This window comes from Patella vulgata, chromosome 5, assembly GCF_932274485.2.
Source record: "Patella vulgata chromosome 5, xgPatVulg1.2, whole genome shotgun sequence".
Classification (NCBI taxonomy): Eukaryota; Metazoa; Mollusca; class Gastropoda; family Patellidae; genus Patella; species Patella vulgata.
In genome coordinates, this window is record NC_065883.2 from 32,822,680 (window position 1) to 32,966,858 (window position 144,179).

Consider the following 144,179-nt stretch of genomic DNA (forward strand, 5'->3'; position numbering starts at 1 on the left):
TCCCATGTAAATGATAGTCATTGAGTAATTCTTACCGCATCCTCGGTATCCCCAGTGTTCTCATTCCGTTCTACTCCACTTTACCCTGGGTTAATAAATAGGGTTTCCACGATTTCCAATTATCTGCCCTGGCCTTGATTGTAGATAAAGTCTACGAACTACTCAAAAACAGTTTACAAGCCAGTCGTTTCGCCTTCGATATTATAAGGGTAGATAACCATATTCATGTCCATTTACTGAATTATTTATGTAAATAATGTATATATTTCTAATTCATTTCTAATTAATTGCATTTTCAAATATGTATAACATCTATATGTTTGACTTTTGTTATTATTATTACTATTCGTTATTTGTCTGAAATGTTTCATTCTGTTATGTTTATTATTATTGAACTTATACTTGGCAATTTGATTCACAGTGACTTGTCTACGATATCACGTGGACGTAAAACTCCGGAAACGAACGATTCTCAATAAAACTCTTGACCCTACATAGATATAAACGCCCGGTCTTCATAAATGTAATAATATATAATTTGTTGTTAATAAATACGCAATAAGAATAATTTGGACTTCTCTCATTTAGACTTATTCCTAACCTTCTTTGATGAGAGCTACTTCCCTTTGCCAACTTCCTTTTCAATTAACGATGTATGGATTGGTCGATAAAAATAGCACAATCATCAAGGGCGGATGATTTGAAAACGTGTCTCCCCCATAGATTAACCCAGGGGTTATTGGAGTAGAACGGAATGAAACCATTGGGGATACCGATGATGTTCTTACCGCAACTTAAATGTATTCCAAACGTTGATATACTATTATTTCCCAATTTTTTTCGAGATGTTTTCAATAACTGGAAATTGATTGTTATTGTATCAACTATAAAACGTGTAAAGAAAATAAAGAGTTCGTGACACTTCTAGAGGTGACATCTCCATCATCAAATTTCGCACTAAAATTAACTTTCTGTGACAATACTTTAATATAGCTGTTCTTGAGGCAAAATAGCAATTTTGACCTTTGTCGCCTTTCCACTTCAAAGAAAGACATCCAACATAAATGTTACTTTGTATACCACGATATTGCTATAGAAGGTATATTAAAAAGGTGATTGTATGGGGAACCGCTCGGTACTCTTTAATAAGCTACGGGTGTATATACTAGATCAAGAAACACATAGAAATCTTGCACCCAAATCTGGGATATAAGTGGCATACATATATTTAATAATTCAAAAATTTTAATATAAGGTTACCTGTTATAAAAAATATTCGAAGATAAACCAAGGATAAAATGTGTTTCCAGTTATCCATGTGCAGAAGGATTAAGGGCATTGCTGATTGGGCCCTGGCAAAATAACAACTTGCAACTGTAGGTGAATTACTTTAGAATCTATAATCAGAAAATAAACTCAATTCTGGCTCTGTCCTAGCGCATTATCGCCAACCCTGTTACGGACAGAGCACATCTCTAATTCGTTTGCTAAGGTCTTATATGGTTAACCGGAACTTCTATTATCAGGCATACGAATGAATAACTATATTTTATATATACAAATATAATATGTATTGTTATTTCTATTTCATCCATATTATGATAAGCTCCGCTTTTCCTAATTTATGTGGCCATAAATATGGATTACCGTATGTTAGTGTCAAAATTATTGATTTATTTTGTTCACGGAGTAAATTCCCTTCATCCATTATTTTATGCGACTTTTTAATGAAAGCGACTTCTTGGTATATAGGTATATGTCGACTTGAGATTTGGTTACAACTGATCAAGTATAGAATAGTTGTTTCTGTTGATAAAACAACTTGCTGTTTAATCTTAAATAACATCTATCCATTCTCTTTAATTACACTCAAATTCTTAACAACACATTTAAACCTAAAACTATTCCATTTGTGTTGTTTCAGCCCGATCTTTCACACCTCCAACATAAATGTTTAAAGTGCTTTAACCTAGGATAAATAATCTTTCTAAATAGATATGTTTATATCTTCCTACCATTTCACAATTTCTTGTTTTGATCTCAAATTTACCTAAGAAGGTAAAAAAATAGGCCCGTCCCCTTTCCTAACTGTAGTCAAAGACATTCTTGTTTCACTTTGACAAATTGTTTGGCGAAGAACAAGATCAACATGAAACGTTCGATACAAATACCACTCTAAAATTATGTCGGAATGGGGATCTGTTGTCACCGATGCATTTCCACTATTCAAAAATGTGTTTACCATATGAAATTCCAACGGCGACTCATTGGGGAGTTCAAAAAGTTATCACGGAGACATAATCGAAAAGTATTTCGCGGCACAATTTTGTTTCGTTTTAACCGAAGAGATTTGTGTGACACGATGTTGAAACAGCATTTAAGATGTTTTCTCACAGAGTTTTAAAACAAAGGACTATTGTTTGACTGACTGGACTCTGTCCAATTTGAAAACCTCCGCAGCATTTTGTCATGAACTTCCCGAAAGATATGCAGGTTGTGTTTACTTGAAGCCAGTCAGAATTCAAGATTTTGATAAAGATCGATGTAATTTTGTTTGCACTGAAACGGCTGAAACTTGAGCGATCGACAGTCGGATTCGGGAACTTTCGTTTTCACTTGGAATTCCGAGTCGCTTTTTTTCTCTTTGTCCCACAAACATGACACTGCCAAGAAAATCGTGACACATCCCACCGAGACAATACTTCGCCACTAGACAAACAGAATAAAGACGAGATTTATATGTCTAATAATATAAACAATCAGCTAAAGTAACTTTAATTCGAATTTACGTTCAATAAGGTGCACACAAAAAGCTTTGTCATCCACGGACTAGATTTCGCTGAGAAGATTGTGGACTTGGTGCAGTGAGATTTTACAAATTCAAATCGAGCTGTTGTTAAAACGTGATCGCATATTTAAAAAAAAACCCACCAGTTTTTATCTAGAAAATTTTAATAGGCCAGAAGGGGAACTTCAGAAAAAAAATAACCCAAATGTTCGATAAAATCGAGGGATTTTGTTTTGAAACTGTTCCTGCTTACAATATAGAATGATAAAGTTTGCTAAACGATTAACTATTAAAAGATAATGCAGTTGGTCAGATTCATCATCTTTGGACAATTCGGAACTAGCAGCGCCCCAAAGACACCTTCATTCTAAATATTCAGATTAACATGTATACAGTGAGTTTGGAATACGCCAACAATTCATTTTCATGTTGTTAATTCCAGAGAGACACCTCTTCTTAAAAAATAATTTATCAGATAATCCATTCCCTTGAGCATGATTTGAGTGAGTTTTTGTTAATAGTTAGCTCATTTTACACGTTATTAATTATTAGCTGCGAATCATTGGTTTCGGTACAAACCACTTATCACGCAGTTCAATATATTTCAAAGATACCGCTTTTTTCCCTCACAGTCTGTTTGTACTGAGTTACATTAACGATTTTTGATAATGACACCAGAAATGTGCCCATTACAATACTTTTAGCCCACTAAAGAACGACGTATATTTTTTCAAACATTATATATCAGAATATAGATGAACTGTTTCATGTAGGCTTCATTGTTAAAAATGTAATATGATACGTCTACCACTCAAGTGTCACCACAAAAATATGATGCTCGATATGATTTTCTCAGTGATAAAATTACTCCTTTTTAATGGGGTCGTTATTCATAGAAATGTTCCACTTGCAAAGTTGTGGAGTCGATATAAAAGCTTTTTTGAAAGCGGGCAATTAGCTGATTTCAACTTTGACACCGCGTGCACTTCATAAAAATATGATAGACAGAAGTTTTTGATTTTAGCTTCGTTATTAGTTATTATTGTAAAATTCTAAACGTTCAAAGTAACAACGATCCTGAAACGAAAAAAACGTGAACTTGTTGTTGAAGATGACAAATAATAGACTTGATTCTCCGGTGACAAAAGACTAATTTTTTCGGTGGTAATTTAGACAGAATGTAAATATTTGTTCACAACATGTCCTCCTGACAGTATTGCTTAAGATTTTTATTTTCATTTATTATGTCACAAAACAAAAACATGCGACAATTTAGCTGCAGCAAGTAACGTCGCACAATACTTTTACTTTTTATATTCAGTGATTCAGAGAGAGCCGCTTTATGGTCATTCGTGATAGAGTTATTGGTCTAGGATTTCTTTCAATGAATCTTGAATAACTGTATGTATTGGTATAATATTAATTAATTCTTGTCGCTAAGATAAGATAAAGAATTGAACTTGCTACTTTCCAAGGGGAGGTAATCACATTGAACGATCATTGTGTCGCTTTACAAGATGTATATTATATTTTAATTAACAAACACCAACCCGATTGCTGTTGAATAAGTAATTGTCAAATATCTTCAAGATATTGTTTTGCTTCTTTAATAAAATTATGGTTTTAAAATTTTCTATTGATGATGCCTATTTATAGGTTTATTATGTTTATTAAGCATTTAATATGTGATGATATCTATTTGATAAGCTCACTAGGGATATAAATATATTTGTTATAAGTAAATACATCCTCGTCAGATGTGACAGTTATATAGTGAAATCAACATTGTCTGTCACTCGAGCGCACATATATATTCTTCTTATTCTAACATTGACATAACGCAGTGGACAATTTACTTGAAGTAAATAAAGATATATTTCATTTTTGTCTGATAAATAAATATTTAACTTGCCACGTTTTTTATCATTGTAAATATTGGGTTAATATCAATTCTATAAATCACATATAAAGAATAAACTTTGAGGTGTAAAAAGAGTAAATAAAAACACAGTTATTTCTACCACTGTTGTCAGTAAACTGGCTTAGGTAAACAATTAATAAGATAAAGATTATCCTGCTTATTAGGATTATTAATCATTTGTATCAGTGCTACAAAGTTGTAATTCGTGAAATTCAATAAATTTGACGATAATTAGTAGAGTATGAGAAATATAAATAAAATTAATTAAATAAATTTAAAATACTATCACTAACACTATACACCACCCCGTCGTTTAAAAATAAAAGTAAATTCGGGTGTACTATCATTATAGGTGGGTTTACCCTGGGGGTTTGATCTGAATTGAATTCAGAATAAAGTCTTGTTCCAAATTTAAGAGTCCCACTCAATTCGCTAAAAACCGAATTGGATCTGTAATAACCTGTCCGATTATTTTTCCGAATTCAATCTGGAAAAACTCTTCCGAATCGAGGTATTCGCAGTTAAGATTGAATATGGGGAGCTTGATTCGGATCAACGAGTTTACCGGCACCAAATAACTTTGCGCGCATATTCATTTCTGTTTCCGTTTTGAAACGTGTATATATATATGAAACTACTGATGTTAATATGGCAAACAACCGAATTACAGTTTGGGGTAAGGCGGAGAGCCACACGCTCTGCAACCAGGCAATTTACAGAAGGCAGTCTGATCTTCTGGTAGCCCAGGGATATGAGAGAACGGCCCATCAGTGCCAATCGCTTTTACCAAAGTTCGCCATGATAAATTTCTCGTGCCAATAATTCCGAAGATGATAATTAAAGCAAAACCCAAGGGGATAACGGTTGGGGCCATTATTCTGCAAATAAATAAATAAATAAAAAAATAAATAAATTTATAAATAAATATTACAAACACATAGCTGTAACCCTTCCTCACTAAAATATATACTGTGGTTACATAACCAGTTAAATATCCAAATACAAAGATATGGTGTGTTCAGATCACGGCTGGTCATTTAAGGCCTAGGCCTTAGGGACAGCGAAGAGCAGACTATATAGCTCCAGACGTCTTGAGTCTAGTAAAGTCTAGAATAGCTGGATGAAAACAACAATAAAATTTATTGCTTTGCATTACTCATGTTTAGTGCTGAAAGGATTTTAATTATGAAATGTATCCTCGCTAGTACAGAGTCGAGAGTGAAGTACATGTACATCTTTGTTGATGCATAGCAAACACGACAAGAAGAGTAATCATCCTCATTCGCCTTTGAATCTATGTCGACGAAATCGTGTCCGACGCTGAATGGCAAGATGCCGAAGATGCAAAAAACCGGCGTCGCTGATGTAGCTTTGCTCGCCTCACGAATTTAAACATTAACAACAGAACATAAATAATGGTAAATAAGCAGCAGGATCACAATGATCCCGAATAGGAATGGCGGGCTCTTCCATCTTGGCTATGAATGACCTTCGCCTCTTCGAGTACCTGTAATGTGAACGTTACGCTTTAAACCGAGACAAACCAATCCGAATTCGCATACTGTGTGAACGCACCTTTAGATTTATATATAAGAACATACATCTTAGTTAATTAGAAATAATTGATACGAAAATGAATATATATACGATTAGATAGAGTTAATATAAGATTAGATAGATATCTCCGACAATATCAATTTTTTATGCATAGTTATAAATAATAAAATAAAATATATAATTTATGTGAAATTTGTACTACTTTATATATTGTTAATTCACCCACACCTTTCTTCTCTCTATCATTTTTTTTATTATTGCTATTAAATTGCATGGATACCTTGGATAACAATTATGAAATCTAACATAAAATTATTTACAAAATTCTCTGTGTTACGCTTTAATTGTTATGATCCACATTAATGTGGTGCAGTTATTTACGAGTTGTATACATGTATAATATTACTAAACATTATAAACTCGGTTGATTTGGACAAATTTTATAGGCTCTATTTTTTAAATTTTTCAAGGAAAAAATGAAATTTGTTATTAGTGGATTTTATCTACACAGATTAAACGTTTAATTATTTAAACTATAAATGAAAGTGAACTGGATAAGCTTGTTGTTTTTCAAAAACAGTAAAGGCTCTTTTGCGTCTTTAAGAATAAATTGACACATGTTCGATGTACAGTGAAATTTGTTTTATCATTGCTTCTTGAATGATTCATGTTACAGGATTCTAGTTAATTAAATGTGATGGGGGCCTGTTATTTTTAACTACGGCACGCCGTATAGGCCACTTGAGTTTTGCAATTGACACAGTAAAACGAGTAGCCTCTATATTTTAATAACAAATATTTCCTTACACCTTAATGTTCTTTTTACTTTTTCACATTTTCTCAGCCCGTATTGTAGGTCAGCGCATTATTTACAAGTGGTATATATTTGCTCGGGCAAGTTTCGTAGCAGTAATTCGGATCTAATTTGTGTACGAACAAATTACCAAGCGCCAATAATACGTCAGGGTCATATACGAGGTGTAGTATTGTGGTCAGACAAACATGTTGAAATTTGATTTGAGTGAAAATATACTGCCAAATAATCAGAGTGTAAGCAAATTAATGTTGATTTCTCGATAAAGTTTTCGTTTGTATTCCTTAGGAAGTTCGCGCGAGGTGAACGCGGCGCGAGCGTCACGTGTGGGGTTGAAACGTACAGCGAACGTGATGGTCGGCGGATAAATGTTGTTTACATTGCGACAAATACGGTCGGTTAATTATCTCATACTCGGTCATTTAGACTTTTGTACTTTCAATCCATTATGATTCTATCAGGCGATATCGAGCCCGAATTAATTCCACGTCACGTAGCCGGAATTTCTACCTGTAGTGACAATTGTATATCAACAACGTTAAGTTACATTTACCTTTAATTAAACACACTAATGCATTTGTAATGTACTTGAAATTCTCAGCCCATCTGAAAATCTAACTAATTTTTAATAGCAGTCCAAACACATTCTATGCTGTATTGTTTGTCAATTGTGTGTGCTATGCTTTTCCTTCACTAAAATGGATTAAAATATAAAGTGGTTCAATCACACAATTATTCTGTTGCTTATATATTTTCTTACAAAACATGAATTTAAAAAAAAAATCAAAAAAAATCGTTAGATACGTATACAAATGTATATGAATCTCGATTGGAAATAGTTAATTTTTGAATAAGCGTAATATTAATGTTAGTTTAGAATCCACAGAATAAAAACCGAGTTTCTCCCATTCATTGTGAAGGTTATGTTCCTGAAATATTAAATGTGATTAGATAAACGGTATTTATCGAAAGAATAAAAAACGAAATGTCCTTACTTATTGTGAAGGTCGGAAATTAAAGTTTATGGTTTATGTATATTATTAGAAACACATCTAAATAAGACATAGTTGACAGAATGTGTATTTAATCCTGTTTTGTGACAAGGCGTCGCCTATAACATTCGCTTAATAGTCCGAAACAGACTAATTAATACGAATGAAAGGTCGTGCCCATTTCAGAGAATAGGGTTGAATCTACATAGTGTTTAGTGGCCACCATCGACAAGACAATATCAATGTCATCCATCATGTAAATATAATATAAGTACTTAAATTAATAGGCGTATTGCTGGGTATTTGGATTCAACCACGGACTTCTTTCACCATTTCAGCCTTACTTTAACTAAAGTAATACTTGATTGAAATACTGAAAGTCCAATTATACACTTAGAGTGTATAAAACGTCCCTAAAATGTACCTTTACCACGGTAATCCCCTGTTGATTTGTATGGACCTAGATCTGGAAGCGAAATGACTAATACTGGTTCATTACTCACATCCATCAAAACTATTCTACACTATTCAAAAATAAATATACTGTAGATTAATTAACAATAACCAGGTTAATCATCGCCAGACTACAGATTCCCTATGTTCGGTACAACTTCTATTATATTTTTTTCTTCTCTTTCTTTCATTGGCTAGTCATGTTTTTGTCACAAGGCGTCGCCTACATTCGCTTAATAGTCCGAAACAGACTAATTAATACGAATGAAAGGTCGTGTCCGTTTCCGAGAGTTTCACTCTTCATTTGGAACATTTCACATTTCTACATTTTCCATTGTGTTATTTTGGTTGTGTGTATACAGTCGGCAAGTTTTGTTTACCAACTTTGTCAATTGTCTAATCAAGACCTCTCGAAGCAATTAAAGCTCAGACTATGTCCATTGTTATAAAATCTTTAAATGATGTCTATAGTTTAATAACAGCCATTTTCCCTTTTCTTTGTTATAGAGGAATTCGTTTTTTTTTCTACTTTCGTATTTCGGATCCATTCGGGACTTCTTTAAATTCATTTATAATTTTGATTTTCTCTAATTCCCGCATCTGTATTGACGAAAGCGATGTAGGGGACTTGTTCTGTTATTCACTCCCATTACCTCCTTGTGAGTTTTTAATACCTTCTTTGCTACTTTTCAATATTTGTCCATCAATTAGTCGTTCAATCCTTCATCTGTCGTGGTTATTTCTCACAAATGGCCACTTCCATCTAACTCTCAACGTCTCATTTCCACAGTCCAATTCTACAATACCACTTTTAGCTCTATATACATTAGCCCAGGATTGAAACCAAATACATAAATATATTAATGCCATCTTACTCCGAATACAGGAAATGTGTCAGATCATATCGCGAACTTGGTAAGTTCATTTGAAAGTAAATTATAATTTTCGATGTTTCTTGTAGTTAGGTCCCTTCAGATCACTTCATTTATGCAAACACGACAATTCAGTTAACGTAGTCAGTATTGTGCCAAGGTGGCGCTCGATTAAAGAGATTCATCCATCATTTTGAGATCGCCAATTGAATACTTTCGGGGAGTGTCACCCCTTTATTAGGTATGGGCAACCGTAATGGCTACGCAACATTCGTTAATCATTTTTAGTGTCATGGACCTGCTATGATGACGAAAATATATGAATCATGTTAATTATAAAGATAAATATTAGATCATATCTAAATCAAAGCAGCAAGTGCATTATCATTATAGTTGATTGCTTGAAAAAATAGTCATTAAATTTGTGAATTACAAACCATAACCTACCATTAAAGTTCTTTAAATATAAATCATTTGTTATGTACACGTAGATTTATAATAATAAATAAGTAAGCCCTGTGTAAGTAAATAGAGGATATGTATTTATATGAACTAATTATAATCCTGGCTTGTCATTAGACACTCTTTAAATGCAGCTGTTCTCAAAATTTCTACACCTAAAACGATCATTTACAAATTTTCAATTTACATGCATAACTTGCTATTGATTTGTAGAAAACACACCTAAAATTCGTGCTTTCTAATCAGTTTCCTTCTGATTTTAATGAGGAAAATCAATATAGGTATCAAGCTACCATTAAATCTGTTCCTTTACTTTTAATTGGGAAAAGTAAAACACATGCTAATGGGCTGAAAACACGCGGTTCAATGCATATTGTCCTTAAAATAATATACTGTAATATGCAAGATTTAATAATTGCTTGAATTCTGTGGTTTTAACGGCAAACTCGCATTTAGTATTGTTGCCTATTCCAGAGGAAAAGAGTTTAACCGATACATAGTGCTCTTGTTATTCGGAAAAAGTTGCTAAAGCTTAGGAACTGATGGTCAAATTATGTCAACTCCATAGTGGTCTTTAAAGGGAACAATGTCTGTACATCTCCTTATGGAACAAATGGACACTGCATTTATCTTTGGTATTGGTAATGCTACATGGATATAGTCATTTCCACAAAGTCTGACGCAGATAAAAAATATGTGGATACGTTTAAAACTGCTTTATTGAGTTCGGTGAATGGACAAGATTTAAACAGTTAATTTATTTTCGTTTAAGCGGAAGTCGGTTTGTTAATACCGTAGTTAGTTTTGTTTTTGGCTTAAAGGAGCTAAATCGCTATACTTTGGCACCTAGAAATGGACACAAATGGGTCGCAACGCATTATAATAATGCGTAATACGAATGTATATAAACTGATTTACATTCCATCGTTTCTGTTTTTACTGTAATCAGTTATGTTCGACCAAGTCTGAATTGAATTGCAGTTTTTGGCGTCTGGTTATTCCAGTCTACACCGGTTGTGTTCTCCTGCGTGGGATATGTTTAGCCTCGTTCATTGAGTCGCTTTATACAACTGGCACTTGAAAACATTCTGGCACACGATTTGTGTGCCAATTTTAAACTTTACATTTTGTCTTAAATATTGGATATCAGAAACCCATCTGTTCACGATAAGAAACCAACACCAATGTTGAATTAAAATTACCAATAAGTTTGCAATGTCGAAGAAGACTTTGGATGATATTGAGTTAAAGACGTAGCTCCTTTAAAATCAAAATCAAACCAGCGCCATCTGCGGATCTACATTCTAATAAAATAGACAAATACAAACATCACAAAACAAATCGCATTTAAATAAATTGAAACTGTTTTTCTCCCTTTAGCTTTGAACATCGGACTTTTCTGGTGTCTGGACATGGCTGGAAAGTATGGTCGTCCAGGCGTTCATATTGCAAGAAATATTGGCATCCATTATACACAATGGCGGTGGACGTAACGGCCGCCGTGTCATTCACATCCCCACGGCTAGCAATGTTAAGAAGCCTTACCAGCTCATGTCGTTCGCTTTCTGAATAACCAAAATAGTCGATACATCATGCAAGCAGGCGTCGATCAGTTAAAGATACATTATGTAAGATTAGATAAAGATAAAGAGCTGACCAGTCTTGCTATAATAGCTCAAAAATAGATAATGTAAAATGAAAATATTGAAAATTCTGAGCCAAATTATCACTGTTTGTTGTTTTGACAAGATATGTGCTTTGTGGTAACCAGGACACTGGTATATTCGAGCCTAGCTTTCCCATTTTTAAATTAAATTTTTAAATGGAAATGAAATGAAATGAAATGGGGTTTAACGTCCTACTGTTCTGCTCCGAACTGGGCTAATGAAGACGGGCATACGCCATACAGTTAGTTATGAGGGAAATTTTGTCCGAACAGCGGCACAACGGCCTACTCTTATATCGAATTCCAACTGCCAAGGGATCTTTTACGTGCATTCTAATGTATACACGGGACCTCGGTTTTTCGTCCCATCCGAACGACTAGACAGCTGTCCTTGCCAGGCCCCCCTCCGTCCTGCATCACTGACAAGGGGGGGAACCACGCCGGAAAATCTGGATGAACTTTCTCGGCCAATGCAGGGATAGAACACCCGACTTCCAGGCTAGCGAGCCAGCGTCTTACCCACTTAGCCATCGTGATCCCCATTTTTAAATGGCGAACCGTTCTAATCTAGTTAGAATATAGAGTATCCGATGCCATTGAGAGTCGATTATGGCCTTGTTTTGTTAATAAATGTCTAAGTAATAGTTTATATAATTTTTCAAGCCTAAAAAAAAAGACCTGCAATAGGCAAATTTAGATATTGCATAATGTATGTTTAAACTTTCACAACTGTATTGTGCATTTCAGTGCAAGAAATTACGACCGCGTCAATCGAACAATATCATTAGTCATGTGCTAGTCGAATTAGGAAGATATCTAATCAGAAAAGCCACAGCGAGTGTAGCACTGATTAATAGACTGATGATCGTCATAACCAGTGCTTTGGGAATAAGGTTGACAGGGAGAACTCAAACTGCCTGACCAATAACTTCAATAACTATTGTTCTTTACATGTAGATTTAGAAACCCAAAAAAGGTCCACAACATTTATGATGCGTGTTCAACCATGTACATCATAATATTTTAAACCTTCGATTATGGACATAAACATCTTAATGCCCCCATCTTGTAATGACCTTTACTGAACAACTCAATTGGACTTGAGTTTACATTAAACAAAACTCATGTTGTGATTAGCCAGACTTGAAATAATTTAAAAAAAAAAAATTAGGCACATCGTTAAGAAAATGATAAATCCTGAAATGGCAGTATACAGTAAACAGTATAAAATTTAATATCTTAATTTAGTGTATATCTACAATTTTAATCTTTTAAAAACAAAAAAAAAAGACCCCAGATCCCCAAATTCAACCCTTTTATTTCGTATTCCGGAGTAACAAACACAGATTTAGTCTCAACCTTTCCCTTAGAATCAGCGAGCACATCACAATCATAAAGAGTTTTTAATTTTCTTGAGTTGAATGCTCCAAATTAAAAAAAAAGAAAAAAAGTCATTTTCGAGAATATAATTTGGTAGTTCACACAGAATCAGAAAATAGAAATGTTTGCTAAATAATTAGTGAAATGGCACAGGAGGAGAAACACTCAAATATTAATCTCGTTACTAATTTATTTCAATTCATAGCTATGTAAATTAGAAAAAAAAATCTTTTGAAAGAAGAATCGATTAAATATAGATGTAATTTTCATTGACAAAAAGAATAAACATATCAGAAGTCAAACAATTTTATATTCACAGAAAATGCACTGTAAAAAAAATATTTGAAATAAGGCGAGTTGTTTATAAGGAAAACAAATCACTTAGTCTGCTTGCTGATGAAGCTATTGAATTTTTCCCCCTCTTTTTACGTTTATTATAAATTAATGACTGTATTTAAAGGCTAAAGTGAACAAAATGCGACTTTTTATGTGCTTAATTTGGCTAACGGCAGTCTGTTTTGTATATCCTTTAAACGATTCTGGTCTTCTTATATTTCACAAATAATATTTACTCTTTTAATTAACTTGCAAATAATCAAACATCTTTTTTCCAGCTTCATAAATTTTCCACATCATAAAACTTATTGTTGTAAAAGACAGTTTTTACCTGCGGGCATCAAACAATCGACAGTTTTGTTAGTTTGCTAATCTTTGCAAGTTCTCGTTGATAATTTACTCGCCCGTATCCAGCATATATTCCATCCTATATACTATCACATTATATACCCTAGATATGGTTACACTGGATACAATATTTTTTAAATCGTATTACGGGTCATTGCCTTATAATTATAGTATTCCAATAGATATTGATATGTGACTCAACGATGGAACAAGTTCATCACCTTTTTCTTGTTGAAAAATCATACTATTAATACAGTGTTTATATAAATGATACTACTGATACATAATGTTGTATAAATCATACTATTAATATCGTGTTTATATTAATGATACTACTGATACATAATGTTGTATAAATACTATTAATATAGTGTTTGTATAAATGATACTTTATACTGTTTTAAAATACAATGTTTATATAAATGATACTTTATTCCATTAATACAATGTTTATATAAACTATACTATTAATACAATGTTTATGTAAATGATACCTTGTACTAGTAATACAGTGTTTATAGAAATGATAAATTATACTATTAATACAGTGTTTATAGAAATGACACTACTGATACATAGGATATGTAAACTATACTTAATACAGTGTTTATATAAATGATACTACTGATACATAGGTTATATAAATCTACATAAATGATACCGTATACTATTAATACAGTGTTTATATAAATGATACTATACATGCACATAGATTATATAAGTCATACTATTAGTATGCATTGTTTGCTATTTAAATTGTACTATTGATTATATTGTAATAACGATTGTTTTTATATAAATTATACTATTAATTATATTGTAAAAAGATTGGTATTTAAATTATACTATACTATTAATTATATTGTAAAAAAAAGATTGGTATTTAAATTATACTATTAATTATAATAAAGATTGTTATTGCATAAATTATGCTATTAATTATACTGTAATAAAGATTATTATTATATAAATTATACTATTAATTATACTATAATAAATAGTGTTATCATATTAATAATACTATTAATTATACCAATGATAAGATAGTAATAATTCATACTAAGATATATGATGATCCCCGTAGTGGGTGAAAGCGCTAGCTAAGATGAAATTAGTTTTTCCTTTCTAAAAACCTCATATTTCTATATACTTTTACCTGAGAGTAGAATCTTTTATTTATTTTATATATATATATATATATATATATATATATATATATATATATATATATATATATATATAGTTTTACATTGTTTATAAATTATACTATCAATATACTATTATACAAAATAAACTAATGATCGATACATTGTTTAATTACACCAATAAAACAATTATACAATGCAATAATTGTATGAATTATTCTAATGTTACAATTTTAATAAATGATACTATTGTTTATAAATCAAACTGTTGATACATTTTATAGATTAAACCATAGATGCAGTATTTACAAATTATACTTTGAAAACATATGCAAACTATTCTACCGATACAATATTTATATGAATTACACTACTGATACAATACCACGCAAATTATGCTTATTTTCCAATTTCCATAAATAATATTAGTTTGTACAGAGTTGTATATACATATGTATATAGTTTAATATAGATAAAGTAAAAACTGCCTTTATGTTTCCGGTAGATAAATACATACTGCCCCCCCCCCACACACACAATCCCCCAAAAGAGAAAAACTCAAGCCTTGTTACTTCTTTATTCTGATGTAATCATAAAATCATATTTATATATATATATAAGATTTTTTTTATATATATATAAAATGATCTAACTCTCAGTTAAACATATAAGTAAAATTCAAGTATTAGAGAAAAAACACTAAAAATTAAATTTTTGGCTAGTACTTTCATCGTTATCATTTTTTTTTGCCATGATTTCTGTTTTCATCTATCTAAACACGAATTAGTAGTCTGTAAGGAATTTTGATCTGCTCACCACAATCAACATTGGTTTTGTTCATCAACTTGACTGATAAATGTGGGTTATTTGACAGTAACGTGAAAGCACGAAAAGATAAAAAAGTAAAAAAGTTTGAGTTGGTGTTTAATGATAATTCTTAATTCTTGTTTCAACATATAAACAAGAGACAATCAGACAGCCAAGGATGTCAAATGGTTTACTTTCCTATATTCCGGAAGTAGAAGAACGGTATGAATGGGCGACAACTCGCACAAGGCACGTTTTGCGGGGCTTGTGTCTACAAAAAACAACCAAGAGACTTATTCGACATTCTGTTGAATTGTTTGGAAACGGGACGGGTTTAAACAAATACTAATGATTATTCTGTCACAGTCATATTGTCGATAGTTTTGACGATATGCAGGAATTGTATTAGAAAGAGATCTGCTTGTTTTGTACGTCAAGCGCGTGTTGCAGATAAAAGTAGGTTTTAGCTACGTTGATATAATAATTAGGTATACGTTACATGTTAATAATGGCGATACGTTGATTTTATTTATGTCATTACAGTTCAATACCGCCATATTTTTTTTTTGTATGTTGAGTATAAAGTTTGGAAATAAAAGGCCGAATTGCAATAGTAAAATTCAAAATGGCAAAATATTACAAATAGAATATTAAAATGTCTATAGTTCCTAATTTGAAATAATTCCCAAATTTTAAATCGCGCACCATTTGATCTGGGGTGAATCTTTTGTGCACATTTAGCGGATGTAGCCCGAGAAAATGTCGATGTATAACTATAGCCGACCGTCTAATCTCTTTTGGCGCCAAGTGGCATAACGGTGTTTCCCGCCAATTCAAAAGCACCTCTTACTAGACATATAAAAGATAGAAGTAGCACGACGGAGAGTGAAAAAGAATAAGCAGCGCCGAATGTAAATTTCTTTAAAAAGGCGTGAAAAATAAACAAACGGGGAATACAAAACCATCAACAATAACCATAGTGTGTGTACGTATTACATGTTAAACATTCTCCAAAACGACGTCCACGCAAATTTGATGGCAACGTTTCAGTTTATTTGTTTATGCTTTGTCTGTAAGCATGGGGTTATTTAGCCCTCCAACGAGTGAACAGCACTGTTTATGCGCGATTTCCTTGGTAAACAACTTTGTTTGCCAGCGGTATTTCAAATTTTCGCCCTCAAGGTCTGCATGAGAACCCAAGAATCTTCCATGTATCTCAGCAAGATTACTGACGACTCAAGGCAAAGAGTTTACAAAGTTCAATATACATATACTATTTTTTCTGATCTGTTCTTTATTCCTAAGGCAATATTAGATGCTGATTATTTTCACCTCAAAATCATCAATATTGGGTTTAAGTTAGTTTCACTTGTCGTGAATCGGCCTTTAAACAGAAAGTATTTAGACTCGGATTACTTGAGTAAATTTTGAAACTTGTGACAGCGACAATACTAATACACTCTTTACCTATACAATGATGACATGCGCCCCATCTCACACCTTATCGTTTACTTAACTGTTTTCCTACCAAACATAGTAGAAACACTTTCCCCTTTTACTCAGCCGTAGGGGTTGGACATTGACTTAACATTGTGTTCAACATCAACATTTAACGTTTGTTTCAGCGCAGCGTAAATTTGAATAAAAACAAAAGATTATACGCTCGAGAAATAAAATTAAATACAAGAAAACCGTTTCCTATCTATTGTTCTATACAGTTTCGTTAATTTTTATATACATTTCTCACCCTCATCTTAATGCTCGGAATATTAATTAAATCATAAGATAAAATGAATTACGGCCACATTTCCACAAAACTAAATTAATCATCTTTCATTGGCTTAAGCATCTTGCACTAAAATGCTCTTATTAATTCTCTTTTTTATCGCTTAATGTTTGTAAGGAGTTTCAACAAAAGAGACGGGTTTTTTTTAACGTTACAATTTATTTTTTAACGAACTGATTCTAAATTTGTACAAGCTTTAAAAGAGCTTGGTAACCTCTGGTGTACCAACGGAATAAAATGAACTTTTATAAAGGTCTATCTCGTGTGTGTTTAACAGTGATATCAAATTAATTAACTTGTTTCGTACATCTGGATTGAAAATACCATAATGCAGACCTTTCGCAATGACACCTCAATAGCAATCCAATTGTACTGGATGCCCTGTCACATCTGAATAGAAAAGGGTGGACTTCATTACAGTTGGCTCACCTACGCGGTATTTGGAACTTGTTTGTCGCTGGGCCCCACCTTCTTTGAATCTCGTCAATTTTCTGTTTTCTGTCATCCTCGTAGGTATCTCGGTGAAATATATTTGTAAAATGAAATGTTCCTTTCATGACAATTTAAATCTGCAACGTTTACTCTGGCTTCTATCGATTTCATACCGTCAACACCTGTCTGTGTTCTTAGACAAATAACTAAATGACATTTCTGCTATCTTTTAGTACCTTATAAAGGTCTTTGTTAGTAATTTCAGAGTAACACGGTGAAAAGCATAATTTATAAACAGGAAGAAAGCTTCACAATTTTAAATAATAATATATATATGTATATATTTATTACCGTTACGCACAATTGGGAAAATACTAGAAGTAAAGCCCTTCCAGAGAAATAAATCTCGACACAAGGTACATTTTTGACACCCTCTTTCCTCTTTCTTTGAGTCAATAAGGAAACGGGATGGCCAGATATAGCCATAGGCTAATTGAGGGACTTTTAGACGGTACCTATTATAGGATGCGGTAAAATAAGCGACGTTAGTGGATGGCAATATGATGTCATTAGATAAATGTAATGCTTTCAGGCCGATTCAACATTTATTTACTTTACGTGCCTTATTGTTCGACACTAATCCGTTCTGGAAAAAAATAACCCCAGATAAAATGGCGTATTCGTGTTCATAGCCGGGAAAAAAGTAATAAAATATAAAGTAATATAAACCCACAAAAGATATATTGTATATAGGTCTAGATTCCCTTTATAAAGGAACTTTTCACAAGTTTAAGAATATTTAATAAAAATATAAGATCAATCATAATGTATTATGTCAAGATATTGCGTATGTCCAGCAGCTATCATTAAAAGTAAAAAGTAACATTTTTCATTACCCCAGAGTGTATGAGAAATAATTTGTAGCGCCCAATTAAATCACGGTCATCATCTGGAAATAAGGGGAATAACTCTCCTTGTTCAACATGGAGGCAGACCACCATTAATTTTCCCATTGACTTCAATGTTAATTCTGGCCTCTTTGCCCACCTCAAACTTTTCCCCTAATTTTCGTTGGGCTGAATGCTTTTCACTACAGACAGAGGAACAAATGGTCATATCTTTGCACTAAAATTTGTATGATGATGACCACCAAAATTTTGAGATACACAAACTTGAAGAAGCTTACTAAAAACATGTAACTAGTTGCCGTACATATCGCCGTAGCCAACCTGATAACCCCGTTATCCTTCCGCCTCAAAATCATGAATATTTACCAAAACCTGGCAGAAAATGTTAATTCAAACCCTCTTCGTCCATTCTAGACCAAAAAATCAACAAAATTGGGTATGTAAAAAGGGGAGAAAAGAGAGAGGGAGAATTGCTATAAATAGACGAACTACAATTCGTGTGTACCGAGATGGTGAAATTTAATGGTGGTCTGCCTCCACATTGCATGTCAGTACTATTCGTGGAATTATATTACAAGTAAGACAAGGATATAGGATTATACATACAATAATGCTTTCTATGCTACACATCACTGTTTATTTCGTGTTCTAATATTTAGAAATTAGAAATGTAGATTTAAAAAGCACGTGCTTTTAAGGATGTTGAAACTGAAACTTTGAAAAGTACAATAGATTTTGTTTGTTCTTTTGGTAAATTATACTGCCCTTTAGTTTCTCTGACTTGAAGTTTAAGAGGAAAGTAGTTTATATTAGGATATATTAATTATATTACTAGCTTATACGTTGAATATTTCTCTCTTAATTATAAACATTCGTGTCACGGACAGTAAAGAGGGTTCTTATTCTTTAGAAATCCTATAATATGAAAGCACGTCCTTAAGATACGACAGAAGAGGTTGTTCGAGAAATTGTCTAGCGGGGTAGAAATTAGCATACAACAAAGTACGATATTGATAAGAGGTTCGTGGGAGACAGTCCTATCGACCATCTCAAGTAGAGGTCTCCCTTTGTTATGGTATATACGTCATTATATAGGTAAGATAATCCCCACCCATCAATAATCTAAACATGTAAAAGTGATTAAACTTTGATAAACCCAAAACATAATACAAGTAGATGTATATCATTTTGCGTTGCTTACGACAAGGATTAAAATGTTTCATATTGTATATATTTTTATTATGTCGCGTATTAAATTCTTAATGCACAGTCTCAAGTAAGGGGCGTTATTTTCAAAATAAATATTGAAATTTGCATTTTAATGATACTTTAGCATTTAAAGTGCTGGCGAGCAGCGTCTCTTGTGTCATTTCGTGTTAGTCACATGGAAAACTGTGGACGTTAATATTGTGGTAAAAAGTGGCTTTTGAGGAGGTCGATCAAAAGCTTTCCCAAAGTTACGTGACCTACTCCTAGCAGGGTACACGCCATACACCTGCTTGAAATATTCATTATAGTTCTTGAAAAAATTACAATTTCACTACCGACACAAGATCACAAGAGAACCGAAAACGAAGTATATGAATGTGACATCTCAAGATGCTATATATATAAAAAAGGCAGGGGAATAGCAATTATTTTGTTATAATGAAAACACGTTTGTCTATCATTTTATAGCTTCTAGCTTCTAGGAGTGGTTTTTATCTCGGTTAGTGAAATTGGGATGTTAGTAAAAATCTGAAGCCTCTTTAAAAACAAATTGTGACATACTGGTTTGTGTATGTGTGTTAAAAATAAAAATGTCGGGAGAAGGCGTTAATTCGTGTTAGAGCTGTGCATCCGTGTCTGGAACCGGGTTTAGATTTGTATACCTGATCATGAATTATTCATTATTTATAGAGCACAAAAATGACCAAAACCAAAACTCTTTCGATACGCCAACCAAAGAACTCGCGCCGGACATGTCTTTAGGACTACTCCAATAGAGAATAGAGCGTTTATCCTTAATGCGTACCCAGTTAAATCATTCCCTTTGTCTGGCGGGAAGGTAATCAAGTTATAAGGAGGAATGATAGTGATATGGAAGTTTTAGATTCCATTGATTTAATAAGTGATTCTGTTATACCACTTCACAACAACTGTTCCATAATTTTCATTTTTATCATATGATTAAGACAAAGAAACGGTAACAGATTGACATGGTCTAACAACTAGATGAAAGTAATTTTTGAAATGAGGGATTGGTCACGCTCAGTCTTGCTGGCTCAATAATCACTTTTCCTTGATCAGATATCATATTGACTAAAGAGGCTATCATTTACCCTTAATACCATGTAATATTCACATACCTTATTTACTTAACAATCACAGGTTTTCATATTAATTTATACAACTAGGACAGCTGTTGTTATTGACAACAAGAAAAACTTAAACTTAACTACGCTTGCATACACTTACATCTTGGAAACAGCTATATATTTGTCACCATGTAAATTTGACTGTGTTTACTTCTCATGACAATGTATTGAAATAAAATGGCAAGAAAATACACGTAGCCACACCAAGTTATTGTTGTTTATCTATACAAATTATATCTTTTGTTTATTTCTGATTAGGACCGACTGTATCCCAACCTTACGATTATTCCAAGCTGTGCAAAGGACGAAAGAGAAACATGTCGAACACTCTTCTATCTCTATCTACTAGTTGTCATCAGCTTAACTGTTACTTATTCTTTCTGGAACACCTGATGCCGCGTTAAAGATAGTACAAAATTTGTTTGTAATTTTGTATTCTACCCAGTAGCTCTCAGAACTCCATACGGGTATGTCCAGCTACAAAATGAAAAATTGACAGAACGTGGAACATTGGTACCAGCAACCCTCTCGATAATCCGCCTGGTAAGTCTTGGTGCAATTTATCTTAAAGTCGCTACTAGCTATAGTATTGTAAGGCCTGTTTGTTTATGAAAACCATTAACATTCAACCCCTCCTCTAATATCTGGAAGAGTTTTAATCCGTATGATTACGCAATGAGTAATATTAAATGCGGGATTTACCGAAACCAGATATGGAAAGGAGGGCTGGTGCTTAAGTTGCAACATCTGTTAACCTCTCACAAACTGCAACACGGACTTCTCAGGAGCATGATCTATGAAGTAAAAGGTGTTCTGTTTCTGTATATCAAAAATACAGAACGCTATCTCTTGGTGCATTCTTCTGAACGTCGAAAGGTCCAACACCATCCAAGAGTTTCTTATCTGTTGATATATAAGCTTACAAATTTCTGCAGATTGTTTTATTATATATATATATATATATATTTAAGGTACGATGTAGGCATAGGATCCCAGTTCCAATATCGGTTCAACATATTTCTCTATTCTAGCAACACAATGATGACAATTACTAAAACCATAGACTGTATTATCTGCTTTACGTTTAATACGCAAGACTCGTCCGTATGCAACACCCATGTTTTGGCTCTACTTTAGTAATTATAGACTGGATAACCCTTGAGGGCTTAATTTAGGGAACCACATGAAATTAAATTATTTCAATGAAATCACGTTACATCTACATGCATGTATCGACATTTTTCATTGATAATATTAATCAAAATTCATCTTCTTTTAGGGTGTTGTGGTTATTAAAACCTGATAAAATCATTGTTAATACTTCAGAACAAGTCATCATTAATCAATTTGTTTTATGTCATATTGGATGTTGTTATTAGTATTACACGTATCAGTCTTGATCACTTTCATAATCTTATTATTTTAATTAAGTTTCCTTCAAGGTAATTAGAAGGGTGTCTCTGGCTGGTCAGCACTAACCAAGTATTGTTGTTTCCATGTATGTATATTATATTGTTTTATTTCATATTTTATAAACGATTTTATAAGTGTGTTTTAGGGTAACTTTTTTATTTTGTGTTTTTACTTTACCAATTTTCAACCCTTTAAATGTAAGTAATTTAACTAAGTCCACAAGAGTGCAATCTAAATTAATGTGTTAGTGTTTCTGAAGAACAGGTCAAGAAGATTATACTAAAGAGTAAATCAGCTACATGTAATTCTGATCTTCTTCCAACCTGGCTTCTGAAAGAGGAGAAAGTATTGGAGGTTCTGCTTTCAAGCGTTACTGACATTGTTAATCATTCTATAACCACTAGTACTGTTCCCGCATTTTTAAAGTCAGCTCTGATTTCCCCTTTGTTGAAGACACCAAACTTTGATCCTCAGCTGTGTAAGTATTACCGACCTGTTTCCAACTTACCATTCATCGGCAAGGTTATTAAAAGAGTTGCTCCTCAAATTTCAAATTATCTGTCTGAAAATGATTTACACGAATCGCTTCAATTTGCTTACATGAGGTCACAGCACAGAGACGGCTCTACTTAAAATTAAAAACGATATTGACCTGGCGCTGGATTAAAATCTAGCTGTGCACCTTGTACCTTTGGATATCAGTGCTGCTTTTGATACTATAGATCATAATATTCTATTTCAAAGCCTGGAATGTTCAGTTGGGATCTGTGGTGCCGCACTGTCATGGATAAAGTCATATCTTCAAGATATAACACATCAGGTGCAAATAAATAGGTCTGTGTCTCAACCATGTGCTGTTACAATAGGTGTTCCTCAAGGATCTGTATTGGGACCTCTACTTTTTCTCTTATACATTCTTCCAATTGGTCGAATCATAAGAAGGCATGGGGTACAAAACCATGCCTTTGCTGATAACACCCAAATTTATGACTACTTTCAGCACCACAACTATCTTGCTTCCAAGGATTCTATCAGTAGACTAGAGTCTTGTCTTAATGACATTCGAGGATGGATGGCCAGAAATCGGCTAAAATTTAACAATGAAAAATCGGAATTTCTTGCCATATCATCAAAATCACAATCCACTAAATTGTTTAAAGCGGATTCCATTCAGATCGGTGATTGCTCTATATCTCCTATGAAGCAGGCTAAAAATCTTGGCTATGAGGCTGATGAATTTATGTCCACAGTTCCCCAAATCAATAGTATCATACGGAAAATACATCTTCAAATGAGAGCTATTTCGAGAATACGCTCTTAATACCGATGAACTATGCAAATTCACTTCTATTAGGAACACCAGAAACATCTTTAAACATACTATAAATAGCGCAAAACAATGCTGCGCATCTCATAACTAGAACACAAAAATTTGATCATATATCAGCTAAGTTACAGAAACTCTATTGGCTTCCAGTTCGAGCGAGGGTTCAATTTAAAGCTCCTGTGCATGTGTTTAAATCAGTTTATTCTGACACTGCACCCAGTTATTTATAAGAACTCTTTGTTTTCTATACACCCCGGCGATCCAACCTTCGTTCTTCAAGTGATCGTAGCATATTGGGGATTCCTAAATATAATAAAAGTTCTAGTGAAAATGCTTTCTCCGTTAGAGCAGCTAAAATGTGGAATGATCTTCCAAAAACTCTTCAAGAGCTCTCTTCCATCCAGGGCTTTAAGACTATCTTAAAAACATATTTAATTTTAAAAATGTTTTAGAACTGTTTTGTTGTGAATGTGCTTGAAAACACTCATGTGTAATGAAGCTCTATATCAATCAAACAATAATAATAATAATAATAATATTTAACGTATTGGACGTAAAATCTGTAATAAACAACAACAACATTCATATTTTATCATTGCTTGATAATGACTAGAGAAGCCCAGTCGAAACGTCGCTCAGTAATAAGAGTGATTGTATTCCATAGAAGTGTGAGCTGTATATACACATGAAACTAGTTTTTTTATTTTGATGCTAAATATACCAATTTGACCAAATTTTACTATATGTTACAAATACTAAAAGATCTGGTATAATTGATAACGCTGCAAAATATACCAACTTGACCAATTTTTACTAAATGTTACAAATACTAAAAGACCTGGTAGAACTGATAACGCTGCAAGGGCACCTAGAGTTGTTTTTTTTTTTAAATCTTGACCCCAGTGGTTCTCGAAAGTTTTTTTCTTAACATTTGTAAAACGTAAGAAACAGAAAGTAGTAACAGTGAAATCTATTAGTCTAAATCTGTGAAATAATAAGAGTTCAGTTAAAAGAACCACGTAGGATATTAAATGGTAATGTCCGGTCAAATAGAATGCAATATTTTCAAGCATTATTTTATTGAAGCTTTTATGACATCTTTTTAATGTCATTTGGCTTCTAAAAACAGTGTCAGGACAAAAAACAAAAACTTCATAGGATCGAGAAAAATGTATGTTTATTTAACGACACGAAATTACTTTAATGGAGATGAAAAATATGGCGGATATTTTACGAATAAATCCCTTAGAATTTGAAATGATAAACCAATAAACACGCTGTTGTAGCTTACAGGCAGAACTACATGATGACATGCTTATCATTCGCTTCATTAATTCTACTATTGTCACCAACTATTTTCATTAATCGTCTCATTTGACAAGAAGAAAGAGCATCTGCCGTCGACCATAGCAAGAACCACTAAAACAATGGCGGACCAGGTAAAACAGGCAGTTCTATTACCAGCTTAACACAATCCACTTGTTTCTTTGTCTTGGCGTGGCTTGATATTATTAAATCGCTCGCCGCATTCATCGTTTTAATATCACCACGAAGAGAACGGCTTTTTACTTCAAGGAGTGCTCTTGTAAATGCATAAACTGTTATATGAAGTCTCGTACAAAGTCGAGGCGTGGAACTGTTGAAGAGATGTGCCCGAGAACAATTCATGTCTAAGCAGGATATTGAGAATCTCTAGTGGCAGACTGGGCATAAATTTCCCACAAAGCTTTACAACAATGGACACTAAGCGTGGCAATATACCCCAAGTATCGTAAGATGAGATTTTGACGTGACCTTACCCAGAGGGGGTTGCAGAGCGGGAAATGGCTTGCAGTCAGCTCGAGTATAGTTTTATCACTTGGCATCAAAACATCCAATTATCCGTCAAAATTAAATTCTGGCAGAAAGAACTTTACAGCAAGTTGTATCTTGACTTGATAACCTTTTTGTTAGTGGGCCTAAGGACTAACAAATGAATACACTGATGGAAGACGGTACAACAATATGCCTCTTCTCTCTGTCTTGATTAGCCATATTAGTATTGGTATCCTTCAACTTCTTTCACAAATATTTGGGGATTTAATATTTAACCCCCATGTTAATGAGAGGATGACGTCACCAATCGAAAGGACTACTTTGTATGGTTATTGTTTTAGATTAGATTGTATTATTATTTTTCTTTCAAATGACATCGGCCGGACTAAGTCATCTAAAGCAGGAGTAAGGAAACTTGTTAACAAAAGATGCGTTTTACTGGCATTATGTCACACGGATAATGCTACTAATGAATATGAGGGTCATCTGAATGCTTCGGTGTCTTTTTTTGGCTTTTTTGCCTTTGATTACGAGATAGGGTAGTGAGTGGAACTTAAAACAAATAAAATATAAGTGTTTGTTTTAGATAGTGCTTTGAGGCAAAATCCGGAAAAGAAAGGACATTCTCTCACCCAGGCAAATAAACGAACGTAGGTGAGACCAATCGTCAACATTGATGACAATTTGGTGATATAATGGCTTGATTAGAAGCCCCTAGTTCAATCATTTTATAATATACGGGTACTTTCTTTACACTCACAAAAACAATGCTTAAACTCACGACTCGAAGATGGCATTTCATGAAACAGCTCTTATGTGTCTTCTGGGAAGGACGACTTCACTGGTTATCACGTTATGCCTTCTGAGACCCTGTTTCAGATTCGGTGAGACGTTCGTACTGGATTTTTTTAAAATAAATATTTTTTAAAATCATAATAATATGTGAATCACGTTTCGTTTAATTTTTCATGTAAAAACAAATTAGAAAATAAACGAAACGAAGAATATTTATGTTGAGGCAAATATAATATACATGCAGTTCTGTTTTCCTTAGTACACTCTTGGTTGTTATAAAATTGGATTTGTATGTTTATATTATGATGCTGTAGGTGAAGTACTTTGTTGTTGTTAACTATAAACCTCAGTTATAAAATCATTTATTATTTTGATTCTGGTTAATGTTATTCAATACATCCAGAACACCCATGTAAACAATCATAATTTTATTATAATATTCCTCCAAAATCTTTTAATCTTAGACGGTTATTATAAATAGTTTTATGAGCAATGAAGAGTTATAGTGTTCAGCTACCAGTATCATTAATGATATTTTATGATACCTTATTTTTAATTTCTAGAGTTAACATGAAAAATTATACGCAGAATGAAACAGACGGTCCGTGATAATTAATGATGGGACATTAAGTTATTTAATTATCAATTAGCTATCTTTCTTTGTAATAATTATATTAATCACCTGTTCACCTAACCGCTTTATCTCGCCATATTGGAAATTGCATGATTTATAGGTTTCAGCCGCAGTTTCGAAACTGCTGCCCTAGGCACGTGATGTACACAGATCTATAAAAGCGTTTTGATTGGTTAGTTGGTGGGTTACTTTTGCTCGAGATCAAAGGAGTGTAGTTCTTTGGGAAAGCACATATCACATATCTTGTGGAGTTGCCGCTATGTTCATGTCGAGGAAAACTGCCATATGCCTTTGAAGTCAGCGACGAACTTGTAAATCAATGGATTAGATTGGGTTCTTGGGTCGTGGTGCCGGTTTAAATCATTCAGCGATCGTATATAGATGGTAGAAACTGTCCTAGTTCGTCTCTCGTCCTATTAATTTGTTACTGGTTGCGAGAGTATTTTTCGAGTGTTTTACTTTTGTAGCGCTATAAACCTGTCTTCGCCTAAAGTTCAAAGAGATTGTGCTAAGTCATAAAAAGACCATCATGTCTACTTGAGAATTTGTTGTAGATTGTCTAGAGCTAGTATAAAAATCGATATATGAAATACTCGTTTTTTATGTATAAGTGTAATTCGATATTCGACATTTGTCCCACAATTTTGTTTTTGAGTTTCATAAAATAAGTATCTCATAAAGCAATGATGTTTTTTGAGTAGTTCTGTATGGAACTTGCATTATTTCTCATTATTCAAAATACATTTATAAAATACCCACCCACCCTCCCGTCTTTTATAGATCAATTCAAATCCTGTGATAGCTAATTATAAATTACAGATAAGCTTATTTAGTATTACTAAATTAAATAAATTGCCCAATTTAAATAACAAAATGAACTTTATCCTAGTTTGCCGGAAACTACCACAATTTAAAGGATTCACAATATATCTTTGACATGAAAAAAGATCAACTACAACTTTGGTTCAAACATGTTAAAGTTGAGTGCAATCTTATACCGCCATAATCTATGGCACTTTTCTTTGCCAAAAGTTCAAACAGGTGTCAAGTAGAAAATTAACCGTCAAGATCGTAAAAAAGTAGAAACAATTCTTTATTTTGCCCAGTTTGACCCTCGCTAGAAATCTGAAGATTTAACAACGGACTGTTCGGGGCAATCCTACATAAGACGAAAATCTCTTTAACGTGAGGAAAGTTTAGTTCTCTAGACGTTCGTTTCCGGTGCTAATACTATAAGTTGGAATGATTATGTCTCCTTGTCGATAGATATGTAAGTTGTTCAAATGAAATTTGACACCAATAGTTTAAATTTTGGTAGGTATTTTTAGGTAGAGGTTTGTAAAATTCCTTTCAGATTTTTCACCTATTGAGTCGCCATATAAACAAGTAAACAGCACATTATTAGTGATAGAAATTCTTTTAATAATTACTTTTTTCTTTTAATATAATTTCCAAAATATTAACTAAAAAAAAGAAATCAAAATTTATAGGGTTTAAAATTGTGTTAGTATTTGTTTTATTTGGTTAGTATTGGCTGGTATTGGGTGGTATTGGGTAGTACTGGGTATATCGTCCTGTCCCATATTTTTTGTTAAATTAACCGTAGAAAGAATAAATATGATAAACCAGACGAGACATAAAATGGCTGCATTTGGTTATATTTGGTATATTGGGTGGCATTGGGTTGAATTGGGATGTATTGAGTAAATGGTCCTGCACAAAAATTGTGTTAACTTAACTTTAGAATAAATAAAAAAGATAAAGCAGATGAGACATAAACTAATCCTTCAACATATCTATTACACTATTATACTGGAACCTTACTTTTCGATTTTTACTCTTTTAAAAAGCAGTTTGAATGGCGTTTTACATTCATTCGGTACGTCGAGTGTACCTATTCACCCTAGCTCTGTATTGTCTTAAGTAGAGTTTTGTTTCTTGACAGTTTAATATATTTGCATCTTGGATCGAACAATTATTTGTCCCCAGGCTTTAGAGCGACGGAAAGGAGGTGGAAGATGTCGATAAGACACATACTCTTCTTGAATGAACTGTGTATAGAAACTAATAGAAAACAATAGAATATATTATAAAAACCGATAGCACATTGAAGGGCTTTTTATTGACATTACTCCAAGGTGGTCCGACAAAAAGTATCAAATTCCTCAGATCTAATTGTGATATACTTAATAATACCTGACTTTTCAAATAGTTATTTGTTTGCAAGACCTAACATAAAAACGGTATTTTGTGGTATGAAATCTGATCAGATTTATTTCTCAACAAGACGTTTATGAATTTTTGTAAAAATATTTTTTAAAGCCACAACCAATCATATCGTTCAAAAGTAAACATATGCAAAGATTGTTGTTAATATGTAATTAAGCACATCCATGTATTAAAAGGTGTTCTGTCTTGTACCAAAACAATATCCAGCAGAATTATTATTACAATATTTCTGTAAGATACTTAAGATCAATGTAAACCAATGTAAACTTTAAATGGCCACAGCGTATTCTTTGATTGGCATTTAGTAATTGGAACATAATCAAATAACACACTTTTATGGAATAACAATTACTCGTATGATACGATATCTTGATTTATATAATTTGGACACGAATTTTTAAAATTAAATGTTTCATTGTGTATGGTTTAAAAGTCTATGTAGGCAAGAACAACAAGATGTTGATAGAAAATGCTACCCTTTTTTTAAAATTAAGTAAGTAAACTACTGTACGCAGATTAATATAAATATATAAGAAATATTATATACTAACATTTTTGAAAGCCTATAAATGTTACATGATTCGGTGTACATTTTGCTATAAATTTTTGCTATAAATTTTTTTTGGGTTCCCACGTTACAATAAAGCAATATAAATGAATGTAATATTGATTGACATTAATGTAATTTTTGGTATAAATGTCTTATCTGGTATAGGTACTTAACCGGAGAATGCCTAGCTTATTATTATATCTACATAATCATGATATATAAAAACCGCTAATTTGTCTATATATAAAACACCGTATAAAATATTTACATTGATATCGAGTTATATTGACATGTTAGAACACATGTATCGACAATATTAAAGAGAAACTGAGCTTAGATTATTTGTATGTTTAAATGCACTTGTTGGTGTATTATTGCTAATTAATATTTATTTGGAGACACTTTGGCCAATCATGAATACTGAACATTTAAGGGTCACATACTGAAAATACCAATAAAATCGACAATATACCAAAAAATAAATCATCTGGTAATATTGATATATTTTTTTTTACAGTAATTTGAATAAGAAATCAAATTTTTTGTTGATTTGAAACATTATGTAATCCGTCTCCACCATTTCCGGCTCCCTAATTGTGCAGTCTGGTATCTTGTTGAAAGGAACTTGTTTAAATGTCATGTACACCCTAAAAAATGCTCACATGCGTACCTTGTGTTATAAATTTACACATTGATTAAAGTTTTATTGATGGGAATAGATTTTTTTAAATTCTAATCAATTATTCCTCTTTTTCCACTATTTTCTCTGCAAAGGCGAAGTAGCGTGAAAATTAGAAAATTAAAAGATGCGTGATATGAGATTAATCAATATATTTTACGAGAGAAATGATTACCCCAGCAGGTAGTGTGAACCTATTAGTAATCACCACTTTAAAAACAAATACAAGTCAAAGGTGAAGTATTCGCGTTCTTTAACTAAATTATTATTTAGATCTACCCAAAATACTATAACACATACTTACGACCTGCAATCTGGTATCACTGAATAAATTTAACGACTCGCCATTCTGAGACTTCCAAATTGAACTTCTTCAATAAATATTTGTATTCATAAGTCAATATTTTTGTTTTAAGGTCTAATTGGCTGGGAGCCGTGGTGGCTCAGTGAGTAGGACGCTGGTTCGCTAACCTGGAGATCCCGTGTTCAATCCTAGTGTTGGCCGTGAAAGTTCATTGAGATTTTCGGACTTGGTTCCCTCTTGTCAGAGGTAGAGACCGGAGGCCCTGGCAAAGGACCCCGTATGGTCGTTCTGAAGGGACAAGAAAACGAGGTCCCATGTACACATTGACGTGCAGGTAAAAGAACCCATGACAGTTGTAATTTGAAACAACAGTAGGCCGTAGTGCCATTGTCCGGGCGAAATTTCCCTCATAGCACACAGTATGGCGTATGCTCGTCTTCAATAGCCGAGTTGGTGCAGGACAGTAGAACGTTAAACCCAATTTCATTTCATTTCTGATTACTGGCCTTTGTCGCTTACACAATAAATAATCGTATTAATATTCTGGCATTTATAACATGGTTTACTAAATATATTAAAGTGGACCAAATGAAACGCCACCTCTGATTGTTGTTAAAGTCGCCACACTCACCGGGTTAAAGAAAAACAATACTCAGCACAAAACGAAAGTGCTGACGAGGGTTGGTGACAATACGTTTGTTTATTTCAAATTAATGATAATACAATAGTTATTCATTGTCATAATAAAATCAGTCATTCAGAGTTAGGTCCGAAGCGACAAACTGGGCTGCAAGGGTAAAAAACAAGGTGGGGAGATAATCCAAACATCCTCATTTATATAAACAATTAAGAACAATATAGTGTATTGCAGAAGATTAAACTCGTTTGTATAGGACTGTGTTCTTCCTGTATGAATGTTACAATACATTATATTATTCAGATATTGCCACGAATTATTAGGGCAAACAATATACGGTACTAAATAGATATTAATAACCAATGAAACTTTATTCACAAAACAAAACAAAACAAAAACTCGCAATAATTTTAAAAGATCCACATTCCAACAAAGAAAGGGGCATCATTTTGAATTATTTATCTTTGAAAAGGTCATCAATAAACCAGTTTATCACCTCTTTGTTGAACAACGAACCCAGTTCAATATTGGTGCGGCGTTCGAATTTATAATTTCAACAAAAATCTCAGATTATAGGCTGGAAACTTAATAAGAGCTTAGTCATATGAAAATTAAAGTATAATTCAAATTATTATCAAGCAGTTAAGGGTTTTACCAATTATCTTCATCAAACAATTGAGAATATGAATTATTATTTCTTTTACTATAATGTGAATCTCTAAAGAGGATCTGATTAAAATTTTGTACAAGTTTTTTGTGTGAAGGGTTTGTATCCGTTTTTGATGAACGTGAGACCAGAACCGATAAATAGTAGCATGGACGCCTAGAACTTTATCAAAGGTGGATGGCAGAGAGAATGAAACAAGGATAACAATTAAAATGGCGCGTGTCCAAGAGATAAGGTTTAAAAATGGAAGTAGAGGTTAATAACGACATCATGTGACCATTTATACAAATCAACGCCTGTTCTAAGTCAAAGGTCCATGTCAAAATATTGCTGAAAATTTCCGTTGGAGATGTTCGCACGCGCGGAACGATTTGTAATCTTGCACGCGCGCACATTCGGACACATGGCAATCGAGAGAAAAACAATTGGGGTATTATAAGAGCATATTGGTCCTTAGAAAGCTTGTAATATTCTTAATACTGTGTCTGTGTTATACGTCTAACGTTCTTCGTTTCAACTCATCACTGCGGTTGATTAATTGGGTATGAAATCGACCATCTCACGTGCGCGCGTTCTCGCTTACAAGATGGCGACCTCTACATCCGTTATTGAATATGAATCCAAACCAATTAGGTGGAACTGGCTCTCTATATAAAGAGGCGAATTTAGTCGATATCTTTAGCCCCCAAGCACACAAGATAAGAAAGATGGTGGAATAAAAGTATTTCTAATCAACTTCTAGATACAAGGTCCATTATTTCTTTAGTAATTCTCTTAAGCCGATTTTAGATTCTATAGTTAGAATAATCTCTGACTTGTTATTGTTATTAAGATATTAAAGATGTCTGCCAGATACAGACAAAAAGAGATAAGCTGGAACTATTTCATAAACTGAACCCACGTAAAGATCAAAAGCGTTTATTAGATGCCCCAAATGCTGCAATCAGATAATGTCTTAAATGTTTAAAATTTAAATAGTGGGGGGTGAAGCTTCTTTTAAAATGTAAGATCTGCGACGGGTAAACCTTGTACCAGTTTACGCTAGTTTAAATTTTAATCAGATGTGTCCTAATATCGGGTGGTAACCTATTAGGCATACCTTATACTTTAACCATTTTGTGTTTTGGAATATAATCAAAAGGGGGTAGTTTCTTGTTGACTATATCACACATCTTCTGTGACATAATTTTATTGGGACATATGTGAAAAAACAAAAATCTTATGGTATTTGCATTGTTCTTCTTTAACAGAATCGTTGGGACCAATATTCCTTCTTATATTTAGTAGTCTGTGTGAGCAGAAATTTTGAAAAAAAAACTTATTTAATTTCTGTGACAACATTGTGTGTGCAAGATATTTTGTACAGATGTAAACTTGAAATTGTTTCAAGATAATAATATGTACAGCCTATCTGTCATATCTAATAAAATTGTGTTTACAATTAACATGGTTTTAATATACACATGTAGGATAGCATTTGTGGCGATATCTGAGGTGTATTTTTTTTCTATATGGACTGAAGTTTGTGTGCACGTTAATTTCCTTTGTGAGTTCGGTGTAATACGAATGTATGCGACCATACTAAAACATTTCCTTTCTGTCCCATACAAGTCAAATTGAGCAACGTGGACTACAGACAACTTGTTCACAAAAAAATATTATACCTCGAAGTAATATCAACTCCATACAATTCCACAATGCAATATAGACATCTTATAAACATGTAAGCATACAAAAAGTATTGAAGACTGTTGGTTACAAAACGAAATTTGATCGAAGAAAATGTTATTTCTCTGATGTCTATAATAGAAATGTTGTTCAGCAAGGTGATTTGTCAAAGTCGTTCGCTCAGATAATATTTATACAAATATGAAACCTCAAAAAACATTCGTTATATTTTCTAATAAATGAATTAAAAAAATCAATTGAAGGTACGAATATGCGATTTCAGAAAAACGCGTTAGCACTATCTTTGTAGATTTGAAAAATAAAAATAATAATAATAAAAATAAACAACGATAAAACATATTTAAGGATGATACACCTTACTTTTATTAAAGCCATGATACATTAATTAATTAAAATAATAACTAAAAGTATATCAGGACAAACGAGTGGAAATTCATGTGTTTAAAAAATTGTATTTTAAAATATGATTAAATATTTACTAAAAGATATATACTAATAATGTTAAATTCCGTTATTAAATCAAAATATTAAAAAATATAATCAGAGATCATAAAATTTGTTTTAAACGAACATCGTGATTATCTTTTATGTGAAAAAAGGAGGAAAATTCATAACATACACATGATTTTGTAAATAAACTAAGGAAATTATATAATAAAAAACTGTACCGTCATAATATTTACTAAGGGTAAACGCATTTGGGCGGTTATATGAGGCGGTAAACATCAAAGATTTTTCTCCGTTTTTGGTAAGAATCTAGGCGAGTCCAGGTGTATTAAGGAGAGGGTTCATTTATCTTCCCACATAAGCTGAAAGTAGCAAATAAAATATATAAAATAAGTATAATACTTTATTCTAAAGAGTTTTTTCTATTATTTTTCCAACAAAAATATCAAGGTAAATAAACATTCATTCAAGTTCAGACTGTAAAAATATAAAGAAAGAAAAAAAAAGATTAAAGCAAGAATTACATATATACATTGAATGATCATTTTATAAAGATGCCGTTAAAGCATTAAATAATTTTAAGATCTGGGAAAAAAAGTATATCATAAAAAGAAATATCACACGTATTAAATTCTATAAAACCAACATTAACATGAACTACATTTGTGTGAATGGATTTATCCTAATTCAGTAAAGGAACTGAAAAGAAAAGTGGGTTAACGTCCTATTTTCTACACCAACTGGGCTAAAGAAGATGGACATATGCCGTGTCGTATGCTATGACGGAAATTATGCCCGGACAGCGGCCTACTCTTATTTCGATTTCAAACTGCCAAGGCTACTTTTACGTGCAAGCCATTGTGTACATTGGACCGTGATTTTGCGTTCCACCCGAACGACTATAAGGCACTGTTCATTGCCATGAATTTTGTCCTGAAATACTGTCAAGGGAAAACCACGCTCGAAAACTCAGAGGACCTTTCTCGGCCAACATCGGAATTTGACACTGGGCCTCCTGGATAGTGAGTCTGTGCCTTACTCAATGAGTCACCGTGGTGGGCTAATTTAGTAAAAGTGAATGGGAGTGGCACTCAACTCTCTTTTACCCTCTTTTTTTTAAAAAATAAATATATATTTTACTGTATTTGGGATTAAAGATACATTATGGGAGATTCGATAACGAGTTGGCAGTTCTCACTATAAAAAGTTAAACACTAGAAAATCTAAAGGCAATTTGCTGAAAATTTCATTCAAATTGATCCACTATGAACCGAGAACTAGGCGATTGAAATTTCCGCCTAGCCCCGATCATCATTACTAAAGTCAGTACGATAAACAGCATAGTCTCGATTATCCATTTAATCGTTAAATCGTGAAGGAAAGTTATGCAGTAAATCGGCTCATAATCGACCAAAGATCGCAGGCTAGCGATGCCATCTAGAGTTGATTATGGTCTGGATAGGTTAATATGTAATTAATAATTTAGATAACATTTCAGGTCTAAAGAAAGACCTGCAATAGACAGATTTAGCTCTTGCATAATGTATGTTTAAGTTAGCCCAGCTCTAAAAAAAATTAATACATGTTTGTGTGAGTAGCGCATGACACAATCCAAGGTCATCACCCCCTCGGTGTTTTTAAAATTTCAGAAAATAAGCATACAGCAAAATATGCATTATTATTTTTTTAGGGAAAGTCTATCCAGTTATTATTCCAAGGATTAAAATGGATAAAACCGCTGCTGATAAGTCGCCTTTCGAAATAATTCAAATATCACCAAGAGCGACAACTCTGCAACAAACCTCCATTATTTGCGAAATTTTAAAGGGACAAGTGTTGTTTGCTGTCACAAAGTCTTTAAATAAAATGCTGGTATAACTGAATGATTAATCTTTGAGTACATGTCCTCAAAAAGAGGGTACGATTTTTTGTGTGTCTGAATCTGGTTCTTATTTCTCGTCTGACTATGGACAGGAAAACATAGCTTAGTTTAACTTTAGAGCAAAAGAAGAGCGAAATCTCTGACGAATTGATGGGTTCAAGGGTTAAAGGCTAGACTAATATAGGAGTTTATAAAAGTGTAGGCAAGCTGTTTAAAATTGACAGTTAAATCATTGTTCAATATTTAGACAAGGCTATTTAGTATTAACGTGATACCATGAAAAAACACCTTCCGCCATGTGTGTGCTGTTTAAATTGTTTATATATACTTTACTCCAGCGGTCTGTAAATGTAACTCATTTCATTCTGCATATTAATAGTTGTAAAATATATGATTATGTTTTTGTTAAAAAAAAAAAATGGCAAACCATTAATTACCATTATAAATGAGTTGACAAAATTTCGGTCTTAAAGACTATATATGTGTGATTTTAGCGCAATAGAATCCCTTCCAAACTACACTATTGTGAAAGTTGTATCTCTAATAGGAATATCAGTCCAAACATGGTTCAATTCCGTTCAATATTAACAAAGATATAACAAATTGAAATTCCCATCGATCTATGTTGCCCCAAGATCGTCGCCATCTTTATTTGTCGTCAATCGAATTGATGGGTATTTTAAATCCGAATTGAATCCAAGTCGAAAGATTATCTCGCGTTGGTATTTTGATTTTGTTTTTTTTATTAAATGTTAAATAATCCTTCTGAGAACACATTATTGTGGATTAAGCCGTGAGAAATTCGACATTTTCCAAAAAAGGCAAATCATGCATAACGAAACGTGCATACTGCAATCTAAAACAACCCAAAACGAGTGATTTATTTCAAATTTGAATCTCTGTTTACATTATAAAGTTAATTAGAAGTACTATAACCAAAAGTAACCAAGAAGGCCAACACATTATTGAAACCAGTGAACAATTAAAGCTTGAAGCTTTGAAAGAATCCGTTCGTAAAACGATGTTGAACTTAAAAATTAGCAACTATATAAATATATCTAATAGAAAAAAAACTAATACCATCTAATAAATAACTAAATATATGCATGTTAGCTTATTCCATTATATAATATTACGGTTTAAAATAACGACTGGGCACATTCTCCCAGAAAAATGAAAGTCAAAACAAGTTTTGAAAGGAGTTATTGTTGTGCAGAATCTCTAAATAACGTGATGTTCATCTTTAGAATTAGCAAATATATTATCATTTTAATTAAACTGGTACCGGGTAACTAATTAGAAATATCTGCATTTTATTCCATTATATTAAAAAAATGTTTCGTTAGTAATGAATGGTCACATAATCAAAACAGGTTTTAAAAAAGAGGTTATTGAGGTGCAGAATAAATTTAGGTAATAATAATGGGTAATTTACGGTGGTACGTAACGGTGGGTATAGAGAACGGAAACCAGCGATTAGAACTTGACGAAGATTGGTTATAGTGTTATACCTGGACAGTGGTGGGGGCGGTACCTTCCACTATTCAGACTTCTACTTTTTAACTTCTCAACCAACATCAAAAACAACAAAACAAATACAGCTACATTTAGCGCACGTTTCATCATAGCCATACTATGTGCTAAAACACCAACGATGGTCACAAATACGCCGCATTCTGTTTCTAACCCGCTCTAAAATACACTAGACGTGACGCAGGCAGAAGTGAAATCAAGACGAGGCTCACGAACCACGGAAATTGACGAGAATTGTGAATCGCCATGGATTCTCACCTTCGTGGCAAAGAGTTCCAAAATTAACATATACCAGAATGAACCTAAGATTATCCAATGTGTACCTATTGCCCTTTTTAGAGATAGCTTTAAAGATAGACCAATGTCTTAATGTACATTTTCGACTTATCCGACCGTTACGTCATGTATAACTATTTCAAAACGCAGACGTTGGTAATATACGTTTATATGTGATATGTGTTGTACAATCACAGTTGGGTTTATCATTTTATTGGATATTTTATCCATACAGTTTTATTTATTTATTTATCCAACATGTCGATATAAGAAGCCATTTAAATTTATCATCAATTAAAACAATTGCCTAGTGTTTCCACTGTTTTCAACCTTACAATTTGGCAATTATATTATTTGTTGTAAGATTCTGGGGAACTATAAAATATTTTTAAAAAACCCACAAACACTTCTTATTTAGTATGCCTGTACACTCAGAAAATGCATGCACTCTATTTTTGGCTTAATTATACTCAAATCTTCAGAATTGGGGAAACAAATAACATCATTTTCTAAACAAAACAACATTAAACGTTATCGGATCTCTATGGCATTAAACACCACCTTATTAAAGGCATTATCATGTTCTACAAAGAATATTATTATAATGAATTTGGAAAAATATCACATTTAAAATAACCTATTTACTTTAAAATATTTTGAGTGGGTGTTTGCTCAGGTATGGATGGAGTTGATTTGTCTCAAATTTTGCATCATATCTATTTGAATTCTGTGTAGTCAAATCGATTGTTTGTAATTTACCGAACGGCGAAAGTCTTCAAAGCGCTAACACCTCTTTAATGAAATTCACTTTTTAAAAGTTTTATCAATAAAATTTGTGAGATTATATAAAAGAAAATTGAAGGAATACAATTGATATCTGTAGAAAAATAAACCACAATGATGAAAATTTACTCATGTTATCAGCTGGGACAAGTTAAGTCAATATTTAAAATAAAAGAAAAGGTGTTGATAAAATGTTTAAGTTAATATGACGAGAACATATAGAGATTTTATTCTGGCTAACACGTTCAATGTCTATTGGTAAATATTGACGAAACATTGTACTATCAGTCTGCTGGCCATTTTTCATTCATCAGAACATTTTTTACTATAAATCTTCTACATGACTGATATCGTGTGATTAGCGCGTAAACTCGAAGCTGGCCATTTTCAATATTGATACAGATAACAAGTATATAGACCTTTATCAAGTTTTAATCAACAGCGCTGATTGACAATTATTAGGGCCATCCTAATTATTTATGTCTGAAGTATTAATATCAATGCTCGCAGTATTTGTTTATTTTCATTTTTTTCTTTCCAAGATATGACTGATTACGCTTATATTTCAACATATTATCAATAATAAACTAATATGGTAGTATTCAATTGTGTCCAAAATTGTTTAATTTACTGGTAAGTGTGTATTTCTATGGGTTTCTAATTAAATACAACAAAAGGAAGTAATGGCCTTAAAAATACACAAGTATCCTACCTACGTCATATTGATGATTTAATGATCAATAAAATTATGTTAATTTACCAACATACGGTTGACGATATAGATTTTCTTGTGTTTGTATTTAGATTTAGGTAAAGTTATATTATTAAAAATTAGTAGACCTTTTTGGTACAGTAAGCCAAAAACGAAAACAGAATTAAGAAACAAAACGACGGAATAGAAAATTTAATCGTCAAGGTTTTGTCCCATCGCAAGTGCCGTAAACCAAAGGGGGTTAAGCTCCTTTAAGACCGGGGCTCCAAAATGTTGAGTAGCGATCCCATAAGGGGTCGCTTGATACTTTCGACTGTGTCGTCCAGTTACCATGGGGTCACATGGGGTCGGGACAGATTCTGAGTTTCAATGTCTGTTTGTGAGTAAGTTTCTTCTTCTGAAATTCTCGCAAAACGCGACTATAAAGGCAGTCAATTTTTTAAAAATTTCCGGGAGAGCCCCCCCCCCCCTCCGCATAACCCCCGCCTTCGGGGCCAGACCACTTTGGGGTCGCTCAAAATTGGTTGTGGGAGTCCCGGCTTTAAGGCCAAATTAGTTAAATAAACATCTTGGAATATATGAGGATTATTTATATTTTACTGACACAGTATTAAATAACAGAGTCCTAATTTACAAGTGTTCTGGTGTTTTTTTTGTTTTTGCAAAAGCCCTTTTTAAAGAATTTGTTGCCAATGTAAATAGGATTAAACATGTATAATACATGCCATTGTTTACTTAAATTTTACATGTAGACTATTTTTATACTTATATACTATATTTTTTACAGTAAGACAATTACATTACAAATATTGTTCTTGTAACTGCATACATTTAAGGTTAAGAACATAAATATACATGTACAATCTATACTTATATTTATTGACACTGCTCTTAATCACGTTATATTTCGTGGATTTTAAAGCTAAATTCTTATTTGAAAATCCTTGGGGTTCCCTGCATAGAAAAACTGATACTTTTGCGGTTATCACGGTCTTGGGTAATATCCTTCAGAATGAAAAAAGGTTGACTCACAAAGGCGTAATTATATGATTCGGCACTATTTTTTAACAATCTACCAGAAATTTTTGGTATATCATTTAAGGAGTGGCATACGCGTATTAGTTTATGTAAATAAGACTCCTGGACAAAAGATTACTAAATTAAATAATGTACATATTAACCCTTTAAAAAAATATCCAAAATATCATGGCTCTTAGAATCAATAGTGCCCACATTGGCATTATAATGAAAGAAAACCTTTTGATAGTTCAAAAAATAAACTCTTTATGTCTATTTATGAAGTAACAACAATAGAGGAAAGAAAAGAAAAAAGTAAAAAGTAAAAAAAAAAAAAAAAAAAAAAAAAAAATGATACAAACAAGATAAAGGGATTATTCAAAATCAATTTTTTTTTAACAAAGTAAATAGTTTTGTATAATTAAAGCGAATATATTCCACTTTCATAATAAATGTCTATTTGAACAAATTTTATATATAGGATTGCGAACAAAAGCGGATCTAATTTGAAAGAACATGGCCTAAACTCATAATCACAATGTACAAAATTGAATAGTTGTATGTCGTTTTAAAAAACGAAAGATATACATATATAGTGAAGAAAATTCGTGAAATCTTGTGGCATACGATCTCTACTGTATGTACGGACAATTGACTGGTTTCGTATATTTACCGAAAAAGACGTTACCAAGGTAACGACACAATCATCAAGCTTTAACAGCACCCTAAAGGTCGAGGGGTGGGGAAACGAGCGAACACGTGGCCAGGACATATGCATGTACATTTTATCGTTTCTTCCTTTGATATGGCCGACGTGCTCTCGATGTCGATTTCACAGTAATTAGCAGTCCAGGTGAAATTCAGCCCACGTGCTTTGTATACGAAATCCTCTCGTCTAAAAACAATAGATCGATAGAACGAGTTCTATTTCAGTTACCTTCTACGTGACAATAACTCATATACTCTTTCAGGAAAACATATTAAAATATTGAAAAATTATATTTGTCTTTTAATAGATTTAATAATTAAATATCAACCTCTCAATCCTACCGCTATTTTAAATAAAGGACCACGTTGAAAACATTAGATGGTTTCCTTTTCTTAAAAGATGGCATGACATGGTTTGTTTTATAAAATTTGTAGTTATCGTAAATTGTGCAAATATCTATATTATACGTGTTATTTATTTTGATCGTACTTTATATACCAAAACGTATAATAGGACATTATTATTTTTTTAACATTGGACGAAAATATACTGCTTAATAGAAATAAATAGTGCAATGCACAAGTTTAAACTGAATGTCGAATGAGTAACAACTATTAGGTCACTTTTTTCTATTGAAAAGTTATATTTCAGCATTCTGGTGTAAGTTCCCTTTTTTTTTTTAAATTATGGCCCCGAGTATATAGATAGTATTGATCTCGCGAGTTAAGAATCAACAGAGTTGTCTCCCTTCTAAAGGTAAACACTATGCTATTTTTTTTCAACTGAACATCCAGGTCTTATACTTTATATTTCTTTCAACCTGAATTTAAAAAAAATGCTTATAATCCCCTTACTCCTCCCACACACATAAAAATTATGAAGAATGTCCTCCTTGTGACATCAACTTATAAATACAAAACGTAATTCTTTCGTGGAGGGGGTGGGGGGATAATAATTCTTTGCAAAAATAATGTTCTAACTGTATTTGTTTTATCAGTTCACATTGAAACTATACTTTTGTGCAGATATGTATTTTGTCACAACTAACAACATCTTTTCTAACCGCATGTACAGTTAAGGGTAATCCTACTAGTGGCAAAAATAAACAAATGGGCAATATATGACTACCCATTCATGGATTACATTTTTATTGACCTTTTCAAACAAACTTTTTTGTAGTAATTTTGAAACTCGACATTTCTTCTTGTTCTAATTTTCCCTGTAAAGTTTTAATAATATTCGTCGGATTCTATCGAGATCAGTTCTACATTTTGTAAAGATAAAATGAATGCATATTTTTTCGCATTTGATGCCAATAATGACAGTTTATTATTTATGCATTTGTAAGGAATTTTTAATACTACGAAATTTCTGCCAACTAAAGTTTATTTCATTTGGTGGAAGTTACAAAACTATAACTCAAAGATCTGTCTCAGTCGGATTACTTTCTGCTATTGCATAAAAACTATTATAGAAGGGAATTGCAATGTCTCTCGATAAATTGTTTGCGTGTCTTTCAATAATTTTTTAGATTCTTTTGTCAAAATTTAATCGCTTGGATTCATTTTATTAATAATAGCGATAGCAGAGAAAATACAATCCTAATGCCCCGATAACGGGAAGAGTTCGTCCTGATATTTTGAAACACGATAGCTCATTGGTCAATTTAGGATTTCCGATCAATTATGTCAACGTCTCTTGTGATTGGTCAATATAGTAATTGATTGATAGCGGTATATGGCGCCGTATTTTACAGATTAAACTTGTTTTAGATGACTTAGACTGAGTCGGCTCATTTGATATTACTATCTTAATATAGAATAACACAGACGTGATATTGAATGAGTTCTATTTATTTTTGTAAATGAATTAAGCGCATCTCAATTTCAAGAAATATTTCATTTTCTGATATCGCTACATGACTCATAATGCATTATGCTAGTACGGTATATATTGTGAATAACGTCATATTTAAGATGGAAACTAATATTTCAGCAATGATGTAATAAGAAATTTCAATATTGCCCCCCCCCCTCTCATCTTTTACTTTTATCATGGCCTTGACGAAAAACATCGAAACAAAAAAGTATCAAGATTCTTTGTATTGTCGTAGTGTTGACTTTTCGGTGTACAAATAACCCACGCCATGTTGACGAATGCATGGAAATATGCCATACGCATTCTCTTTGATATAACCGTTGCGTTTCACGCATGAGTAATCATTTTTTCAGAGTTATGAAACTCTGAAAAAAGGTAATGTCTAAATCAAGCGAGTCAGTGATGTAAAACCATCAATTACAATGTTTTTGTCGATACAGGTATTCACTTTGTTTATGTTAGTGACTTTGATGATTATTTACATTGCATTGCAAACTTTGTGTCGATGATAATTTACATCACCCAAGAAATGGTGACGAGAATATTACATCAATCAAATTTATGATATTATGGTGATCAAATACGCATTAATGTTGAAAGTTAAATAATTAACGGACATAATTGCAAAATAATACTTCGAGTTATTTTGGTAAAAGACGAAAATTGATAATAATCTTAGCAAAAATAGAGAATTTGGTGTATTTAGGACAGGAAAGTATCTAGATGAAACATTTGAGACATATTATGTTTTTGGCAGGTGTAAAATATGTAGTTTTATGATTATAAAATATACTATTGGTTGACCACAAAAAACAAGACTGCTTTAAAACATTTAAGAGAATGATTTATGAATTTGCAATGACTATCAAATAATAATAAAAACAAAAATGGCGTCCAAGTAAATGTGTGTTGATATTATACTGTATATTGAATATAGCTAACACAAAGCACATCACCACGAACAGGTGTGGTGTTTACTTCTGATAACAAAATACTCGGAGACAAATTTATTTCCCAGCAACCACGCAAATCGCCTTCACCAACACAAATATGACAAAAGACTGCTTTAGCTAGCGACTAATTTCCTTCAAAGCATTGCCTATTATAAATTACACTACGCTGTAGCAAATCCGTTACAGTGGATTTCTAATGCCGTCATTTTTATGTTACTTTTCTTTGTAGTTTCCAACTGACAGTGATATTTTAGTCCTATAATAATAATATATAAATTATTATTCAATTTATTACACTATCCCGTTATATCACTATGTCCAATTCGCTTAGAAAAAAATAAATTAACACTGAATAAGTCATTCCGAGCATTGGTGGATTTACGGATATTGCAAACCGTTCTATTACATAATAATTAAAAAAAAACCAACGTATTATGTCATAATAATAAGCCTAGAGTATTAAATTGGAGAATATCACTAACAATTTATTATACAGCTGATATAATTAATATACACCTTTTGCTGGCACCATTTTTATTTTGTCTAATCTGTAAAAGTTGTTTGATAATATAATTCCATTTTAATTTTTAATACAGATGAATAAAATAATGAAACCAATTGAATAGAAGGTGTAAGTTCATAATATAGTCTATAGCCACATGAAAATCTAACATACCAGTGGAAATGGAAAATATTAAATCCAAAAAGATAATTTAAAATATATAATTTTCAATCTACAATTTTAAAAATAAGAAGTAACTCACTTGAGATGAACAAGAAGAAACAAAAGTAAGAATTATTCACGTGACTAAATACAACGCTCATCAAATCCATTCATTTCGTTTTGTTATAAAAATGTCAAAATTGAAGCGACTAATAAAGAGACGAATCTGTTCGACCTATTATTAACAGGGTTACTGTTCTGTTTGTAGAATTGGTATTAATATAATCTCATTTTTAGTTTACATAAGATAGCTGAGAACACAATGTGGTCATACTACCCCCTCGACACAACCACCCAGTGCATGACAAGTCAATATTGATAGAGTTGCTGTATCTATAAATACTAAGCAAATTTATCTGTTGCATGTTAGTACACACTTTCTATTCTCTTAAAGGACAACTTAACACATAATTTACCATATAGTAAATATTGTCCGCGGTATTGTTAGTTCATCCCGGGAGACATTTTATTTGTGTTGATAAATCGTTGAAGCGTAGAAAATTAAAACAAAAATCTATAAAATGAGATAGAATCTAATGAATAACTTTTCATTGTATTCTGTTATTTATATTTTTTCATGTCTAATTTGGAAGTACTTCAATGTTATATTATTTGTGATAATTTAGTTAAAGGACTTTTGTTATTGTATATTGATGAATAACCCGTCTGCCTGTTCATTAACCATAAACAAAATATAGAACACTTCGCGGAGCAACTGTAAATGTTCAATTAGGAATCAAATTCGGTAGTGACTTAATGTTTTGTTGGCACCTGTTGTATGACAGTCTATCTATTAACTGAAACGATAAAAAATACCTTTTAGAGGAGAGCCATTATAATTTTATTATAAACACGCACTCCAGCTGACTTATCAAACCTCTAATTATTTTCAGGCAATTAATTACGTCAATTAGTTTTTACCTATTTTCAGAATGTAGTCTTTGATGAAAATTACTATATGCTGATCTAATAAATTACAGTAGAACAGATTATACTTTTATATTGTAAACAAATCAAACGATAAATATTTTTTCTGCCAGTTTCCATTCAACAGCTCAAATGAAAGCAAATATGTACCTGACAATAAGATCGATTTTCTTTTTTAAAAAGGCATAAAAAAGCAACCGACATTATGCATGTAAACCGGAAGTAAACATCGTGTCAAATGAATGGAATCTGCAAAACTTTCCCGACTTTAATCACTGATTTACATCTGGTAATGCTATTCTTTAATAATCTAAAGTATTTGAAAGCTAAATGTCTGCAATGTTAAGACAAGGGAATAAAGTCAATTTTCTGTTTTTCTATCTTTGGTTCTAATATAGTTGATATTGTGTGGTGGTCTCTTGGCTGCAGAAATCAAAGGCGACTAAAGAGATATAAAGACATGATATATCAACCTACAGATGGCGCTGTCGATTGTTAATCTCTATCTTGTCGGTATTAAGATGAGAAAATCTGCCAACTTGAAATCCTTGTTATGATTATCTGACCCCGAGTTAGGGAGACTAGCAAACATTTCTAAAAGGGCTGGCCATTGTGAACTTTAACATAGCCCTTCTTTCTGCCCGTAAATGTGGTAGTGTTGACATTGTCGGAGCAAAGTAAACACCGGAGAACAAACGATGAAAGAGGAGGATATAAGCGACATATTAATAGATGCTTCTCAAACGAAATTGGGGTTTCGCTTCTAATCCCCAGTGTTGTAGTTCTAAACGCCCAACTATAGACGAGCAGTACTTTAATATCTCTCGAAGTAGAAAAGTTATTAATTTCGCCATTCGATTTCCACCATCTCCCCATTAAGCTCTCCTCGTAAATTTATTTGTTTTCTCGAAAGCGAAATTATTTGAAAAAGTGAGATAATATTGACATTTTCATAGGTCATTTATAATGTTTGACTATAAATTTGGTTAATTATTGTACTTATGCACAAAATTTAATTAAAAACTATAGAATTTATAGAATTCATTGAAATGTAAATGTCGTAGCCCTGTGAAGGCCTAAGAATAGAAAGATAATCTTTCTATGAAAATTTGGATATGAATTAAAACAATATAAATGTATCTTTTGTATTATAAGCAAAATGGCTGATCGCTGGCAGCTATAAAGTGAGGTGTAAAATTTTCTTTATTAAACAAACATGGAGGACGCGACAATTCTGTTCGCACGTTATTTACACCAGCAATAAAACAGAATTAAGAATTAGTTATTCCCACCGAGGTCTTTTCTGGACGGATGGAGTGTTGCCTGGCATCCCACACTTACTGCCAATTGCTACCGATTGCTTAATTATCTGCTGGGGCAAAAGCTGACAAACCACAAACCGATTGGTATTCTATTAAAATCAATCTGGCTGTTATTTAACAACAGAACATAGGAAGATTTAAGTTTCTAATATTCAATGACAAAAGTGTAATAAGTTGCGCAATATAATTTGTGTGGAGACCATCACCATGACCATGAGGAATTCTCAGAGTTGTCAAACTACATATGTATCCGGAAATAGAATAATGTTCGTACCAAAATTTGTAATCTTCGTTTTATAAGGTGGGTTAGGAGTCTACTTACCATGTGATTAATTGCTTGCGTCAAATGGGGACCTTCTGCACATCTCAACAGTATTAACTGGACATCCAAGTGATCACTTACGCAGTATCGTACCTGAAATGTAAACAAAAACTTCATATACCAATACAATAAATTAGCCCCGGGATCGGGTTTGCGGAACATTTCGAAAACGACAGGGATCACATTCGTGATATCAAACTTGAAATTAAAATCGAAAGGATAGAACAATCTAAGGGATTGGAGTTTCGAAACAGTTTGAAAACGCTATGTGGTCGAGATCGTTGAATGCCGTAACTATTTACCGACAGTAATACATTGTATAACGACAATAAAGATCATCTTTTGTTTATCAAAGTCTTTATTGTAATTTATAAAATAGCAACATGGTATCTGAACGAGTAGTAAACCCGTCATTAAAAAACTCAATCAAATTAAATGAAGTCAGTTTTACAATCTGTTTGTAATTTACTCGCCTCATCACATCAACATATTAACCGATCTAAATAATGATTTCATCAATTTACCCTTGCGTCCAATACAACATAAAATCTATTCAAATGTCTAAATAGATTGAACAAACGCAGAATAATGGCCGTCATTCATATCTTTCTGGCCGACAAACACAACAATTTCCCGCAAATAATTGGTAGGTTGATGACATCTCGACGACCAATATGATAGAACAAATAGGAGGTTCTGGGAACATAAATACAAAGTTTCGTTAAAATCCAATTACCCATCATTCAGGGCTCGGTGTCATAAACCACTAAATTACAAACGATGGCATAAAATAAGCGCCGTGACCCTTAAATTGACGTTAAATTAGGCGCTTTGTGTTCTGAAAGTCATTTTCAAAATCAGTCGTTGACAATTTTTTGTCACCAAAGGCGCAGAGAGTATGACGAGAAAAGAGTGAGTTAAAAAGTGACGTGTCGAAGAATAGCGGGTGATATGTTTTAATCTCACTCTCTTAATAAAAGCATTTGGTAATAACTCTTTTCCTTTCGAGAAATGAGGCGTAAATTATTAGCTTAATATTACCAGTTAATTTGGTGCTTACAACAAAACATTTGCGGACAATTGTTTCAAATCTTCACCAGACGATATCCTGTCTGTCGCGCGCGCTCGTGCAGTAAAAGCAGACGATTTGGCAGAAGGTAGTTTAAATCCTTCATTTCCATTAAAATGACGGACAGAGAGTTGAAAGCAAAGAGACTATAGGTCTTTTTTCTGTGAAGAAGACAAGCATATTTAAATTTCATTATGGCAGAGCTGGTAAACTTTGGATACGAATTTAAAAGAAAGTTTTGTCAAACCGGTGAATACGATTATGCAGAAAATGATCCCCAAAGACGAAAAAGAAAATCGACCGCGTTTGTGTGAAGTTTATTTGAAAGAGTGAGGTATTGAAAAATTATTTGCAGCTAACGAATTTATAATGAGAGAGTTGACTGTTATCAAATTGTTGACACATTCAATAGCAACAATATGGCACTCTGAAAACTATTTACGTTCGGCCATTCATTCGCATATTCTTATTGAACTAACTCACTATTTGCAAGGAACGATATCTTTTTGAGACATTTGGCCTAGGGTCAAATCGTCTTGAAGACTATGTCAATCTAGAAACAAAGAAAATGTCTGGAAAAGTCTTGGGGATTGAGTAGAAAAATTGGGCATATGGGGTCCTGTCCTAGGCACAGGCGGCACAATTTGGGCGGATGAATAATAGAGTAAAAGGGCGTGCGTGACTACGCATATATCACTGAGTTTAGAAGAAGTCGACTGGATAATGAGGTCTGAATTGGCTGCCGCGTCTAGAATTTAAACATTAGAATAGATTTTGATTGTCGTTTGAGTAAAGATTGGGTTGAAAAAGGTATAGGAGAATAACACGGGCTTTAGTTTACTTATTGGTTGTAATATTACTAGTTTATTGTTGTACCTGTAAATTACTGCCTTGTAGCACACCAATCAATTTTGCATGACAAATCCAAAGCAAATATAGCGAATTTGAAAGGGGAACGAGGTAACACAAAACGAATTATTTGCTTTGGGTATTAGAGCTCATTTGATCCTATTTAAAAGCGATGTAAAACTACAATGTGTTTTATTTGGGTTAGACATAACCTATTTCAATTAATAACCTTTTTGTGTTCTAGTTATACAGTAATTATCGCTTACAATAATTAAATATTGGATTATGGGTGATATTCTATTATAATCAATAATTATATAAATCATAAGTATTGCACTGTTATTTACGGAAAGGGAGCCACGGTGGGTAAGATGCTGGCTCACTAACCTGGGGGTCGCGTGTTCGATCCCTGTTTTGGCCGAGAAAGTTCATCGGGATTTTCCGACGTGGTGCAGGACGGAGGGCCTGACAAGGACAGCTTTCTAGTCGTTCGGATGGTACGTGGCGTGCACGTAAAAGACCCCGTGTCAGTTGGAATTCGATATAAGAGGAGACCGTAGTGCCGCTACCCGGGCAAAATTTCCCTCATAGCATACTGTATGGCGTATGCCCGTCTTCATTAGCCAAGTATAATATCAGAATAGTAGGACGTTAAACCCCATTTCATTTTATTTCATTTATTTACGGAAATAATAAAGTGCAATAAGCGGTATCAGGTTCAAAGGAATTTAAAACGATTGCTAATACAGATACTATTAAGATTAGTAAATATAATTTCTGTTACGATAAATTTAATAAAATTAGCACGAAAAGAAATAAATTAAGTGAGGAATGCCACGGAAAATTAAGCTTTTTACCATTCACTTTTCAAATTCAAATATATGGATCGGATGGAACGGAACATACATCGTCTCGTCTCGGTATGAAATATAAACACTTATGGATTATTATAAATAACAATATATACCAACAAAGCATCATGACCAATCTTTAGCACCAATTTTATGATGCCAAGTATAGATTTCATAATGGTGAGGTAACAACTGGACGAAGTGACAAGCGATGGTATATAATTTATAAGAGGTTGCTAACAGATCTTATCAGTATCATAAATAGTCTAAATACAGTTTTATATCATTGATAAACCCAGACATGTTCATATTTTATTGAGCCTAACGCACGTCAATAGTTCGGCAAGTTGCGTCATAAGATGACGTTTACTGCGTTCATTACCAATAATTAACATTAGAAGCACCTTCTAACATAACTACATATCATAACTATACTATAATTTAAAAGCCACTAAAGGGTAACATATGTAACAGATTCATGACTGGACATTTTTATAACCTTCTCTTCGTCCATCGAGGAGTGTGGGCTTTAATGATGCTCCTTGCTAACTCTCAGACGCATTTCATCCCCGTAACATTTCCCGACCAATGTGCTTGAAAACTGTAGAAAGCTTTCATACGACAATTAAAATCCGACATTTGACAGTCAATGATGTCATAGCCATGAAGCCATGTTTACTTTTGGCCAGGTAGAGGCTGAAAATAAGACTAATTTGAAACGCCAAGTCTGCCAATGCCCTTCTTATCGCGTGTCAAAGTCTTGAAAATGCGACTAACCCAGCTCATAAACCAGACCTTTTTTTATTATAGTGAAGATTATCTGTATAAAGGAGAGGTGAGAGATGAAAAAGTCTTTTATGGAGATTAGCTGTATTATTAATATAATAATTTGTATAGTGTGCGACCAGGACCGTGAAGCAGTTTCTATCCATTAATGAAGGCCGATTGTGGGCGGGGTTATTAGCATTACATCAACATTTAGCAAATAATTAAATACATGTATAGCTTTATTACAATTTATCACCTGTTGAGGCCATATTATGCTATAATATCAAAAAGTGACGTACATATTGTTTTAATAGCTCTCGACCTTCCACCACAGATTATAATGGTGGTTTTCAAAAGATATTTTGTTCAAATTGATTATTTTAATAGCTTTGACCACCCACCACAGTAATGGGGGCATTATTTTAGGGAGTTTCAACAGATTTTGTTAAAATCGGTTGTTTTGAGCTTTCTCGGTAGTCTACAACTGAGACACGACAAAGTAAAATATATTATTATTAAAAGATTATTGAGATCGATTTGCGAAGAGTTTTGATATCAAACGTTAAGAGAATGTCTTAGCATAAATCTTGACCTAATAGACAAACTATGGTATCATCCAGAGGCTCATGATTCTACACGCGTTATCAAATTTAAGTCCTCGATTACATCAGAAAAATTAGGTATTATAATATAACTAATGCTAATATACCCTACAATTTACCCATGACACGTTCGCTTATCTGTTACCATGGCTACACCATCGGTCATTGATAATGTTGCCTCGTTGTGATATCGAAGTATGTGTAACTTAATTTATCACCTGGCAAATGTATACTTCTAGAAACGTAAAAACTTTGCTAGATATTAATACTTTACTACCCACGATAATAATAACCATTTAATCTTGTTTTGTTGTTCATTTAAAAATCTGCCAATGTTACATTATTTCGTGAGAAATCAAATCATTTATCAGCCCTGTTTAATTTATCTGATGACTAAAGCGCTTTTAATTTGCACCGAACTACATCAGTCAAATTATAGAACATAATAATTAGGAAGCGTGAAATTGTAACTGCTTATTGACAAGGATGGTCTTAAATATAGCATTTTTAAATTGGTGTTTGATAAAATAAAATAGCACTTTATTCTCAACTCTTCCCTATTCTGTACAATATCTTTTATTTCAAGGGTGGTTTCTAATATTATTCGTTCATAGGTGTCATGATCATTAGCCCATACATCAAACTCTAACACACCTTTCTTTAGAAAACTAATGGCCTACTTAATATCTCCCCACCTGTTTAATTAGTCTTTTGCGAATTTTGCCTCATTCTATGACTGGGTAAAACTAGGTGACAACCCAAGGTTTAATATTGTATATACTGTACATCTTTAGAAAACCTTTCTACAATTTAAATGTTTTGGGTTAAATCTAATTTTATATTAGGGATATCTAGGTTTGAACAACATGGTTTAAAGTAAGGATATAGTTTTGACCGGTATAATATCACTGAATTCAGATACAAAGTAGGCCCTACCTACCTCCACCCCCAGGAAAATTGGTAACGTGTTCTAAAAGAGTAAGTATAGGCCTATTCTCCAATGATACTCTGCTTTTAATATGTATATAATATCTCGTGTAACTATGAAAGACAAAGGCATTGTGTTATCTTCAATATAGTGGTGCTATGACATTTAGGTCTAAATAATGTAGGCCAAAAAATCAAAACAATATGGAGCCACTTCCGGTAAATTATTGAAATATTATGCATGTATAATTGAATTCTATTGGTAAATAATTTATGGGCTAAATTTATAATGATCATATATCAAACTTTTTTATTTTTAAAACACGACAGTTACATTCAGACATAAAAACAACCTAATTTCAAGAACAGAAACCTTTGAACTGAGAAGTTTTATAGTTCTTTATGGTCCGAAAATTTATACAAATGAAACTAGAAGCTGTAAACAAATACCGGAATAGCTCCTAAATCTCTCCCTTTTGAAATAAAATGTTTGCATGACCCAATTACTCTAAACAAACCGTTTCAATTCAAAACTTTGTGACGTAATCAAGGTCAGAGGTGAAGTAGGGTATATAACTCACACTTCATCGTCCGACCAAAGTGCAATATGTTAAACCTTATTAAAGTACGATCACCTCTTCTCTTAGATTTAAGTTGGTAACCCACGAAATCTCTGATTTTATTATCGAATGATCCGTCATAAATATGTCATATTTTGGTAATAATAAATATTTCATACTAGTGTGGAGCAATCGTAATCCTAAGATCTTAATGGCGTGACTCTCTTATTTCTAATATGTTTCTTTAATTTTACTTAGAAAATTGTGGATAATGATACGGCTATTTCTTTTTAAATACCCGTACTGGGATACAGCTAGTGAAGCCTTGGGCTTGAGCGCCTGATAACTAACGATTAATCATAGGATTTGGATAAAGAGCTGGTCCTGCTTGTTATAATATTCCAAAATAGTTAATGAGAAATGAATATATAGAATATTTCAAATTACTTTATTCTGAGCTAAGTTATGAGTGTTTGAAGATTTGACAAGATAGTCGCGTTTGTCAAGTACCATTGCTAAGATAATAAACAAAGTTTCAATTATACATTTTATCGTTAAATTATGAAATGGCGAGAGGGTTCTAATCCATTCATTATCTAAGCTAACCGATGGCCCAGAGAGTTGGCATGTTAATAAATGTTTTAAAAAAAATTATGTAACATTTAAAGAAAGAAAAAAGACATGCAGTAGGCAAATTTAGCTCTAACATATACACATAGCCTACAATAGAAACTATTAGCTATGCATACTTCCCGAATGTATGAGAAATGGTACCAGGTATTCTAAAAGGGTAATCACATACCTCTTTGTGTATGACACCCATCATTATTTATATATATTTATATATATATATATATATTGTAATCGTATTGATTATATCTTCGATTTTTGATTCGGTTAATGATAATGGATACACGTGTAGTTTCTTTAATAATTTAAAATCTTTTATCTAAATGCACTAGACTGAACCATAATAACGTGATAACATTTTCTATGCTGGTTGTCACAGAGTAGCTTTGTCACACTACACCGAGCCTTCTCTTTGAATTGATCAATCATATTGGCAAATAGTTTTTAGAACAATAATATTTAGAATAGTTTAAAGGTTAATGCATGAAGCATCAAATGAAATTCGCCCACAAAAAATTGTTGGAATATAACTTAAATCCGGTATCTTAATTTGCTTACGAAACCTACCAATAATATCTGATAAATCGATAGTCGGAAATAGACTATAACAACCGGATATATGTAATCATAATATCAAAATGTGGTCACCGTTCTAGGAATCACTACTTTGTTATCAAGTAGGGGGCCACGATAGCTCAGTGAGTAAGACGATGGCTCGCTAACCTGGAGGTCCCGTGTTCGATTCCTATGTTGGACGAGAAAGTTCATAGGGATTTTCTAGCGTGTTCCCCCGTGTAAGTGGGCCTGGCAAGAGCCCACGTGTAGTCGTTCGGATGGGACAAAAAACCGAGGTCCCGTGTACACATTGGCGTGCGTGTAAAAGATCCTTTGACAGTTGGAATTCGATATGAGTAGGCCGTAGCGCCGCTGTCCGGGCAAGACTTTCCTCATGCCACATTGTTTGGCGTATGCTCGTCTTCAACAGTCCGGTCGGAGTAGACGTACGTTAAACCTCATTTCATGTATTCATTATTATCAAGCACGCGTATATCTTATTAAAAATAGTATGTAAATGAATTCTGGTTGAGAAAATAGTATGTAAATGAATTCTGGTTGAGAAAAACTTCTGAAGACATAATATTCAAAACGCAGTACATTCAGAGTTTTACCGATATGCTACCCGAAGACAAGTCTTTAAAATAAAAACTCATTCACTAGAAAATGTATTGTTCGCATTTGAAGAGTTCACATAATTTTCTGGTATTATGTACCGCTTATTATCGTCTGTGGCGTTACTCTAGATTATCTTGCCTTTCGAGAATTTTGAAATTTGAAGTTGTATCCACTTATGTTGACGTCAGGAGATAATCTATGTTACATTTATTTTTTGTCTTCTGGTCTTCTTTATTAGAAAATAAGTAATATAAGTTTTATCTTTAACAATGAAGCGCTATGCTATTTTGAATATAAAGCGTAACGATTGATTAATTTTGAACTGTTTGCAGAATCTGACCCAAGGAAACCTTGCTAGGTACACATATATTGAGGTAATCAGACGAAGTTATCTGAAACAATGTGGGATGTGCTTTTAGTATAGTAACATATTATTTAAAATATTAATATTGTGACATATTTTATGACTATTGTTCTACATTATTTTGAATAGCAAGTCATACGACCCACATAATATTCTAAAATAATAGAATTGCATAATCGTGTTATCAACATGACGAAAGAATGAGGTCACTAGGAACAGGTATCTGAAATGACATTGAACATAGTATATCCACTGCATGTCCTAAATTCTATGTTGTATTCAATATTTTAATTGGCATCGATTAATATAATATGGCCCCATATCGACAGCGTATTAATTTGTATATATTCAGGATATTATAAAGCGATGGCTACGGTCGTCAGTTTTTTCCACGGACTAGATCCATTAAGGTATGTTTGTTCAACAAAATATAATTGATTTGATATCTTTGTTACCAGTTCACGTTTATTGAACGTTTTGTTAATTAAGCCTTAGGCAAAACAATCCTCGTTATTTTATTCTTTTTTGGTCTGGAAACATATAAGTTATTATATTGAGATATTTTAAATATTTTTGATCTTTGTAGGGATATCTCAATAATAGAAAGGTTTTCGTGTTCAAATTTTTCTCAGTGTGAGGTAGCCAAGTTCTGTAAAATAAAAGTGAAAGAAAATGAAAATACACTTTCGAAAAGAAGATAATTTTACTTATTTCTCATTATTCTTTTTTTCAGACAGATAGATGATCATTATGAAGAATTCCCATTGCATCGGTGCAATAACATCCCAGAAATATTTGTTTGAAGATATTTAGACCATTTCGAATACCTACATAGATCTAAAGCAGATTCTATTGTCTGGCATTTGATTGACATTTAGTAATTGAACATATTAACACAGGGTGCAATTTTAAGGATACACAATGACTAATATTTATCCATAAAATTGTACCCCGTGTTAATATATTCTATTGTACACATCTGTAAGAGTTTTCTAAACGTCAGTAGATATAAAAGTAAACCTTCTGAACTAGAAAGTCTGAGACAATTTGTATAAAATCTGATCCCTGAGACACCATCAGTGTGGTAGAGGGGCGATTCTACAATCTACTTTAATTTGAATAATAAATTTAATTCGTCGTTTTTAGATATTTAAAATGTCTTCCATTCTCAAATTTCTGGGTACTATAGGCCCTATACAAGAGTCACGATGGCATACAATCAACGAGGTTGGTCTCGGGCATCACCAAACCCCAGCACACCACTGTTTACTATCCTGTATTAAAGAATGTGTAGACTATATATACTGACTACATCAGTAGACTAGAAAACTATAGACTATTACATCCTTAACACTAGACCCAACATGTCTTCTATACATCACAATTTATTCTATTTTATCAATTCATTCCATCCTGTCCAGACTCCAACCGAGTAAGTGCCATTCTGGGTTCCATTTTCTGGTTTTGAAAAGAAATTTTTCATTTTTTTCTTTTCCGGGCTTTCTTTTATCATTTTTGTTTTCAAAAAGCTCTAAATGATTGGAAAGATAGTGGAATATTGAAAGGCTTAGTAGACATTTATTGATGTCCTGGTAGAGAAGTCGATGGCGTCACAACGCCACCAAATTGCAATACCAAAGATACGAAGATCTATAATTAAAACCGTGTCTGCTCAAATATTGACACACGCTTTGGTATCAATCAAATTCCTGATAGTCGAACGCATATCGCTGGAAAGCCTCAACAAGGCTTTTATCACGTTTGGGCATTAATTGTTAGATTTATATCAAAAGAATAGTATGGATTGTCTACGGCCCATGAAAAAGGGATTATTTGCCCAGTCTATTTCTATAAAGCTAAATGATATTTCCATGCATGGATATAGTTATCTAGTCTCGAAGAGAGGAGGGGACTGGCGGACATTTAAAAAAGAAATTCCTCGTGTATATTGTTGTCTTCTTCAATCCTCTCATTGATTCCTATTACCTAGGAGAATGGCGCAGACTGGTCGAGATATAACCGTATTCCCGGCAAATTAACTCGACTGCCCTCAAAGCTTGTATTCCCAAATCCCCTCGCCTTAACAACGATCCATGTTTAGGCCAGTGATAATATCGTTAAAAAGATTAGCGCTATTATAAACACGGGCGACCGTGTAATAAGATGACGGCGTAAATCCCCTCGAGTCGAAACCTAAATTCTAGTGATCGCAGAAAACGGATTTAGAGAATTGAAGACAGAGATCACTAATGGATTCTCAGACGAAGCGGTTCGGACAGATTGTATGCCGTGGCCAGGGAAATGCAAATAAAGCCTGTACATGGGTAAACATGAGCAGACCGACGAGTTATTGCAACTAAATGAGCTCACGAAAATTTACATAATTTGTCAGAACTTCTATTAAATTATAAGCCCCCGTCGCACGACTCCTCTTTTTTGCATCCCATCCTCTGATTCTTCTCTGAACCATCATCATCTCAATAACTGCTAACAATGTGGGTTAAAAACTCCACGGTTTGTCTTTAACAAGGCTTAATTCGTTTGCTCGATTAGGTTTAAGTGTTCTGAACCCGAACAAGAAAAGTTTTAACTCAATTATCCGCGACCCGTTTCTCAGCGAATAACTTTCGAATTATCCTTTTACGCGTTTGGTCCTCGCCTCAACAACAGTGTTCGCCCTGTCCGCCATTGTTGTTGGCCTTTCAAAACTAATTTTATCTTTCATGTTGTGGCCCTTGGCCCTAACTAGAGTGTATTAATTTGATAAGGGTATTTAGAACGAGCTCCCTGAAGGAATAAAACGATATGAAGATACAAGACAAAAGGCGTGATCAAGTCTGTAAAGGAATATAACTGTCTATAGGAAATGACTATACATTGCATTTTCCGTCTAAACTCTAGAATGAACCCTTAAGCTGTCTTCGACTCATCCACGTGATAATTAAATGGCGAAAAAAGTAGAGTGAATGGGACAGAAAGAAACAATATAAAAATCGATAGAGTTGTAGTTTTCTATACAAAACAATCCCGTTATCTTTTTTTTCTTCCCTTAACTGGCCACCGTACAAAACGAACGATTAGTTCAAACCCTCGCATGCATGCTGCTCTAAAAGAGAATGCACTGAAAAGAATCCGCATTAGGCGACGGGTAGAGTAAAAAAATAAAATAAAAGTAGAGTGACTTTACCTAGATTAGTGGATAGCGTAGACCAGAATCCCCAGATTGGTGACGTTGTCTTTCACATCTAAACACAGACTCTCTATAGTATTATCCCCGACCTTGTTGCTAGTATACAGATCGCCATTTTGGGCGCCATATTGAAACTTTCAAACTACATGTAATTCTTCAAACGATCCCATTATGGGGGTTATGCGTCGTTGTAGGTATGAATATATCCGAATCTTTCCCTATCCGACATTTTAATGTGATCGGGCCCACCTCGCACGGATTTGTGTGCTCGAGAAGTTTGTTTCTCGGCGTTGATACTCTGGACAAACTATCGTGGCGCTTTGGCCAGTAAAATATGAGTCTTTTATTTGAATTTCTCAGTGTTGACTTTAGAAGCCGTAGGAAAATAAAGAAGGCGAAGCGGGTATATTTACCCCAGCTATTCACATATTGATTAGACAATACACGCTGCAAGGACGTTAGATCTGAACTTGTGTTAATACAAGGCAATTGGTTGTACTTAGACCAACACATTTGGAATGTTGGCCTTAGTGCGTGATTTAATATCTAAGTTACGGGGAGAATGAAGGGAGATACGTGATCAACAGGGCAGTAATTTGTCAGATGATATCGAGAGTGGGAAACTCGACATTTAAACGCTATAATTCCACTGCTGATCAGACAGAGATATTATTGCACACGAATAGATTGTTTCCATAACCCAAACGGTTCAATAGTCGTCTTGGTGGGGCTTTGTTTGGTGAAAAGACGACATCGCTTTTGAGATTGGATAAAGAAAATAGCTTCTTCTTACTCTAGTACCATCGACATCAATACTATTATTATAAAATCTAGGTCGATATATCTACAATATATAGTAAAACATTATGGCTTCATTTTTATCTTCATATAAAAAGCGTCAGCCTTTTCATTATTTCATTCTCTGTGGTGTTTTGTTACGATTACAACGAAGGTCTTATCTCTCAGTCTATGTTAACAGGTTTACATATCTAAGCAGACTTATTATTTCGACATCTTCGTACAGCTTTACTGATTAACCAGTATCAGACATATATGAAAGAATAATAAATTATCTTAATTCTTTTTTAAATCTTTTTTAAAGGACAGATTGCTTTATTTAAGTTTTAAATAGGCTTATGCGTGTATAGAAATAATAATTATATAACTGATATTGATGCTAATGTTTACGTTTTAATTTACAATGCGTTAGAGAAGTAAGTGGAGAGAATATAATAATGACTATTAGCAATACACCAGGATCCTGTTTCTCGAAATCTGAACTAAAGATAAAATCCAGATTTTAGTAAATACTTCAATTTTGATTGGTTAAGTACTAACATCAATCTAATATTATTCAATCAAATTACTAAAATTTGGATTTTATCTTAGTTAAAATTTCGTGAAACAGGTCCCTGTTCTTTTACAGTATCAACCCTATTCTGGTTAACATTTTGTGATTTTACTATGTATATGAATTCCCCCTCATATTTAAAAGATGAAATATAGACTAAATCTTATCTGACTTTTGCAGAACATAATTACATGTTTATTCCATTATTATTCAAAACTGTCTAACATAAACAAAAACACAGACGTTTTGGGTGGGCCTTTTTTTTCAACTGGATGAATCCATGTCGTGAAATTATCTACTGTTGATATTTTGATATTGTTTTGTTTATAATCAAATTTATGACATTTTAGCGTGGATTAAGACGTGGAAAAAAATTATATTTAGAAAAATTCAAATGACACACAGGGCCTTTTAATTATTTTTTTTTTATAATAAACATTATAGTTATTTTAATAAGTAGTATTCTGACAGATAAATTCAATAACCAACTGCCTTGATAATTAAACACTTCATCAACAAGCAATATCAACAAATAAATTCTTATAAATGTACAGAATTGAAGAAGACAATAATCTAAAATAAATGAAAACGCATATTCTAAAAAATCTTCATTAAAAGATGACAGGTTTGTTGCTACTTTTCTTCCTCTCAGAACCAGAATATATCTACTGATAACCAACCAACTGTCACGTTTTGTGTAACTCAAAGCTTCAACGTTATCTACTTGATCCAAAGCGACGAATTTAATGATGGTGACACACCTATTTTCAATCTACCCCCTTCTTAGAGCTAATTTTCTAGTGTTTTATTCATAAACTAATAATTGTGAGGGAAGTTTGGGCTGAATGCCTAATGAAAGACAATTTTTGTCTTGTGTTCTTTAGGTCAATATTTGCTCATGTCGTCCTCGTATTCATAACTTCAATACGACAGGATTCATCTTCTGTCGCCATCTTTGTTCTTAGTTTGTGTTTGTCGATTTTGCCCTAACATTCTGATTGTAATTATGAATCTATAAACAAACAGGGACAATGGGAAAGTTCACATTCTAAAACTTTTCTAATTTAATTATCCAGAAAGAAATTTAATTGGATGGAAGTTCTAATTTTTTCTCTTAATGATAAAAAAAATTTTAAAAAAAGAAAATCTGTAAATAAATAAATTAGACTGTTAAAAACTCCCCCAGAAAAAAAAATGCGAAGCAACTTTATTAATTTATTCTCAGCGGATATAAAATACGTTAAAATGAAAATAAGGAACCAAACAAATACGTAATACTAGTGCATTTTCACTCGAGTCCGAAGCAGAAGGAACTGAGCCAAACTCATTTTCTGGATACTAATGATTGTATACACCATCTCATCACATCAAAGTTTTTAAACAGTGTAGCTCACGCGAAATGGTTTGCTTACACTGAAAAAAAACTTGTGTTGAAAGAACACAAACTTGTGTTAAATTCAACACAAGTTAGGTGTCTCTATTTAACAACACAAACTTGTGTTAAAACAACACAAAACTTGTGTTAAATGTTGAAACAACACAAAACTTGTGTTAAAATGTATCAAACAACACAAAACTTGTGTTAAAATGTATCAAACAACACAAAACTTGTGTTGAAACTTGTGTGAAATCTACACAATACTTGTGTTGAAACTTGTGTTGAAATTTCTGAAACTTGTGTTGAAATTTCTGAAACTTGTGTTAAAATTTCTGAAACTTGTGTTGAAATTTCTGAAACTTGTGTGGTTTCATACAAACTTGTGTATAACCATCATCAAAAACTTGTGTTGTATTTTTCCCCAATTTATATCCAGCATAGCAACCTTTCTATGCAGGACCCCTCTCTTTGCTCTGTTAGACCTGTAAAGTTTGATAAAAGAAGGAAACAAAAAAAAATTTTGTAAGATTATTATTTATTCATAAAATCATAGGAAAAAGTAAATTAATACATCAAAACTAAATAGATATTTGAAATGTTAACAGAAAAACAGAGACTTCAATTCTAATACAAATTATGTTGTGTTATATATAATGACCCCTCCCCCCCCCCCCCCCACTTTACCCATCACAAAATATAAAATAGCTATTTAAATTGTTCTTTACCCCAAAACAAGAACTGAGAATATAAAGATATGTACACAGTATCCCTACCCCATACCCCAAAATATATAATTCAAATATATCTAAATTTAATAACATCCAAACTAAGCACTAATAAGATTAATTATGCACTAAATTGAAACAATTTCAAAAACTGAAAAATGCTACAAAATCACACTACAAGTGATTTGTGAGGCATCTAGAAATAACTAGCATACACAGAAAACTAACAAAAGAAAATTGCTCTATTTTGCAGGAGTAATAAAATGATGTAGAGCCTTTTCCTCATTAAAAAAACCCCAAACAAAATGAATATTTTATAAATAAAAGAAGCAAAGCATCAAGATTACAGGATTGAAATAAAAAAATATCATATGTACAAAAGATTTATATACAATCACAAGTCATAAGCCACAGTGGTTCAGTGAGCATAAGGCGTTGGCCGCGAAATTTCAACTGGATTTTCCGGCATAGTTCCCACTTTTCAGTGTTGGATATGGCAAGGGATAATTGGGTACAAGCCCAGAATCAAAAGAGAGAGAGACAGAGAGAAATGGGGTTTAACATCTACTCGACACAAACTAGATCATTTTGGGATTAACATATGGTTTAATTTTATTTCAATAATTCGCTAGCGCGTAGGGGTCTTTAGCAGTGGGAGGAAACCGGAGGTCCCGGAGAAAACCCACAAGATTGGACAGGCGACCCTACTCCTTGTCTACAACCGGGGATTCGAAACCATGCCAGTTGACTCAATGACAGGAGGCCGTATGATACAGCATGCACGTGCTAACCATTCGGCCATCCACCCCCACCCCCCAGAATTGAAACCAACCCAACTGCGTACACTTTGAAGAACCCTTGAAAATTGAATTATTTGAATCAATGACAGACCTTCTGATCAAATGTGTGCGTGTTAACCATTCGGCCCCCCTGGGTACCCTTTAAAGAACCCTTGACAGTTGAAATATTTGATATAAGGGTAGGGTAGAATCACTCTAAGAACACAGAAAAGCAGGATATTAAAACGTATTTCATTTCATAAGCAAGGGAAAGTCACCTTAATGTAGGTCAAGGTTTTTTGTAATTCTGGGTGTATTTGATCTACATTTGGTTTCTAGTAATGCCTATTAAATACTTTATGATTTCCGACCAAATTCTAAGTGATTTATATGTCAGTTTACTTGCTATATTATACATACATATTTGAAGAGAATTAAAATCTAATTGTGTTTTGGAAGAAAATTTAACATTAATAACAAAAAATAAATATTTAAAAATTGGGTCAAATGCATTCTTTCCCAGAAGTATAAAATAAATTGATGCTTGGGTTCTCTTGTTGTTATCATACACCAAATACTCTTTCAAGGGTGTTCCAGCCTAAAAAATAAAAAGTAGGCAATAAGAATACAATGTTTAAATAAACAATTTATTTTGCCACATCGAGACTGAGTCTCTATTTGGTTTCAACTTTGCGTAACGCTTATTGTGTCTTGTCCACTTAAAGACCCAGGCAGATTATTATGCTCAAATCAAATGGGTTAAAAGTCAGAAAAATGAAATGAAATGGGGTTTAACGTCCTACTGTTCTGCTCCTATACTGGGCTAATAATGACGGGCATATGCCACACAGTGTGCTATGAGGGAATTTTTGCCCGGGCAGCGGCACTATCATCTATTCTTATATCGAATTCCAACTGCCAGGGGATCTTTTACGTGCATTCCAATATTCGTCTCATCGGAAGGACTAGACAGCTGTCATTGTCAGGCCAAGTCAGAAAAAAGTCTTGAGATTTGGGACTGAAGTCTCATAATAGGTCAACTATTCACCCGGTTCATACATGTATTGTCTGCAAATCCAGATTCCCTACTACATCATTGGCAGCACCTATTTACTTGGCAATGTCTAATTATTTTTGGACCCATTCTTATTTTATTTCCATTGACAACAAATTGGATATTACCCTTTAAAATCTATTGAAATCTATTTGAAAAGTAAAATATTGTCCATCATTATTTTACTGCTATTTACTGTAATGGATGTGATTGGCAAAAATCAAGCATGCCAAGTACTTGAAATAGCTGAGTCCTAGGCATTGCCCCAAGAAGAATAACTAGATTACCAAGCAAGTGTATAGAACTAGTTGATGATTAAAAATACAAATATGTATGTTACTTACATTTTACCTGATTATCAAGCTCTGTGAGAAAAAGTTTCCATAATATGAATAGCCATTTTCAACTGTCTTGATCTTTCTGATGTAGTTAACGGAGAAAAAAAACATACTATGTATTAGTTGACTTAAATCGACTCGACAGTTAAAAGATGAAAGTTTTAATTTAATTACATTGTATTGTAATGTGTTGGTTTGCTTTGTCACAGATGAGACAAAATGAAAAAAATGAAATGGAATGGGGTTCGGCGTCCTACTGTTCAGCTCCGACTGGGCTAATGAGGTTGGGCATATGCCATACAGTGTGCTATGAGAGAAATTTTGCCGGGTACCGTGACCCTAAGGCCTACTCTTGTATCAAATTCTAACTGCCAGGGGCTATTTTACATGCACGCCAATGTGTACACGGGACCACGTTTTTTTGTTCAATCTGAACGACTAGACAGCTGTCCTTGTAAGGCCCTCCGTTCTGCATTGTCTTACTGCAAACCCGCGACCTTAAAATATGCGAACCAGTGTCTAACCCACTTGGTCACCGTAGGTCCCCACAGATGAGATAGTCATATCTACATGTATCTGGACATAAGTAAGATTCTGTCTGTGCACATACATGTACTTCACAGTTTTACTATACTAAACTGAATTTTAAATTCCAAATAATAAAATGAAATTAAGGTTTATGTCACATCAGCTCCAACCGGGCTATATTGTGCCAAACACATTATGGTGAGATTCTAAAATACCACAACAACAATCTTTTCTATTAGAATTGAACACTCACCCTCAAAAAACAACTATGAGAAATCATAGGTGCTCAAATCACCATTTCTTCAGCTCTTTTTTTTCCCATATTTGGGTTTTTTGACTTATTTTATTATATGATCTTTGATTTGCTATGGCATCTAATATGGAAACTGAAAAATATAAATATGTGACATGTAATTAACTGTTTAAGATACCTTACCATATACAAATTGTGTGATATCTAAAACCATTTGAATCCCGAAGATCTTACCGAAGCCGTGAAAATCTGTTTTAATAACCCTTGTTTGTCATGTGACTGGACTGTCACAGTAATTAGAAGAGAGCCATGTGGCTTAGTGTGTAAGGCACTGGCTTGCTACCCGGGAGTTTGTAGGTTTGCTGCCAGTGTTGACCGAGAAAGCTCATTTGGATTTTTTAGCATGGATTCCCTGTCTAGTCGTCATGGTGACTAAGTGGGTAAGACGCTGGCTCGCTAGCCTGGAGGTAGGGTGTTCGATCCCTGCATTGGCCGAGAAAGTTCACCCAGATTTTCCGGCGTGGTTCCCCCTTGTCAGTGATGCAGGATGGAGGGCCTGACAAGGACAGTTGTCTAGTCATTCGGATGATACGAAAAAACGAGGTCCCGTGTACACGTTGGCGTCCACGTAAAAGATCCCTTGACAGTTGGAATTCGATAGACCGCAGTGCCGCTGTCCGGGCAAAATTTCCCTCATAGCACACTGTGTGGTGTATGCCTGTCTTCATTAGCCCAGTTCGGAGCAAAATAGTAGGACGTTAAACCCCATTTCATTTCTAGTAGTTTCAATGGAACACAAAACCTGAGGTCCAATTGGCGTGCATTTAAGCCGATAGTATGGTAGTTGGAATTTGTTGGCTGTAGCACCCGTGTCACAGTTCGACTGCTAGTTTGTGATACCCACTCGATATAAATGAGTGGTGATTGGCTAATGAATTCTAAAATCAGACGAATGCTTCGGCGAAGCGGACAGCAGGACACACCACTCAAATACAATTCGACCAAATATATTAAACATGTTTGATTCGGGCGTATGTCAGTGGATAAACTAGGTGAAGTTTAGCGCCAATTGATTCAGCCGAATCCTTTGGCTAGTTTATCCAGTACTGACGATTTAAGTTTGTACTTTCTTTATATGCAAATATCACATTTGAAAGAGGCTGTAGGCCTACTTTCTTTATATGCAAATATCTTATTTGAAATAGGCCATTATTATGTGATTCCCCACTTGAATGTGACTAGGAATAAGGTCGCCTGTCCAGCCTTGTGGGTTTTCTCCGGGTCCTCCGGTTTCCTCCCTTTGCTAAATACCCCTAGGGTGTATTCGAAACAGTGTTCCGGTGCAGAGAACGGACGGAGAATGGGTTCTTGTCGGACTTGAGCAGTCTGGAATGCGTTCACGAACACGTTCCCGTTCTCAAATCCCACACTACCTCATAGCTGGTGTGAGGAAGAACAAACATGGTCGACGCATCGATAACTGCTGGGAAAACAGCATCATGGGTGCATTTATTAATTTAAAAGTTTAATACCGTTCGAAAATTGGATGTAGTATGTGGCCAGTATAACATCAAATAAGTTAGGTTGCCAGGCAACGAAACATATGCCCACAGCAGTTTAATCGTTTGCTCAGTCAACAGGGATTGTCGCATATTCATTCTTTTGTAGGTAATGTGGGCATTTACAAGAAAAGATTATAATTTTTGTCGTTTGTGGGTTTACAAAGGTTCTACAAACTGAAACAAGGGCCTTAATTGTTGAAATTTGACAGATTTTTTTGTTTTGTGTTTTACTAATTTAAATAATGCATACAAATCGGATGATAATTTTGTTGTTCGCGCGTTCACAAGGTTCGAAAAAGTGAAACAAGGGCCACAACTCTAGACATAATTCACGGAAATCGCAGAAATTTAATAGACGTCTTCGTTTTACTAATTTAAAAGATGCAAATGAATTTCACAAAGTGAAACAAGGGCCATAACTCCAGAAGAAACTAACGGAAATTATTGAAATTAAATAGGATTCATCTCATTAAAATAAACAACATATCAATTTCAAAATAATCAGGTCTGTAGACGACGGACAAACCTACGGACGAGGGCGATGACAATATGCGACCACATTTCCATGTGGGCGTATCAAAAGGTGATGTAATCGTCATCCAAAGAATTGAAAAGGAGTAAAATGGAGTCATAATTTATCATAAGTATGCCTAATAGCGAAGTCAATACCAAACAAGTTATCGTAACAGATTGTATAAATTTAATTCATCTTGTTACCATGGATACCGTTCTCTCATGTTCGAGACTCATGAAAGTGTTTTCATGTTCTTCAGCCGTTCTCGAACCTGCGCGAACACTGTTTCTAATACACTCCTACGGTACGCGCAAGCAAATCATTCAAATAAAATTGAACAATATTAGCCTCAAAATTACCTAGCGCCAGTAAGTATAAAGGATCTATCCGACAAACACTAACAACAACTCTAGGTTTATGCAGAATTAATATAACACAACATACACAGATGGCAATAGAATGAGACAGTGTTCAGGAAAAGGGCGGAAACGGAAGAAGACTACCCGTCCTACTTGATTCTAGGACATAAAGCATGGGCCTACTTGATTCGACCTTGTCTGCGATATCACCTCGGTGGAAGCGGACGTAAAATACAACTAACCCATCATTGATTCGACCAATTTAATACAAGGAAATGAATGCCATAGTTTGTGTCAAGTGAATTTAGTGAATTTTAAACCCCATTTACTCGCCCTCTCTCTACAGAGATAAATACTTTTCCTGTTACATACAATAACAATTATTGGCCATTATTTAAAAAATATATTAAAAGGAAATGAAATTCTGTTACCTGTTTTTCTTTGTGTAGTACATATGCTAACATCAATGACTGGAAAAAAAATAACGAAACTGTAGAGAAACTTCTGAATCATTGAAAGTCTAATTATTAGGCCTACACATTGATGACATTGATATAAAAAAAAGGCTGATTTGTTTGTTGTTGTTTTTTTCTTTTACAGAAATATTAAGATTACATTTCAAATAAACAACTAACACAAAAGTTAGTATCTAGCTATAGTCCATGTCTGGATATACATTTCTCCTTTTTTTTGGCCCGAATGTCTATAAAAATCAAAGATGGCGGCCAATAATTGCAACCGGGCATTACTATAAAATCAAGACAGATTCTTACCTGCTGGTCCTAGTCGGGGGTTTCTTGCAATTATAAGTATTTGAACAACGGTGTAGCGCCGATTAGCTAATAATAATTAAGCACGCTTTCAGAAAAATTAAGACAGATTCATTAGATTGCTGAATTAGCGGAACACTTTTAGAACACATCAAAAAAAATTTCTTTGTGGCGCCATTATATAAATAGAATTTCGGTGCAGTCAGTGGCAGTGGTTCTAAATCTGACTGTTTTAAACGAAACGAATTATTATATACATAGAAGCAATATATACATGCTAAATTAAATACACGGTTTTATTTTTTGTAAAAATTTACAAACCTGCGGTCTGGTATTCTATGTGACCATTATAATTTTTTTTTTAAAAATATCACGGCTAAAGCACTCTGTTGATGCTAACGTCACTACATCTAACTGAATGTCGCTGATATAATATCAAGAAAGAATTTGTCGCAATGACTAAAGTATAGATACTTCTTCTTAGTTAGTTGTATTTTACGCCCGCTTCCACCGAAGTGATATCGCAGACAAAAAGTATAGATAACTTGGAGAACCATTATATCAATAAGTCGATTATGAGATACACGTGGATGATCAATTAAATTTGATTGGTTACTTTTCAGTTAACCAATACTGTCCAATTTCGATTACATCAACCAATTACATTATTAAGAGTTTTACTCATTTTTTTTGTTCATTGCACATTGAATCAATTTTCGAAAACACCAGGGTGCTGAAAATCACATGTACACTATATATTCATTTGGTCTATCAGTTTATTGGGTCAATAAAAAAAGACAGACATTTTAACTATACAGACAACTTAACACCAATTAACATTCAAGTCTGTCTGGCAATTGTCTGATTAATTGGTACTCACTCCCTTCCAGTGATTTTCGAGATGTGAATTAAGCCCTTTATTACTTTTCTTAAAACTTGACGACTCCCGAATTCAGACTTTGTATGGAGTTTTTTTCTTAAAAAGAAAACAAATCGTGGAAGGTACACATTACTTGTGTTAATGATATGAAAAAACACACAAGATTTTATAAATCGACACAAGTTTGTGTTAATGCAATGCAAAACAACACATAACTTGTGTAGATTAGTTTTAACACAAGTACTTGTGTTGAGATCCAACACAAGTGTTTTTTCAGTGTACTTTTTCTGATACCATATACAGCTAGACAATTGTTTGTTGAGCTTGTGAATATGCGTAAGTAATATGTAGGATATTGTAGCTGGAGCTCACATAACCGAACCTTAAAAATGACAGGAACATGCTCTAGTCCTAAGTTTTTCATGTACATTACGTTTTAAGAGTTGCAGGCGTGTGGGATTTGCAGATTCGCTTGTTCAATGTAATTAAATGTTATAAAATTATGTGCATTATTTAAAAAGGTTTTTATAATATCATTATGGGCAACAAGGGTCATTATTATGAACGATCAGTGGGTCTTTAAAAAAAACTTTTTAGGTATGTGTACGATACCAAATATAAAATATGTTTAAAATGTTAGTTTGATTGAAGACCGATTTTTACAGCTGTAATCTGTATAATGACAGAGACACGCGTAAACCGGTATAACTTCTTTATTTCTATCGGGAAGGTATCTCGCGTGCGCGTTCAGCTTGACATGCTATGCATGTTCATCATGGCCTAATACAGATCCCGACGAGCAGTGCACGTGTATGTATTTGAACCTGTCATGTATTATTGTTTAGAAGGCTAATCAGCTGTCGCTACTCACAAGATGGAGAAAAAGAAACAGTTCTGATTTATAATAATTTTGTTGCAGAATTTGTCAACTTTCCAGTCATTAATAAAACGTATTCAAGCAGATAAATCAGATTTTAGGGCGCTTGTTTATTTGTTTTTATAAGATATCTAAATATGCATTTTAAAGATTTAGCATTTTGTATCTAAAAGGTATCTTCTTAAGAGGGAACGTATCCTGGTTGGTGCAGAAAAGAAGGTCGTACCACTCAATTGCATTTCATTTCATCATATACATATTTGTAAATACTGAACGGAATTTAGCTATACAACATTGCAAGGGATTCAAAATGTCCCAAATGACGATCAGCGAATTCAAATTAGTAAACAGGCCGAAAATCTGTCGAAAATGAAAGCTTCGTAACTGTAAGTTTCTTTAATTAATCTAAAACGTTTCGAATTAGGCCAAAATAAACTGTTGAATAGTATCGGTCAAATGTGGGTTTTTTTTTCAATTAGTGATTGGACAATCTCTATACGATTAAATGTTGGGGTAAAAATATTACTAATTGTAGTTTACTAATTGTAGTTTATATCGGTTATATCTCACTTTTAAACTAAGTTATATCTCACTTTTATTTTGAACCAAATCGAAGAGCTCTAACTTTGAAGAGTTTCTTATTGACACGTGCAATGTTTTCTATAAAATGTAAAAATATGAATGCCTATGTATATTTTATATCAGAAAGGCTATCCAACTTAGTGACACATATCTTAATCATTGAATTTCTACAAAAATAACTCAACAGTACGCCCATTGTGGTGTCTGTGTCCGTGAGTTAGTAAATAGGAGTTCATATATGTAAGTATTATCGACGATTTTCTGATGAAAATAGTCATGTGGTAATGTCATCGATAGGTCGATTAAAAAGTACATATTGTCGTAAAACGGACAAACGACAATCAGTTGCCGTGTTTACTTCAATAATAACTCGACTCCATCTTTCTCCTGTCCCACTTCCGTTTCTAAGGTTGGGGTACGCAGCCATTAGCTGTCATTTCTCTGTGTTAATATGGTTACAGCACGTGCGATCTTTGACACCAATTTGCTGCTTGCCAACTTCCAATATTTTGGATACAGTTAAAATGATTGTACTGATAGGTGATGCAGATTACACGCCATCTTCTGAGACCAGATAACCATTGTTTTATTAGCATGTCCTTAATAACGGAAGGATTGATTGGACTAAGTTTACATATTAAAAAAAACACAATGTAGCCTACAAGAATGGCGAGGGTCAGAGAGAGAGAGAGAGAGAGAGAGAGAGAGAGAGGGAGAGAGAGTGGGGTGGATAAAGTCCAACTACCTCTGTATATACACATCTTTTACTTGCAATATTGTAAACCAACCTAAGTACTTTTCGGCACAATCATTTCTATAAGGAAAATAATTTACCAACATTATGTACCATACCTGCTTTAACGTAGCTCAGTCTCTAACTCAGTATCATCCAAAGTCTTCGACATTGAAAACACGAATTATTTATTATTTGTCAATTTAAATCAACATTGATGTTGTGGTCTTACCTGGAAACGATGGACTTCTGATATCCAATATTTAAGACAAAATAAACATTTTACCATTGGTACAGGAATCGGGTACCATAATGCGTTTCAGCGCCATTTGTAACAAGGGATTCGGGGAACGGGGCTAAACATATTCCACAAGTCATGTCAACGGTGACGGCATATTCTTATCTGGAGAGCATGTGCAATAAATATTATCGGTGTAGACTGGAATAACCAGACGCTAGAGATTGCCATTCGATTGAGACTTCTGACGTATGCCGAACATAACTGATTTGAAATTAGATTATAAACGGAAACGATAGAAATGTAAATCAATGTCGATGACCCCACCTCTGTGGTTACGACAGTTGATACACAATTTGAAATACATAACAAAAACGAAACAAATCCTTTTTTTTTTTTTAAAAGAACAGAAGATTGAGAAAATCTGTGAGTGAATAAAATGTCAGAATTTGCAACATTTTTAAATGTATATTTTCATTATTTTAAACCCATATTTAATCATTAAAAATCCATCCTCGATTATTTTGTTTGAGTTCCATACAAGAATCTGGAGTTCCAATCATAGACAAGAGAACATATAAAGACTAACAGAACATGGCTGCAGGCATCTACATTAATTATAAACGACCATAGAATACTCTTAATAACATTAATGTGTGATAAAATAGAAAGCCAACACAATGCCTATATCCCAGTCTTTTATTACCTCGTTCTTTTAACGGGTTCAAATATTGATAACATTTTAAAAACAGTTAGAAATCACAAAAGTTCCCTTTTAATGTTCACGAGTTGGTGTTAGGTTTATTGAAAAAATTCCCCATATACCGCATTTACAAAAAACAAAGGGTACATTTGATATTAAAACTGTTGTGTGACACTATTGTATTGCGAATTACTCTAATATAGATCTATAGAACAGAAGCACAGCGGGCAGCTCTGTCATGCAGTTTTGTTGGTGCAGATTTTAAATGCATCATAAATTAATCAAAATGATGGCAATACCTTTGTTTCTTTACAAATGTATTATTCACATGCATGGCAACAAGTATCCTTATATCGTTTTAATCATAAAAATATGTAATGATATACTGGTTTCATTGTAGTGATGGGGAGTTTACACACTAGTAATCTGGTTAAAGTGACAATGCATCTATATGCAAGTCAGAATAAATTGTCATCGTTAGTCAACCATTTTTTGTCATATTGTTCGGTATGTATTTTAATATAGAAATCACAACAGTCTAAGAACCAATACTTACACTATTTGTTTTTTAAAATTAATACCCATTGTTTATCTCTCTATAACGCCACATCCTGTCAACAAATGTTATTTTGTTGCCTGCCAATTTAATTAAGGATTAGAGTTTTTAAACTTAGTATATGAGAAATGAGAAGGTATGTAAGATTCAATAAGTTTGTAGATGACCACAATATAGTATGTTTAGCTCCCCAAGCAAAGAGTTGATGTGTTGGGTGTTTTTTTATAAATCAATAACAATACTGCTACTATAATCAATAGAACTTATTTTGATTCGTTTTATATAGTTCGAAATTCGCTTTGCATCGGGACTGTTCTTTCGAGTTTTACGTGTGGTGTGCGGGGAGTTCTGTGAGATTTGTCAGATCAATCCAGAAAGATCACTGCTAGTAACAGATTTGTCAAATGAATAGTCTAGATTATTCAGGCATGATTTACGTACATGACTTATAATCGCTACGGAAATGAAATGAAATGAAATGTGGTGTAACGTCCTATTGTTCTGCTCCTATACTGGGCTAGTGAAGACGGGCATACACCACACAGTGTGCTATGAGGGGACTTTGCTCGGGCAGCGGCACTATGTCCTACTCTTATATTGAATTCCGACTGCTAGGGGATCTTTTACGTGCACAGCAATGTATACGCGGGATCTCGGTTTTCGTCCCATCCGAATGACTAGACGCGACCACCAGGCTAGCGAGCTACAGAAAATGAAATTTCGATCTGTTAGGTCGATTGATGATTGTCAAAGATCCATATGACTAAATTTTCATTGCGAAATATTAAGCGGAAGTTGGCTTCTCTACTAATTTTAATGTCGTTCTTGGCTCAGTATGTCAACTGTATCTCAGCATTGGCTCTATCTGTAGACTTAAGTTTTAAATGCAGACCGATAACCGAAGCAAAAGCAAATTAATACATCGAAATTTAATTAAATCGACACTTTTATTTGATTCATCCCAAATCAAAAAGGCTAGTCATATGAATCTAAAAGAGCCGGTGGCGTCCATCATCTGAAACTCATTTTACTTCGCCAGAAAATGAAATGACATGGGGTTTAACGCCCTATTTTTCTGCTCCAGTCGGGCTAATTAAGACGAGTATAAACATGCAGTAGCTTGTGAGAGAAATATTGCCCGGACAGCGGCGCTATAGTCTACTTTTATTCCGAATTCAAACTGTCAAGAAAGTTTTTCGGCCCACACAGGTTAACGAGCCTGTGCCTAATACACTGTGTTAGTATCGCTAGAAAGAGCAAAAACAACACATATTTTTTAGGACGGTGGCTACTTTTCGTTATAAATACATGTATATAAATATATGTTATTTTGTACTAAATCATTGATCACTATACAGTAAAGCATACTAAACAACTCCTTTCATCATTGTACTGAAGCTATTTTGGTTATCGAACTTTAAATATATTGTTTTATTTGCTGGAACAAAGCAAGCAGACCAGCGTTAAAATGCTAAATGAAATTGCTGTAATACCATACATGCTGATGTAAATCTCAATTATCGGCCAACAATCTATAACTATATTGCATTATGTGTTTATAAGAGTCCTTAGAGCCTTGCCAATATACGTTGGTGTGGCAGAGCTGCTGAAAATCAATCAACTAAGCACTTAGAAACAATGCAAAATTGAGAATGGGATAACAATGACGAAACGAACGGTAACATACGAAACGCAAACAAAGGCATAAAACGCTTGACAAGTTCACAATATAAATAATTTTATCATTGATAAAGGCAGGCTTGACGATTTATGTAGAAAGTAATCATTTTAACTTTGCTATTTTCGTTTGTTGACAAATCTGTCTTCTTTCATCAATTCACACTTTCGATTATTTACCAAAGTTTATCTTGATACTGTATTAATCGCTACCTCAAATCTAATAGTGTTTATCCACCAGGGGGCGCCATAACAGCGTGTCTGTAGGTTAGTCTGTCCAGGATGTACTACACTCACCAGAGAGAAATATTTACTTTTGAGTATCAATATTGTTTTATGATGAACCATGGTTAACCCTGGCGATGTGATCTAATATACACCCAAGTTACTGGTGCTAAATTGAAAACTTATTGATTGTGATATGATCGTTTATAATGTTATTGTTATAGAGCTATATTACATGTTAAGTGTTATAGATATCGTAACATAAAGTTGAAGACGGGGATGAAACAATAACAATATTAGGTACATCTGATCCACCCAATAATGTTACTACTATGGGTGACGTTTATTTTATCATCTTAGAATTAAAGTAGTATAGAAAAGGGCGAATATATAATATAGTTCATTAAAACCCCAATTCAGTATATACGAATACAAATCTGAATTTGTACTTCAAATTATGTTGCTAGTAAATCTGGAATACTTTTGAAAATCTTGTACGGCTGTTCTTCTGCACTTCTCTTCACCTATTCTTTGATATTTGCTATCTGATATCTTGTATCATTGCTTCGCTGATTTTTAAAGAACCAATTCATTTCTTTGCCAACAACACACGACCAGTAGTCAGAATCTTTATTGTAGTGATTTGCATATATTCTTCTTAGTGCTAGCAAAACTGCTAAAATCTTGAACTGTTTTTTTTCTGCCTGGTTATATTTTACATGATTAATATAATGGTTTTGCATGTGTTTAAATATAAACTAAACAGAGATATATTAATTCGACCCATGCTGACCTACTTACAGGTATCTTTGTCCATTGTGTCTGTATATATATATAGTTTGTCTATATATGTGGATGTTATTTGTTCGTTGTCAGGGAAGTCCATCGTTTGAAAACCCAAACCGGAATGGGGTGGGGGGGGGGGGTCAATATAATACGTCATTGGCATTTATGGGTGTTACTGAAAATAACCACGTATTATAAAAATCTGTAATACACGTTTTAACCCGAGAAACTACCTATAATGACAAATATCATCCATTGCGAAACTGTTAAATAATCCTGACGCAAACAAGAAATTTACCGTTAAGTTCTATCATATATTGAGTAATTTTTTAGTTATCTCGTCAAGGAGCTACGCCCGTCCTTTCGTCCGTTCATCCTTTCGTCTCTATTCGTTTCCGGAGCATATCTCTTAAATCGTTAAAGATATTTTTTTTATTAAACTTTACACCCCATACCATTCCATTGTACAGTTTTAATACAGTCTTTAACTATACAGAACCGCTTGAGCTATTTATTTATCCAAGTATATTAAACAATGTGACTTTAAGATAACTGTGTCGTGTCCTCATAGACGGAGATATGTTGCAAAAACACCAACTATTTGTCGATAAGGTTCCCATACATTTGCTAGTAAAAGCTGATGTTTGAGTAGACTGGACGACTCTCTGCACTTACTGAAAATATTTACCCGTTCACACCCTCGTTTAACTCTCTATATAATCCAGTGTCGCTTCAAAAATTAGGCCATTTTTTTTTACCCCGCCATCTTGCTGTACCCGTCCAAAAATACTCTTTAAACTTTACAATATTTAAAATACAAAACAAAAACTTGGTTATTACTTGTAGTGCATTAACATATAACTCTTGATTCAGAAAAATATCACCAATGGTAAATTTCGTGGACATAAATCGGTTATCTTATTTACTAAAATGCTCACCTGAAACAAACGCCTTCCGTTATTTCGTCCCAGATAGACTAATATAATATGTGGTAAACGCGTCGGTTTTAATTTTATTTTCCCGAACAAATGATTTAAGTACACTAAGACGAGAATTTTGAGAACACTGGATAATTTTGGCCAATATTCGTTTTAACAAAAATCTTTTCCCATTGCATATTGACATACTTAGATATCTGAAAATAATCAATATTACTGAATGCCTAATCATGATATATATAGAGTACATGGTGACCATTTATATATGATTATTATATATTTATATAGTCTGTGGGTCATTATCATGACATATCTCATAGTATATCTATATTTTACTATCAATGTTCACAGATTGTACATAGGAGTTATGTGAACTTATTTGATCACTAATAAAACTAGAATCCACCGTAATAAAAAGAAATTTTCATATCCAAAGCGGCTACATGATCTTTTAACGTAGTTTTGGGTTCCTCTGGTTTTTCATTATTGTAACGATAGCGGTATCAAAGATTGCATATATTTTTAAACACCCCATGCCATAAAAGATCAGGAAAGCGTGCTTGGTGTAGTTATTTAGATTTTGTTCGAGACCAAACTATGATACATAATTTATGGCTGCTCAATTAATTGTAAATATGACATCATGAATTCCGAATAAAATTCCTAACATTGAAAGAGACATATCACTAAATATATTACATGCATATGTGATGTACTGTAATAACATACAATGTAACTTTATATATTACATGTATGTCTACTTGTACTTTAATAATATACAATATAGCTTTATACATTACATGTATGTGTACTTGTACTTAATAACATACAGTATAACTTTATATATCACATCTACGTATGCTTGTACTGTAATAACATACCATATAACTTTATATATTACATGTATGTGTACTTGTACTTTAATAACATACCATATAACTTTACATATCACATGTATGTGTAATTGTACTTTAATAACATACAATATAATGTATGTATTACATGTATGTGTACTTGTACTTTAATAACATACAGTATAACTTTCTATATCACATCTACGCGTGATTGTACTATAATAACATACACTAAATTGCTTTTCAAAATCTTGTTTTAGAATCTTCTGTTGTTATAAAATGAAATAATAATAATAAAAAAATAAAACAAACCCGAGGGAATCTAGAATTTATTTTAAAGATTTCTTTTGGTTTATTTATGGTTAATATTTGAGGACATCCCATACAGAATATTATGTAATCTTCCTGGTTTTATTTACTTCGATAAAAAAGGGTAAAATCCACAATATTCCAGTAGTTTGATTAGTTTGACATTCAGTATTTTCCGTATTGACATAGGGTATAGTGAGAGCATATTATATATAAATCTAGTATAACACGATGCCATAGTTCCGTGTCAACATTACATTTTCCGTGAAGACAATCTCGAGAGGGCATCTGATACACTTCCACGGTAAAAAGTGTCATGTCTGTATACATTGCATCGCCACTAAAAAGCAGCCCAGATGGGCGGGTCTTGCGATTTTGTATCATCTCTAGCGTAGTAATTCCTTCCAATTGCATCCCCACATAATATTGGTTGTCTCCATCTGACAAAAATTCCCGCGCACCACAACACGGAAATACAAAAAATAAAAAATGAAGGAAAACTGCTCCTTTTTGAAATTGTTGTTTTTGTTCGTATGAATCTTTACAGCCATTTGGGTGGTCTATTTTTGGAATTTTACATGACTCATTGGTTGTCCTAAATATTGCGCTTTCTGGAGGTTAATGGCTAAATTCCTAATGATTATGTCTGCATTTATTCAGGGACGACTGTAAAAGGGAACAGTAGATAAACTCCCGGGGGGGGGGGGGGATAACTTGCGGTCTGGAACCTTATTCTCGAAAACTTAAACTAAAATATTCGACGGATTTTAAAATCCTAGCACCAATTTTAGCACCCAGCCAATGTACAGACTGCATCTTTAAATTAATTTAGTTTTCATGGATAAGGCCTCTCCGGTTTTTGTCTTGTTTCACATTCGTCCTTAATGTCACCATCGAACTTTTATTTATTACATGTTCAGTGTTATACCCCAAAAGATCAAACAATAAGAAATTATCCCATTGACTAAAGGGGTCTGGAACTCGAATGCACAGCACAACAAATACCCGTATGAAAATGTTCTCTCCACTCATTTCCAATCTGAAAAAAAAAGACCTTTGGGCACATTACATATTTCTGAGCCAAAGATTTTAGTTTTTGGTTTATACTGGTAGACCACTCTTTTGCTGAAAATTATTTTAATCGCTTGAACAAATGAGTAACTTTTCAGAATTAATAAAAGAGCGAGAGATCATAACCCACATTAATGTATTTCCGTTCGCGATGAAAAAGCCTAAAATGTTTCCGATGTGACAAGCTATAATTTTCGCCATATTCCTTTCAACAAGGAATAAATGACAAATTTTGTGATCCGATGGGAGACAAACAATGTCAAACGTATGAAGATTTTTTTTTCTTCTCATCCTTTTTGAAGACGAAAAAAGGAGATGGTTATTATTCTCGCGTTTAGTCGGAGAAAACTTTATAAAATGCTACCGTCGTTCTGCTATTGGGGAGATCTGTATAGAAATTATTTTAGCATAGACACTAGACGGAAATAATGGCTACCGAATTTAAGTGCTTTACCGTGTGGTACAGGGCTTTCAGTTTCAAGGACTTGAATAGCCTTTATATGAAACACGCATTCACACATTGATTAAAACGGCATCGCCTGTTCGCAGAAACTGCTTTACTTCTTTTAACCCTTTAACTCGAAGAGGGCCATCTTTGAAAGAGTTACAATAAGCTCGCTCCAGGCGCCTCTCTCAAATAGAACCCCGGTATGAATCCTCGGGCAGTATTCGCTGTCAATGCTCAGCTCATTTCCGAGCACATGAAGATATTAAATCGGGCCAAAACGTATTATTTATCAAGATTAAATAGATTCAAACAAGTCAAAATATTACACGGAAAGTCCTTTATGTAGGGCGAGAGACTTGGAGAAAAATGTTGGCATAAAAAGCCGCCTTTTATGTTAAGATAAAAAAATGGTGTCATTGGTAGTGGAGTGTATGAAAGGTTAACTGGGTGATAACTAGGGTGGACTTTCTAATATCATGTTTTATAACTCATTACTACCAGTCAGACATACCTTCATAATGATAATTATACCGGTGTAACATAATTATTAAATAGTATCAGCTTAATTCGACAATGTGTGGGAGCCGCTGTGGATAAGTGAATAAGACGCAGGTTCGCTAGCCTGGAGTCGTGTGTTCGATCCCTGCATTGGCCGAGAAAGTTCATCGGGATTTTCCGACGTGGTTTCCATTTGACAGTGGTGCAAGACGGAGGCCCTTACAAGGGCAGCTGTCTAGTTGTTCGGATGTGACGTGCACGTAAAAGATCCCTTGGCAGTTGGAATTCGATATAAGAGTAGGCGATAGTGCCGCTGCCCGGGCAAAATTTCCCTCATAGCACACTGTATGGCGTATGCCCGTCTTCATTAGCCCTATTCGGCACAGAAACGTAAGACGTTAAACCCTATTTCATTTCATTTCATTTCGATACTGTGTGTCTTGTCTGTGGGTTTATTTTGTCAGTTTTGTTTTATATGTGTGGTTCGGTCCTCCTGCACTTACAGTTTACTTTGTTGCCTTGTCGAAGCTGTTAAATTTCTTAAAATTATATATTTACATATGTTTTACAAACTTTTGAACGTCTTTTGAATTGTATTATGTTAAATGAATTGCTTATTCATGCTTACCCTACTTAGAACATCCGGTACCACTTATTGGGAATTAAAGAAATATCCAATGATACTTAAATATTTGAACAACGAAGTGATGCAGTTTGTTTTGGGTTAAAGAAGCAAGGAATATGCCTACCCGATGTGATGTCATGAGTATTTAGTTAACCTATATATTTATAACGTAAACTGGTTATTTCCTACAGTATTTACTCCTAAAATACGTCCCAGGAATAATTATATATAGACTGTGATATTCTAGAAGGAACCAAATGGTAACACCTATGGTAGTAGTATTGTAGTAGTAAAAATAGTTGAACTAATTTAGATAATATTGAAATATTCTTGCTACAAAAAAAAAAACCCCAAAAAAACCAAAAACAAAAATCCATGAAGGATTTTTGGTGTTATTTTGTTGAAATATAATTTTTTTTTTACAAATCTGTATTTAATATACGGTATAGGTAGGATTAATCTCCAATATATTTTTCGCTCTCTGGGTTTTCAATTGATGATGAAGATGAAGCCACTTCACCTCATAAAGCTAGGGCAAGATATAAGGTCTCGAAATGAGTTTTTGAATCAGCGTATGAACGATGCGATTTTCCGGCTGAGTGAAATTAACATCACAACTAAAGAAAAATTGACACGGCTTTAAGAATAAAGGCTGAACCGCGATTAGCGATGTTTCATGCTTGGGTTGTTCCGACAGCTAAATGTGTGAAAAGGCGGGGCAAAATAATGCTTTCTCGCGTGGTGAATTTTGCTCTTGAGCGACATTGCCCCTAGGGTGGCGAATTTGGTCAAAATATGACACCAGATCGTATAAGACATTTGGATTGCTACATTACAACCAGAATAGTAAAACATTTTCTCGAAATTTTTTGATGATATAAATTGAAAGGCGAATTATAAACATAACACTATATACATTAACAAACTAGGGAATTAAATTAATTTCTGTTTTTCGTTCTATAGCATCAAACGATCAAAAAGTATTTTAATTTTCAAAATAGCAAAACATTTACAGGATAATTAAATTATTTTAGTAAATAAATTTGTTCCTGAATAATTCATTGTATTCGGTACACTTTGTAAACAAATTTGTTATTACATAACTTTGTGTATTCAGTACACTTTGCGCGTTAGAAAACAATTTTTTATTGAATAATTTATTATATTCAGTAAACTTTGAACGTTAGTAAACAAATTTGTTATTGAATAATTTTGTGCATTCGGCACACTTTGCACGTTAGTAAACAAGTTTGTTATTAAATAATTTTGTTATTGAATAATTTTGTGTATTCAGCACGCTTTGTACGTAAGAAAACAAATTTAATTTGTTATTGAATAATTTGAATATTTAGTTTGCTTTGCACGTAAATATAACACTTTTGATATTATTTTATTTATTATGTTTAAACTACACAAAAATATGACGTAAGAGAATTATAATTAACAATTTTCAAGTTATATTTTCATAATTCGAATACCCATTATCATCCAGTTAGCGAAAAACGTCATTGATGGTCATGATAAATGAAAGATACGTCATAGAATAATAATTAAATCGTGACTCTTAAGACATAGGTGGTAATTTTTGTTTTCAATATAATTCAACTATGACATACACCATGTTATATGACGTACTTTTAAGACATAAGTGTAAGTTTTGTTTTCAATATAACAACTATGACATACACCCTGTTATATGACGTACTTTTAAGACATAAGTGGTAAGATTTGTTTTCAATATAACTACTATGACATACACCATGTTATATGACGTACATTTTTGAATATCTATTACCTGCATATCCCTGATCTAAAAGGTCAAAGACATTCATATTCTTACTTCATCAAAAATCTATTCCCGGGTGTGAATAATAAATATAGCTGAAAAATAAAAAAAAAAACGCCCCCCCCCCCCAAAAAAAAAAACCCCCCCAAAAAAACCCAAACAAAACTGGATGGCTTGATACCGTTTTGTTTTGTTTGTTTGTTTTTTTTTTCATTTTTTTTACATGAAACTCAACAATCTAAACTAAACGGATGTATTCAGAAATTTAAAAAAGAAAGTCGCAAAACAGGTGTCTCTTAATTAAAGTAGAACAGATATATTTTATGATTTTACTTTTCTTAATCCTCTCTATTGTTTTAACTTTAATATAGATGTTTATCGATTTGTTTCTCAACTTCTACTTTTTGTATTTAGCCGGGTAAAATATTTTATAAAATAGTGAGAACTACTTTACTTTGACAACATCTATAGCGTGCAAGTTGAAATTTGGGACACCAGCCTCGTGTGTCGAACTTAAACTTTGAATAAACCCCGGCGACCTTTCTAAGCAAACCTCCAAATATACAACGATGTAAATTAATAGTATAAAATTTGAACATGTCATATATCATATTGAACCAGCAATTTCACGTTATCTCCAACTTATGTCGTTTTTATCACGGCCCTAAAAAGAATTTCCGATTTATTGAAGCTAGTATGGTGACGTCAGAGTTGATATTGCTCTTTCCGAGGGTATAATATTTTATCTCTGATGGTGAAGAGCGAGAATTATCTTTAAGGAAACGTAGGCCACGGTGGTAGTCGTGTTGTCAATTCAAAAAGGTCATTTTCTTGTATCACTACAAGTCCCTTTGAAAGAACAATTAATTGCTTATTTTGAAAGTAATTATTGAACGAAATAAAATAATTCATTGCATGCTTACAATGTTTTTTGCTCTTTTTCCGACCACGATGTTTTTTTTTATGAAGAAGGGTTTTAATTTGGATGTTGCAAAGGCTGTTTGACATCACACACTTTTCAGAAAGTGCACATACGTGAATTGCAGACAAAAAACAAAACAACAAAAAAAAAAACAACATCTGATCAAGAAGAAATTTGAAGGAAACCCCGCTATTAATCATTTGCTTAATTATTAAACGATCAGTACTAATTACTAAGTTCTAAATAAATTTCTCAGTCCTAATTAGGATACTTAAAGGTGTAAAACGTTAAATCACTGAATTTCTTTCGATCTATGGCATATAATTGTTGTTTAATAACAATTTAAAAACAACGTACAAAGTTTTAAACAGAAGACTGTGTAACTTTTAGCGCCCAAAGGACTGTGTAACTTTTAGCGCCCAAAGGGTAATATTTTGATAGTGTAATCTGGGGTCTTATTGTTAATCAATTACCGGGGTGCTGTTTCATTAACACCTTAGATAGATTCTTTGTGTCAAAGTTCAAGTCCTAAATAACATGTATTATGTACCGATAATGTTCATTACACCTGCTAAATGACCGTCATAATAAACCATAGTCCACAACGCCATATTACACAATCTTCCTACTTCACGTAAAAAGATAAGAGCTAGATGGACACTGGTCAATTTTCAACATTTTTTATAAGCACCTGGATGATTGGTTACGACTATTGTCTTGTTATCAAATGAAGCCATTACGTTGTTACAGATTATCTTAAATATTCTGGGACGATAAAGAAAGAAATCTGGCCTTTAGTTCTTTTAACAATGTATTTAATCATAATATGCTAATGGAAATTCTGAAGAAAAAAACCCCCAAACAATTGTTGTCTATACCTATTTAAATGTTGAGAAAATATTTTAAACCTCAAAAATATGTTCCGATATCTATTGTTTTTTAAACCTGCAAATTTTGTTAAATAAAATAGTTATTCTAATATTTATTTTAAAAGATGACCATTCAATAAACTAAAGGAAATGTGTAAATAACCATCAAATAGATGTGTTTTACATTGTTCCCTACAGGTATAAGTAATAGAGGATATGCTTTCTGTTCCCAGAAAAACGTACACCACTTTTCATTTAATAACCTTACACTCATTTTTAACTGTTCAATTTTACAGAAAATGGGAAAAAGCAGAACAAATTCATTATCATTTACAACGAATACTCGCCAAATTCTATTTCAGAAAATACAAAATATTCTTTGAGAACAAATTTATACGCTTTAACAAAATTATCTGTTTTGCCAATATCTATAGTGCAAATTACACGCAAAACAATGTTTTTATTTTAGGAAAAGCGCATCTCAAATTACTGTGAAAATTGCCCGGTGTCTTTCTCGCTTAATAACGAAGTACTAAACATTGACAATAGAGCAATTTTATCAGAAAGCAACTGGGAATTGACGAATACTAATATCACGAGATGGCGTTTTAACTATAAAAATGGTATTTGATTAAATTCATTATATAGAAACCAGAAAACATTGACTATTCATCGTTTACACTATTGTCTAATAAATTATGAACGTTATAATCAAATTATTACCAGAATTTTTGCGAAATGCGAAGGTATTTGTAGAATTATTAAACAAGCTAAAAGAATGAATTCAAATCACCATTTTACACGCTATAGAGGCTCAGATCAGGGAGATAGGACATCAACATGAACAATTTAAAATAGTAACATTCATTTCCTGAAAACAGTTCGTGTAGATATTAATTTATGACATTAACTGTCTGACAATAAACATAATAAATCAATAAAAAGATAAATATTTCTTCCAATGACGTCACAATAAAAACGCCAAAGTGCTAAAACATTAATAACCCTTTGAAAAAATAAATGTAGACATTTTCTTGTTATCGATATTTAAATTATAGAATTTTAAACATTAATCAACATTCGGATTTACGTTTTTGAAACGTGATGAACATTGTTTTAAAAAGGTTGTATTTCAAGGGATGTTCTTGTCTGCGAATGATAAAGAAGAGAATTAGAAAAGGGGCTAGTAATATTAAATCTTGGTCGAAACAAACTCCCATTAAAAGAGATACGAATGTTTCTAGATAAAAAAATCCAAAAGGTAACAAAAATAGTATGGATTTCAACTTAAGTTTAGAAATCCGCGTGTAGGATATTTATTTCTAATTTGAAACATTTGTAAAACAATTAAAGTCTCAGGGGTATATATTGAAAATACGAAAGTAAAAACCTTATCACGTGGAACGCGGTTGAATATTCTTCATTTTATTTTCTTTATCTATCAATAAACAAAGATAATAAAGAATTTAGATAATTCTTAATCTCATTTTAATTTAAGTGGAAATGTTGATATAATAAATAAAACTGTTGACTTTTATCGTTGTTGAGTATAGAACTTTAAACAGGAGTAAGTTTACCTTGTCAATAACTATGGTTTAAAAAATTAAATATTAGCTCGGCATGCTATTCCAATTTATCTTGTCAATATGCAAATATTTGGTGTGAGTCTATGTTGTACAATATACATATCATGTTCAGCTATTGATATAAATATTAAGGAACAAGTGAAAACCTGACTAAATCGCACACATGAGAGAGTTTTAACAAAACTACTTTTCATCTATCTGAATGATTTAATCTTTTCTGTTTTTTAATAACACGGACCGCCGATATTCTATTAAACTGCCCTGTTTGTATGGTATTCCCAATTTGCTACGTCGTTATCCTCTCGTACAAGAACAAAATAAAAAGAAATGAATTTTATATTTAGATAAATTTTTAATCTTTTTTCAGTCTAAAGACAGTTTTTTCTTCCGGTGAGAAGAAAAAGAAATGAGACAAGAGAACGATAGTAAAAACAAAATGAGGGAATGTAATTTACATGAATTTTCAGAAATATATATATATAAATGAATGAAAAGCATGAATGAAAATTAACGAAATATACATGACAAAGTATAATAGTGATATTCAGTTTGTTTTCATGTAATCTCAATTTTTGTTGTTCACAAGACGGGAAATAATCTTAAACAATTTTTTAAAGATTGGAAATAGTAATTAACAACAAGAAAAGTTATCTTAAAATATTGATGTCCACGATGAATATCTCAATTTTATTTCAGATATAATATTTTCTCAAGAATATCATGATGGATGTTTTTGCAAGGAAATAAAATAAACATATTCTTTGTCCCAAAAAATAAAAAAAATAAGTTAAAACAAATTATATATCTCTATTTTACAAAATAAGACAATAGTTTTTTCTACATATATTTATAATATATTATATTACCTGAATTTAACGGCTACAATAGTTAAAAACCTCATACTCCAATTATTATCTCACAACAAAAGGTTCGATAAAAAAAAATGTACACACGAAATATACAAATTCGACCCGTTCAATTTGTCGCCAATTTCACTAATAATTCGCGTGAAATCACGCACAAAATATACAATTAATTTTTCTCAGTTTATATTGAAATCTAAATAATATTCACAACAAATAAGGATACTATATCTTCGCTTCGTCTTTGTATCTTAAAGTACAAAAATTGTTTTTCAAGAAAACACAAAAATCTTTGGCAGTATTTTCACATCTGCGTCGAGACAGTCGTGTCTTATATAAGTATATAATATATAAATTTTTAATATAATTAAGTCAACACATCTTTGGTAAATCGCTGTTTTTGTCCCTTTTTTTTATCTTTTTGGTAACGAAGAGTTGAACTGAATCAGATTTATTTTGAACAGTAAATATATAATAGGTTTATATAATAAATGTATTTTCACTCGTTTCACAAACTTGCCGTAGAATGGGGCGCATATGTCTTATAGTAACTCCCGTCCTGAGCGTTCATTGGGGGCGAGGCTTCTTTCGGCATGCTCATAGGGGACATTTGAGTATAAGCCCCGTACCCACTGATAGCTTCGTACATTTTTAAGTCCATTTTATTTTCTGACATGAGATTGGTAATTGAGAATGGATGATTAAATGAATGTGGATGATTTAACTGTCCTGGTGCCAAATTTAAACCGTGATTCATGGACATATCATGATGTAGTTGCCGCATGCTTGTCAGTTCCGTGCCACAATTTCCCATCTGATTTTGACTAGAATGTGTAAGATGGGACATATCTTGTTGCTGAACGTGTGCCTGAGAATGATTCTGGTGTGTCGGCTGTTCAGTTTTTGGTTGCGCCATTTGTGACTGTTCGACGGGATGAGGAGGGGTGTTGGGAGCCGAAAGAGGGGTTCCGTCCCCAGTTGAGGTAGGCGTTGAATCGGCGCTGTTTTGTCCGTTCGACATGCCACAACTTGGATCGTCGTCGTGTGATGACCGCATGGATTCCTTCTTCAAACACTTGAATCGTTTCTGTCGACGGAGGTAACATCCATTTTCGAACATATTCCCCGAATCTGGGTGTAGCGCCCAATAACTACCTTTCCCCGGACGGTCGGGAGTCCGCGGTACTTTCACAAAGCAGTCATTAAAAGACAAACTATGACGAATAGAGTTCTGCCATCTCTGTTGATTTTGACGATAAAAAGGAAATAGGTCCATGATAAACTGATATATTTCACTTAAAGTACACATTTTGTTAGGAGATTGTTGAATAGCCATTGTGATAAGCGAGATATAAGAATAGGGCGGCTTAGCGTGCGTATAACTTCGGCGATAATTTTTGTCCCTTGCTCTGTTGAGGGCCTGGGCTCGATCCATCGACATCATGTTTGGGTCCATTTGACGATTCATTCCATTCATCGATGACATACTTCCTATACTGGACATCCCGTTCATTGAGCCCATGGCTCCCATGCTGTTCATAGAACCCATAGTGTTCATAGGATTCATCGCTGTCATAGATCCGTGCATGCTAGATCCGTGCATGGCCGCCATTCCACCCATCCCCATGCTGCCCATTGACGGGGGCATGGTGTTCATCGAACTCATAGCACCGTGCATTCCTCCCATACCCTGCGAGGGGTAATTCATGTTGCTCATGGGTCCTACACCTCCCATGGTGTTGATACTGGTCATGGAAGCCATGGAATAACCACCTGAACTCGTTGGGTCGTACGAACCCGGTTTAGCTGACAACATTTTAAGATGGAGTAAAGTCCGTTCGTTCTTCTATCAGTCGCACCCAGTGACTGTCACTAATCATACAACTCACAACAACAAAACACAGATTCGGCCAAGCCACTTCACAACCAGCGATGGGAAATATAGCCAACTTCTCTGACCTGGGCAAATATACCTAGACCACTTCAATATCGAGGCGGACTCATTCTCTAGCCTTCCACCAATCAATACTCGTTATTGAGTGACAAGCTCCGCCCACATAACATGTTTATTTGAATATTGTGTTGACAGTTCGGTATTGGCTGTCGATCACAGTAAAGAACAAAACAGTTAGCTTCAAAACAAGAAAATTTTTACTACACTGATTTTGAAACGTTTCGGTATACATGGAAAAAATATCGCACAAAACAACGGGAAGCGTTGAATGTCTTCGTTGTAAAAAAAAAGGGACAACGCAAGCTAAATTCCACGTATTCAATAACGACTGAAAGAATATTCAGACGTTTGAGAAGGTAGCAGTTTTTAATTCGCCCTGCGAAAATTTGTCACGTGTTTTCTCTGTTTCATCAGGATGACTGCCTGTCAATCAATTGAATAAATCGTCCCTCTGTGTCGACCCAATATAGATGTGCCTCTTCATTCATAAAGGTATCCTATGAGGAAAATAGAATACAATCTAGTACGGTATTGTACTGTAAGTAAAAAGATTGCTTTTTTATTTTGCTCATGGTAAAAGCGCCGAGAAACGTCCTATTACGATGTAGTACGGCGTGAATGGGCTAGCGTTTCTTAATCTAAATCTCTTTTTATAGAAAATGTATTCAATGTTATATTAAAAGAGAATATTACCAATGAATGAAATAAGACTTTAAAATATGAGGCGTATTGAAAACGTGTTAAAAACTTCAAGGGCAACCTGGTGCAATTTTTAATTTTAAGAATAATTTTCCTCCATAATTCTAATGAAAATATCCTACTTGATCACATAAATATTATAAGGATAATTTGTTAGTAGAATGGATAACGTTTAGTAACACCTTCTATTAATGACGCGATCCATTGACGTACTGTCATTCCTCAGGTCTAAATATAGATAATACTTCAATTATTGTTCACGGGTAGAATAAAGTTAAAAGGAAAATGTGTTCACAATTTGAAATAGGTACCAACTTTTCATTTCTTGTCGTAAGATCCCCATGATAGAAATAAATAAATGACAATTTTTTATATCCACATTAGGTTTCTATATACTATAAAATATATACATATATTATCTATACTGTGCATAATCTCACCATTACTGAGCTGTGGGTGTAAAGCGATTAATACTCACGGTTTATTTTATCTACGAAAATTTATAAAATAAAACGTCATATTGCTCAAGTTGCATAATGTAAGCAGGTAATAGTCAAAGTGGTCTTCTGTGTACCCCTTTATCTAGTCATTTAATAGTCATACTCAAAAATAGATTAAGCTGATATAAGCCCTTTTAAATACATGTACATGCATATCAACCAAAAATATCATTTATATATTTTGAATAAATTTCATGGTACAATTTTTAGTGTATCTGTATCTCTATTTTAGGAATTAAATACTGTTCCAAATCACCCACCATATATATATGTATGTCGATCTACCCAATAAAATGATATTGTGTTTTATGACATCCCGACCGTTTAGATAACAATATCAGAGATGTAATACATGTTTATAATACGGTTGATTTTGGTCTTAGTGATCGAAATATAACCATCAGAAAAATAATATCATTCTTGTTAAGCCTCCAACATTAAAGTACTCTTAGATCCGAAATTCGTTTTCAAGATAAGCGCTTGCTGTTTTTCCATCCTTGCATACGTATGAATTGCCAACACATTAAAGCTTTGAACAATGTTTTTGATATGAAGGTGATGACAGCCAGGGTCCCTAAACACCAAAGTGTACTTTGGGTCTATAATTGTTGAGATTTGATGCTGATGCTGACGAGCAAACAAAACCAACATATAATATGTTCTTATATGTGAACTCTATGCTTTAGGTGCGATCACACAGGGGGTTTACTCTGATTTGAATTCAGAATAAAGTGTTATTCCGGATTTAGGCGTCAAACCCAATTCGCCAAAATCCGGACTGAATCTGTAATAACGAGTCCGTATATTTTTCCGAATTCAACCTGGAACAACTTTTCCGAATCGGTTAATTTGCAGCCAAAATTTGAGAGTGGTGAGCTTGGTTCAGATCAACGGGTTTACCGGAATCGAATAACTTTGCGCGCATGTTCACTTCTACTTCCGTTTTATCGCTTTGAGGGAAACGTGTGTATTTCTCGGGTCAATATAGCCAACATAGCCGTATAGGGCAGAACTCGTAATCAGAATTTAATGTGTTGTAAATGTTTGCATTACTGACAAAAGGAAAGGTATGCCACAACCCTTGTTGACTGCTCGGAGGACTTAGCTGCTAAGGGCGCATGTTTCGTTGCCTGACAACCTATTGTTAGCTGGTTATGTTACCGCAGCATTTGTTTCAGTGACGAAGGGCTGCAGTTATGTAGGCTACACCCCAACATGCGCGCAAAGTTATCGTTTCCGGTAAAACTGTTGATCTGAATCAAGCGTGCCACACTCAAATCTTGACTGCGAATAACCCGATTCGAAATAATTGTTCGAGATTGAATTCAGAAAAATAATCGGACCCGTTATTTCAGATTCAGTTCGGTTTTTCAGCGAGTTGAGTCTGACTCCTAAATCCGGCATACGACTTTATTCTGAATTCAATTCAGATTAAATCCCAAGTGTGAACGCACCTTTGGTCTCTATCGAATTTGCATCAGGACTTGCAATCATCAGCCCATGGATATACTACTTGGCCATCCTACCAAAGTAACTTAATAACAGAAATAAGGTTCGTCAGTGAGTGCTCAGATATATAAGATTACCTCGGGGATTGACATGGCCAAAGTGCAAAAAAGACGCATTGCGTCCAGCTTGAATTCAACCATACCGACCCGTGGGGTATGGTCGATTTACATGAAGACAGTGGTCCTTATCGCTCTCTGAGCGATGCATTGAAGCGATAGAACATTGGCACATCGCTTCATGCAATATTGACCGACCGAGAAAGTTCCGATGTATTATCCCCATGTCAGTAGTTCTGGGTGGGGGTCCTAGTAAGGAACAATGTCTACTACTCGTTTGAATGTGGAAAGAAAAAGGGGGTCACCATTATCATTTTGTGAACATTTTTAGATTTCAAATGCCTATAAAAAGATTGAATTTATTGACTGTCCGACTCGTTTCATATAAATTAATATTATCATGACTGACATTGTTGCCATAATTATTGGCAGCTCCAGTACCTTTCTATTTCTCCTGGTAAAACGTTCATGGCGCTAATATGATCAAATCTCTTAAATTCTTTGAAAACATATAACAAATGTCCATTTAAATAAGTTTGATTAGTTAAACATACATTATGCAAGAGCTAAATCTGCCAATTGCAAGTCTTTCGTAAGCCTGAAATGTTATCTAAATTTTTAATTAGACATTAAATAACTCATCCAGACCATAATCAACTCTCGATGGCATCGTTAGCCTGCGATAATTACGGGATTAGAACCCGGTCTGCTGCTTCTGATTAAATAAAAAGAAAATGGACAATCGAGTATGTTTTTATCGTACCGACTTTAGTAATGATGATCGAGGCTAGGCCCAACATTCTATCGCTAAATACCCGGTTCAGGGTGGATCAATTTGACAGCAAATTCCCTTTACATTATCTAGTTTTTAACTAATATAGTGCGAACTACTAGCTCTTTATCCAATCTCCCATAATGTATCGTTAATATCCGTCGTGAATTAGCTATTAGTCTAGATTTACACTTAATGTAAACTTTTATCAGTCGGAGAAGAACAGTATGACGTTAAACCCCAATTCATCATTTCCAAACTGTTATTTAATTGTTTAGAGATTTTCCATCACTAATTGATATAACACACCAGAGCAACCGAATTCCACTCCTTAGCTTGGCTTAATTAAATCAGTTTAACCACTATTTAATATGTTATAGTAAGATGTTCGGTGTTTTAACATGTCATAGTGAGATGTTCGATGTTTTAGCAATCATTATTTAACATGTTATAGTAAGATGTTCGGTGTAATCATTATTTTAAATGTTAAAGTAAGTTTTCTTTGCTGTAGTAAGATGTCTGTGTTATAGCAATCGTTATTTTAAATGTTAATGTAAGTTCCTCTTTGCTGTAGTAATATTTAATATGTGTTGTAGCAATCATTATATAACATGTTAAAGTAAGTTTCTCTGCACTGCAGTAAGATATCTGTGTTGTAGCAATCATTATTCAACTCGCGTAAATATTTTACCAAAATCATAAGTGACATGGTAACAAAATGGAGTTCTGATCCAATTAATACACGGTTTAGTCAGCAAGCGTACTAAAATAGTCAAAATACTTAATGCAGCTAATTAAATTAAGATAATGGCGTAATTTAAAGATACCACCTGGGAGCCCGACCATGATATTCTATAACAAAGGTAGTTTCGTAGATAAAGAAAGACAAATTCAAAACTCGTTCAAACATTTCTGGTAGAAATTGAAAATTAAGTTTACTCGGAACATAAACAACCCTATCACTACTATCTTCATGCTGATATAGGATAAAATTGTACATATGCAAAATCAAAGGAAAGGTTAAAGATAGGTTCCCAGAAAAATATTTATCGGGTGGTAATTTCCAATAAAAGTATAGCATTTTTTGTATATATGGAAAGTAGGGATATCCAATTTATAGAAAAATACTGGATTCCCTGAAAAACACTCATGGAGCGTATACAGGACAAAAATGTCGACAGCCCGACGATTAGGAATATCTGCACGCGTGACGTCAAAGGTTGCACGCGGAGATTGAGCGCTTGATGTACATGTTGATAAACTTTATGAAGAGTTAGACGTATACAACACTTTCTGAGATAAAAATCACGGAAAAAGACGCGGGCAGTGGATAATCCGAGAATTTAATTAGAATTCGATATTTGTAATAAATAGTAAGTGATTAAAGACACCATCGTCTTGTGTATGCAATGAATTCTCCTCCGACTTCGCACCTGTAAGTCACGTGACACAAACATGACCTCTTTTGATCGATTATTTATAGCAAGGGTATTCCTTGAAAATTACAGTGTTTTGAGAAGGATTTGAAGCAAATTTATGATAAATTAATTAGTTTGAATATGTTTTTAGGCCAAATATATCATCAAATCACCCAGTTTGTACGCGGGAATGTATCTTTAAGACAACTAGTATTGAAGCCTATAACTACCATTCGTAATTTCGAAAGTAGAAGTTACGACAAAATGTGAGACGACAGCACGCTACACAAGACAAAATGATAGGTCGCTAATATCGCGGTGTGTTCATTTTCTAATTCATACTTTTCGAATTGCATTTTAGCTTGGTATACGCATTGGTGCCTTCTTACTGACATGAATAAATACAAAAATATGACTAAGTCGGAAGTCGGCCCCCCGCTACACAAGCCAAAATACAAGTCGATAAGTCACGATAAAACGAGGGGCGCTATAACCATGTTTATCTCTTAATTTTCTATGTTCGAGTTGATTTGGGCTTGTGTAGCGTGCTGTCGCCTCATATTTTGTCGTCAATAAGTAACTTTCGCGTTCTGAAGGGACGAAAAGTAGAAATTGCATCCAAATACAAGTTTGGTTCTGCACCGTCAGATGAATATTGGGTAGGTTGAACATTATAACAGTTTTTTTTATCGGTGTCTGGTCACTGGTTATTATGTATATGTTAAGGTGCGGCCATATAAATTGATGTTGGAAACGCGAAAGACAAATGTGGATATGAAAACAGTATAACGAGAAAATGAATTTGAATGTTTGTTTGGAAGATGGTTGCTGGTTCACAAACTTCAAACTATGGAAATTGAATGGATGGACAATGTTCGCAAAGATTAAACTATTAAAGTAAACAAAAAGGATCATCAAGATTTTCACTATTAATAAATTGTCCTGTTACATATAAAAATACAAAGCCCAAGTAACCTAACCCCATCTTGTGATAAACAAAGGTTATAGAACTAGGATCAGCAGGAACTTCGACCTGTTTTGACATTTTATTAGGTCTACCTTTAATTTAATGAACACTAAGTTCTTTCGCACAAATTAAATTATATTAGTTCAACACTTATAAATAAAAGGATACACATGTTTCAGAATTGACAAAGAATGTACATGTATATGTATTTATATCACTTTCAAGACATAATGAAAGGATAATGTCTTGTTCAGAATAATTATCAAATTTATCACAGCTTAATATTTAATTAATATTTAATCAAAATACTAACGCTAGATAATAACCCGACTTGTATTCAATTGGATTTTATAAAAACACCTGCCAATAAATTTTCGTAGACAACCAAATGACTTCAGACTTATTACATAGCGAAGCAGCATAAATCGATGAAATTTCAATTCCACATATTTTTGTAAATACTAAACGGAACTAAACCATTTTTAGACTGATATTCATACTTTTACACACTGTTAAAATTTTTATGTATTTTTACCTCGTTTTAACTGTCAGAAATATTGCCATCGTTATAACTGTATTTTAACATTGCATGTTATTTCACAGTCTGTAATGTAAATTTACCTCTAGCTATTATACATCCAAGGTAAAATTACATACCTGTAAATGGAGTACGTGTAAAATTACAGTGATGTTAATTTACATAAATGTGTACAATAACATTTAAAACAAAAAATATTGTGTATTTTGATAGAGTTTATGTAATAATATCTCATAAATGTAGAATTACATATTATGTAATTTGCCAAGGTAACATTATTCAAGGGAATGTGTTTGTCTCCGCTGGGCTAATTAGTCCTAGGTTCGATCTTGGCGAACACAGAAAGTTTTGCGGAACTTTTAGCCGAGCATGCAAAACAACATTCGATAATGTACAGAAAATAAGTGAAATGGGGTTTAATGTGCTACTGTTCTGCTCCTTATAATGGAAAGAGTAGGTGGCATGACACAGTCCAAGCAAAATGCCGCACCCAACTCAATGTATGGCAATTGCCTGTCTTTATTAGCAAGTTCGGTGCATTCAGATTTTGAATAACCTATTTCTCTAAAATGGACTAAACTGACTGACAGAACAGTAAATATTTTGTATAATATTCGATATGTGGTCAAAGGGGGAATAACCTATGTGACCACTATTTGAAGGTAAATTTACAATTTTCTGTAAAAATAATATTTCGAGCGGTATTTCTGTTAATATACAGCTCACGCGTGATGTAAACTGACATATGGTTGTATTACTACATTAAGTTTGATGTAATCTTACATAAGCCTTGTATTCTTATGCGTCTACATCGTTTTAAATGAAAGTTAACAAACCATGTGATATTACAAATCCTGTACTGTATTTTTACTATACTTATAACTGTAAATATACATATAATTTTAACAGTGCAGTATTGTAGTTTGCAAGTGATTCATATGGCGCTAACACATGTCGCATCGAGACTTTCAATAAAAGGGTGCATTTTTTCGGCATAGAAATAAAATGGTATAGTGTATTTATATTTCTTCAAGACTTAAATGAAAGGATATGTATTTTTCAGAATAGACATAAAATGGTGATGTATTTATGTTACTTACAACAGTCGTTGTTGTTTGTATTTTAAAGGAGAGCCGAAAAAAGCTTCCCTTTATAATCAACAAATTGAAAAAAATCGCTCCCCTAAAAAAACTCCCCCAGTTTCGATAAGAAAGGTGATTTAGAAATTAAGGAGAGTGATCTGATATTAAGGAGAGTGAGTTGTGTGTATGGGAAATGGTTCTGAATATCAATAACTGCATGTTAGGGGGTCAATCCCGGATTCATAAATGATAATACCTCCCCCCCCCCACCATGACTTTAAAAATCATTGACTGCTTACAACATCTAGTATCTTAAATAGGTTTTATCAATGTTCCCGGACGTCCACTGTCTGGTATTCTTAATACTGGGTCTCTGAATGTTGCTATGTTATTTCTACAAGTATTATTTTCTTTGCTCAATTTATCTGTAATGTCTACATTTGCTATGAATATTTTGTTTCAATAAATAAGGTTTGCCAAAACCTGATGTTAGCTTTTACTGTGTTATCATCGGGTTTATATAGATATTTTACCTTACCCCAACTTACAACCTGACTACACCATTATCGGTATAGAGGTCTTGGACATACTATTACTTGGCAATAGTCATCCAGTCTGACTGCCCAACATTACGAGACACAATTCTCAGATTTCTTAATATATGTTTCTTGTAAGCGCTTCGGCATTAACTATTTTATACTAAGCGCTTCTACGCATATTTTTGCTAAGCCTTCTGAATATTGCCAATTGCTCGAATCGCTAGCTGGTTTATGTTTAACTCCTTCTTTTAAGTTAGTCATATTGTAGACAATGCTTGAAGCACTGAATACCACACAGTACTGCTGTGCTGGTGAAGATTCTATAGCCTCCGGATGTTTTTACGACTGGCCAGGTTACGATCTGGGGAAGATAGTCTTCTCCGCCTGGAAGGGGATTTTAAACCATACTTAAACAGTCACGAGTCTATTGGCTGTGACATCACAACGTATGACGTAAAACATCCTTATTCAATACCCATGAAAAGTAAGAACGAAGTCTTTTAGATTAAATATCCTCGGATAAAGGCCTAATTTGGACTAAAATCACGTATTCGCTTTGATAAACGATGATTCCGGAAGAATTTTAACGACGTAACAAAATGTTGTTGTACTTGTGTATTAACATGACATAAACTTATTGATCATATTTTCCTTGTAATTTTTTTTTTTTTTTTTTTTTTACATAAATTTGCATTGTTGTTGAAATTATTGCTTGTTAAAGTCACATATTGAAGATGAGTGAATATTAAAAACTTCATATTTCTGATTGAATTTGAATTATCTAACGCTTTACTGCTTCAGTACATATTATCTTCAACATTTTATCACAGTTGCGAAAAAACCCCAAAACCTATCAGAAAAACGTATGTCCGATGTAAAGGATTAACTCATCAAACGTCTCTATACACAAATGCAACTCATACAAGTTGCTAATCCCATGTGGGCGATTGTGGTGAGATAATACGACAAAGGAGAAATTCAAAAATTACCAATACGCTTAAAACGACAATTCATCACGCTAGGCTGCTACTCGCGATAAAATGCATTAATCAATTTGGCGATAACTAAGGATAATAAAATCAGTGAGGATAAATGAGAAACATTTTCATATTCCTCTGGCGCCGTAATATCATTTACCTGTAGGCTGACAGGTGCAAAGCGCGTACTTTTTCCATAGCACAAAGCTCGATCCGAAACGTAACGACCAATAGCAATGACGTTTCCGTTATAATGGAGAAGGGTTTAATTAAGCTGCCGGGTATAAAATCAATCCCAATACCGCTATCTTCCTCTCTGACTCTTCTTTTATTGTGTTTCAGGTGATTACACACAGGTGGTATATACACCAACTAATAATAGTCCATCAAAATTAAAAACATCAAAATCCAGCATTGCATATATATATTTTTGTTTGTTTTTGTTATAATTTTTTGGTTTTCAACTTTCAACCAAGTTCCAATTAAAATGTGTACATGTATTTTATAATTTGTTCGTGTTTTTATTATGTTTTGAATAAAGGAAAGTTATGCTAATTTGATTACGGACTTCCGGATATAAGTTTCCTTTTAGCCGTTTCCTAGGTGTTTGCCAAGTTGATGAGGTACTCCGTCGTTCCTTCGGGGTTCTGGGGGCCGAGTAGTCTGGCAAATGCGTTTTAAATCATTCAGTCAGTCATATGTCTGCGGTTTCGATTCCATGTTCATTCATTCGTTACCTAACCCCGTTGATTTATTCTGGGTTCTCCGGTTTCCTTCAACTATCAGACCCCTTCTCGCAAGCACCCATTTAGGTAAGATTTACTGTGTGTTAGTCCCGAAATGATCTAGTTTGTATAGCGTGGACGTTAATTGAATGGCGATAAGACGTAAAATCAAACAATCAAAGCAGACAACTAGCTATACTTGAGAAACTAAAATGATCAGTGTCGGCTAGTTGTCTAACTATAACCTCTGATGTGCATATTATGGCCATCAATTCTTTAGTTCGTTTATTTGCGGTTCAATTAATAGAAAATGTATCCAAATGACTTTAGTCACCATTAACAAATACATTCAATTGTAGTTAAACCAACTATTACCAATGTGTTAGTATTGTGTTGATGTTTTCGTTAACACACTACGACCAAGACTTAATCACTGATTTTTTCAAATATCAATGTAAGATCAAATATTTCTAAAAAGACTAACACTTGGATCTCATAATATTGCTTATTGCATTTGGCATCAGTAAACAAAAACATTAAAAAAAGGAGATAAAATACATTCAATATTTCCCACGAACTATTTACCAGAACTTAATATAACGATGTGCCCCCCTCCCCCCACACACACCCATACAAGCCATAATGCGATGTTTCGTCCATGGTAGTACTGTACACAATGTATGCCAGATTTTCGAATATTGATAAATGGTACCAAGTATTCCAAAATCCAGAAGAGCGCTCCAAGTTATTTGTATAAACTCATAAACGAAACTTACGTGTTTGTGATTTCAACTTTTGAGTATTAAAAAGTAGTGATTTTATGCTTATTGTTAGCACACTTAAGGTGTGTAAATCCCTAGAGGCCACATAATTAGACTAATAATTCACCTATTCTTAGATCGCATGGTTACTAATCACTTAATTACATCCAACGAACAGCATCTTAAAACAAGGACTATTTTTTCTGTGTTAATTGTTCTTAATACGTCAAGCTTGAAATGACCGGATAAATAATTAGCATCTCGGCCTTGAACGCAATATTCTTCGCTCGTGTCTGTTGTCAAACACTGATTAGGATTACCTACAGGGCATTACTTTTCGCCATGGCGGTCCCTTTGATTTGTTACCTTTAATCTGATTAGTTGATGAAGCCAGATGGTGCGGTCCTTCGTTTTTTGAGACTCGTTTATCCAGAACATGTCCAAAACAAAGATAATAGAATAATGATAGGACCAGATGACCGAGCACCTGATAATGTAAGGTACATTACGTCATATTGTCATTAAGGCGAGTAAACAGGTAAATAAATGTTACACCACTTTGATATAAAATGGCGGAATTTATAACCTGTGTTAAAATGGTACGAATAAGGCGCCATTTTGCAAACAATAGCCTATATTCTAAGAGTAAACAACGCGAACAATTGGAGGGAATCAACATGATTTTCACGGTTGTCGATTACATGTCTCACACCATGTCAACAAAAAACTTAACACATGTTATATGTAATTCATCTATTAGCTGCCCATCAAAATTACCTCATCCACAAATATACGATAAGTACAAAGATAGGTTTTCGTTCGAGATCCATCAGCATTACGAAAGTATGGTTTTTATTTTGTATCTGAACAAAAAGTAACCGCCACTAGAATTTTAGAATGGCGCTCTTTGACTTCATACCTTATGTTTTTTTTAGTTACGTACCTATTGTACAATGCCTTACTAAAATAACTCAATCAGTAAAAAGACAAATATGTATATAAATAGGATATTCAAAGCCAAATAAAAGCTATATGACCTTCTTGTAATAAACATTTGGTTTGTTGAAAATCCTCCAGCAGGGTGTTACAGGAAGACCAGATACAAGTGAAAAGCAACATATTAACATGACAAATCAATTCTCGCATGTTATAAAATAGGTTTCATATCAAAACAGTGAACGATGCATAACCAACCAAGATAAACTGGGTACCTAGTCAAACTGTGATGATAATTAAGCCTATAATAGGGAAGTGGTGTGTGTGTGTGTGTGGGGGGGGGGGGGGTCTTTTTTCAAAACGGCGCGGTAAAAAGGTCTACGGAAACAGGTCTTCTGACCGCTGTTGTATTTTAAACGCCGTTGCATTGATGAATTGAAGTCGGTTAGTAGTAGTACTACTAAAAATAAACGCTAAATAAGCATGAATTTGAAAGTTGTAAAAATACAAACGTTATTTATTATATTTTGTGCATTAAAAATGTACGTGGAGACATTTATGACACCAACGCTTTACTTGAAAAGACAAGACCTTATTGTACACATACATCGGGAATTTTGAAAATAACGTCATTATTCGTAAGTTACTTTGGTGTGACTGATCTATTAATATCGAATGTAATATAAATTTTAAGCATAAATCTAAAAGAAAGCTTGACCGTGGTGAAACGTTGCAACCATTTTCACATAAATTTTATTATTCAATTGAGACGTAGTGTACTATTTGTTAATCAAAAACTACTAAAGAATATATCCAACATTCATAGTAATTGTAACAGATTTAGATTTATATAGCGCAAGATTACACTAGTAGTCACTGAATCTATTATGTAGTATACTATAGCCAATACTGTGTCAATTCTAGATCTGAACTCTATGGTTCTTCCGCGTGTCATGGGTATGAATAAATATTTGCCTTATAATTTGTTAACATAATAATCAAATAAACATTCGGCTACATAATATTGTCGTGACGATTAACTTAGGTGTCGAGACAAAACACCAAGGTGAAGTAAGAATCATTGCACTAATAAAACACTAATTAAACTTAAATTTCTACTAATGAGTGAAGAACAATGGCATGACTCAGGTGTTAATTGTCCTTGAATGACGTGCCGATGACAACTGACATATTCTTTAAGTGTTGAACACTTAATTATGTGTTTTACGATTTATTTGCCATATGTTTATATCTTGAACGACGTTTTTGGTAATAATACAATTTAAATCAACATACAATATCTCTTGGTTTTCCATCTTGTCGTTTAGGGGCGAGACAGACTACATATGATTTAATTTTTGTTACGGAAGTTGGATTGTTTAGAAATTTTAGTTTTTATTATTTCTCACTTTGTCGACTTAGAACACAAGTGTTGGCTTGATCTACAGATATAAACATCATTTTTAAGGGACGACGGATTACCTTCTCATACAGAAAATCAAGACAATATTTTTAACATTCAAATGTTGCGGGTTCGGAAATGAAATGAAATTTGGTTTAACGTCCTACTTTCCTGTATCGAATAGGGCTAAAGAAGGCGGACATACGCCATAGAGTGTGCTATGAGGGAAATTCTTACAATGTATTAGAATTTCAACTGCCAGGTGTTTTTTTTTATGTGCACGCCAATATGTACACTGGACCTCGGTGTTTCGTCCCATCCGAACAGCTAGACACCATCTTTGTCAAGCACTCTGTCCCGCACCACTGACAAGATGAAATCACGCCCGAAAATCCCGATTAACTTCCCTCGCCAACCCGAGGCCTCTAGGCAAGCGTACCAGCGTCTTACTCACTGAGCCACAGCGGAGTACATTATACGTTGCCAATGTTAAAGATTCCTCTTCACTTAAAACATTTAAACAGCATCTTTCCAAACATGATAAACAAGTCCCCTTATACTTCTACCTTGGCAATCGCTCAGTAAATGTCGTCCATACAAAACTTAGACATGGTAAAAGCGCACTAAATTATCATAAATTTCTAATGCATGTCTCCGAAAATCTTTCATGTAAGTGTGGCTACTTCATGGAAAATACTGACACTTTTTCTTTTTTGCCCACTGTACAAGGAAGAACGAATCCGTACCATCGATAAACTCCCCCACCATTTCCACAATATTTCAGTAATTCTTGACGGAAACCCGAACGTAAACGATTGTGAGAACCAGGACTGTTTTGAAATTGTTAATTCGTATATTAATGCTACAAAAAGATTCAAACTGATAAAGTAGTGATGTAGTCGATTAAAAACCCTAAACTAGCTTTCCTAAAATCATATACTAAACAAAAATAGATTCTTTTTAAATATTCTACACTTACGTTTCATCGATACCCGCCATCTTGGAACTACTCCGACCATGCCACAATGGCATGGTTCAGTATTTTTGCACTGTGGTCCAGACTAAATGAAATTCGGATTCAGTTAGTTCGACCATAGTCAAGAAATCACGATAACCGAAGGTCGCTCTGATGGAGCGTGGTGGGAACGCGGCTGCGTGTCCTGATATGTGTGTGTGTGTGTGTGGGGGGGGGGGGCATGCGCGTAGCGGGGACGTATGGGTGCGTGGGATAAGCGTAGTGAGAACGTGGAAAAGGGTGAACATTTCTGCGATTTTGCGTGTACTCAGAGCGCAGTTGCCTTCTCACTTGAATAGCGACCCCCCCCCCCCCACACACACACACACACGAGCTATAAGACTTCGTTATGTGTGAATGGGGCTTTAGGAAGGCCTACCAAGTACACGTAAGTTCTTTTTTTGAAAGAGGTTAATGAACAGTGTTAACGAAATGCAATTACTGGCTACACCTCACACCTTGACCGGAACTACCACTCGTCCCGTGTAATAACGTTTTGACTAGAAACGAAGTGGTCTTGAGTTTTACTGCCACACTATGGCCGTTTTCATATTCAGGTAATGTTCTCGCCCACTCCTGTCCACCTGCAAAAATTGAAACGCCATTGTGTACTTTAATAGAGGGATCAAGATCGGTGGACCCATAAAGCTCGGACTCCCCATGCATACTCTGTTCACCTTCTTTGAAAGAGAGTAGAAAGTATGGCAGCCGTGGTGTGGAACAATAAGGGGCGTACAGAGTTTTATTGCTCGCCTGATGAGACACGAGTAAACAAAGTCAGTGGGACGCTTAATGATAATTTGTTATCATTTGTCATTTGAATAGCTTTCATTATATAGATGACAAATAATATAACAATTAATGAACGATTTTTGAAGTCTGGCTTGACTCGTCGTACAATAGTTGTGGATGTTAACAGTTGCGGTGATTTAGCCTTGTTTACACCGACTTGTGATAGTTGATAAATAGTGTTTACTCGTGTTGACAAATATTTAAAGGTCTTATGTTACTTTTTAACCCGCTTATTATTATACTACAAGTGTTTTTTGAAGAGTATATTTTCCTTTTGTTCCGTAGGACAGTTAAACTCTCTTTATTATCCTATTAACCCTCCAGTTGAAACATTAACACTTGATCAATGATATCTCCCCAACAAAGAGAGAGAAAAAAGAAAAGAAATCATAAGAAACAAAAAACAACACAAAATAATAAACGAGACGAAGATCAAAGAAAAACGCTCTTTTCGCCATTTTTCAATCAATATAGTTAAAAACTAATCGATTGATATTAGTTATCGGATAGGAGTATCCATTGTTGAAATTATTGGTTATATAAAAAAAAACTTTGTCTGCCATACCAAACTCGACCGAAGCGAATGTTAAGCACTACCGATCTAACTTTGTATGCGATATCACTGTGAGATCAGCGACTACTACACTTAATTTTAACCTTTGGATAAAACTCAACGATATTATGATTTGAGGACCAACTGCTACATATATTGCTATGGATAGACATATTGCAAATATCGACAATATTTATGCACATTAGGAAACATTCCTGGCCAAAGGCGTGAACCAGCAGGTGAACTAAATTTCGGGTCTACACTGAATATCAAACTAATCTTTACTGAGAAAACTGATGATGGAAATAAATCAGTTGATCAGGTACACAAAGGTATATGATAGGAAGGTGTAGCCCATGATTCAGTATTATTAGTACCATTACAAATGCTGGCGGCATAAAAACCAGCCGAAGTCGTGTGCAAAACAACAAAGATATCCTTCGAGATTTGTTAAGCCGGGCAACAAGGATTGGCTGGCAACGTAATAAAACCCTTGACATTTGGGAATCGAAAAAGAGACGACAGGAAAAGCTACAACCTTTGCAAAGTTCTCCTACCTGACATATATTTTCTTAAAATGACCGAAGTTTTATTATTCCGACTGAGTTTTAATCACTGTTTAGCCCCAATCAACGTTCAAACATGTTGATAAATTCCAAACTTATAGTGCTCCGTGATCCAATCTGGTTAAATCCAGTTCCTATTTTCGTTGGGGAGCTACGGTCGCCCAGTGGGTTAGGAGCTAGTTCACTAAACAGGGAGGGGGTTGATGGCCGAATGGTTAGCACGTGCGCGCTGTATCATAAGGCCTGTTATTGAGTCAACTGGCGTGGTTTCGAATCCCCGGTTGTACGTGACAAGGAGTAGGGTTGCCTGTCCAACCTCGTGGGTTTTCTCCGGGTCCTCCGGTTTCCTCCCACTGCTAAAGATCCCTACGCGCAAGCGAATTATTGAAATAAAATTAAACCATATGTTAAACCCAATTTTTATCTATCTCTAACCAGGAGGTCCTGGGTTTGTTTATGGGCCACAGTTTGAACGCGACATTGCATAGCTTGATAATGACTAGAGAAGCCTAGTCGAAACGTTGCCCAGTAAAAAGCAGTAATTGTTTTCATAGAATTGTGACCTGTATAGTATGATATAGGGTTTACCAATGTCCAATCACACTACTTAACGTCGCCCCCAACCTCCATCTCCCAAGAAATGAATGAATGAAATGGGATTTAACGTCCCACTTATCTGAACCAACGGTCGGATGAAGACTGTACAGATGAATGCTTCCAGACGAGAATAAAACAAAACAAAATGTTGGTATATGGTATAATGTGTATGGTGTGTTGCGTTCCAGAAAGACGCCACAAGGTTTTCATTTGTCACTGAAAAAAACCAAATCTGTGAACATTCTATGAATACGTGAACTAATAAATCATCTCTAAGAATTAGATTTTGGTATATATTTATCACACTATCAATAGTAGCAATAGTAGGATTGAATGGATATATTTATTAGACTGTTTAGTAGTTGTGTTTACCCCACTGAATAAATCGTTCTTTTTAATGAAGCCACATATGTATATAGAGTGAAAGGGATTGGGTGAATACAAATGAAGGACCCGTGTATGACTTCACTATACAATTGGCAATACATTGACAATCAAACAACCGATCGCCAAAACCAATAATAAAATGATAAAATAATTTCTATGTCAATATGTGCACGTGGCTGTATACAAGAGCTTATTGATTGTGTATTATGTAGATAGTGTATATTATAATAATATATCATTTTATAATACAGAGAAAAGTGGCCAGTCTAAGAAGATATGTTTATGGATATCTGTGAGTCGCTAAAGTGACAGCCCCACGACTTACAGGGATATTGCCAGTTATTACAACTGTGTTTAATGATGTAATTTACCATTGATACAAAAGCTGGCGTTGGTAAATTCCCAATAAAAGCACATCGAAGCATGCACTAATCACGTGCATGCACGCGAATGTTTTTGTTTATACTCAACTACTGTCGCCCTTTTTTGAGTAAATACAAAAACAAAATGGATAGTTATCAGACGAATAATCAATCCTTTTTATCCAACAGATTGACGGTGGAATAGATGTGAATGCAAATTGCGACGAGGATCTACTAGTTGCTAGTCAAAAGGATGAAGAAAATTTGGATCAAAAGGCAATCTTTTCCGATAATTCTGACAGTGAACCTTGAAGGTTTTCGGTATGTTCAGAGAAGGATTTGACCGACTGTGTTAAGTGGACTGTACCCCAAAAATAGTTTTCAAAGGAACTCTTTGCCTATAAATACTTTCAAGCCTTTGAGTGTGTGGAGAAATAATCGAAATGTGGACGAAAAGAAAATTCTGAAATATATCTTAGCCATGGATATCCGATCTAAATGTGCCGATAAGTACGCCGTCTATTTCGGCGCTGAATGCTACTCACTGTACCATAAAAAAAACTTAACTGTCAAAAGAATAAAAATTTATTTCTGTGTTCTTTGTATTATTTCGATCATTAACGTCATCAGCGGATGATATGAATTGAATATATCAACCTGTAACGACGTCATGACAGGTAGATATGAACCGAATATATCAGCCTATGATGACGTCATGACAGGTTGATGAGATATAACTTCTATGCACATCAAAGACAAAAACTACCGCCAGTTATATATGGAGATATGCATAATGTACTGAAAACACCGAGATCAACAAATTCGACATTGCCTCTTTAAGGTGCCGGAAAATTAATTCGTGGTTTTGTTCAGCTGTAGCTATGATATGAAGATTACAGAAGATCCGATTATCTCTTGATAACTTTACGGAACCGTTCCTTGTTTGTCGAAATCTGCACATCATAAGTATAACTTAAATTACGTCGAAAGAACATTTTGAAAGCCAAAACAATGTAAACAAATTGATGTAATAAATAAACCAATTGCCAAACTGAAACTTTTATATATGCAGACATCCGATTTTTAAAAATATATATTGTATTGCTTTAAGGATAGCATTTTTCCCTTTTCTTTGTGAGGGGAGATTGTTTATCATGCATTCGTATGCGGGTGGCCTTTTTTCACTCTTCGTTGGTCATATAACAATGCCTCACAACAAGCGAAGCCCACGTGCGAGCTAGAGAATCTTGTTAAGATCTACTTTAGGGTATTGTGATCTATGGGTTTGTTTGACGTTAAAAAGATAGATGCCGAGTTAGTGAGATAGAAATAGAAGGGTGAAAACAGCTCTCCTTGCATTGACCCCCTTTTTAAAGACGAGGGACGAATATTGAAGTGGTCGATTTTGAAAAGCGTATAGAGCAATGAGCTTACGAGAGAAGAGGGGATTAGATCCATTTTTTGAACAACAATAGAACACTTTATCGTGTATGGCTAGATTAAAAGTGTGGCGGTAAAGTAGATGGCGAAATAAAAAGTAGAGGGTGTCCTATGAATTTAGTGAAATAATAAGACTGCTTCTGCCACTTGCTCTCCAATAGAGGGTTTAACGTTTCCTTTTCTTAAGCCCAATCACTTTTCTCACCTATTTTATATCATTACATCAACGTTAAACTATATTTTATAAGCAGGAAACTCACGCCACCTTGACACTTATGGGATCCTTTTGTTGCTCTCGTTTGTGTATTTCCATAGAGTTAGGACTATAGTGAAAGAAGATACGGAAATATTCTACTCCATTAACAATAGTCTGAATATGCAGGAAGAAATAATTTATTAAATATGGCAACAGAAAAGGGAATGCTTGTTTGGCTCACAGTGGCATCTTTTAGGAACATACTGTTAAAATCTTAGGTATGTCGTTACAAATAACCATGTGAAGCAATTATTGTTTGATCTGATGGATTATAGCCAATTACAATTTACATATTTTGATCGCTGTTGCTTTAAACTGAAAAAGAAATTTATAATAAACTTTAGCTGGTGTAGATAATAAAAAGAGGATGTCTTCCTTTCCTCTGTTCTCCCCCTTTTACAACATTACCTCACTATTTTACCCGGTAAAATAAAATATTTTTCGTCAACAAATAATATTATCAATTTCAATAGTTTTTAAATTTACTTTTCCTGAACTATTGGGAAACCCCCTTTGTATTTTTCTTTCGGATGTTATATTATTTAAATGATTTAAGCAAAATTAAGTGTTGAACGCAAAGCCCGATAGATATTTTGTACCCTATTTAATAGGGTTCAAGAACATATTTCTGACTGACGTTTTTTTTTAAAGATCTAAGCTGACTGACTCATAAGGAATGTAGTGGAACTTTTGGAGCTATAGGCTTTTTGCATGTTCTGAACATTTATGGGTGCTTTAAAACACGATATGTCGGACAGTGTGGAAAGGGGTATAAGTTAACTTCCTCTTTACTATTTATAAATGATGGTAACTTATTTCTATTTCTGGAAATGTGTTTTTTATATAGAAATATATACCACTGTTCTTACTGGCACAGAATGTCGTTTCAAGTTTACGTGGCATGGAGTATGGTTGCCTTCCAACCTCGTGGGTTTTTCTCAGGGTCCTACGCTCAAGCGAATTATTGAAATAAAATTGAACCATATGTTAGTCCCGAAATAACCTACTTTGTGTCAAGTGGACGTTGAACCCATCTCGCATTATTAACTATTTGGCGATTGTTGGTCTTGCTTCATTAATATTGTGAATAAAGGGATAGAGATCTTTAAAATTTATAATGTTATAAGGAAATATACCTAGTCAATCAATCTTTCCAATATTAAATATATTGTTCAACAAAAACTGTTAGCAGCATACATTTAATCAATGAATTTAAATCGATTTAAGATTTTAGATAATCAGTTCAGGAATTAGATCAATTTTTTTACTAAAGGAAGACTAATATTGACTATATTTTGTCTACACAAGCCATGATGAACAGATGACAGATTGACAATAGATGTCACATTGTAAATCTCTTTTAGTAACAATGAAACAAATATTGAACTTTTGCTTGCAACTCCTGACCTCTCCATTAGTTCCCAAAATTTTCTCCATGGGTTAACAATGCCCCGATCTATTTTAAAATGTTAAGTAAACTCGACTACCCATTTGGTTACTGTGTACGACATGCTAATTATTTATTTGTTATTAGAGAGAGATTTTCTCTTTTATATAACTCTTAACCGTCCAATAGTTTTGCCAAAGCTTTAGCCACGCCCTTTTATTCTTTTACTCATTATCGTATTAACTCTTAACTATTGTTCTCCGGGCTTCCTGTATAAATCACGTTATAATACTAAAGGTATTTAACTCAAATTGATTTGCCCTTCCTGTTTATAGGTCCAATTTCTCATTCTAGTTATTATTTACTGCCCACCATTTTGATGATTCAAATTAAAAATAAGGCGAGTCTATGAAGATTTAAACAGATTGGAGATATTCTCGACATTTTGATTTAAATCAGTGCTTTATGTTTACATTAAACTGTATTCATGATCCATTTTTAAATTTCTCTTTCTTGGGAACAGTCCAGAACAAAACTCAAATGTAGATTATACCCACTAAAACGTAATATATCGAAACATTTTGATCCAAAGGTTTACATTAGTTTCTATTGTTTTTACACTAAATCTATTCGTCGTATATATGTAATGGTTTGAAATATAATTGATTTGTATCCGCTAATATCGGATTGTCTGACCTGCATTGTTGACTATACTCATCAGCCCCTTTTCTATAATTTAAATATATTTTTTATGGGACGTGTGTCATGCCTCCTGATCAAATACATTATTATATTGTACACAACAGTACGAGTAGGGATCACAAGATTCAAAATTTTACAGAAGTATTTGATTCAACAACAATAAGATGACTTATAATAAACATACATAGGGGTATATTTTGATACACCGATAAATAACGTTTTAACTTCTGTGTACACTCTTTATTTAAAAAAATATTTACATGAAATAAAGTTACAATGTATAATAGTAGATCTGAAAACATAAATCAAATGAAATCAAACGGGGATTAACATCCTGCTGTTCTGTTCCGACTAGGCATACGCCATAAGTGTGCAATGAGAGACATTTTACCCGATAGCGGCACTACCGCCTACTCTTTGCTAATATGAGTATAAGGAATACATTTTTTTGAATCTTCAACAAACTTTATTGGCTAATATATAGAATGGGATATATATATTGTGGTCAATGGAGTAATAGTTAGTAGTCTGATACCGACTTAAATTTATTGAGTTATCTCCCTTAAGACAAACACGCTAAAGACCACCGACCCTAAATGTACTAGTTACCTCAAAAAAAATCCCCCCCCCCTCCCCCTTACAAGTCTCAGAGCTTTTAAAACTTCATCCTGTTTTTGATAAAGAAATTTGAATATTTATTGTGTACAATAAAATAAAAAACGAGTCAAGGGTTGCATTATCATGATAATGTATTCGGCCATTTAAAATTCTAAATTTTCTTGACCAACCACTCAAGTACAATGCAGAATAGAATTCAATTATGTCTCTTTTACTTTCATTTGGGTCTCATCATAACATTTCTCACATCCCATAAAAAACAATTTAAAACATTCAAATCAGGTTTACAAAACTTAAGTACGGAAAGAGAAATTTAAATTTTATGAATGTGCAATAATGACTTAAGATAGCTGGCCGCTTTTGTGAGACTATCTTAACCCAAAAAGAAATTTCTTTTATTCCAATTTTTGAGGAGCTCCGCTAAAAACATCTGCAAGATTAAAGGTATAATTGATGATGCTTACGATAATGCGCGAACACAATGGCACCTTTTTCCTTCCATAAATCACCTAAGCTAAGTCTCTGAATGAAAACTTAGAATAGTAAAGTGATTATGGACGGGTTTCTTCCCTTTTTATTCACTGTAAGGGCCGCAAGTTCCCCATCATCCTACTTACAATAGTTACACAAAATTAAAAAGGACTTACGAGTTACGCTTGAGGAACACCACAAAGAGCGGAAATTATAAGCCTATTAGAACCGAGGAAAATGTTGAATAATTTTGCGTATTCAACCTTAAGACCTTTTAACTACCAAAACAAGTGGACCCACATCAGTTACTGACCATTAAAATTTGTTAGCAAACTATTGTCCTACACGCTTCGAACGATGATCATTCTGGTGGGGTTATGACTTCATCTCCAGAAGGCGCACTGGTTGTAAAAAACAAGCCATGTGGTGGGCCTGATGAGTCGGTGGAGTTTTAATAGGGTATCAAGTAGAAGCCAGTTATGTTCTGATTTTGATATCAGTTAGCCCATATTGTGAAATCTGTCAGCTCTTTGCTCGGCGCTAGTACAGATTAAATTAGGCGTGAACCAATTTGAAAGCAATAACTGGTGTGGATTTGCCGCCTTATTAAACCTAATGTGTGAAAGAGAGGGTACAAACAGGAAACATACTGTGCCCCCCATATTTTTCACTTTAGTTGTAATGATAGAGTAGAAGAAGGAGTTAATATTAAATTGTAACGATATAATAAGCTGATACTGATCCTCCTAATTATAGTCTTTAATCACATTTGGCCGTACACTTGTCTTGGCTTAAGACTGATGCGTTTCGAGTATCTTTACATAAATGTGTGCAAGTAATAAATTTCGTTATTTATGCAAGACATGGGTTGAGTTCAGGATTTCTATGTGGCAAGGGATAGGGTCACTTGCCCAACACCATGCAGGGTTTATGTGACAAGGGTGCCCAACACCAGGGTTTATATGTGACAATGGATAGGGTCATCTGTCCAACACGATGAGGTTTCTCCTGATACTTTAGTTTCCACACACTTTTAGCGATACGGCGCACAAATGAATTATTGAAATAAAAATATATGTCGTTTTAGTTGCTAACTGACAGGGTAAGTGTGGAGTGGACGCTAAAACAATGTCGGGAAATTGTTTGGGTTCGATCCTGGTGTTGGCCGGATGGGATCAAAATCTGGTATCCCGTCTACGCGTTGGACGAAGCGTAGACGGCAACTCCACTGTACCAGCAAAATTGTCGTCATAATACACTGCAGGACGCTGAACCCCTTTACAATGTATATTTTTAAAATCGTATTCACTACTTCCACCCAACTAAACAAACAAAACTGAATAGATGCACAAAACATTAACATTTCCACCATGTAAAATATAATCATTTAATTTAATGTCGGTATGCATTCATTAATAGTGTGAACTGAAACACTAATCAATGCATATCAGCATTTACCTATAGTTGTATTTAATCAGATGTCAGAAATATCTAACAACGATTTACTAATTAAATATACTGATATAACACCATCTAGAACATTGTTATGTTCATGTATACTATTTGTTATGATATATTGTCTATATGATAGTTTTAGTTTGATCACTTACGAAATGCATGCAAACATTATCCTTCAAATTAAGATATAAATCTCACACAATGGAAGTGATTCCTGTCAAATGTAACAATAAAAACTAATTTGTGGGTACCATTCTTTCAGGAATTTTCAATTACGGTCGCGATTCAGACATCTCTACAATAGGAACAAATGGGTCATATAAAATGGCCTTTGAAATTGTTTGGCTACATCTGTCATGGCGTATCAGTCATTCTAGTTCAATCCCAACTGAATAATATGCATTTAATATAAAAAAACAAAACAAATATATTTTGATATAATCTTAATTGTAAGAGTTAAAGAGTACAATGCCATGTACGTTAGCCCAACATGCATACAATTATGTAACCCTATTTAGTTATTAACAGTGTAAATGATGATTACTTTTGTATAATTGTAAATTCTATGTAAAACAGGATTATGAACTGGTGCATGCTATTTCTTGTATAAATCAGAGCTGGGACTAACAAAGTACACCCAAAAGTGTGAACATACCAAATAAATAAAAAGTGGTATTAGCTGTTCCAGGTGGTAGGCATAACCTGTTTCGTACACGAGAGTAGTTACCACTGCAGCAAATAAGAAAAGGTATCAACCTGTTTCGCGCACGATACTACAAGTAGTTACCACAAGCAGAGTGATCAGTAAAGATAAATGACCAGTAGTATAATTAATGGTCAAGACCTTCAACCTGGACTTATATTTTAATGTTGAGGCGTCAAGCGGTTTTAATTCAGCAACTAGTCAAAACCAGCAAACTTAAAGATATGCACCGTCTGAAAGCATGGATCTTTTGTTGTACTTTTGTATACATAACATTGGTGATGTATTTAGGATCGCTAAAATGTACCATTATCGATATTAGTTCACCATATAGAATTATATTCAAGTGAATGAATTTATTATAGGGAGATAAGAAGGCTTTGGTATGAAGAAACACACACAAGCCACCCACCCGTCTTGATCTGTCTTGCCTTTATTCAAAACCAATGTTTGATGATAACTCACGCGGAAAATGTACGGTAAACAGTTTGTTTGAGAAGGTATTCAATTCACCACCGTTAGTCAACTCGCATTAGATCGAAAAATACACTTTCTTGTAATGGCTGGTGTCAGTTGGATTTGTTGATCAAATCCATAAATGATTGTAGAGTGTATATTATTGTTGGTCGACTTCATAAAATGAAAAGGAAAGAGTTAATCACAGAAGGAAGCGGTCAACCTCATAACGAGAGTAAATTTACATTATGTTACAATGCTGAAATGACACGCTTTTCTTTCCGCTTTTCTGCACTTGTGAGTTCTGCTAACCGTTGTATTTAATGGTGTCTGTCAGTTGTCGGGAAATACGACAAATGAGAGTTTTATTTCTTGAGTTTGCGTTCAAGTTTCTTAATCATTATTGTATTTGGTTGGCGGAATATGACTAAAACTGTATACGTATATACGGACTATTTTATCCTATTGGTACAAAATGCCCTTTGGCTTGGTGAATGTCCCATGTTCTCTTGGCCTGATAATTGTAACCCAAAGCTGTGGAACAATGAAGTTTCAGACTTAGGCACAGAATAGCAAAGTCTCATATGTCTTTTGTATCGCAATTTAACTGTTTCATCTGCTGACAGCGTAATATTTTAACAAGTAACATCACTTCTCATTTTAGGAGTTCACATAGCCAACAAGATTTGACGCTATAACTATAGTAATGTGTAATTTGTCAATCGACAAATCAATCAAAGGAAAGGGAATCAATCAAAGAAAAGATGATATGTAATAGCATCTATAAAATATCGGCACAATATTCAATAATTTCAACACTAAAAGACTGTGTGGCTGGGTGATCGACAAGCCCCAAAGGAGCAAAGAAAACAGAAATCGTTAAAAAGATACCGGTACACTGTAAATCGAAAATGGTTGTCGGGAATTGTTAACTGGCTAAAGGCATTAAATCCTGAAATAGACGCAGCTAATCATTTTATCATGTTCTACAACATATGATTATCAATTATTATCATTCAAAGCGAGTCCGCCCAATTACGATAAATCTGTCTACATTTATTACCTCGCGCGCTTCGTGCCCCCGGGCCGTAGTCCGCGCCTTTTAAGCGCTTGATTGGCAAAGAGAGGAAACAGAAGGGGTATTTTGTGATTTCTATATTAAATCAATACTGTAGCGTAAATACACTAGTTTAGTACGGACAGTGAACAATATGACAATCTAAGAGAGGAAATTGTAGTCGGTAATATAGCATTGTCCCTGCTAATTCGTGTTAGAAACACACATTACGATCTATAACAAATTGAAATGTGGTGTGAAAATTAGATCCCAATCTTCCATTCATCGCTCATTTTCAACGAAGCATTTTAAACTAAAGAGTTGATCGATTTTCACTACTACCAACGTAGCACAATATTTGTACAAATCGCCAGGAAAGAAAGGCCGTAGCTTCAATCCTTTCAGTCAGCACAATGATAGTAATAATTAGGCGACGAAGACTTTAAGTCTTTACCAACAATGCAAAAAAGGGGGATCCTCTGTCATCATGTATAGTTACAGACACTTGCTTTATCCGATAGAATTGGGTTTCCATTGATAAAGCTTTCCAAATAACACAACTTTTACGCCATCGGTTCCAATTTGCGACAACAGTGACACCTTTTCTCCTCGCTGAGTTGAAGAGCTTCAAATCTATCATGGCGGCTTCTTGGTAACCCATTTGGCTGAAAAAAATTCAATGTAAATTAATGAGGATATAACCTAGAAGAGAACTAGGCTATTGTTGTTATAATGGCACATCAAACATTTTGAAAATCTGCGATGTTTGTATAAGCGAGGGAAATGTTTACATGCTTGATCAAGTTGAAAGATTTTTCACTAATGCTAGGCTTGATTATTCATCGTAAGCATCCATTTGGGCTTCTTGAAAACAAGTATTTTACCCTTCACAAATTAAAAGGTATGACAAGGGATGAATAACAGTGACTATCAAAGATCGTATTTCTTAATTATTTGACATATCGAAGAACTTCTGTCACTCTGTTTTGAAGGAAGAACTGATCAGTACGCTTGTGTATGGAATGACTTTAATCAGGATTTTGCCTAATAAGCCTTTAAACAAATAAAATGGCCTTCTCCGATAACGGGGCTATTAACTCATTTGTCAGCAAGCATGGGGACAAAAAATCTGGCGAAGATTTTATTTTTCCTTTCTATGTGTTTCAATGCGTGATAGCCTTTGTTGGGGTTGTTATTGAAATTGACGAACACGATAGAAATCGACATGCCTTAATTAGTTGTTGATGTTTCTGCTGGGGACGGCTGCAGTAAAGGACGGGAAACTGTATACTGCAGACGTAACCTTTCCCAGCAAATTCTTAGCCTGTCATGTTTATGTCAACTAGAGTGCAACTGGTTTCGTTGATTGTTTCTCTTGAACCAAGATAGTGAAAAAATTAAAATATCGCATATTAATGCGCTTTATGAGAATCAAACCTATAAAAAGAGTGAAAATTGAGTTTTTAATTCCACCGGTTTCTTGTATTGTCTAGATTTATTAGGTCATCTATCTACTTACAAACTTTCTTTTTATCTGAAAGTATGATATTTGTGAAGATCAGGAAAATGTAATTATAGACTCAATAAGCCCACCATAAATTTTTAAAAGCTAATTACAGAGCGCCATCAACTGTGCATGTCGTAGCAATCCCAATGCCTGCATTACTCGGAAGTTGCCTGCTAACAACAGTGCTCATCAATTCATTGTGTTTTAACACATAATTAAAATTATATAATGGTATCTACCCAATCTGATTAGAATACAGATCTATATTTCGTTTCGTTTTTTTTTCTACTTTCGGTGGCCTACACTACATGAAGATCTGACAAGTTGTACTCAAAGGTCGTGTCAGGGGTCGTACGAGCGGATTACGACCCTATGACATCAGACATTGATTAATCAATCAGCGTTGACGTTTATAGTGATTTACCCACAGTTCCGTGCATGACACGCCAATAAGTCGCCATAACAGACCGTTTCATTGGTTTATCCCTCACTCCAACCAAAACGCCGGTAATATAACATCTCTTCCAGATCCTAGTGTAGTAAAGACAAGTAAAACGAAATTTTGAACTACAAAAAACGAAACGAAACAGGATCTGTGTTTTAATCAGATTGGGGTCTACCTGAAGATTTTTAACACAAAAGACGAGTGTATCCTCGTCGAAACGTCGCTTAGTATTAAACTCAGTAATTGTGTACCCATAAAATTGAACCTTGTTCAATTACTAAATTCCAATCAAAGAAGATGAAGATTTGTAGAATGCAAATTGAAGCACCTCGTAAGATATCATATTTTTGGCATGTATCTACGGTGTCGTTACGCAGTGATGTGACACTACGGCACAGATGTGACTATCTGATCAGCAACTTCCAGAAAACGGCCCGTGACAGTAGGGTGACACTTATCTAGTCAGGACTTTCACGTTGTATGTGTAATCAATTAACTCTGGAACACTTTGTTTGTTAACTATTTGTTTTATATCTTTATAACATCCATACTGCAAAGTTTACACACAGGAAGCTACACAAACAGCTATGACATTTAAAAATAAGCTAAACAGAAGTGCTCTATCACTTAACGCGTGTTCTGTGGCGAGAGCCATTACGACCTCTAAGTCTGTGGGTGTATGTTCCCCTAGGAAGTCCGAACGATGTCTCTCCTAGGATCTCTAAATGATGTCTGTTTCCCAGCCTCTCAGCCCGAGATGACTGTGGGAACGTCCTTGTGAGAATACTAAATGATAGTTTATTAACCTTTTGGCGTTATCTTATCTGGATTATCGCCCTTTTTATTATGTTTTTTATTACATTTTATTACATTTCACCCCTTGACGTCATCTAGCTACCTACTGCCTTTTACTTCACGTCATTCAGTCAGCATATGGTTGTCTTTCAAGACGGTTTACATTTTTCTTAGTGTGCATCTTTGTATTCAGTATTGTTTTGCTTTTCCTCTGTTTTTGTGGTAAATGGAACATATGCCCTAACTTTATAGTCAATATACCTCAATGCTACTGAATAGTTAAAATGTTTCTCAATTAAAATAGAACATTTTAGTTTTAGACTACCTGGTTTTTTTAATACATTTCACCGATATTGTTACTTGTATAGGTATTTTTTACTTCAATATGTTTACATTCATATTCATGTGACATATAGCAGACCATGATTCATGCTGTTATTACACAATGGTTTTCTCTAGGTTATATTCCTGATTGTTTGTTTTCAATTGTGAGTGAAGTCTGTATCACTACAGGCCCGGGACTGTACCGCGCAGTGGACGCTTGCGACTAGCTCCCGGATCCATTCCCTTAATTTGATCTGTTCGTTTGTTTGTGATTTCTGCGTATTGTGTGTCCGTAGATTTATTTTGTGTAAATTATGTGTGGTACAGTCCCCCCTGCACTTACTATTAGACTCCTAAAGGTGGCAAGAGCCACACCCTTTTTGATAGTTCTACATGATGTTCTTGTCCGACCTGTAAGCCGAGGTGGCTAACGGTATATCTCTCTAGGAAGCCCACATGAAGTCTTCCCTAGGAACTCCAAAGGATGTCTGAAAGGAATTTTAACCTCGCCCTTTCTTATATAGAAAGAACAGATGTGTCAGCTATTAGGACTGGATAATTACCATTTTGGGGGAAGTGTTTCGTATAGGCACCGTATTACGTAAACATTATTCTATTTAATTGGACTAATCTGTGCACGAGATGACTGGACGATAGTACCCTACTTCCAGCAATTGAAGGTGTCAGGAAATGTCTGTGAGTTAGTCTAAAAATTTGAATCTTGCAAAATACTTATACTTAGCCCATTTCTCGTTGTCACCCGTTTGTTTAATTACTTCAATATATTAAACAGAGCACCTTTCATAGAACTAAAATAAACCCTATAGATTACAAATATAGTTTTCAATTTTGAATATGTTTTTCATATTTGAATATATTTTGAATAAAACAAATTTCAATTTTGAATAAAACAAATTTCAATTTTAAATAAAACAAATTTCAATTTTGAATATATTTTTCACTTTTGAATATATTTTTCAATTCTGAATATATTTTCAATTTTTTGAATATATTGTTTATGCATTCACGATCGAAATTGGCAAAAATAATTATATTTAACATATTATCTCCATATAGAATATTATTAATTATTAACTCCCAGGGGTACAACAAAAAAGTACTGGAAAGCAAACTGCTTGCAATAGCGTAAGATACTTCCTGGAATACGAGCACCATGTTCTACATTTTTGACATACAACTGAATCGCAATAAATATCCCAAGCAAAATTCAAGTTAAGAAAAATACATGTAAGCTGCATCGGCGCTGATATAATAAAAGGTTAATTTCCCAGATTTATTAGCGGTGAAGACAGCGATAATTATGTCCCTTGTACATCAGTTACCTCTCTATTGACAAAGTCACGTTTAGACTTCTCACACTTGGTAGAAATCTGTCCCGTCTTAATTTTCGTATGAGTTTTCGCAGTCCAGGGAGGGTTTCAACGTATTAAATGCCGAATCGTTCGTCCATTACAGCGCTTGTCAGTCTTTAATAGATTTTTCATCGCTTTATATAAGCCATGTAATTCTTTATATCCACATTTTTCAAAGAGGGGCCGGCTCCTGCCTTCTTTTCCTGGGCACGTTCCGAGGTGAAATGGGTTTACTTGTCTGTGAAAAGAGCGCAAAGTCATTAACGCGTATACAATGTCTTTTCAAATGTACATTTCATATTGAATGACAAATGTAAAATACCTCAATTTGTATGTTGCGTGTGAGAAGCCCTTTTCTTCGTGTTCTTGACAAATATTACCATTATATACAAGAATGTCCTTAATAAACTGGCGAAATATTCATTATACGCCTGACTTGTTGAGGTCTCGTGTTTTAAAAGTTAACAAATAACACAAAAGATTTTCACTTTAGCTTTAGGTGCAAACATGAGTAAATATTAGAGGTTATTATTTGTGGGTTATTCGGGTTATTTGTTCCCATAGTTATAGTGATAATTTAGTTATGGTTATATGCTATTCATAAATCGCTAATTTTATAATATACAAATGTCAGTAAAATAAACAACCAATTCGTACATTTTTGTTCATAGATCTGGTATATCGTGATATTATTGATAATACTGGCATTTAGTATTTTTAAAATGACATTAAAATGCAGATTATTGTGATATTGTAAATATCAATTAACTACCGCAATTCATTCTTTTAGTAACACCATACTGACCCAACCCTCTCCTATTAAATAATCAAAAACTGACGTCTTTCACATGCAATGTTTTAAAACGTAATATGGATATTAAAATGATTAACAATGCCAATTATATCATACTAGCGGTTGGCCCGGCGTAACACGGGTATAGTCATGAACCGGAAGTAGCATAACTCCGAAACCAGAAGTGGTAGGCCATCGCCCCCAGACCTGTGTTACTCCCCGGTCGGAGCTACCCTATACACCAAATTTCAGCCTCGGGACATCCCTAGTGTAGCTGACAACCCTGTTCTGACAGCTGCATGTTGTCGGGACAATATCCACGCCCCTTCCCCAACAGAACAGTAGGACGTTAAACCCAATTTCGTTTCATCTCTCCAATGCATACGTTGCCATAGAAATGTACCCAAGAAAGTAGAAGGAAATGGGGTCTAACGTCCTCGTTTTCTGCAACCGGGCAATAATGAAGACGAACATTGTGATCTCCTGGTTAGCGAATCAACGTTATATACTTTTCAGTAGGGGATATTAAAATGCAAATACCTATGAAGGTTGCGATATGATAAATAGTCATGGACATTTGAGGGTATGTTCACAGATGAGGAACTTTTCGCCCCAACAGAACCACTAAGCTGCACATGCGACACGCAATGTCGCCATACACGTGTGAGGGGTTCATAGTCAAATTTGATACTTCAAGGAAGGGTTTGCTTTCCTATGTTTCTTGCATAAGATTTACTGTTTAGCCTATCTTTGCTTTAGTGTGTTACGTTTAATTTGATCGGGGGACGTGTTCGCCGACGTCAACGTCAACCGACAACACTGCAAGAATTGGCCGTGGCACTGCAAGAGGAGTGGGACAGATTGCCCCAAATCGTGATTATTAAGACAAAAATCAAAAACGTCCATTTTCACTTTTGACGGTGTATCTCTTTGCGAGTGATATGGGGCCGTCAGATAAGCCGCCCATATGAACTGTTTATGTTCATGTGTAGGCAATTGGCCTGTTATTAACATACACTGGTTACCTCTAATAAAAACTGCAGTGCATTTCCGCAGTTTTGTATTGTTTCTGAATATCCCCTACTTTTTTTTTGAAGAGTATATAATAAAAATTAAAAATGAGAGATCCTATTCCTAGATAAGTTTGCACACTAATTACTTTTAGCACTGGCTTCAAAATATCGGAAGAAATAAGGGAATTAATTTTCCAGCAAATTAAATAACGAACATTTGAATTAATAATTAAGCGATTTTATGTTAAAAGCAGGATCATGTCTAATAAGTAATAAATCGCTTTTATTGACATTCAACAAAGTTCATAATAATCGTCGACTGTTTTAAGGTAATTTTTTGTTTTGTTGTGGCTATTAGGCAACAAGCACGATCCCATCTATTGGCGTTTCTATTGACAAAACCTGTTTTCCTTACACTACATGATGCTAGAAACACACTAGGTGATCAAACATTGTTTATACATACTTTAACCAACCATTCATTCACATTTTACTCTTTTTCTCAATTTGTGGTAAATATTTAATCGCGTCTCGAAGTTCATTTAAACGTTATCTATCCAAATATTGCATGAATTATACATTGTGTATTAATATTATAGGTTTCGTGTTTAATGTAAAATAAGGGCAGACCATAATGCACAATTACGTAGAATTGTATTCTCATCATTTGCCCATCGGCTCCATTTAATCACTGTGTCAATTCCGACTGGATATATTTATTTTCGTTTCGTTTTATAACAATGTTAGCAAATCCGAAACGAAATTGAATCTTTTGCATAACCTGTAGTGTAAATAATCTATTCAATTCCATTTAACCAGGAGCATGAATATATGTTATTGCACAAACATATTAAATGATTGCAACAATGGGATGATATTTTATCAATGTAAGCAACTGAATATAAAAAATATTATGTTAATAGAAGAGATATGCATTATAAGTAAGTACTATAGGTCAGTCGTTAACTTTTATGTGGGTTTATTATTACGAATCAGTTTTAAAAGAGGGTGTGACTTGTAGATATTTTCGTCATTAAAGGATTTCACGCTTAAACCTTAATTTAGTAAACGTCCAACTAAACCAGGAATAACATAGTTCGTGGATACAGTTTAGTTGCCATTTCTTCAAAGAACTGTTTTAGCAAGGGGATTAATTCCTGAATTTTCATTTTTTTTTTATAAATTACAAATATGTACCAAAATGATGCAATGTTTATACAGGTTACAGGGCCCACGATATCTTGTCCTGATACGAAACAAAAGAGAAAAATGGCCCTGCATGCAATTTTCTTCTTTATAGTCTTTTTTAATCAGTTGTTTGGAACGCTTATGTTTGACAGATTGGTCTTAGACTTTAGACGGAAAAGATGAAAACCCAAATATATTCCGAAAGTAAACAAACCACCATTAAATTCCCTTCAGCAACTAAAACTGAATTCACTTTTTAATAATCTTCCTTTCTATATTTGTTTAAGATTATGCAGAGTAATTAATTGAACGAGATTTTATACGATTTACGTCAAGCCACGTGATTAGTCACGTGTCGATTCTTTAACGTTAAAAGATTAGGACGAGGAATGAAAGATCTGACAAACTGCAGGATTCTTTAGTTCGTATTTTATGTTTGACCCATTAGTTTGCTCAATCTGAGAAGTTCAGTCTTATTAAATTTTAATTTCTATTTTATATGCACGTTTTAATCTGTCTTTAAATGGTTTTCCAGTTGCAGTATCTAAAGGGTTGCTGCAGAGAAAAACAGCAGAAAATTAATTTGTAACCATCACAAATTTATACCTACAGTACAATTATCGAAACGCCTGTCGAAACCTTTAGGCTTACTTATTTTTATACGAATCCATTCACTTGATTTGTTATATGGATCAATTCACTTGATTTTTTATACGATCCATTCACTTGATTTGTTATACGGATCCATTCACTAGATTTGTTATACATTTGTTGTTTATTGCTTGTAATATCTGTGTATATTGTGGTTTTGTTTATGTGTGATGCCGAAGCCGAACTCTGGCACTTACTATTAAAGGGACCGAACATCTTTGATTTACATGTTAGCAAAGTATTTAAATTCGAATGATCTGGTATTGTGATTAGAGGTGACTACATGATCTTTTCATTTCGAAACATTAAAGCAGACATGGAATTAGACGACTGACGTTCATTGGACAACAACAAATCAACAATAAAATGGTGTCCTGGTAATCACCGACAAGAGCGTTTTGTTTTTTGTTGGTTGTTGTCTTTTGGTCAATAGCGCCCAAAAGTATGTCATTAAGTGGCTGACTAGGCAAAATGTGTTATATCTATGAAAATTCTATTCATTTTATTTAAATTTTAAATGATTGCATAAAATTTGACAAAAACATGGATAAGTGAAACTATGGCTTACACTATTGATAAAACCAAAATAGACAAGAATAAAAATCAGGTCAGTTGAATGAAAATTAAGGAAGATTTGCGGATTGTAAGAGTACATGCATGTCTCCACAAACGAACCTTTTCACCAATAAGTATGATTTAATGACAAACAACAGGTCTTACTAATCACAACAAGAACCGGCAAGAGCATGTTTTGTCACAAGCGACCAAAGAATTTCAAAATATGACCGAGTGGGAAAGATGGCCTAGTGGTCCAGAGTGTCATCGTGCTTCGACCTCTAGCTGGCCAGTCACTTCTGGGTTGTGGTTTCGATCCCTGGTGTGAGATGTGGTATGAAGATAGGGGCGCCTTCTCGATCTCGTGGGTTTACTCTGGGTACTCCGGTTTTCTCCCATAGAAAAGACCCCTGCACGTGCGCTAAGATAATAAAAATGAAAATAAGACTTGTCTGCGATGTCACCTTCGATGAAAGCGGACGTTAAACACTAAGAACCCCAACAACACACATCGTATCGTCTGATTAATCTGTATAAAGGATTAGTTTAAACTGCTAACATCAAAAATAATTACATTTATTATAGCGGGTTTTATAAATAGTTTATCCAGTTTAAGCTATAGTTCTTCTTTATCGGTATTACGTGGCTTTGTCAATACATGTATTTCAATTCTCTATAAGTGTGTAGAATATGCATTATCTATAATATATCTTTCCTTGTAGGTCAGTTTTGTGAATATTTTGGGAGATATTGTCGGTTCTTGTCGCTGATTAGTAGAACAAATAAAATGTTTGAGTCAAATCAAGGGCAATTCGTTGATTATTGTCTTTTTTGTGACCATCAGTATATACACAACACAGCTTTTTAATTGGATTAGTATACTATTTCAGATTTTCTTTTTAGAAAAACAACACTGTCGTGTCCATACACGTTTAAAATAATACAGTGTGATATGACAGATCTGAAACGATGATCGCGGCTTATTGGTGGTGATACACACACTTGAGATATTAAAGAGACATATTGTAATCACATATATTAAAAATATCTCTATACTGAAATAATTATGGACAGTCAGAATTGACCTACTTACAGCAACGGATTGTTCACGACCATCTATTGCACTTTTGAAAACCATTGTAGGCTATGTGACTCGTGTGGAATCTTAAAACGTTTTTATCTTTTTATCTCTCAATCTGTCTCAAATTTTACATGTAGTTATATTTCAAAGCAATACCGTTATCACTGTATGGTCAAGGCACGGCAAATCGAAAATTATATTTTTACCGATTGGCGAAGGTCTCGGAAGCTCCAATTCCTCTTTAAACGAGACCATGTCTACTCTTACAACCCTACTTGGTAGACTAAGATTATAACTCACGTCTTCAAAATTTATCATGTAAATATAAACAGAAATATGTCGAGAGTTAGGTAGATATTCTGACATCTAAGCTGCCTGACAATGTACGTGTCACTTATTATATTTCATATCCTATTATAGCGTTATCTTCTCCTGTAGGATGAACTCTTCAAGAACAGAGGTAAAATGGGCGATCCTTTTACCCTCGAGTACTCTCGGGCATACCAAACAGGTGAAAGTAAAGTGTCCCCACCGATTCTTCTTCACTGTACATTATGAAGGTTGTATTGTATCTCTCATCACTAGAGAAGAACTTATCTTGTCATTGTTGTCATGATATACTTATCAAGTGTGATTAAAATATTCGAACTTGACCCAAAATATAAGTATATATTCATTTAATAATATTCTCCGTGAACTATGTAAATCATTGTGAGGTGTTATATAGCCACACAATGTTATTTTTTGGTCGTCACTGAAATGAGAAACACAAAGAAAGATGTTTTCTGAGAAAATCTCTTTTTCGGGTTACTCTCTTTCCACTCTACCCATCTCATTAAGAAAAGGTCTGTTTTTAATTTTACCTACTTGGCATAGGTAAGAGAAGTCGTTGAACAGCAATACAGGTGTATGTCCTCGGGCCACCCGTGATACATCAAAGCCAAGCCGCCGTGAAAATATATCTTTTATAATAAATGAAACAGTATTGAAAAAAAGGCCAGACCCGAAAAGGTTTAATTTCTGTATGCAAAGAGATTTTCACAGGTGTGAAATATTGCAATAAATGTTCTTTTCAGGGAGAAAAATGATCCAGAGACGAGCTGTTGGTTGTGAAAGAATAAAGTTTAAGCCTTCTGGCTTTTTCTCCTCCAATTTTCATACATATTTGTCAACTTTGAACCTCTCCCCATCATTCACGACTGTGTATTCTTCAGGTAAAAATATTGGATTTGGAGTGTTTTCATATCATCTGAATATAGTCCTCGTCTAGTGAATATATATTCTCTTTTCTTTATTCTGAAAACATAATTAACTGCCCTGTATCTCGAGGGCAAGCTGGACAGAAAGACCATCGACCTTACGGTTGTCCACAATAAAGTGATTTCTAATGAAGATGACTACTGGCCTTAAGATGACCGTTCAGTCCATTGTTAAATCCGTGAAAAGGAGCGGAAAATGATTTGTTGGTATGATTTTTCAGTCTACTTCCACTTAACTAATTCATATTGAGTTGTTATTGAAAAGTTTTGGGAAAACATTGTAATCGCTTCTTGGTTAGAACCCTATGGGTGGTGTTAGCATTTTTAATAATAGTATTGAATTCATTGTATTTAGGTAGTAGTCGATCTCTCTCTTCACAAACAATACTTCTCTAACTATATCAAACACAAGCTAAATATATATAAAATACTGCAAATTACTAAACATGTCTTTCCAATGTTTTTAATTGTTTTTATTGTTTTAAAGGTGAAATTAAAGCCACTAATAAGTTTCCTTGTTTAAATCTAATAAAAAAGAAGAAAAGTTTCTGTAATTAGTAGTATAAACGATAAAAAAGGTCCTACTGATCACAGACAATAATCGACAAGAGCGTAGTTGTTGGTTTTGCTTTTTTTATTTTTATCAATTTCTTCACTTATCAATAAGCTTGTCATTTGTTGTTTTTATTTCATAAATATGACAGCACTGATACAATTACAAATTCCGAAATGACCTAGTCCAAGTTGAATAAAAGTTGAAAGGCAAAAAATGTTTTATTGTTAGTCATGAGTATTTTTTTCACTGTGGTAACTGTTCACGCGCACAATAAACTTGCGTCACACCCACGTGCAGACAAAGCTGTTCTGTTCCTAAAAATGCGTTTATCCAGCTAATTCTGGAATCAGTTGTAAATTCACTAAAATTTCTGAACAACCAAATTGTAGGACCAACAAACACAATGAAATCGAGAATTTGCTGTCTCACTACTGGTATGGAAGTCTATATATTTGCTTTTATAGTTACCTGAAATACTGTGCCTTTATTATAATTATACGTCACTGGCACTGCCTACAAAAAACCACACTGTTAATGTTTGCTCATTATTGACAGTGTTGTCATAATCATACACAGATACCATTTGTAGTCGAATTAGAGTAAACAACATTCTCTACAGGATGTCGGATAAAAATGGGTGTCGTGCATGAGGTAGAACAAGTTACTATTACTTGAGAACGCCTATTACTACTTCTCATTTAATTCGAAGCTAAGAAAGTTTGTTTATTTCTTAGTGGCAACAACAAGTATGTAATAGTTTTTAAATATCCAGTTCTGAGAAAGCAAGGTGTCGCATATCTCCATTTTATTTGTTTCATACAACTGGTTTACTGCATTACAATTCATGACGCACAAATCATTCGTCTATAAATTAGAACTGATTGCAAGTAGATGTTAACTTTCCACAAAAGCTGAAACGTACCCGAATATGTTATGATGCAAATTGCAAAATGTCAACCCCAATGAATGAAATTCCGGATACATTCCGAGGATCCCAAACACAGTCAATCAAATTTTTGTTCGATGGTATTTTCCCACGAAAGACAATACAGTTTGTTTACAGTTTCATTGACAAGGAACGGCGCCCGGAAGTCCCGGGAAAATCAACTCCGAATTTACAAATTTACCGATCGTGTCAAAACACATGAAGAAGAAAAGAGTTACACTCATGTTGAGTGTTTTCCTAACAGGTTGTCAGTCCATCACAGGTAGCGATATATATTTACATAAATAGCACCTCGGATTTCTTATCCTCAAACTTCAGTCAGCGTTTCTGTGGTTTGATTTGAGATGCATATTGTGTACATGTATTATTGAAAGCAGAAAATTGGACATTTAGTTGGAAATGAAATGGGGATTAACATCCTACTTTTCTGCACCAAAACGAGCATCCGTCATGCAGTCATCCGATTATTTACTGATATAAGATACTACAGATTGGATCATTTTATTGGAAATTATCAACAGAGGTGATTGATATTCATCTCCTAGATATTGAATAGAATGTGAAGATGCTGAATTAAATTCATGTTTCAATAAGTTTAATTTAGTTCTACTTAATGTGGAACCATGACTAGACGCATTTACTTGCCGGGCCCTCGGCCATGCACCATTGACAAGGGAATTCCACAGTAACCCCCTCGACCAACACCGGGATCGAACCTAGTGATCCTTAATCATATTGGCACGAACTTAAAAGAAAACCTTTGAAATTGTCCGGGCAACATTTCCCATATTGTACAATGTATGGCATATGACTGTCTTAAGTATTCCGGTTAGGCCCGCTTTCCATATATATGTAAGCGTTTCCGTCGGCTAGAAGGTCGGTCTAATGCAAATGTAATGGGATCGTTTTCATGTAAGCGTTTCTCGTATGGCGAATTCATTTGCTGTCGACTCGATTTTGCCGAATTCTTCAATTGAACTTTGTATTTTGGCAACTAGGTAGGTGCTATTAGGCTTAATTTTATGTATACGGTTTGACTGTATATTATCGAAATGTTGGATGTAATGTTGTGGACATAAGAAATAAGAAAATAAAACTATTTAGATGCATAAGAAATGCATCATCAAATTACCCGCTGCTATAAAATGAATTGTATATATGAACCAACTAAATACGTAGCTGTTTCTATTTAACTCGAGTATCAGACACAAAGAACTAATCGAAACTCGACACCGCGATACCTTCAGGTTTAATCTAACCCACTAACTAAAACATAGGTAATAATTTTAAACCAACTAACATTATGCCAACTTTATAGTACCTTTTTTCGGTTAGCAGTGTATATTATTATTTTAAAATTGCCGAACTTATCTACGTGTACCAATATAAAAATATAGCCTTTATAAGTTCATTTGGAATTCCTCTCGATAAAAGTTAATCGATACCAATTAGTTTTAAATTATGTTGCATCTGGTGTTATTTGTCATTCACAGCGCATTAAAACGATTAATTAATCTATTATATTATTGTGTATTTCTAATCTAAGGTTACACGGTACAGTAACGATTTTAGAGAATAACAGTAATCAATTAGAAGGATAATATTCTAAAATTATCGATATGTTTTATTTGACATACCTACGATATCTAAACAGACTGCCCCGGGAATCTATTTCCAGCGGTGTGGATGAAAGATCAACGTGTGGGTTCTGTTCGATGCCTTAAGTGTATTATTTACCTTAAAGATATAATTAAGATCCGAGATGGGTACGGGATCGGAAAGAAGATACCGATCGCCTTGGTTGGCATTGGTTGATATGGACAAGGGGCTATTGGTAATGTTTACTTAGTAACTTTTCATCTTTTTATGAAAGTAAATATGAATAAATGTACCCCCCCCCCCCCAAAAAAAAAAACAAACAAAAAAACCCAAGAAAAACAAATGTAATCCTATGCTATATTACAACACCATCTTCATGCAAAACCCGTCATGCATGCTGTTCTGGCGTGGGGTGGGGGTACCATTATTTAAGGTTACCCTATTTATTCGTTCTGTAGAGATGGCTACTCCGTACATGACGCTCCACGTAGAAGCTGATGTGAAATACGGGGCAGCCATCTATGAATATGAAGATTCTACAGATTCTTTACCCCATTAACAGTTTTATCCTCCAGAACGTAAGCTGTTATGCGCCTAATTTGCACCCTTCTTAATTTTGAGTCAAGTGAACGGTAAAATACATTGAATAATACCTTGGTACTGAATTCTGAATCATATGATTATCAGTGATACAGATAAAACAATATGCATTGAACCTTTAACAATCTGACTGTTTATGATCTAAACTAAGGATTATCTTTGAAACCCCGAAAAAACTAACACGTGTTCTTTAAAATGTATAGTCGTGACAGGCCTTAAGAAAAAAAAACCTTTCCCATATAAAAGCGTTAAGTTCACACCTTCATAAGGCACGTGTACCTTATCATATTATTAATGTCTTAATATACAGAGCACGTTTCCGAATAATATTGAAAAGATATGTCAGTTTTATTATTCAGGAATTCATTAAGAGTATAATACTAGCATGTATTTGGATTGTCACCTTCGCGATCAGAAAGCAACTGGATGTACTACTAGGAGAGGTTTTATATAGCCTATCCCCAACCCCTTAAGATATACTGAGTATTGTTTATACAAATACCGCGCTGAATTCTGTGGAACCGTAAATAGCTTAGTACCTAACGTTGCCAGATAATTTTTTATAACTATATGAAAATGGATGAAAAAATTTGAATATTTTATGTATATTATAAATACTGACTACCATGATGTGATAACACCCAAATACAACCGTGTGACAATCTTAATTCTTTCACTCAAAATTATCATCGACATATGAATTGTAAGCAGACCCGAAAAATGGGACAATGGGGTATTTTACCAGAAAGATACATTTTTAATGTGATATCCAAAGTTTTGCAGAAATAAAAAGACAAATTAAAACAGTTTTCTTATAACAAATATGTAAACAAAAATGGGATTCTTCTGTATTTGAGTATTCAAGATGTATGTCCACTTTGATCAGGTCAATAATCTCTCCATGTTATTGATGATTGAAAAATGACAGAATATCATACCCTCTTATTATACTCAAAAATGTCTGGCTTAGAAAGTAATTTTCAATGCGATATAAACACAATCTCCGTCTTCGGTCTATGTAATTAGGTTACATGCTCGCTATAGAAAATTCCACCGGTCTCTCTCTTTCATTCCTTAGTTCAGATCAACAATTCCCAATTTAACATCTTTATATTTATTAATATATACAATCTAACCTAAAAAAAAGTTGCCATATAATAATACCTTTGGCAAATCGTATGTCTCATTAATAAAAGGCTTTCAAAAGACGTCACTAAATCTTTTGTTGCGCAGTTTTAATTGGTAGGTTGATCTATAGTCCACCAATCACAATCTATGCATTTCTGAACGCGCCATGTAAAGACAATGCAATGCGGAAGTGTCGTAAACAACCGATAAATTAAACCTAACGAAATTTTATGATAATTTGCATATAGACAGAAAATTATATATAACACAATTAGTTTCTTATAGAGAGATCCGGGCAACAATTACGAACAGATAAAAATGTTTGATGTTAAAACACCGTTATTAAGATGTAATTTTATAACAGAATTTATCATTTATACGATAAAAAAGAAAATGGCATTGTATTAAATACAATAATCAAGCTAATATTACTCTCTTTGTTTAAATATAAAATAGGTTACATCAATATTTAAACAAGACGAGTTTTTTCTTCCCTGTTTAGTTTTTATACAAGATAAATTTCTCAAGATGATATTTTAACTTGTTAACTTAAAAAGACAAGCGTTTATTTTCTTACGGACTCCATATATAATTATGTTTAATATAAAAACTAGACAGGAATCCGGAGCCTTTCAACTAGTTGGTGAGTCGATCCATATTAGCATGTATGTTATATAGAGCTTTGACTAGGTGGTCCTAGCGAATCAATAACTTTCAAAACATTTTAGATGGAATCAATTTTCCAAGTTGAACAAAAATATTTGATCGAACACCGCCATGCCTATAGGGCTACCATATTATAACCCAGAAAAAAATATTGATGACGTCATGTCTGTGATTTCTATTAATATCTATGGCAAATTTACTGATTTTACCTATAATATATATAGATTTTTTATTATAAATAACTTTACAAATATAATCAGCGAACCAATTAAAGAAATATTTTCCTTTAAAAAGAGTCTTATTTGATGTCAAAAGAAATACAAGTAATTTTTTCTTTGAATAGTCGTCTGTGAAATGCTGCAGGTATTAGATTGATTTTTATTTGCTAAAGACTAGCCTTTTCTGTGTTTATTATGTATTTGAATTTCATAAGTTTCATGGTAAAATTTACATATTTGGGGGAAGTGAAGGACATTGACCACATCTAATAACTGGAGCATAAAACCCCTGGAATAACGATTGAAAAGTAGAAAATTAACAAAACTAGGGCACCAAGGGAAGGGATGCAATATATATTTTTTCCGGAGTTGGATATTCTACGATGCAAATGATACTGCCGAACAAGGGCCCACAAATGGGGATTCCCAACATTAAATGACATAACAAAACGGCCTTAAAGATTTGAATCCGGCCCTGCAATACAGCACCGGATTGAGGTTCGTCCTTAATAATAATACATGTATGTAAATTGATAAAGTCAACATCTTCTATATCAATAGCAGTTTTTGTTTATAAATCTTACGCTTCATGTCATGAATATAAGGAATTATCGCTACATGATATCAGAGTGTGTATTTATCTGCCCCTGCTAATATTTGTTTCAATATTTGTTCAAGGGAGGCAACTTCAGTTTACATAAGAATAACGACAGGCATCAGTCAACACGATTGTCAATGAAATGGTATATTTTGAAATAATAAAAAAAGACTAGCTTTTTACTACCCTAAAACTCTAAAGATATGTATTACGACTAATTTTTTATGAGTTAAGAAGGGGGTGGGGGGCTCATAAACAATAAAGTTCTTTTATAGATTTTATGATAATGTGTAAAGATAATGTACGTGGAACATAGTCAATATATTTTTAGAATCATCCATTTTTTACCCAATTAGTAGTTCCTGGATAAACCTGATGCGGCTACTGATTGTGTACAAAATATATTGACCACTATATCGTGAACTGATATTGTGCATTTTCAAAATTTAATGTCTAAAAGTGGATTTCACAAGAGACCAATACACACTGACATTTCGGGTTTTAACATTTCACTTTCAAGATTCGAATAAAATAATCATGTGCAAATATTGTGACGCAACAACATACTTTACATGAGATGGGCATTACGTCATCGAAATATGTGAGGCGGTAAGTTTATGTTTTTGCTTTGATACAAACTATTGACATAAACTATTTGTGTATTTAAGAAATGTAAATTAAACTTTTACTTCAAGGAGATTTGTTTACAGTTTGCCTTTTTTTTTACAGTAACATCATGTTAGGTTTCCTTACGCAAGGGCCATAAAGTTGGACATTGAAGTGTTATTACACAATTATCTCGGACAATACGGCGGCTAATTTACAAGTATTTCCTGAGTGTTGGCCATTTTGAAATAAAATATAGGTTTTCTGTGTTTATTGTTTATTGTTAGCATGGACTAGGGTGGGTGGGGGGTGGTAATTTTTAAAACTTTGGGATTAGTTTATGGAGTTCAAATTTAGTGGGGAGTTTTCCATGATATTGGGCACACGCTTAAAACAAATCTGTTGTCAAAAATGTCCACTTTATTTCTGGAATTTGAAAATCACTTATCCGCAAAACTTGGAACAAATGATATGTAGAAGAAACTTAAGGAGAAGTATAAACTTGGTATGGCATAAGTGACAGGGATTACATTATCAACTAGATGAATCAGTAAATCTAGTAAAATGTACCCGCTCAACCCCATTTTCCATCATCCATCTTAATCCACGACTTAATGTCCACGAGAAACGCTTCAAATTTCACTCTTTCACTTTTATATTGAATTCGACACGTTGAGTGAATCATTTAGTTCAAAAGTTCTCAGATTTCGGGTCAAACGAGGAGCGTACACCTGTGATTGGGTGCGGACTGTCCACACCACACTTGAAACCTGGCTATGAAGAAAAACGAAACAAGCACACCATTTTAAACCCCCAATTATCTTTCCCTTGTTCAACTTATGTTCGTAAATACATTTGAAATTCCTCGTTAAGGGACCATTTTGAGACGACATGCGTTATTCATGGCGGTTGTGCGCGGGTGGCAAATAAGCTAATCCCTGGCAATTACCTGTAGTACTTCCGCTAATGAGCTCATTTCCATATATTAACTGCTACCACGTTGACACCGACTGTCTCTGATCTTCCAAGTTTTATGAGCACTTGGCTTTTAATAAAAGGGGATTCTCACACATACAAATGTTATTCAAAGTTCTTTTTTGTTCTATGTTTATATCTAGTAACAATGTGTGACTTTAGTGCAGATTGAAAGTTAAATTAAATATGACATATCCAACAATGCAAAATAGGAAGACTGAAGCTAAAAAATATCAAAAACACTATGCTGATCTGTTAAATTTAGGTTTAAAGCTAAACCTCTTTGATTTAGCTCAAACTAAAGTATTGAATTAGTTAGTGATGGTGCATATTCCACGATAACATTTTGTTTCGAAACATAAAGTGGATGTCGGCCTAGTCTAAAAGTGTTACGCCGAAATACTAAACTTAGTTTCCGTATAATTTCTGTCAATCATGTTGTTTTTCTATCGTGCTTTAATGTTTTAAAAAGACATAGAACATAAAAGCTTTACACATCATTGACACTTTATTCTGAACACCGGATGTATCTTATACACTCCTTTAGTGAACACCTTCAAACTCAAATAAGCCTTTTGGTTACGACATTTCATTACTTCATGTGTATACTGTAGTTTGGTTTATTATTTCATTTGGAAATAATACCATACCATGCCTATATTGGCGTATTCTAGCGCAGAAATACGAATGACCTTGTGTCAACTGTGTGCATGCTCAGAAGGACCGCGTGAAAGGAAGCTTTATTTACTGAATGAATCTTTGTTTGTCCAGTAGGACGATGTATCCGGCTGTGAAAGAAGGTAAAACACGACCATTAGCCCTGCGTGTGACTCTAGATACTGTTAACATCGTTCTAAAATCTCCAGCGTCGCCACACTGGCTATTTCTCACGATAGTCCGCGAGAATCCACGAGTGCGGGCAACTTCCCTACCTTCTCACGAAGAAGATTCTTTCATTTTAAGTCCGCCGTTTGCAGACCGGAAGTCTGGCATAAGTGGCCATACCGTGAAAGGTACGACATATTGCATTCGGGGTTTATAGAATGGGATTAATTCTTCTATGCAGATGTTTAGGAGGGTGACCGGCGATAGTCAACAAATATTCCTCAACGTTACGTATGAGATGGGTCGCGGCTTTAACGTTAGTCACGACACTCTTTATCTGACCATGAACTTGGCTCAGTTCTTTTGTTCTTCGGACAATCCTATTTAATTCCGAAGTTTCGTTTCAAACTAATCTTTATTTGGAGAAGGCGAAAAGGCACGCGAAAAGCTCCGGATTATTTATTTTGTTGGTCAGTGGAAATACTATTGTGCATTTCGTGTTACAATTGACTGTTCCTTGTTATTTGTACATGTTAATCTAGGAGATTTTTCGTAGTTTCTTTGTTTTTCAAGCAACAATAAAATCTAAATGTTGTAATATTGTCTCGTCCCTTAGTCTCAGACAATTCAGTTTTATAGAAAAATCATCAGTATATTGATTATGGTTTGCAATATACATTAATTTTTATCCGTTGTCCAGTCATTTTAACCCCAAATTGGTCCATGCGATGTTGCTCGGATATATTACAATCGTATCTCATAAGAATCAAAGACGCATATCCTCTAATAGCAACTACGCAAAGGTTAAATGATTTGATAATTTAAACGTATTTTATTGACACGTATCAAAATGATAAAACACAAGTTTCAAAAACTTAGAGTAGTCTTTTCCATATATATTGTTATAAACATTATAAGATAGCGAACCAATATATTCAGTATTATTTAAATACGTAAATGATTTATTGCCCCCTGGTAAAAATATAGAAGTCCTTTGTTTATTACTAAATGTACAAAGTTAAAAGATTCATTATGTCGGGAGTTGCTGTTTCTGATTCGAATTCGGATTCAATGCTGTATTTCTGACCTTGGAAACACCCATATTGAGGACGTTTGTTAGTCTCAAACTGGCCGAAAGAGTGATTTCTGAAACCGCGAGGAAGAGGCCTAATTATCAAAATCCCGCTACAGATGATCATATCGGTGCAATCTGACATGCATAGCCATTAAAGTCTAAATAACTCGGCAATACAGCGATTGTGGGACAGCCAATTATGGAATCATGTTCAACAGTTTTCTTCTTGGTCCAGTGTTCAGCTTATGTACAGATGCAAATAATTAAACATTAATGTTGTACTGGATAGAAGGTAACCTCGTCACCAACTCAGTGATTAAATACAAAAATGTAACACAAATTTGTTACTTATGTCAATTTCTCCAACTGGAAGCTATATAGTTTTCGACTTGTCTTATATTTTACTCAGTTGATGTATCATCGACCACGGTCTAGTTTGTATCCTTACAGATACAATATGTAAGATATGGATAAAGAGTTGACCGTTCTTGCTATGCTAGTTCAAAAGTAGATAATGCAAAATGAATATAGTGAAAATTTCATTCAAATTACTTTATCAGAGCCAAGTTTTTACTGTTTGTAGTTTTGACAAGATGTGTGCATTGATTGTTTATTATTGTAACCACGGCACTGGTATATGCGAAATTAAGCCTCCCTTCTCAATTTAAAAATTAAAATGGCCGAACCGTTCTAATCTACTTAAAATCGAAGCAATCCGATGGCTTAGAGAGTTGATCATGGCCTTGTCATGTTTATAAATGTCTAATTCGTAAGTTTGTTTTGGTCTTGGCAAGTTAATAAATGTCTAATCAATAATTTATACAACAGGTATCCTCTTACAGTCCCATATAACAACTTTTGGTCTTCGAAGGAATTATTAGTGAGCAGAAATTCGGCCGTGTATCTTTTATCACGCGTCACATCAGTCAGTTATATAGAGGGATGATTCGTGTTTTCCTTTGGCGTTCGTCACTTCCGATTCAGGAAACCTGTATTACTCAGCTATCGTAGCAATGATATCTGTGTTAAAATTATATTTGGAATGTGTTTAACCCGCTCTATCACATATGTGATAATGACTGGCACCAATATTGTCTTTTAAGGCCTAAAGAAAGATCTGCAATAGCCAGATTTAGCTCTTAAATAATGTATCTTTAATAGACAGGTTGCAAATTAATACACACATTACATTCTAATATCAAAGTTGTCATTTAATACATACATTACGTAGTGGTATCAAAGTTATGATTTAATACACACATCACATACTAATACCAAAGTTGTGTTTTAATACACGCATTACATTTTAATATCAGAGTTGTTATCTAATACTTACATTACATTCTAATAGCAAAGTAGTTATTTAATACATGCACTACATACTGATACCAAAGTTGTGATTTAATACTCACATTACATTCTAAAAATCAAAGTTGTTATTTAAAGATGCATTATGTCAGATTAGATAAAGAGCTGACAGTTCTCGCCATAATAGATACAAAAAAACTAGCTAATGAAAAGGGAATATCTGGAAAATTTCTGTCAAATGTCTCCATTTTCAGCGACGTCAGGGGTGTTGGATAATACTGTTTAAATCCGTTAAAAAGCAAAGACATGCAATAAGCAGATTTAGCTCTTGCATAATGTATCTTTAATACACGCACACACATTACATACTAATATCAAAGTTGCTATTTTTGATACACACAATTAATACGACATCAAAGAAAAGGAATAATCCACACACATATCCTCGGTTGTGAAGAAACTGGACCATTGAAAAAATACTATAAGCGTTGTTTGCATATTTGAGTTTCTGTTCAGATCAGCTAACCAAGCATCATGTTATGTCTATAGTAAGATTGAGGTTTAGTCAATACACAGTTAAATTTCTAACCTGACCATTTCTATATGGTTTAACATGTCCAACATATACATAGTGTTCATACACTAATCCTTACATCTATTGTCCTATTTGACTAGAACTTGTCTCAGTATTGACTACCAGGCTTGTTCTTCAAGGCTCAGCCACACGTACTTGTAAACTTAACATGAACTTTTAATGTATTGCTAAATGCGAGCCCTTTGACATAACATAAAGCCGAGTCGTCAAAATAAGTATTTGAATATGATTTGTGTGGTAGTGGCCAATTATTTAAAGTGAGCTCTGATGTAGCATTCATGACTAATATCGTTGTGTGATGTTAAACTCCGCTGAAAGTTGACCGTTATCAAAGAGGACCAAGGGATAAGTAGACCTGTCTTATTTGATGGTCAAACCTTGGTTATTTACCAGTATGTTATTATGTAAATGACGAATTGATTCCACGAACATCAATGATAACTGTTAATGTCTATAGGATCTCTTTAATGGGTCAACTTGGCATCACGTTGAAATATTTATTAGATCAAATTTGTCAGGGTTTTATATCAATTTTACAACTTAAACAATTTAAGGAAAAGTAATTGTAGGGTAAAGAAACGATGGTATTTCAAAATATTTTCCTTATTTACGCAGTTAGACCTAACGCCTGGGTTAAGCCGTCAAAATAACTAGAAAAACTATTTGTTCCTGAAAGCGGATTTAATAAACACTGAATATGATTTATTGAACAGGAGAATAAATAATAAAGATATACTTCCTTGGCCTTTTATGTAAACATTTATGTGTTTTATAATTAAAGGGACAAGACATGAAATGGGGTTTGACGTCCTATTTGTTTGTTTTACGTTTATTCCAATGAGTACACGAATAAACCTCGGTTTATGGTACCATTGGCAAATGGAGACCAGAATGGAACATCCGGTTGAACTATATCGACCAGGACCACCTAGTTAGGGAGCCAGCTCCATGCTCACGGGGCCACCATGTCCCCCACCCCCCACCGAAAAAATATTCTGAACAGGATTGTGTCCAAGAAATTGTTAAATAATCGGTAGCAGAGTTACAGTTATTAGATTCCACATTATCATACATGGTTAACAGAGCTTAAATTATTTTGTCATGTATATCTAATTTGGATTTAATAAATTTACATTTTGTGGCGTTCGAATAAAAGTTATGATGATTCAAATTTAACAAAAAGATGTTGCAAAGCTAGATACGCCGATATTTTGCAATGCCAAATACGCCAATATTTTGCAAGATATTGGTGGACAACAGGGGAATCGGAACATATATTTTAAGCCTCATCTAAAGCGAACATTTGGCACATTTTGCAGGGGTCATAACCCAAAGTTGGGGTGCCATTTTCTACATTACACGCGACCAATAAAATATAAATATAGCCTCACCAAGACAAAAACTTCAAATAGAATTTTGATCAGACGGGAGATTGTCTCAACCGAAATTGTCCAATACGTTGTTTAAAATTCCTTCGATTGCATTGATATTTACTCGTATATATATGGTCTATTGTATTACACATTAATATTTATAACTATGTTCAAATCAAAACAAATTATTCTTTGTGGCCGTTTTAATAAATCGCTTTATTCAAATAAATTGTTTTACAAGGCAAAAATCCTAAATATTTAGCTAAATAAACCTTGATTTAAAAAAATCAGAAACAGATTTGATAGCTAAATAAATATGTTCACCAGATTATAGCTCACTTAAATATTATTTGTTTATTTTTCGTCTTGCTTGTAATGTAGTATTAGATGAGCCACTAGCACTTAGCCAGTCGCTTACAAAAAATAATTTCCGATTTGACGAGGTTTTACAACACGGTTATACTGCGAATGTATAAATTGAATTGTATGTAAAAGAATCTACTTTTATAAGAAGATCAATACTTTCAGTCTGATAATAAGGTTTTTTTTCTAGTCTGATTAAAATTAGATATATTAAGTTTCGTTTTTTTTTTTTTTGTTTTTTTTTTTTTGGGGGGGGGGGGGTGTTTTTTTTTATGCTAAACAAGATATAATTTGCATATACCAGAAATCGACATGTTTTTCAATTTATCGGCTAGGATCCCCAAATAGCTGGGTAATTACGGTATACTTTTATTTCTACGTTCATATACATAAAATGAAAGACAATAAAAATATATATATATATATATCTCACGTTTGTCGCTTCATGGAATAATTTTATGCATTTCGTTTTAAAATTAGTTTGGCCGAGAAAGTTCATCCAGATTTTCCGACGTGGTTTCCCCTTGTCAGTGGTGCAGAACGGAGGGCCTGACAAAGCCAGCTGTCTTGTCCTCCGGGTGAAACGAAAAACCGAGGTCCCGTGTATATTGGAATGCACGAAAAAGATCCCCAGGCAGTTGGAATTCGATATAAGAGTAGGCGATAGTGCCGCTGCCCGGGCAAAATTTCCCTCATAGCACACTGTATGGCGTATGCCCGTCTTCATTAGCCCAGTATAGGAGCAGAACAGTAGGACGCTAAACCCCATTTCATTTCACCAAAAATTAGTACCAATCCATTTATCAACAAATTTCAAAGTTGTTAAGTGAAGTTTTGAAACTGAAAGAAAGAAAATATGAAACTCTTTCGTCATGAAATATTTAACGATGATATGGAATTACTGTACATTTATTTATAAAGGCGTGTCTGTATTATGATTGACACATTCTATTTGTCTTATGGTCAACATAATAACATTCTTTGTTTTCATCAGATCAACATTTACATGTAGATGGTAGCTAATATTGACAAAACCCACAACATACCAAAACTTGTTCGACTAACACATTTCGAATTTGTTTAATCATAGTTCTCAACCTACGCAGATAATATTCACTGACTATTTCATACATCCAAATTATATTATTGTAACTTTTTAAAAATAACGAAACTGTCTTTTTTAAAATAGATGCATTTTATCGCTTGTTTGTTAATGCCGCTGATCATTATTTGTATGTTTCGGGCAATATCTAACTTTCCACGGTTTAATCCACGCTAAAATATACACAGATTAATTATTTAACATCTAATTAAGAAAACAAAATCAAAATCTGTCGGCTTGGATTATAAAGAGACCCTTTAAACCATTTATATTCAGCAACAATAATTATAGGTGACGCGGCCAGATTTTGACTATATACCAGATATCGTCTGTATTGGATGCCGAATGATCGAAATTGAATCATTAAGTGGTTGATATTCCCTTAGCAATTCAACTTTCAAAATATTTTACTTTACAATGGCTGAAAAAAGTCCTTAAGTATTCGATGTGGTGAGAAAATTACTTCTATTTTTATGTCGGATTATATATTCCAAGATTATAAGTTGTTTTAATGTTCATATTTGTAAAGCCATATACTTTACGATTATAATGATTGCTTTACCTTCCTGTATCTTAGACGATGATTAGAAATTTTTTATTAAATGCTTACTCTTTCAGGAAGACGGGTATGCCATTCGTATTGGAAAGCGAGTTGACTCGAAAATCTCGTAAATTTCACACACTATTACACTGATTTGTGAATTTTTAGTTCATAGTATCGATAGTACTATATGTTTTAATTGAGAACATTAAAATTTATGAAACTTTTATGAAATTTGTACCGGAAATTATTTTATATGTTGTCACCATTCATGGTCACTTGACTAAATATTCTACTTAATTCTTTTCATTTATCAATCTTGTAATTCGTTTATATATATTAATAACATCCAATACCGTGGATTAACAAACTAACAAAAACCTTGTCAAAATCTGTAGGCTTCATTAAGTTGGCGCACACTAATATCATATCTAATATGTCACCAAGGTTGATAAACCCGATCAACGATTATCAAACAGGGAGAGACACCTATAATTTGCTCTAAAATCTTTTGATGCGCCTCTTTATGATTCGATTGAATCCAAGCCGGGAGCTTATCTACTTGTGATATTTTGATTTTGTTTCAATAATCAATTTAATTACGTTTTAGTGTGGATTAAGCCGTGATTATTTAGATATTGTCCGGAAAATGCAAATGATGATCAGATTAAAAATTTAAAAGAAAAATTCTTTATTGGAACTGAAAAAGGTTGATGTAATTATGATTCTGGCATGACCGTGGCCCTACAATAAATCTAGTTCAAATAAATGTTTCCAACTTTTACTACTATTTTCAAACGATACGCTTTTTAAGCTTATTTCATTTTTTTTTTATTAAATTGAAAGAAGAATTCAGTGCAAAGTGTCATTTGATTGTCAAGTATCGATGAGTTGACTTTCACACACTGGGATTAACGTTGGGATTAAAATAGATTAAAAGGAAAATCTAAGAGGTGACATGTAATCGTGTTTAAAACCAAATTTTTACGTCTACAAAAATGCACTTGATCACATAGACTTTGCCCGTCTCCATTTCTCCTACCCTGTGTTGATTTCACTTCGATCATTGCGTTCATTCCATTTCAACAATGTGTTTTTTTCTTCCTGCTTTCTATGTTTTGGTGTATTTTTCTACTTGAACATCCGTCAAAAACCCGCGTCCAAGGAAGTGTCATATTCCTTAAGCTAACACGAGGCGTGAAAAAATTGATGAAAAGTGTCAATTTCACCGAGAAGAAACCTTTTCTGACATGCCTGGTTGTTTGTGGAGCATACATGAGACCGACTTGTTTCGGGTATGTACTACTCCCCTCGCTATCGACCCATCAGCATCGTTCGCTGATTTGAAAACCTATCTCAGCACGTAATAACATCATCATTTAACCCACAATGTTCCGACAACTCTCTTAAGAAAACGTACATGAAATGTACACGTATGATGTCAATTTCTTCGTCTCCAATTATATTTGTATCGGTTTTTAAAACCCGTTGGCTTTTGGCTGGGAGAATAAGCAACCATTTGACTTGTTTGTCAGCTTTACAAGTAGCAAGCAAAAGGCAAACGAAGTATAGACGAAGCAAATATAATCTAACACTTAGACGAGCTCTTGAAATATGACACTGCAAAGAAAAGAAAATTAACAGTGTTGTCAATAGGAAAGAAGTTGCATGTTGAGACTTTCAACAAGGCTGTTGTTCATGTTTGTAACAATAGATTTTCTAACAATTTATTGTCTGTAAGTATATGAATAGTGATACGATCAACGGTAATAGCTAATGCAAAACATGACGCAATAAAAGATAAATTTCCAATCGAAAACATCAAACATAATGAACAAGTTATTATTCTGTGTTGGATTATTGGAAATGTCCTTTAAAATGGCCTCGAAGTTTGATCTAGTAGAAATCGAAACAGTTTTAAAACCATTATGTTTAAATCCAATAAAATCTAACGGCACAAGGAATGAAGCGAAGTTTCTTCAACTTCCAGATAATATTTTACAGGCGGTCATTTATACCTGCTCACAAGAGCTTTTGGATTGGATTGTGGGACAAGCTCTTCCAAACATTAGTCTTTCTGGGCTTATGGATGCAACATTAAAGATGCACTATGTAAGATTTAGATAAAGAGCTGGCCATTCTTGCAATAATAGTTCAAAAATAGACAATGCAAAATGAATATATTGAAAATTTTATTCAAATTACTCTTTTGCGAGCGAAGATATTAGACTTGCCTTAATTGCAACCCTCGTTTCTCCATTTTTAAATTAAATCAAAATATTGCTGAACCGTTCTAATCAATTTCATATCGGAGATATCCGATGACATCGAGAGTTGATTATGTTCTTGTCATGTTAAACATATATTATGCAAGAGCTAAATCTGCCTATTGCAGGTCTTTCTTTGGGCCTGAAATGTTATATAAACTATGAAAGATATATTATGGGAGATTAGATAAAGAGCTGGTAGTTCTCACTATAATAATGAAAATCTAGATAATGTAAAGGGAATTTGCTGAAAAATTCAGTCACATTGATCCTCCTGGAACCGGGTATTTAGCGATTGAATTTTGGGCCTAGCCTCGATCATCATTACTGAAGTCGGTACGATAAAAAACATAGTCTCGATTGTCCACTTTTTGATTTAATCAGAAGCAGCAGACCGGGTTCTAATCATCGAGAGTTGATAATGGTCTGGATAAATTAATTAATGTCTAATTAATAATTTAGATAACATTTTAGGCCTAAATAAAGACTTGGAATTGGAAGATTTAACTCTTGCATAATGTATATTTAATCAGACATTTAGTAACATGAAAAGACCTCAATGAAAAACCTGCAATAGACAGGTTTAGCTCTTGCATAATGTATGTTTAATTTCGTGATCCCCTGAAACTACTTTTTACGTTGTTTCCTTGATGTTTATGCCAGCTTTTTTATAGTAGTGCTTCTCCAAGATCAAAACCATGTCCATGAACAACTAAAACATAAAGTTAAAAAAAAACCATTCCTCCAAATATTGTACACTTAAGCTATAATTCAGATAAACTTGCGCCACGTAAATAGTTTTGTACATGTAACCGTGTGTCTGAAATAGCTTTATTTAACGTCCGCTTTCACCAAAGTGATACGTAACTAAGACAGTGTTTACAAATGTGCGCAGTGAAAGCAAACGGGGAACTTTGAATTTAGATTATGACAAATTTTCACAGACGGATTGAGTTAGTCACAAAAACAAGTCAAATAGAACTGGATTATAGAATAGGTGAAATACGAAGACTATTCAGAGCGGGATAACTAGCATGAGCCAGTTTTGAGAATATCAAACTGGTTTAGGGGTCAGAGAGAAGATCATAAATAGTGTTAGAGAAAGATTCTAAACTAAAGCCAAGGAGTGGGAATAGTGTCATCCATACCGATCTCACTTGGAATCAATCAGAAACCAGAAATCAGGCGCTTGTCTCGAACTTTGGGACTATACTTCTTTAACCTGCGAGAAGACGCTTGTTAAGGGTAGCATGATCAGGCTGACGCAGATACCCCCTCAAGTAGACATACGGGAAAAATAAAAAAAATGAACGACGCGTATATGCCGTGCCGTGAAGGACATTTTATTCTACAACCTTCTCTAGTTTCGATGTCCAACTGCCATGGGGATCTTTGATGTGCTGTCAAGGGTAGTCATCGATATTTCGCCCAACGAATGGACACTTTTCCATGTCAGGCTCCCCGTCCTACACCACCGTCAACGGAAAGCCAGGCTTGAAAATCCCCGGGAGCCTTTTCGATCAACCTCTAGATTGAACCCGGGGCCTACAGGTTAGTGAGTCAGTGCCTTACTCACCGAGCCACCAAAAGCAGACGGGTCAGTCCGTATTGCATTATACCCTGAGAACGCATGTCCAATTCTCATACCAGTATGTCTGAAAAAATTATTACGAGTATGTCTGAAAATTATTACCAATATGTCTTAAATATAACCAATATGTCTCAAATATGTCTCAAAATTATTACTGCAGTATGTCTCAATGTTTTGTCTGTGCTTTCCCTTTCACTTATCGTCACATAAAAGAGAATATTCGTGAACATAATTAAGTTGACGATATGTAAATTTTCCATGTTATTTATTTAAATAAGGCTTGAATACACATTAACAAGAAAGCCACAGCCGATTTCAAGTGGCCCCTTTTGAATGGCGAACACCTCCTCCCATTTTAATTATATGTGATATTCTGGTCAAAGGTTGTCTTCATTATACACGAATCCGTAAAAGAGAATTCCTATTATATTTCAAACATTTAATGACCCCTTTCTGTTCTGCATGTTTCTATTTTGAGGGTACTTACATTTTTTCCCATCAAGTTTTCAGGTTTCTGTGTATTATCAATAGTAGATGGCAATAATTACAAGAACAAAATAAATATTTCAAGTGTTTACCATGTCTATTTTATTAAACAAAAAAAAACCCTGAGGAAATCCCACCATACTTCATAATAAGAATATATAACTATTCACATTCAGTTAATAATCACGTGTTTTAGGGAAAAAGTGCAATGTCAGATGGTTGAAGGGCGTCGAGTATATAATGTATTCCACGGT

General features: G+C 33.9%; 1 protein-coding gene across 2 annotated transcripts; it reads right to left on the reverse strand.

Moving 5' to 3' along the window:
* Nucleotides 1-34,183: 34,183 nt before the first annotated feature.
* LOC126821000 (forkhead box protein A2) lies at nt 34,184-87,814 on the reverse strand. Of its 2 annotated transcripts, none has more exons than XR_007680220.2 (3): nt 58,229-58,557; nt 47,249-47,341; nt 34,184-34,572 (listed from the first exon to the last, which is right to left on the reverse strand). XR_007680220.2 is itself a non-coding variant. In XM_050549238.2 (3 exons), exon 1 carries the CDS (start codon nt 87,682-87,684, stop codon nt 86,377-86,379), a length of 1,308 nt encoding a protein of 435 aa, XP_050405195.1. In that variant the 5' UTR covers nt 87,685-87,814; the 3' UTR covers nt 34,186-34,572; nt 47,249-47,341; nt 85,872-86,376. The 2 variants fall into 2 exon arrangements, 1 of the variants encoding a protein (XP_050405195.1); XM_050549238.2 differs by lacking the exon at nt 58,229-58,557 and adding an exon at nt 85,872-87,814 and having other exon boundaries at nt 34,186-34,572.
* Nucleotides 87,815-144,179: the final 56,365 nt, after the last annotated feature.

What these genes read in the sequence shown, in the direction of transcription:
- LOC126821000 (XM_050549238.2), bottom strand. Translation starts at nt 87,684, where the DNA reads ATGTTGTCAGCTAAACCGGGTTCGTACGACCCAACGAGTTCAGGTGGT.